Below are 144,179 nucleotides of genomic sequence, written 5' to 3'. Positions count from 1 at the left end.
TAAGTGAGTACCAAAACAGAGACAACGCAGGGAAGCTCTTGTTGTTGAATCAGTCAAGGCCCTCAGGCTTTGGTGAGAAGCCTTGAGTGATAGACCAGCTCTTGAGTGAGAATGACCAAAAGATATATTATGTCTGGCTTCTGGGCCTCATGTATGACAAGCATTGGGACAGATAGAAAATCTTGGTGACCCTGAGTTAGATCTGGCAGATGCAAATGTTTGCTACACCGACTTAACCACATTATAAGGACCAGACCAAAGTACTCCGATTTGAGAAAGCTGAAAATAATGCAACGTGTGGTTTAAAAAATCAAAATTGTCATATTAACTTGGCCTTTAAAAGGTTATTCTTAATGGTGATTTTCACGGTTAATAAATCCATTAAGTACCCAAAAGGAGTGACCTTATCATACACTTTACATTTTAGCTTTAATGAATAAATCAATATGCAATTGATTTAATTAAGGAAGCTGCAGATAGTACTTTCACAACATGATTCACTTTGCATTTGTAAATATTTCAACTGCCAAGAATTTTCCCACCAGTCGTGTGACTTTTACGAATCTTAAACAGTTTTTAAAATAACTGCGGACTGATTCCATATTGAGACCAGATGAGAACATGTTGGAATGAGTTTCTTAGGTCTGAAAGTTCTTCATTTTGCTTTCAGTTACATTTCTTCCACTAGACATGCTTTTTAGACAATCACATTAGCTTAATTAACTTCATGTTGCTCCTAAGAGGTTGTTTTTTTTCTTTAGCAAAGACAACAATTCTTCTACTCTGGGGAGATACATTAACAATAAAATGTGTAAATAGTTACTTGACTAACTTTTGTAAGGCACATTTGATAGCTTTTGGAAAATACCAATTTAGTCTGTTGAATTGCAGTAATATTTGACTAACCTGTTGTGCTATTTCATTCATCATGTCTTACACTCTACCAGAGTATAAGCTCCTTGAAGGCAGGGGTTATGTTTGATTCATCTTATGCTTCACAACTGTTGACACGTAGTTGGTACTCAATAAATATTGACTAAAATTAATATATGCATGTGGCCTTACATAACAATTTTGCTGCTGTAATGAAGACTGGTAATTCACTTATTTAACATTCCTCGTATTCTACCTCTGCAATATTTATAACCTATTCTCCTTCCTCTAACTCTTTAAGTATTAATGCCCACATAGATATTTATATGACCTAAGGCTAAAGTCATCACATTTGGATTAAATCTTAGTCATCCATTACAGTGAATGATTCTCTTAAAATCTTCATTTTAGACAATGTATTTTTACTGGGCACAAAAATATAATTTGAAGTATCAATTATTTTAAAACAAAATATTATGCTTCCTTCTAAGAACTTTTTTATTAGAGGCATAGAGCCTGTATCTGGATAAAAATAGGTCATCTGGTGAATTCATAGGGTTGAAAATAAAAGCAACCTTGAGAAATTATCTAAGACATTACTTTTGTTCATTATAATCTCTTCACATAGTTCAGGCCAATTTGTATTAATATTATTTTGAGAGATTCTCCTGTTGAACAAGTTCCTTTTAAATACAATAAAAATAAATAAATAGAAAAACAAAGACATAAAAATACAAATCCATTTTTAGTATTAGGTTCAATTAATATAAAATTACTTTGTCAAATTGCAATAAAAGTTCTAATTGATTATTTTTAGTTTTTTGGTTTTCTGCTGTCCAGGCTGGGGTGCAGTGGCGTGATCTTGGCTCACTGCAACCTCTGCCTCCTGGGTTCAAGCTATTCTTGTGCCTCAGCCTCCTGAGTAGTTGGAACTACAGGCGTGAGCCACCGCACCCAGCTAATTTTTGTATTTTTAGTACAGATGTGGTTTCACCATGTTGGCCAGGCTTGTCTTGAACTCCTGACCTCAGGTGATCCACCCGCCTCGGCCTCCCAAAGTGCTGGGATTATAGGCGTGAGCCACTGCGCCCAGCTGATTATTCTTAGTTTAAGTACATATCTCATCATAGGCCCATACCAAACAGTTCTGATATGGGCACCAGTCCAAGGATCACACTTTGAGTAGCTCTCATCTAGAAAATAACTGATCAAACCAACCTCTCTGTTGCTTGAGACACTGTTAATACAATATTTGCAATCAGGTTATAATCAAGAAGGCTTGCAGGTCTGTGAAATATTCTGCCTCTTTAGGTAACTTTTTGGAATTCTGATCGAATATATTGTGTTGATATAATTTAGGTCTGAGAGGACAATCTTCTTTCTCTTTTTTTCAGGATTTTGTCAGTTCATTAAGTATGGACTCATTCTAGCTAAGCTAATACAAAAGTATCTTTTTAGTGAAAAATAATTGTTACAAGCATGCCTTTATAAATAGTGCATTTCCTCCTTGTTGACAAATGTATATAAGAAGTTAAATAATATATTCTGTATCTTGATTATGATTATACTTTTGTCAAAACTCATAGGCTATACTCCTAAAATGGGTGATTTTTACAATATGTAAATTATACTGCAATAAAGCTGACTTTAAAAATGCAGATTGTGGTGGGGGCACATCCACCGGAGTTTCTACCAGTAGGTAGGAAATGCTGGCACCAGTGGGATCAGAAATATGTGAAGTCTGTTAGATAGAAGCATCTGTATACTTTCCATATGAAGGATGCTTTGCTTTAGGGAATAGAAAATACTTAAGTCCAGGGCCCAAGCCTCCCTCTCCCCAGGAAGGTGCTGTCTGGACAATGCCACCTCTAGCTTTTGAGATTTGTTTTCTCTTTTTTGTTTTGGTCAACTCTTGTTTCCTTAGATACATAAACTAGGTCAATTAAGATGCAGTCAATTGTTGGTGGCCTGTGAGTCATTTGGGCCATATAAGGTGACTGTGTGCTTCCGTTTTGAAGTATTTTGTAATTTTCTTCAATCATGACCCATTTTTTGTGGTAGAGGTGGGGATTGCCAAAGGATATCAGACTGGAGACTCCTGATAAGTGGTAGGAGTATTCAGTGGAGGTTCAGAGCATAGGGTGCTATAGCTACAAAAGTTTAATGGAGGAGATGGGATTAATATAGTTACCCATGGTTAGGATTTGTACAGAAAAATATTTCAGATGGGAAACTTGAGGCCTACTGTTAAGCCTTTCTAGCTTGACCAGGGGATTATTGGGATACAGTGTGGAATAAAGTGAGAAAACCAGATTTCTCCTATAGGTGTTGAAAGGTCATTATAAGTTTTTCACAAAAGATGTATAATCCTTGTTAAAAATCTAGCTAAAATCCCAATTGCTCAAACCTAGACTTTATGTTCATATTGTTTAAGAGTTGACAGCGTTCAATTTTCTGTATGTGCACTTTGTTTTTCCGACTAGACCATGAGCTCTTATGGGCAAGAAATCACTTATTTTTCCTTGTCTCAGAGCGGGTAGTACTTACTGAATTAGTTGGAAAGCTTTCCGTATTCCTTTAATCCATTCCAGTCTTATACGTTGGTCTTTTAATCAATATCAGATTTTTTATGTCTCTTTCTTAAATATTCAGTCTGGCTCTTGTAAGATTGTGACCTATGGTTGGAGAGTAACCTAATACTTCCTTGATAATATATGCCAGTTAATACAAGCCATCGTCATGTCTTTTTTTTTTTTTTTTTAAGTAGAGATGCAATTCAGACTCATGTTTATCTTGAGTTTATACAAGCTCAAGTCTTTGGCAGAGAGTTTAGTTATTTGTTGTGAAACACAATCTTTGGAAGCTTACCATAAAATGCTCACTGAATGTGGAAACTATGTTATGAAAGGCTGGCACCCTGTGAAATCTTGACTCCCTGTGAAGTTTACAACATGATTTTGTAGTTGTTTCCCAACTTGTCCTGCAGAGCAACTCTGTCATGTCTTATAATGGTGACTCTTGGTTGCCAAGCTAGAGTTGAAATCAGAATATCTTGTCCTGACATAAATTTTGGTGAGTCACTTTTAGGTTTGGAGAGGAGTAAATAATCTACCAAGGATGTTCTCTCTCTTAATGAGAAAAGGGAATAGAGAGGAAGTTGTGATTTGAGTTTTCCATATCAAATATACCCTACTCCTCCACTTTTCCCTCCCCATTGTTGGGTTGAGTGAATCCCCTTTGTATGCTAAGAGCACTGAGCAATTGTTCTTTTCAAATACTTATCACATTGCATTGACATGGACACGTGTGTCTATTTTTTCCACATTAAGTAAGCTTTTTTGATGACAAAGACTGATTCTTAGTCACCTCTGTATTACCAATGGCTAGCAGAGCATCTGACACATGGTGGCTAGAAAATAAATATTTGTTGAATTGAACAAATACTAATAATATTGATAATAGCTAACATTGAGTGCAATTACTTTTCAGCAGGCACCACTTTAAGCACTTTACAGATAGTAATTCCTTTAACTCTCCCTACAATCCTATGAGGTGCCTACATTATACAGATCAGAAAAAATAAAGAACAATGAATTAAATACCAGGTATGCTTAAGGTTATAAAGCTGGTGAATGGCAGAAGCAGGAATCAAATCCATGACTCCAAAGTCTTAACCACTATGTTACACATATATATCAGGTAAAAGGAATGGTTTGTTTTCTAATAAAATTGCCTATACAAGAAGGCCAATTAACTAAAGATGGATTCTGATTGGCCAAGAGAAGGAGTTCTTTCCTTTCTCCTAGAGTTTAGCTACCATTTTCTATTACAACTACCTGCTTCTTAATATGATTGTTTCCAGTCTGTCACTTTTACATACATTTGTGAGGTTGGTTTCTTTTGGATTGCATCTAAGTAGTGGATAAATTGCACCATTTTATTGGGCAATATGTGAGAACATTTGGATCTTGAAATTCTATTATGTGTGGCCTGTTAAAAATAATACTTTCAAATCACTTGTGCTTTTAAACATTTTTTGTAAGTTGTTCTTATTTTTAATTACATGGATAATACATGAATGAATTCTCATTGGAAAAAAGTCAAACAATAGAATGTGAAAATTGCTCTTTACCTCATCTTCCACATCAATCCTTTGCATTGAAATGACCATTTTATTAGCTTGGTGATGTGTACTCAATAATGTACTTTGTTTTCTTAATGATTTGTCTTGGTTATTGCTTCATATCAAAACATGTAGATCTACCTCATTTTAGTTAATTGTTGCATAATTATTCAGAAGATGCATGGTGATACATTCTGTATTTCTCTATCGATGGATACTTAGGTTATTTCCGATTTTTTCTTTTTTGTGGCTACTATAGACAATACTGTAGGTCATATTTGAGTATAGATTTAATTCGAGATTCATAAGAAGAAATAGGTGGCCATGAGGATGTGTACACGTCTACTGTAATAAGATATGGCCAAATTGTCTTCCCAAATAGCTGTAACAGTGTTGCTAGTAGTTTCTCCACAAAAAAAGACAACTTGAATAAATGGAGAAATATGCCAAATTCCTAGATGAAAAGGCTCAATTTTATAAAGATGACATTTCTCATCAAATTAATCTGTAAATCCTGTGCAGTTCCAATTATAGCCCAATAGAATTTTTTAATGGAGCCTGACAGGCTGATTCTAAATTTTAAGAGGTAGAGGAAATAAGCAAGAAGAGTTGGGAAATTTTGAAAAAAAAAATTGAAGGAGTGGTAATGTTGCAAGAATATCCACACAGTTAAATGAAGGGGAATGGAGAGTCTAACATACATATAACAATTTAGAAATTAAACAAAGTAAAATTTCAGTTCTGTGGAAAAAAATAAAAATCTATTTAACAGTGTGGGTAAATTTGGCTATCCATCTAGAAGCAAAGTTGAATCCTTATTTCACACCCTATCTAACTCCAAATGTATTAAAATTAAATATTAAATTATTTATAGAAAACAAAAGAATAGGAATTTTAAAGGAAAACTTGAGAGAATATATTATAGTCTGGGGTTGGAGAAACCTTCTTAAGCCATGGAGGAAATATAGAAATTAGATAAGTAATAATAGATATTACAATACACAAAATATTACATTTTTAATGAAAAAAATCATAAATTCAAAAGCTAATGGGACAAGATTTACAACATATTTTACAAACAGAAACTTTTTTTCTTTTTTAATTTTAAGTTCCGGGGTACGTGTGCAGGATGTGCAGGTTTGTTACATATGTAAACGTGTGCCACGGTGGTTTGCTGCTCCTATCAACCCATCACCTAGGTATTAAGCCCAGCATGCATTAGCTCTTTTCCCTAATGCTCTCTGCACATCCCCACCGTGTCCATATGTTCTCACTGTTCAGCTCTCACTTATAAGTGAGAACATGCGGTGTTTGGTTTTCTGTTCCTGTGTTAGTTTGCTGAAGATAAACGGCTTCCAGCTCCATCCATGTCCCTGCAAAGGACATGATCTCATTCCTTTTTATGTTTGCATAATATTTCATGGTGTATATGTACCACATTTTAATATCTGTAGTATACAAAGAGTTTCTGCAAAGTAACATAAAAGTAATCAATTGAAAAAATTAGGCAAGGGGTGTGAATAAGGATTAAAAAGAAGAGGAAATGAAAATGGCCAATAAATAAATGGAAATATCCTCATCTTCATTAGTCATCAAGAAAATGCAAATTACCATAACAATGAGATATCAATTTTTTAACTACACAGAGAAAATTTAAGTGTGCTAACAGTACTGACCACTTAGCTAGAAAAAGGGCACTATGATGTATCGCAAGTAGGATTTTGAATTGCCACCGCCTTTCAGGGAAGTAATCTGGCTGTAACTGTTTGAATGGAAAATTCAATTCAAAACAAGTATATTTACTTGTGTCAATATCTCTGGAAAGTTACATTTTAATAATAGTTCTCTTTGGTGAGGGGAATTGGAGGACTGATAGGAATTTTTTTTCTGTTTGATTTTTTTCCCCACATGTACATATTACATATCACCTATTAAAATAAAATACAAAAACATTTTTATATTTTTCCTTTTTTTTAGCTATTTCTTACAGGAAGGAACAAAAGCTTTTAAAAACTATGTAAATATATATTTCGATCCAGTAATCTCATGTTGGGCACTTTTACCTAGTTAAAAATGTATATGAAATACATTTATAGACCGGGCACAGTGGCTCACACCTTTAATCCCAGTACTTTGGGAGGCCGAGGTGGAGGGATCACTTGAGTCCAGGAGTTCAAGACCAGCCTGGGCAACATGGCGAAACCCCGCCTCTACTAAATACAAAAATTAGCCAGGCATGGTGGTGCTCACCTGTAGTCCCAGCTACTTGGAAGGGGGTGGGGGTGGTAGTTGGGCACGGGGATACAGGGGTGGGGTGGCGGGGAAGAATCGCTTGAGCTTGAGAGTTTGAGGCTGCAGTGAGCCAAGATCATCCCACTGCACTCCAGCCTGGGCGACAGAGCAAGTCTCTGTCTCAAAAAAAAAAAAAGTGTATTATATGTATAAACATGTTCATTATAATACTATTTAATGTTTATACTAGAAAAACTGGCAACAATCTGAATATTATGAGCAGAAAAAACTGGAAACAATCTGAAATTATTCTTAAATTTGAATATCATGAAATATTTTTCTTCTAATAAAAATTATGAGTAGGACTCATTATGAACAGTATCAACCTTGAGAGATGTAAGTTCATGATGTACTGTTATGTGAGAACAAGTTGCAGATAAATGAGTTTAAACTGACATAATTAAAAAAAAACCCTCACAAAGGAAAGAAGCAACATGTAGATATATGTTTATATGACCATGCACAGAGTTGTGGAAATATATACATCAGGTTAACATTGGTTACCCTGAGTAGGGGCGGGAAGGAATGAGAGAGAAGAAGAGGTGGCGGAAGATAAGAAACAAAGAAAGGCTACCAAATAGAAAAATTCTCATGGTATATTATAAAGCAAGCAAGTAGAATATAATTTCTACCTTTAATACTATTGCAATTGTGTGAACTTTGAATATGCAGATAAACAAGAACTAGAAGGAAACCTGGATAAATGAAAACATTGATTTGGTCGGGTGATGGGATTATGGACCTTTTTTGCTTTGGAATGCAGACATTTTAATATATTTTTGTAATAACATAACATAAATATAAAGATGATATAGAACTTTGAAGAAAATCTTATTTTCTTATTGTAAATAGTGTCCCATCTTCTTCTTTCACAATGTTGCCTATGAAAATTCAAAATCAATGACATCTGAATTTTCACTGCAAGGTGCAAGAATCAATGACATAGGGCAATGTGTTTTACTCTTTGGAAACTATCAGTAAATTTTTTCTTTATTGTTCGGGAATTTCACCACAGTGTGTCTAGGTGTGGGTCCTTTTTCATACATCCTGCTTGACACCTGATGGGGCTTTTAAATCTGAGGGCTCATGTCTTACTTTAGTTCTGGAACATATTCTCTGATTATTGCTTTATCTATTACTTCCTATCCATTTTTTAACTCTTCTTTTTCATTTGGCATTTGTAGTAGATAAATGCTGGAACTTCCGGATATATACTCCTTGTTTCCTAACTTTTCTTCCTTATTGTCCTTTGCATTGCATTCTGAGAGATATTATTCGTTTTATTTAGGGGGAGTTAGTGACTGGAAGAGGGCAGTCTAAGGAAGATTTGGGGAGTATTTGTAAAGTTCTCTTTCTTGATCTTGGGCTGGTTACACAGATTTGTTCAATTTGTAAGAAATCTTCAAACATTAGACTTTTGATATATATACTTATTTTAATAAGTAATTTTAAAAAAACTTCAAGGCTTTTGGCCTGAACAACTGGAAGGATGAAATTGCCATCCACTGAGATGAAGAAGGCTGCAGGTAGAGTAGGTTTGGGAGAAGATCAGGAGTTCAGGTTTGAACATGTTGAGTTTGAACTGTCTCTTGGATATGCAACAAGAGGTGTCAGCTATCATGTTCAATCCTGCTAATAGGTTAGGTAAGATGAAGACAGAATTAATTATAGATTTAGCAATTTGGAGTTCAATAGTCCTCTTAATGAGAGCAGTATTGGTGGACTTGAGGAGAGGGCTGGGAGCTGATTAGGTGGTCTTAAGAGTGTGGAGGAGACCAAATGAAGACAGGAAACATAAGCAACTCTGCTGTTTGCTGTCTGATCCAAAGCCATGATTGGGGTAATAGGATGGGGTCAAACTTTTTGGCTGCTTCTTGTGGGACTCAAGCCTGTTATCATTTGGTTGCCCTATGGTCCGTTTATATTTAAGTTTCTGCCATGTCTGCACTAGAAGCACTCCTGAAGCTCTTCTCACTCTTCAGGAGCCCTTCCTGTGCACCTTTGGGCTGCCCCTCCCTTCTTCCCTTCCTTCTTCTTTCTGTCATCTCATCTTTTGGGCATTTCTTACTTTTTCTGATCCCCGAGGGCACCAGTTTCTGTTTCTCAGTGTGCCATATCCACTCAATCTCCTCATTTTACCTTTTGAAACTTCAATTTCCTTACCTAGAAAATGTGCAAAAGAATGGCTGCTTTATTGTGGATTTATGGGGGTCAAATGAGATTATATAAAGTACAGTTCCTTGTAAATTGTATACTCTAAAAAAACGAAATGCTAATTTTATGTTAGCTGTTACTTTTAGAATTTAAAGGGTGGTTGATTTCATTATTGTGATATGGAATATCACTCTTTTCTATTTTCTAAACGTAATTGTTTTTAGTGAATTTAGACGGCTTGCATTTTAATGACAACCTACTTACAATCTCCAATTGTAGTTAGCAGTACTATGGGAAGTGGGGCCAAGGATGTTTAGACCCATTTCTGATCCTAAGTTTTATTCTGCCAAATGACATGTTGAATTTAAAATAATGGACCTCCTCACTACCCCTTTATAAATGTTTATACAGATTTTCTCCCACCAAATTATTAGCTACTTTAAGGGAAAGTATGGAGTCTTATTTTTGCTGTATTCCCAGTGCCTTGAAAAGCATTTGGCACATAGTAGGCACTCATTTATGTTTATTTTTTGGAAATTGATCAGACTTGAGCAATGATTTTTGTTTGCACTGACTTGGGAGATATTATTAGTGTGATGCAAATTTTGCTTTAAAATATTCTAACAAGGTTTTACTGGTAGGCCAATAGTACCTATGGTGTGAGTATTAGTTTTAGGCAGAAATAAATTGCCTTTTAGGACTAAACATCATGGATGTTTACAATCTAAACACTAATAGTAACTTAAGAAGCTAAAAAGGCTATGCTTATTAATAGCTGCTATTACTGATACTGTCTCCAATGTCAAAATAACCTTAAAGTCTCACATCTAGTAAAGTACAGAACCAGAAGGCATACTACCGACTACCTGAATTCAAAGCCAGTGATCCCAACTCCAAACTCCTCTAATATGTTTTAAGCCAAGTGCGTAAGGAATATAAGTTGGCAGTAGCCTCAATTTCAGTTTTCTGTTCTTAAGGAACAGTATTTATAATCTTTTTGCTTGGCTTATTCACTTTACTCTGAGGGTTAGCGATATAGAGTGATATTTGATCCTCTTACTCTGTGTCATGCTAACGTGCTATTTTTCCCCTATTTCCTTTCTTTCTCTTTCTCTTTCTTTTGGTTGTTCTGACCCACACTGAGGCTCTGGAAGGTCTTGTAAGTTTTAATCCCTAATGTTTCCACAGGAAGAAGAGAAATGGCTTTTTTCCACAAGACTATATCTAATTTTAGTATTGTTTATGCAGTGACTTTGAAAGTATGTTTTCAAATTGCTGTTAGTCTCTTTGTGTAGCCCTTGTGGCCTAAGCAACAATCAAAATTAAATGTTAATACATTTAGAGGGAGAAAAGAGCCTGATATAGCAAAATTAAACAAATATTTAATAGGTTCCTACTATGTGTCAGCATAATTTTAGGCTCTAAGGGAACACAGCAGTGGTTTTATTTTTAATCAAAAAAGTAAAGACAAAAAAGGATGCATTTATGCTAAAAACTGATTTAATGGCAATAAAAATGTATTTTAAAATTTCTCAACAGATGATGTAATTTCTTCTTGAAACAGGTTATATACCTTTGCGGATTTAACATCTGTAGTATAATCATTTTATTTTAAATGAGTAAAACCAAACAGTAATGTTACTTGCCCATTTTTCCTTTTTTCTCATTTGGTTGCCTCAAATCATTTGCTAAATATACATTTTCATCTTAGTCTCTTTGTAACAACTATTAATTTAAAGCAATTTGTGGTACTAAATGCTTCCACCTGGATGAAGACTTCTGCTCAAAGCTTCTCTATTTTGTTTTTCTGGAGTTATGTGCTATTCGCCAGAAAAAAAGAGACTATAATATTTATCATATGTTAGCAAAATCTAAAATCTTAGAGTTAACCTACTTTTTAATGCTTTGGCAGGAATTTTAATAGTTATACATCAAGGGTGAATACAGCTATTTTTTTTAGGGGGAAGGAATTTAAAATTCCTTAGCAAATTTTATCTCTCATCAACTTTTCTATATGTACCCTGTGAGGAAGGTGAATATAGAATATGTTTTTATTCCTGTTATATTGTTGGCAACACGTGGCCTTGTCAAAGAATGGCTCCTTAGAACTGTGTCTAGTAGCTTTGGAGCAGATAGTAGATTCTTCCCTACTTCTGCTCTATCCAGTTCTTCTGACCTACCTTTTTCTCTTCATTAGTCAACACCCTTTGGCCATTGAATACTTGTTCATATATTATTCTGATACTACTTGTTAACTGCTTCTAACTACTGTACACTAACTTTATATAAATTTTAAATTTTACATAAATTTTAATGATTTCAAATTTAAAAATCCTTTTTCTTATTTAAAAAAAAAACCTTTAGCTTCTTCTTCAACACATACCATGTTGGTAAGCACACAGTAGGAACTCAGTAATCATTTTGGGTTCATTCATTTAGTCAACACCTAATGATTGGTACAAGCAATGTGGAGCACTGAATAGGAAGTCAGAAGAACTTGATTCGAGGTTGAGCTCTACTATTTACTAGCTATATCATTTTAAGCTTTTCACAATCTCTCTGAGCAATTGTTCCTTCTTTAAAATGAAAGTGACTAAACTACATTTTTTTCCCCAAATTCCTTTCAATTCTATGATTCAGTGATCCAAAGGAGTGAATAAGAGTTTTCCATGCCAGGCGTGGTGGCTTATGCCTGTAATCCCAGCACTTTAGGAGGCCGAGGCGGGTGGATCACCTGAGGTCAGGAGTTCGAGACCAGCTAGGCCAACATGGAGAAACCCCGTCTCTACTAAAAATACATAAATTACCTGGGTGTGGTGGTGTGCACCTATAGTCCCAGCTACTCAGGAGGCTGAGGCAGGAGAATTGCTTGAATCTGGGAGGCAGAGGTTGCAGTGAGCCAAGATCATGCCGTTGCAGTGAGCCAAGATCATGCCATTGCACTCTGGCCTGGGTGACAGAGCAAGACTCCATCTCAAAAAAAAAAAAAAAAAAAGAGTTTTCCACGTTTCTAATTTCCCACCCATGCCTTATAATGCCTTGTAGTTACTGAACGTTCTGCCATTCTCTGGGGTTTTATATTTACAGCTTTGTTTGATGGTATATAACAAAATGATTTTTAAATAGAACTCTAATACAGTGCGGTATATTTAGTGGATAATTAGTATATAAAGAATAAAAAGGCATATTTCTTTCCAGAGTCTATTGTTTTTCCAGGCACAGTAACCAATGGTTTGAAAACATATCCCTCAAGGGATAACGAGTCTTTTTCTCTTTAATGCTTGCCCTAACATATTTGCTTTATTTTTAGCTGAATAGAAGATCTGTGTGTTATAGACCACATTTCTTCAAGCTGGCCTTCTTTTTGACATATGCAATTTTTCTAATCACAGTTTTTTGGGAGAGCAAGACTGTGCATGCTGATAGAAAAGACAGCAGAATCAGACAATTTTAGGGATAATTAGACCAGTCATGAAAATAAGGACTGGTCTATGTGTGTAGGACCTTAGAAAAAATCAGTCTTGGATAAGTATGTAAATAAATCTTTATAAAAATCAAGTTCTTGATCAAATAAGAAAAAAAAACCTGACAAGAAATTAACATAATCTATCTCACTCTCATAAAGTTGTTGCAAGGATTTAATAAGATTTAACACAAAGATATTACTGTATATCTTAAACATCTCTCCTTACCTCTGATGTCCATTGTGGGGTAAAGAGATGGGAACACTCCTCGGTGCCTCTGGGAGGCACTATTACTATTGGTGAAGACCCCCAAATCTACATTTCAACCTTAACTTCCAATTTTAATCTCTCTCTCTCTTTTTTTTTTTTTTAATTTTTTAATAGAGATGCAGTCTCACTATGTTGCTCAGGCTGGTATCAAACTCCTGGGCTCAAGTAATCCACCCGCCTCAGCCTCTCAAAGTGCTGGAATTACAGGTGTGAGCCACCGTGCCAGGTCTTAACTTTGAATTTGATATTTCCAACTGTCTATCAGGGATTATGTATATGATAGTAAATCCCACTATCATTACGAAATCAATAAAATAACACTCAAATTGATCACTTTCCCCCCATCCCAATTATTTTTCCTGTCAAATTTCCTAATTTTTCTCTAAGTCAGTTTTTTCCCAGTGCAAACCAGAAAGGAAAGATGACTTAGGCTTTGCCCAAGGAGGTCGAACGTCAAAGAGGGAGCAACATCTAGAAAAAAAGTGGCTAACTAGAGTCTCAGAAATTGGAGCGGTGGAGCAGAAAAGAAGCCGGAGAAAGAAAGGAGATTTAGAAAGTGAATGATTCAAAGACAAGAAAAAGCACGGTGGAATTGAAGGACAGTTCAGAAACTAATTATACAAATTGGGTTCATTTGTTTCACCATTCCTCTTACATGGCTTAAGCACTGTTTGGGGGCTAGAGTCTTACTTTTAAAGGAACCAGAAGGTATAGTAAAATTTCTAATATAAACACTTCTTTCTGTTTTGAAATCTCAATTCTTTGAAGGCATCTTAGAATCTTCATTCCCTATTATATTCTACCAACTAAGCAGTACACAACAAACACTTACTAGGATTTAATTACTTTGGGGTTAAATGAAGAGACATTTTAAATTGCTTCCTCTCCTAGGCTTCTTATACTCATCTTTTCTACCGCATTACCACCGTAAGCCTAGCCCAGACAAAGAAATATCAAGTCCAAACTTCCCACTTTAGTATTTGAGTTCTTTCAAAATCAGACCTCAATTTATTTCCAACCTTATCTTTTCCTGCTGCCCATCAGAATCTTTCCACTTATCTAAACCAGTCTCCATTCATTATATCTTGATCTTTTGTTTCTTTGTCTTCCTTGTGAATATCCTTGCCCCTCATGTCATCTTAATCCAATATCCCTTAAGACTCAGTTTAAGTCCTATCACTTCTGGGAAACCTTCTATGTACATTTCAGTGAATGTGAATCTCACTTTTTTTGAATTTCTATTGTAACTCCTGCTGTGTCATACATGTTGGTACCTAACCATTTTTTTTTCTCTTAAATGGTATACATGTCTTCACTTCCTAGAGAAGGCATGTCTTTGAGGGAAAATACTATATACATTTATACTTCTTTTGTGTCTCCCACAATACTTAACAAAAATGGTTTTTGAATGCATGATTTATGTTCAGTACAGAAATAGAAGGAAAAGAGGGTGATGATGAAACAATATAAACCTAAGTTTCACTTTATTATGCAAGCGATCAAGAAAACACCTTAAAAACTGAAAATGGCCTTGACATTCCAAATTCACAATAATAACACAATGTATGACTGTATGTCATTGTTGCAATATGTAACTGTATATAATAAACAGGGTAGACAGCATTCTAAAGCAAGTATTTAAAGTTGAAAACAGTTCAACATAAAAAACCTTTTTACTTTCAAATATATTTGATAAATTTGAAGAGGATTTATGCACACTGGATTTTAGAAAGAATCTATTGAGCTTCTAGAAAACAGGAAAATGACCACAGAAACAAGTCATTTTAAAAAATAAAGTCATATCATATCCAATGGGCTTTTAATAACATAATTGCTGTTTTGCTTCTTTCAAAACTTGAAATAAAATTGTTGCCACTGAATTCAGATTTTGACGTCAGTGATATAACTATTCCCACATATCCCAGGGAACAATTTAAAACCTTGATAACAAAAGTCTTGAAGAAACAAGCAAGCCATTGAAGGCAAGAACTCTTCTGAGGCTATTATCACTTAGTGAGGTAAAAATAGATGAAACTTGTAATTGTTACAAATATTATTTTCCACATAGGCAAACTTTAAGCAAAGAGAAACCTTAAACTAGAAAAATGTTACCTGAACATCTCTGAAATGGAGTCTGGTTTATTGGTCTGGGGACTATAAAATAATCACAAAATTAACTCATTCTGAATAAGATGCTAATTTTGAACCACTTCATGAAATTGACATGCGTGCCTTTAATAGCTCATTTTCTTTTTTTCTTTCTGATTTTTTTCTCCTTAACATTTTATAAATGTCATAATACACATTAAGAATCACGATGCCTCCCCTGTATTTCTGAGATCATTATCTTGGATATTACTGCACAGTTTCAAACATTTGAAATGCTGACATTGATTGATAAAGTTATTCATAATACATGCCTATTGCTGATTTAATTACTTTGAGGTTAAATGAAGAGGCATTTTAAATGGTGTGCTTTAATATAGTTCAATTATTGAAAACAAATCAAACAAGAAATATGTTTCAGAAAAGAAAGATGATAAAAGGACATCATTTCTGTGAAAAACTTTATTTTTAAATGTAGAATATTTATAAATTAATGGCGCACACAAAAGATGAATTCCTTGTCCTTTCTCTTTAAATATCAGCATCATCAAATACTAAGCGCCTGTAAATATCTACTCTAATTGATTTCATGCTTTTCCTTGACCTTGATACAAAGCTGGATGTGTCCCTAAAGAGCTAAATACCCGTTTAGTCCTTCTGCTTTGGTGGGGCTAACTGATTCCTTCCTATTGCGAAATCATTTGCTCCCCAAACACTGTTCCCTCTAGGATTTAACCTCTCTTCTCAAAAGTACGCGTATATGCCACAGCCTATCATACTAATGCTATCTGCATGGCTTGTCAGTAAAACAAGCCTGCAGTGATGGGAGTGCTGCAGCTTTTAGTGCAGTTTCAAGCATAATACAGTCAGCTCATGTCGGGAGATGATGTAAGATGAAGTTTCAGGGCTGTGATGAAAAGGTCTTCAAATCTAAATAGCTTCTGCAAGGCAAATGGTTCTGTGTTTCTCAGGTAATTGTAATCCCTGAAATCAAACCACCTCTCAAGGTATGCAATGACATGGTTATCAAATGTTTTAAATGATTTCTTGAGCATCAGAGCTGAAAAGAATGACAGGCTTAGATTTGTTTGAAATTCATAATATTTGTCATTCAGCCTCTGAACCAGCTTGTTCCTATCATTTGGAATGGGGCTATACAGATGGCAGCCACTTGAATGCCTTTTTTTTTTTTTTTTCCCAGAGAGAGACTGCTGTCCTAGAATTATGGCAGCATATTAAAGAAAAAAATTATACTTTTTAAAAATAAATTTTGCAGCCCCCATGGGATGTTATCTTGGGAAAACCTGCTACTTTATTTTCTTAAAATAGAGCTCCTGCACAACAATATGTCACATCAGCTAAGTGCTTACAGCAGGAATTTCCTTAGGTGACTCTTATGTGTTTCTAGCAGGAATTTTTAATTTGTTTTGCTGAAATATTTCAAGTAAGATTAAGTTATATTGTTAATAAGAGCAATTCTGCTCTAAGATATTTCTCCAACAATAAACAGATATTTTGATCTTGAAGGCTAAAATGTAAAATATATGGACCTGCTCTAAACAGTGCTTGTTAACTATTAGTGTGAAAGAACAATTTATACTTAGGAGTTAATGTGCTTTTTAAAACTTGCCTCTGATGACTATCTGCTTCACACATTAATGTTATTTTAAAAAAGATTTCTGTTTTCTAATCATAAAATGGATAATTGAATACAAGTTGTGCTAATTTCTTTCTCAGCTAACCAGACATATGAGGAAAGTGACTGCTCAAAAGAGCATACCCAAGTCAGTCTGGTGACATGGTGGCAGTGTCCCTTGGTTGCAGACAGAGTACATTAGAAGTGAACAGAAATGCATTTAAGCCATTCCTCTTTTGTGCTCTTCTCGATCACAGCATTTACTGTGCTGTTTTGTAGTTGTCAGTTTATGGGAATGCCTCTTTCTCAGACTGTGTGCTTCTTGAGGCTAAGGACCCTGTATTTCATCTTCATAACCCCATCACTTAGCACAGTGATGATCATAATATTTGGTAGTGAAAGAAGATCTGTTGGTTGCTGAACACATTGTATTATAAGACCCATGAGAACAGTGACTCTATTGAATTCAGTTTTCTATCTTGAACAGCTAGTATATTTCCTGGCTAAAACAATGTGGAATAGAAAAAACTATAACTTTGTATTTTGTGGAAAAATGTTACAGACATCACCTGATTTCAACCTTCCATAAGATGGCTTCATGCAATAGTAGATAGGGGAGTTTATTATCATCCCATTTTACAGATGAGGAGACAAAAATCCAGAGTGATGAATTAACTTACTAAAATTCACTTTACTTAACAAAACTTGTAACTATTTAGAGATAGACCGTGCAAGGTTGGTCATCTATGAGTTAGGAAATGCCCTTAAAAATAAGTCTCGGCTGGGCACGGTGGCTCACGCCTATAATCCCAGCACTTTGGGAGGCCGAGGTGGGTGAATCACGAGGACAGGATTTCGAAACCAGTCTGGCCGGATGGTGAAACCCCATCACTACTAAAAATACAAAAAGTTGCCAGGCATGGTGGCGGCCGCCTGTAATCCCAGCTACTTGGGAGGCTGAGGCAGGAGAATCGCTTGAACCCGGGAGGCAGAGGTTGCAGTGAGCCCAGATTGTGCCACTGCACTCTAGTCTGGGTGACAGAGCAAGACTCCATCTCCAAAAAAAAAAAAGAATAAGTCTCAAGGAGGCCCTGACTTTTTGAACCTTAATTCATCCCTCACTTCTGCTTCCACTTCTAAATTGGGAAAAGAACGTTGCTGTGGGTGCTGTCAAATATTAATACTTTTTCCTCAGAGATATTTAAGTGTGTGTGTGTGTGTGTGTGTGTGTGTGTGTGTGTGTGTGATATTCTTTTGTTTCCTCCAAAGACATGAGGACTGATTATTTATACATCATTTAGTGTTCAATAATTTCTTTTACACAATCTTTGTAATGGGCCAACTAATGTAAACAATGTATCGAATCCACTCCCTGAAGTCATGGCTTTTTCTCCTTTAAGGTGGCAGAAAAGCAGAAAAGTTCCCACAACTTTTCCAGTCATACTTTTAGTGAAATGGATCAACACTAGGCAGTCTAAATGGCAGCATGATTGTAATACTGATACTCTGGGGTTGAAAAACTATGCCAATTAATTTGATGCAAAATTAGTGTCAGAACACTCTCGGAAAGGTATTTTTTGTTCGCGTTTAAACTGGCTGGAACTCTGAGTAGTTTCAGAAAAGCAAAGTTTTGTAAAGATATCATAAAATAACCTTGCCCATTTATTGCTAAAGGACTCTAAAGTGTACTCTTCCTAAAGTAGTCCATGCTTTGCTTCATCCTCACTTGCAATGGTTTTCCAATAATACAGTGTCTTGATGTTGTCATTTTAAGTGGAAATCCACTCTAACCAAATCTTAAGTTGCTGCTTTATAAAGATCTTCCTCAAATTGAATACAACTCCTGGAGTCCTAAACTCATCTTGCTTGGCACAAAGCCATTGCGCTTCTGGAAATCAATTTCTCTAGTGGGGATGGAAGGTGGAAAGGTGAGTAAAGTTAACAGCTGTTACTTTCTTCCATTCTTTCATTCTTTCTTCCAACCTTCTCTCTTCCCCTCTCCTCTCCTCCTCTCCCCTCCCCTCCCCTTCACTCCCTTGTCTTTCCTCTCTACCCCCTTCCTCTCTTTCTCTTCCTCTCTTTTTCTTTCTTCGTTTCTCTCTTTCATTCCTTAACAGGAAGACCCCCTAAAGGGAAAACACACAAACCAAAACCACTCCTAAAATGAACACAAAATAACACCTGTCTAGGGCTTTGTTGGTAAAGTCTGGAGTTGCTGTAGAGGTTTTTACTTGCTGTCAAACTGGTTATTGCTGAAACTGTGGTTAGGGAGGTAGCAGTACCACTGTAGTGGGGAGGTATATGCTGGAGACTGATCGAAAAGATCCATGGCTTTGCCTTGAGGGGAGCAGTGAGTATCCCCTGGGGTAAATGCAGGAGTCAATGGAGGCATGGTTTGCCATCCTGCTTCCTGCCATATGCAGTGCTGAGCAACAGTGCCTTGCAAATAACAGAGAACCAGAATTCAGTGCATCACTGAGTAGCAGGAACACCAGTAATGATGGTGACTGCCAGATATTAAGGATTAGCCCCTTGTCCCTCATTTTAATGTGGCTTAAGTCTGAGAAGTCTATAGAATCTGATGAGGAAGGAAGCTGCAGTAATGACTGATAGTGAATGCCCTATCAGCTAGGAATGTGAGGGTTCAGAACGAAGTCTGATATGATTTGAAAATCAAAAAGAAACAAAATGTGCTATTTTTTGCGTCAGAGCAATCTGGAACAAATTCATGCTTATAAGAAATACTTCTAAAAAAAATAGATACATCAAACCTCTGGGAAGTAGGATGAAAGCCAGAGGAACTTTCACTTTTTACTTGAAATGTACGTGTGCGTGTGTGTGTAGCTGGGGGAAGGAACAATCCTTTTCTTTCAAAACAAAAATGATAGTCAGTTTGGATTGAGAACAGGATCTGCAGGTGTGTAGATGTCTTCAAGGTCATCTGAACCAGCCCTAATCCTTATGTACTGTATACTCCTAGGACGACTTTGAGACCTGAAAGCTCTAGATTTAGACATCGTTTTGAAGGAGTATTACTAGGAGTAAAGTGTATCATCTCTTCTACTCATTATCCAATTCCATAAAGAATATTTGCCAGTATAAATGTTTTATACTATTATATAAACTGTAATTATATGCCAATAATTAAATACCACTTATTTGTTCATTCAACACTTAATGGATATTTATTGGGACCCTATAATGTGGTAGGCACTTTCCTAGGCACTTAAACCTACATAGGACAATAAAAATAAATAAATCTTGTCATTTTTTTGCTCCTCAGGTTTGCTTGGGTACAAGAAATATCACATTTTGTCTTGGTATGGGACAGACATACCAATAGTCTGGTACATCCTTCTACTGCTATACTTTATCAAATTGTATTAAAATAACCAGTTTATGCAATTGGGATCAAAATAGCTTTTATAATATAAAGGTAGAAAATATGAAAGATGGGAACAACATATTTGAATCAGTAAAAGAAACCGCACAGAAAAAAATAAAGCAAGGAAAATGATAAAGTGGGGAAAATATTTATAACATATATGACACATGCATTTTCTATCTGTGATATATAAAGAGTTCTTCCAGGACACTAAGCAAAACATCAATAACCAATTGAAATGTCTTCAAAGGACACAAACAGAAAATATTCCAAAAAAGGAAAAACAATAGCAAATTTTATATATATATGTGTGTGTGTGTGTGTGTGTGTGTGTGTGTGTGTGTATTTAAATGTTCAAGCTCACTAGTAATCAAGGGAATGCAAATTTAAGCACTAAGATACCATCTCTGGTTATCAGACTGGCAAATACTAATTATTAAAAAACTCCAATTCTAATTCTCCCATACAGGGTTTCTCAGCCTCGCACTATTGACATTTTGGTTAGGATAGTCCCTTGTCGTGTGCAGCTGTCCTGTGCATTGTAGGATGTTTGGCAGCATCCCTGGCCTCTTGCCACTAGAAAGATGCCAGCAGCATCCCTTTCCTGATGTGACAACCAAAAATGCCTCCAGACACTGCTAAATGTCCTCTGGTAGGGAAAATCACCCTGGATTGAGAACCACTGGTCTAACCCTACAGAAGGGCTTGCATTACTCCCACTTGTCGTGATCTCTCTTTCTTTCAAATCTGTGCATGTTCTTACTCCAACGCATTTCCTCTTCTACACTTATCATCCTTCATGTGTCCTCTGAGGCTTTTGAGAATTTTTTGTTTTGTTTTGTTTAGACAGAGTCTTGCTCTGTCACCAGGCTGGAGTGCAGTAGCGCCATCTAGGCTCACTCTGCCTCCCAAGTTCAAGCAGTTCCCCTGCCTCAGCCTCCAGAGTAGCTGGGATTACAGGCGCCTGCCAACATGCCCGGCTAACTTTTGTATTTTTTAGTAGAGATGGAGTTTCACCATGTTGGTCAGTCTGGTCTCGAACTCCTGACCTCAGGTGATCCCCCCGCCTTGGCCTCCCAAAGTGTTGGGGTTACAGACGTGAGCCACCACACCTGGCCCATTGACTCCTCAAGATGAATTCCCATAGCATCCTGCATTTACCTTATTTCAGCACTTTGTATAATGCCTTTTATTTTATTTAATTATTTGGCAGCCTTTTCTAATAGAATGTAAATTCCATACAGGCCTGCATTGTGACTTTCCTGAGCCCCAGCCACTTTTGCCTTCATGGGTCCCTTTCTCCATAAAAACTATTAAAATTTTACTTTATGACTGCATTGGTCTAAAGACTAATGCAATCGAGCCTGGATAGTATATTCATTTTTTTTCTTCTCATTTTAAAAGAAATTAAAGCATTTTCATGAGCTCCTGTAAAGTATAGTGGGTGCTAGGCACTGTGCCTCCCATGCCTAATGGATAGAATGGCTCTGGTTTCACAAAGACAGAGACTGTGTCTGTCTTGATCATCACTGTGCACTCAATGCCTACTAGTGAGTAGGTGTTTAATAAATAGTTCTCGAGTGTATAAATGGATTGAAATTTTGCCAAACAAGAAGTATTTCTAACTATCTGGGCCACAAAAAGACTTCAAAATAATTTTAGGCTGGGTGCTAGTGGCCCATGCCTATGATCCCAGCATGCTGGGAGGCTGAGCAGAGAAAATTGCTTGAGTCCAGGAGTTCAAGACCAGTCTGGGGAGCAGAGGGAGTCCCTGCCTCTATGGAAAAAAAAAAAAGCATGGGCCTGCGCCTGTGGTCCCAGCTACTCAGGAGGCTGAGGTGGGAGGATTGCTTGAGCTCAGAAGGTCAAGGCTACAGGGAGCCGTGATTGCAGCACTGCACTCCAGCCTGGGTGGCAAAATGAGATCTTGTTTCAAAAAATAATAATAATAATAATTTTAATTGTCAAGATATCCTCATTTCATTCTTTTCATTGGATTTTCCCTCTAAATTCATTTGTGCTCTAGTTTTGACGTGTAGTTGAAAAATAGTCTACATTCTTTCATCATATTTATTATTAAAATATTCCAGATATGATTTATTTACCATTTGAAATAAACTCTTGACCATCTAGCCTTCCACTTCATTCTAACATCAAATGCGTGTGGTCGAACTGAGAATGTAGGCTTATGGTATATATTAGATTGCTTTATGTAGATTCTTCTATAATTATGTACTGGTTTTCTTTTATGTTTGAAAATAAGGATACAACAGGTAGATAAATTTAAAAGTCTGGTGGGATGTATAAGAGTTAGATTATGAGCCAATTCTGCTTTGCTTGTATGTATAAAATAATTGTGATTTTGACAATTTTGTGAATTTGCAATTTTGCCAAGCAAGGGGTCATCCAGCACTGACACATTGATATATGCTATTGATCTATGCTAACTAGCATATAGTCCCTTTCCTCAAGGAGCTTGCACATTAGTGCTATCCTTAAATTATTTTCCTGTATGGGATTAGGATGCACGATAACATTAGTAATCAAAAGGCTACTAGTTAATTATGTAATGTGAACTTAATTTGGTTTATGCTGGAAAGGAGAAAAATAAAGCCACCAATTCATTACAGTCTGCTTTTTTTGTTCTGTTTTTTTTTTTTTTGTTTTTATTAATCTGATTGCCTCCATCTTTGCATGCAATCTGCTTTTTATGGACCGTATTTACATGTGTGTTTCCACCACTCAATTGGGAGCTCTTGGAAGACAGGAGCACATTTTTTTCCAAATCCTTATTGCATCCAGAGAACTTGCTTTGTGTGTAGTAGATGCTCAGTAATTGTTTTTCTTTACTTAGATACATACAAAAAGCAAGCAAACAAGTCACTAATGATAAAATATTGCTAACACAAGCTCAAGGTTGGGAAATAATATTAAGTGGAGATGTTTCACCTTAAAAATAGAACCACGGAACTTATTCAAAGTACTGTTTCTGGCCGGGCCCAGTGGCTCACACCCATAATCCCAGTGCTTTGAGAAGCTGAAGCAGGTGGATCACTTGAGGTCAGGAGTTCGAGACCAGCCTGGGCAACATGGTGAAATCCCGTCTCTACTAAAATTACAAAAAAAAAGTTAGCCGGGTATGGTGATGGGTGCTTATAATCCCAGCTACTCGGGAGGCTGAGGCAGGAAAGTCACCTGAACCCAGGAGGCGGAGGTTGCAGTGAGCTGAGACTGCACCACTGCACTCCAGCCTGGGTGACAGAGTGAGAGTCTATCTCAAAAAACAAAACAAAACAAACAAAAAACCCCCCCAAAAACAAAACAAAAAGCAAGCGAACAACAGCAAAAAAACCCCACAAAGTACTGTTTCTAAAATACTCTTGATTTGCAAAATAATAATTGGTAGTCTTGGGAGAAAAGTGCATCTTGGTCATGCTTGAGCCAAGCAAACTACTCCTGTTCTATTCTATGGTACATCTTTCTAATGATAGAATATATATGTCCTCCTGCTCCTTTAGGCAGTATTCAAAATGTTATTTTTCTACAGTTAAGAGTCATGACATCGTTCTTCTTAACTTAAATATTTTATACTTTTGAAACATGTAGCAATTCCCATGGGAACAGATGTTATTTGCTGATAGTCTCTTAGGTTGTATCATTCTTGATGACATGGCTGAAAGCTCTTTTGTTTCATTAATAACATTTCTCCCATTGTAGGATGGGTAATCTCTGGGCAGGTTTCCCATTGCGAATTAAATCCAGCTAAAGAATGTGGATTCTTGTTGATTCTACAAAGAGTGTGACTTAATTTGGTTGCTATGAGTCAATTGTCACCTCAGTTATGGTTCCCCTAATCCTTGTTGATCAGAATCAATCACTTTTTTTTTCTGAGCTCTCCCAGTAGGGTACCGGTATCTCTATTTAGCAGTTATTTATTCTGCTGTAGTTACTTGCCTGTCTTATCTATTACAAGAAAGAATGAGGGTCTCTCTTATTCATCTTTGCATTCTCCATGCACCTAGCATAATGTCTTGCACATAGTAGATCTCAAAACATATTGGTTGGAAAAAATAATTTCAAAGTGGAGTAGAGTTTAAAATGCCTGTGATCTCCTTAGTGCTTAATGCATATTTTAAGAAGGTATACATTCTAACAGTAAGGGTGTGTGGATGTGTTTGGTGGAACTCCTATGTGAAATCAGGCTAGATTTTTTTTTTTTTCAAACAGAATTTTCATCAGCCAGGCAGCTTTCAGTGTTCACAACCTTATCACTACTGGCTGTAAATTTCTTTGAAAATGCCAAGTGAGGGTCACCAGGCTAATGGATTTATCCACTATGATATTCTAGGAAATTATGCCATCCAACTTGCCAGAAGTTGCTTCAAGGTCAAACACTGAAATATCTAAGTAGATTACAAGGGTGCCTGAAAGATTCCTTTTTGACAAAGTCTTGTCCATCTCTACATCTATATTCCGAACTCTGATTACATATTTCTACTGTCCATTGTTAAGATGTCTTTTCTTTACGACCTTTTCTATTTACAGTCAGAATCTAGCGGTTATTTGAATTCTCAGCTCGGTGTGTATTTCAGAAAATGTTACCCATTTAGCAAGTGCTTATTTGACTCTAAGGAACAAGGAATAAAATCAGGAAGATGAAAGAGTAACACTTCGTTCCTGTAAAGCAAGTGGACTCTGTTTGGTCAGGAATTAGAATACTATCACACCGGTGTGCTGAACTGGCTGAACAGCCTCTCTTACTGATCCATGTGTAATGATTGGCAGATATTGGGCATCCTACCAAACAAGGGACCATACAGCTCCCGTTCAGTCAGACCTTCTGAAAACATTATCCCTCACTGGCCACTTCCTGGCCAGTTATTCACTCAAGACAGGTCTTCAATCACCTGGCCAGTTATGAAACACAGCACTAACTACCTGGTTACTCTCTGGCTTCCTATTTACTTTGACAGATCTCTGATCACTGGGTTTATCACAGGAAAAACACCATCCTGAAAAGACATTAAGTGTATAGCAAAGACTCCAGCTTGAGCTTCAGTTGTGCTTCAGGTATGTTTTGAAATGCTTGATAGATTGTATATATATTCCTTGAAGACAGGAACCATCTCCTTTGTATTTTCTAAGTTGTACCTCTATCTTCATTGCCACTTTTGGGCTGCTGGTTTGACACTTCCCCTGCTTGATTTTTGAAATGCCTCATCTCACTTTGGCTTGGTTTGATTCAGCATGCCCTCCTTAACCTCCACACTGCATGTGTTAATGGCACTTCGGAGCAGCAAGGAGGAAGAGTGCTATATATGGAGGCAGGGGCATGAAGGGCTTCAAAGTAGAGAGAGATAAGTGGTCAGAGTTGGTTTTTTTTTTTTGAGACAGAGTCTTGCTCTGTTGCTTAGGCTGGGGTGCAGTGGCGCGATCTCGGGTCACTGTAACCTCGACCACCAGGGTTCAAGCGATTCTACTGCCTCAGCCTCCTGAGTAGCTGGGACTACAGGCGTGCCACCACGCTTGGCTAATTTTCGTATCTTTAGTAGAGATGGGGTTTCACCATATTGGCCAGGCTGGTCTCAAACTCCTGACCTCGTGATCCACCCACTTTGGCCTCCCAAAGTGCTGGGATTACAGGCGTAAGCCACTGCACCCGGCCCATAAATGGTCAGAGTTTTAAGACACTGGGTGATAAGAGGACTGAGAAATCAGCAGGGGTACATATTTTGAAGTGAGATTTCACCCATTTAGCTCCCTGCTCCCCAGGAATCCTTGGATTTTAGGCAAGATGCTAGACTTCTCACTGTATGATCAATAGGAGTTTGCGTCATTTTATAATTGGATATTAAATAGAAGAGTAGCCCCTGAAGGCTGGAGGACTTGGCAAATTTGGGTATTCTAGCAATTGTCATTATATATAGCTGTCTCTGTCAAAAATCCTGAGTTGGATTTTAACCCAGTTGAAGAGGAAAATCAAAGAGGAAGGCAGAGAAACATTTCTTTACATCTGTGCCAAGGGAACATGTGAGAATCTAACTCAAGATGTAGCATTGAATTTGATTCTGGAAAATACCAGAGAAGACTATAATTGAGTTCCTCTAAAGGAATAAGTTCTTTAATTCAATGTCATCTTTTACTTACAAAAAACATGCCATCACTGTGTACCAGGAAAGTAGAATTCTATTGTGCTCACCTTGAAGCGCTTTTTGTAATAAAGTCATTGGCAAGCTCTATTAATTTTTTAAAGGCAAGCAGGGGAAAAATAGTAAAACCCAAACCTCTAAATTTCTATTGATCACAGGATGCAGATCTTATTTATTGTCTCTATGTCACAAAATGGGAACATGTGGCGTTAAAAAATTAAACTTTGATCTAGGCTTCTTCCTTTCCTCTCCAGTAAATTCTATGAGTATTTTTAAAGGAGGAAAAACTAGGAAAAGCTTTTCTTTTGATGTCTAGGCACTATTTGGTTAGAATCATAGCAAATATGTTTTGTTTTTGAAGAAGCAGTATGGAATATTGTGTCGATGCTGTAATAAAGTATAGAATGTTAATGTGAAAATGTTAAATAGAGTTGTCAGACACTAATATTTTGAATTTGTAGTAAGTTTTGGTTAAATACATTTCTAAGATTAAGTGGTAAATTATGAGAACCAGGATTAACTCTGATCTGTAACATGTTCAAAGGAATACATATACTTGCAAAATAAAATGATTTAATTCTGTATAATTTCTCCATATGTTTCAGTTATTTTTTTTTCTGAGCAGGAAGAAGTACTAGAGCAAACTATAATCTGTTAGTAAGGTAAATATGAGAAGTCATAAAGTTTTTACTTCAAGATATTATTTACTTTCAAAGTTGAAACAATGCTGTGTTTTGTATTTGATAAGACTTAGACCTTGCTTCTTCTCTTTACGTGTAGAGAATTAGTTATCACAAACACTTGCTTTGGAGACTGGAGGACACAGAGATGCCTGAGTTTTTCCTGTTCAGTCATTCTGTTTCACAGTGGTTTCAGAGAGGAAATAATAACTGCTGCAATGACCTGGCAGTTTCTACTCCATGCAAGTCTAAGTAATTTGGAGGGGACACTGCATTCAGTCATTGTTTTGTGATAAAGAAGTACCTATATATTCAAGAGAAAAGAAAGTGGAGGCATGAATTCAGAGAATTATTTAAGCCCAATCCTCCATGTGCTGAATGAAAATCGCAGGCCCAAACAAAATTACAGGTATAGTTTTTGCCACTTTTCATAGGAAAGCATAATATGAGGCAATGTATTGAAATAAACTGTAAAAAGGCCTCAAGCAATTGAGGTTGGTCATTAGCTTTTTTTATAGGGAAATTCTCTATTTGGGTTACAGTGTCAAGGTTATCTTTCATCTGGAAAATTTTGTAATTTTGCATTGAATTAGAGGCTGTTACTTATTTTTAAAACTAGTGTATGCAAATTATGATTAAATTCCTGGGTATTTAATCTTTTGAATATCATTTAAAAAATAGAAATGATGGCACACTGAGATAATAATTAACTCATTATGAATAATTTATTTTATAGCTTGAAACTCTGCATAAAGCAAGTTGCTGTTGCCTAAATTTTCAGGCAGATTCTAGTTAAGATATCAGTAAGTTTGAGCCATGTATGTAGTATTATGTAGTGAGAAATATTTATAATGTGGATGCTAAAAATTCCCAGCTTGAAACCCTAAAAGAACTATGCTGTCCAAATAGTGTTTTCTAATACAATAAACAGCTTTTGCCTTCCTGAAAAACAGGGCAACTAAATCTGCTTTGACTATAGGTGGCTTTTATATTTTAAAAATTTACAGCAATTATAATTAATCTTTTTTAAGCTGGAGAGTGAATATAATCATCTTCTGATTACAGATTTTAAATAATGGAGGCCATTAGACATCACAGAATTTTCCAGGTTCAAACAGCTTGTCATTCATAGATGATATTAAATTCTCATGTCAAGGATCCACTGTTTGCCTATTTATTTATTTTATCCTTTTGCATTTTGTTGCTTCAGAATTTACTATGTGCCAAACAATATTCTAAGCATTTACAATAATCCTGTAAGGCAAGCACTGTTATTATCTCCATTTTATGGAGGAGAAGTGTGGTATAGTAGAAATAGTACTGTATGGGTTTAGCATCAAACAGACTTGGTTGAATCCTGAATCCACCACTTACTAACGATGTGGCCATAGGCACTTATTGTGTACTTATGTTGTGAACTTCAATTTCCTTTAAACAAAATGAGGGAAGATACTACGTACCTCACAGGGTTATTGTGAACATTAGATAGGAATACAGGAAATCACTTTACCCAGTTTCTGACAAATAATAAGTTTTCAATATAGTTTAATTTCCTTCCTATTCCCTTCAACCTTGTGTTAGTCAGGACTCTTGGTTACAAGTGATGGGAACCCACATCAAATGGACTTTAACAAAAACGAAAACGTTGGTTCATTTAACAGGGAAATTTAGGGGTTCTACCAATGTCAGTAGAATGTCTGTCTCTTGGCACTGTGTTCCACTGTTTTGGCTTATTTTCATGCAGACTATCAATCTAATCCATTTAAAACCTTAATCGGCTTTTTACCAATTTGCATCTGGTCAGCGTTACGGGCTGGTAACCAAAGACACATATCTCCGTGAGTCATGGTGTTGTAGGAAAAACCGGTTCTTGTCACACGACCAGGAAAGATTAGGCTCGCAGGCACTTTGAAGGGTGAGGGGTAACAGAATTTATTGGGCAAAAAGGAAAAAGGAAAAACAACACAGCAAAGTGAGATGAAGTCCTGCTAACAGGCTCTCCACCTCATCGATTAAATTCCAGGTCACCACACAGGAACAGGAAAGGCCAGGCTCCTCCCCCCTGCAAATGGTGCGAACTTTCCTGGCTCCACCCTGTTCTTCCAGTGCGCAGGCCGGTTGGAGATTCTCCAAGGACTCTTTTATGCTTGGCTGTTTCAATGGCCCTTGAATCTGTGCCTCAGAGTTTCTGTCTTTAGGCAACAGACCTAGGGCTTTGACCATTGACTCAACGCTTAGTTAAATGGCATCTGTCTTGCTCATTCTTGGGATAATACAAGTAATAGTAGGTTAGGGTGTGGTGGAGATAAAGTTCATCTGTCTCTTGCCCGTGGCAGAATCCCAATGAACTGTTCTTTAAAATGCAGGTAGTTGTGCTCTTTGTCACACAGGAAATGCACAGGATAAAGTCATAGGTAAGGAGCTAGGGGATTAGTACCAGTCTTATCTCTTGTGATATATCCTGTTTTGTAAACTTTACTCACATTAAGTTTAGCTTGGAGCAGAGTATACAGCACTTCCAACCTGGTAAGATTCATGGTTATCTGTCAGTCATTTTGTATTGCTGGCCATAAGCAGAAGGTGTCTCCTTATGTACTTTCAGACACATAAGCTTGGGCCACAGCTTTTATCTTCCTGATAGGCACTTATTCAAGATCAAAAGCAGTAATCAATGAAATTCAATAACCTGAAGTATTTATATCAAGTACCCAAAGTCTGAATCCTAGGATACAATAGGAACAGTTTAATAAGCTACTGCAAAATAGAGCTTGCCTATTTTCCAGCTGGAGACAAGAGAATCTTTAATGTCCTGCATTCTAATCACAATCGACCAGTTCCACTTTTGTGATATGTTACTTTTCAGTACCACTCTTCTAGATATCAATATCAATTTTTTTGCGATAGGGTGTCACTCTGCTGCCCAGGCTGGAGTGCAGTGGCACAATCACGGTTCACTAAAGCCTTGACCTCCCTGGGCTCAGGTGATCCTCCTACCTCAGTGTCCCAAGTAGCTGGGACTACAGGCACACACCACTATGTCTGGCTAATTTTTGTATTTTTTGTAGAGATGGGGTTTGGCCATGTTGTCCAGGCTGGACTTGAACTCCTGAGCTCAAGCAATCCTCCCACCTCAGCCTCCCAAAGTGCTGGGATTACAGGTGTGAGCTGTCGCTCCCAGCCCAGTATCAATTTTATGAGCGGTCTTTGGGTTTCAAGGGACAAAAACCAATTCAAACTTGTTTATTGACTTACATGATGAAGATGTTCTGGAATGGCTAAATCTAAAGGTTCAAATCTTATCATGAGAGTGCTGTACCTCTCTAAGCAAATGGGCAATTAGCATACCGAATGATAAAGTTAGCTGTAGGGTGCCATGCTAGAACAGAATAGAAAGCCAAATAAAATTTCTCTTTTTCTTAAAAAGTTCCTAGTATAGCAGGAAACATATACATATAGAGACATCAGTCTATATAACCTGTAAAACCTTAAGGAAGAAGAGCATGAGAAGTGGTCTTTGAAAAGGAAGATAAATGGAGAAAGAAATGGAGCTTTCCTAGAAATATAGCCAGCCGAAGAGAAAGTAGAATTATATACAGTTCATATATAATTCAATTCTACAGACATGCCATCAGTGTATATTAGTTTGCAGAGAGATACAGATTTATACAAATGTTTGAAGCAAAGTACCATTTAGCGAATTTTTGAAACACTAAAATCTTAAGTCCTTAATTCATTGAGTCATTCAGTAGATTGACTGCCTATGTTATGCTGGGTGCTATGTTCTTTGAAGCCTCACTGAGTCTTTGAAATAAACCTTTTCACAGTAGTTGGTAGTTTTTATAATAAATAGGACTTTCAAAATACAACCTTTAACACACAAATATGAGATGCCTCCTGAGCTGAAATGCTAAGTTTTGTTTTGATGATGTTTTGCTGCAATCTTCCAAACTTCCATTTAAACATATTTCCTTTAATCATAAAGATGATGTCAAAATTCATTCAGAAATGTCTTCAAAATTCTCATTAGCACATGAAGAAAATTTTCATTGATTTGATTGAAGGAAAAGGCGAGCACTTCCATACATATTCTTGAAAGGGAAGATAGAAGCCTGCACTCCAACTGATGAAGGCCAACTATTGAGTTTTACTGATCTTTCTTTTTCCCTAAAAGGGTTACTTCTCTTTTCCTCAGTTTGCTTTCTTCTACCAAAGAGTAACAATGACTTATTCTGTGATTGAGAACTAAACAGCCAAGCTCTGACCTGAGCATAGAGGGAGTAGGGCTTGCCATGTAATGTCTAGCTGTTACTTACACTTGGCTTTTTGCTTGCATTTCTTTGTGGCAGACAAATAAGTGATACAATCTTTCTGAAAGCTTTCAGAATGTCCCAGAGGGCTGCCTTAGAAAAAGCCAAATCTCTGCTGAACTCAAGAAAGAAAGCAATTTCTGTCCATGTGAAAGACGGAGAGAGTAGAACAGTGTATTGACCACTGTGGGGATTTTAAGGGTATCTAGGGAAAATCAGTTTCCCTAGGGTACAATCTAAATTTTATTTGATGGATGGTATCTACTGATGTAGCTCTGTCTTTTGTAAAGAAGCAAGCCAACTTATTATTGACTTATGAATCTGAAGAAAAAAGGCAGGGAAAATATAAAGCAGCAGCATGCTTTCTCACTGTCAAGTGTACATGGATTTGATGTCAAAATGAAGTTAACATTTGTCTTGGGAATCACTTTGAATAATTTAGAAATAATATTAAATGATTAACACCTATGTTCTGTCATTCTTGTTCCTACCTGTTCTCATATGATATAACGTTATTATACATTGTGTTTCATCCCGAAGGATCCCAGGGTGGTTTACAATCACGCCATACTTTTAAATCAGTCCAGGTCTCCTGGTTGAACAATGTATTTGGGATGACAGAATTATAACTTTCTTGGCAGACCCATGCATAATTCACTAAGATTATCTGCACTACAAAAAAAATCAGTTTATATATAATTCTTAATAATGGAAAAATCACTCCCTTAAGTTGAATGCTTGTCAAAATGAGGAAGAGGCTGAACTAGCAATGCTGAGTAAGAGTACTAGGCCGGGTGCGGTGGCTCATGCCTGTAATCCCAGAACTTTGGAGGCTGAGGTGGGCAGATCATCTGAGGTTGGGAGTTCAAGACGAGCCTGACCAACATGGAGAAACCCCGTCTCTACTAAAAATACAAAAATCAGCTGGGCATGGTGGTGCATGCCTGCAATCCCAGCTACTCAGGAGGCTGAGGCAGGAGAATCTCTCGAACTCGGGAGGCGGAGGTTGCGGTGAGCCAAGATCGCGCCATTGCACTCCAGCCTGGGCAACAAGAGCGAAACTCCATCTCAAAAAACAAAAAAAAGCAAAGAGTACCAAACTTGTGTTATCATTCTGTTTCCACCAGGGATGGGCTTGTAAAGGATTGTGTAAAGGGGACTGATACATAGAGCAAATTACATAGTTTATGTATCTGGATACATCAGTGAGTTACAATGCATTGCCCTGTGTTCCAGAACTCTAGCTAGAGTCAAAGGGCTTGTTAAACCTACACTGGTCACTCTTCTGTGAAAGGAACCATATCAGGCATACCAGACCTGTACTACATACCCTGCTTGCCCTTTTGCTGCTGCTCAAATTCAAAGTGTCTGTGTTAAGGTGCTCCCACTCATCTTCCTCACATTGATAGACTGAAAGAAAGAAAAGAAGCAGATGAAACTTAACAAAATCAGTTTGTGCAACTTACAGAGCATATCTGCCAATAAAATGTTATTTGTAACTTAGAGTTTATAATAATTTGGACACAGCATTACTATTTTTAAAATATTCTTAATTTTTTTGGTATATATTTATGAGGTACAATGTGATATTTTGATTGTGTATTCACAGCAGAATGATTAAGTCAAGCTGATTAATATATCCATTGTTTCACATACCATTTTTTTTTTTTTTTGTGGTGAGAGCATTTGAAATCTACTGTCTTGGTAATTTTCAAGCATACAGCACATTATTATTAACTATAATCATCATGCTGTATAATAGATCTCCAGAACTTATTTCTCTTTTCCAACTGACACTTTGTGTGTGTGTGTGCGTGTGTGTGTGTGTGTGTGTGTGTGTTTGATGGAGTCTCTCTCTATTGCCCAGGCTGGAGTGCAATGGCATGATTTCAGCTCACTGCAACCTCTGCCTCCCAGGTTCAACCAATTCTCCTGCCTCAGCCTCCCTAGTAGTTGGGATTACAGGCACCTGCCACCATGCCTGGTTAATTTTTTTTGTATTTTTAGTGGAGACAGGGTTTCACTATGTTGGCCAGGCTGGTCTCAAACTCCTGACCTCAAGTAATTTGCCTGCTGTGGCCTCCCAAAGTGCTGGGATTACAGGCCTGAGCCACCACACCCAGCCTGAAACTTTTTGTTCTTTAACCAACATCTCCCCATCATGCCCTCCGCCCCAGTCCCTGGTAATCACCATTCTACTCTAATTCAATGAGTTCAACTCTACTTCAATGAGTTCAACTATTTTAGATTCCACATATAAGTGAGATCAGGCAGTATTTGTCTTTCTGTGTCTGGGTTTGTTTCACTTAATGCCCTCCAGATTCATCTGTGTTGTTGCAAATGGCAGGATTTCCTTGTTTTTAAAGGCTGAATAGTATTCCATTATGTGTATGTACCACATTTTCTTTATCCATTCATCTGTTGATGTCAGCATAATTCTTACTGAGAAAAAAGCTCAAAATTTCTTTCTTTTGACTTTAAGGGCTAACTAAAGATTAAGAAGAATCAGAATTCAGTAGTTTATCCAACCCTGGTACCAAAAACTTAAGGCCCAGTCCAAACTTCCAGGTGGCTTTGTTTACACTGTGAGGGGAAAACCACCTACTCAAGCCTCAGTAATGGCAGACACCCCTCCCCCCACCAAGCTGGAGTGTCCCAGGTCAACTTCAGACTGCTGTGCTCGCAGGGAGAATTTCAAGACAGTGGAGCTTAGCTTGTTGGGCTCCATGGGGGTGGGATCTGCTGAGCAAGACCACTTGGCTCCCTGGCTTCAGCCCCCTTTCCAAGGGAGTGAACGGTTCTGTCTCGCTGGCATTCCAGGTGCCACTGGGGCATGAAAAAACTCCTGCAGCTAGCTCAGTGTCTGCCTAAATGGCCACTCAGTTTTGTGCTTGAAACCAGGGCTCTGGTGGTGTAGGCACCCGAGGGAATCTCCTGGTCTGTGGGTTGTGAAGACCATGGGAAAAGCGTAGTATCTGGGCCAGATAGCACAGTTCCTCACGGCACAGTTCCTCATGGCTTCCCTTGGCTAGGGGAGGGAGTTCCCCAATCCCTTGTCCTTCCTGGGTAAGGCGACACCCCACCCTGCTTCGCTTCGCCCTCTGTGGGCTGCACCCTGTCTAACCAGTCCCAGTGAGATGAACCGGGTACCTCAGTTGGAAATGCAGAAATCACCTGCCTTCTGCGTTGGTCTCACTGGGAGATGCAGACTGGAGCTGTTCTTGTTCGGCCATCTTGCCCGGGAATCCTTCTCTTTAGTCTTAAAATGTAACCTTGAAACAAACTGGAGAAACCTTTTATTCGCCCTTAGTCTTAGAATATAGCCTTAAAATGTACTTTGAAACTCTGTCTCCTTTCCTTTCCCAGGAGACACTCTTATCTAACTGTATGTTTGTTGAGAAATTCCAGGGGCTAATTTTAAAACAAACCAGGCGTGGAGACACAGCTGCAGAATTCTCTTCCATTTAGAGATTACCTCAAGATGGAAAATCTACAGCCCAGTCACAACTTAGATGGGGTCAACCAGCACTCCAGGTAGACAATAACTCACAATAGCCATTGGAACAAGACACACAGACCCTGAACTCTGCACAACTCCTGCATGCCTTCCATACCAAGTTTCCCTTCTTAAAACCCTGCCCTTAGCTGAAAACTTGGAGATGGTTTCTTTGAGGCTTGAGCCTGGCCATGTCCCAACTGCTAGAATTTGATAAATAAAGGTACTTTTCTTTCACCACATCTCGCTTCTCACGTTTTGACTTCCGAACAGTGATCAGCTGGCTTTGCATTCAGTTACAGAATTACACTAGTCTGTGCATACTAAGAGGTGGAGATCACTGGAGGCCATCTTAGAAGCTGCCTATCACACCAGCGCTTTGCATGACTCTCGAGCATAGTCCAAAGTGACCAGTCTAGACTTTCTCGGTAATTAAATTAGAATTTCTCTGTGTAAACACATATTGTTTTATCTTTAAAATTACATGTAAATGTTTGTGTGGTACTCCAAGTATAGATACATTTGTATAAAAGTAATGCTTTCCCCCAAATCTTTAAGTACAATTGAGGCTCCAGGAAGATGTCTATTTTATGGCATCATCGGCACATTGCATCTTTCTACCTCAGCGCTAAGGGTTACTAGTTTGAGAGGGTCTGGATTATTTTGAAGCTCATCAGGGTCTTGTTGTCAGGGCTGAATTTTCATCTCCTCTAAATTCATTTGCCCTATTTAAAATTCTCCCATTAACCATATTCTTTTGTTTAATCCTGGCATTCTGTATTATATAGAAGTTAAACTTTTCTTTCGATGAATGGGAATATTTTAAACTATATTCAGAAGTTGAACACTTAGTCTGTGCTCAGCTTTCAAACAGAGCTGATTTTATTTATCAGGCCAAGGATTTACCAGCTATTTATTTATCTGTACTTGACTTTGCAACAGATTAGGTGGCAACTTCTGGGTATGAAATTTCTCCTCTCTTTTGTTTAGAAGGAGAAACTTCAAAGGAAGGGAAATTTTTGAATTTATTATTGAAAAATTAGAGGGCTATGTGAAGGCTGTCAGGGAATGTGTGAACTATTATCACAGTATTGCTTTCAAGTTCTATGTACATAAATGTTTCTGTTATTTTGCTTTTATTATACTAGTGACCTTCAAGAATTTTCTGATAAACAAACTCTGATAAACTATGTTTTTTGGTGGGTAAGGGAAGATTCTATATATGTTAGTTTTTCTTTTTTTCATTAACATGCATATTTCATAATATTAAGTTTTTATTTTTCTGTGGATAAACCACTAGTCTGCTCTCTTTGGAACCTGTGCTAGAATTGAAGGAACCTCATTTTGCTAATATATATTTGCCAAAAAAAAAAAAAAAAGACAAAGCCAAGTGGCTTTCTTTCCATCTTCCCACTGACTCTCTTTTTTTATTTTTTTAAATAAAGGGAATTCTTTTTTTTTTTTTTTTTTTTTTTTTATCCAAAGGGTGAGCTACTTGCCAAGCATACTGATAGGGGAGTCAGATGTTAGATGCTATTTCAGGTGGGAGATAAGCAGCAAAGTATTAAAAAATACAAGGCATTCAAATCTGATATATTGTATGATCAGATTATTCACTGCCACATAGAAAATAGGAAACAGCCTGATTTGGATTTCTGCTCACTTACAGGCCTATATGGAGTCAGCAGAGGTGATTTTTCCTCTTCCTTCCTTCCTTTTTTCTTTTTTAAAAAATATTTTAAGGATCAGGGATTTCTGTACCTTTCTCATATTGTGAAGAAAGTAGAAAATGCTGGAAGGAAACATATTTCCCCTTCACTATATATATTTTGGTAACAGTTTTATTGAGATATAATTCAGATATCACACAATTCACCCATTTAAAGCGTTCCATTCAATGGTTTATACTATACTTACAGAGTTCTGCAACCATCACCGCAATCAATTTTAGAACATTTCATCACCTCAAATAGAAATCCTATACCCTTTAGCTATGACTCATAAACTCCCACCTCCCCATTTCCTTCCAGCCATAGGCAGCCAATATTCCATTTTCTATTTCTTTAGAGTTCCCTATTCTGGACACGTTACATAAATGGAATCATAAAATGTGGAATTTGTGTCAGCTTTCTTTCAGTTAGCACAATATTTTCTTTTTTTTAATATTATACTTTAAGTTCTAGGGTACATGTGCCAATGTGCAGATTTGTTACATATGTATACATGTGCCATGTTGGTTTGCTGCACCCATTAACTCGTCATTTACATTAGGTATTTCTCCTAATGCTATCCCTCCCCCATCCCCCCACCCTACAACAGGCCCCAGTGTGTGATGTTCCCTGCCTTGTGTCCAAGTGTTCTCATTGTTCATTTCCCACCTATGAGTGAGAATATGTGGTGTTTAGTTTTCTGTCCTTGTGATAGTTTGCTCAGAATGATGGTTTCCAGCTTCATCCACATCCCTACAAAGGACATGAACTCATCCTTTTGTATGGCTGCATAGTATTCCATGGTATATATGTGCCACATTTTCTTAATCCAGTCTATCATTGATGGACACTGGGGCTGGTTCCAAGTCTTTGCTATTGTGAATAGTGCCACAATAAACATATGTGTGCATGTGTCTTTATAGTAGCATGATTTATAATCCTTTGGTTATATACCCAGTAATGGGATCACTGAGTCTAATGGTATTTCTAGTTTTAGATCCTTGAGGAATCACCACACTGTCTTCCACAATGATTGAACTAATTTACACTCCCACCAACAGTGTAACAGGGTTCCTATTTCCCCACAACGTCTGCAGCACGTGTTGTTTCCTGACTTTCTAATGATCGCCATTCTAACTGGTGTGAGATGGTGTCTCATTGTGGTTTTGATTTGCATTTCTCTGATGGCCAGTGATGATGAGCATTTTTTCATATGTTTGTTGGCTGCATAAATGTCTTCTTTTGAGAAGTGACTGTTCATATCCTTTGCCCGCTTTTTGATGGGGTTGTTTGTAAATTTGTTCAAGTTCTTTGTAGATTCTGGATATTAGCCCTTTGTCAGATGGATAGATTGCAAACATTTTCTTCCATTCTGTGGGTTGTCTGTTCACTCTGATGGCAGTTTCTTTTGCTGAGTTAGCACAATGTTTTCAAGGTTCATACATGTTCTAGCACAAATAAGAAATTCATTCCTTTATATAGCTGAATAATATTTCATTGTATGGGTGTAACATTTTGTTTAATCATTCCTCAGTTGGTGGACATTTTAGTCGTTTCTACCTTTTAGGCTACTATGGATAATGCTGCTATAAATATTCATTTATAAGTTTTTGTGTGGGGATATGTTTTCATTTCTTTTGAGTATATTCCTTAAAGTAGAATTAGGGAATCAAAAGATAACACTATATTTAAATTTTTGAAAAACTTCTGGACTGTTTTCCAAAGTGACTGCACCAGTTTCCATTTCCACCAGCAGCATATGATGGTTTCAATTTCTCCACATCCTCTCCAACACTTTTTTTTTGGTCTGGCTTTTCAATTATAGACATCCTAGTGGGTGTAAGAAGTGTCTCATTGGGATTTTGATTTGTATTATCTTGATGGCTAATAATGTCAAGCATGTATTCATGTGTTGATTGGATATTTGTATATCTTCTTTGAAGAAGTGTCTATTCAGATCCTTTGTCCATTTTTTATTTGGGTTATTTATCATTTTTATTATTGAGTTGTAAATGTTATGTATATGTTCTAGATACAAGTCTCTTTCAGATATATGATTGGCACTTTCTTCCATTCTGTGGGTTGTGTTTCCACTTTCTTAATAGTATACTTCGAAGCACAAGTGTTTAATTTTTATGAAGTTCGATTTATATATTTTTGTTTTGTTGTCTGTGCTTTTGATAGTATATCTAAGAATCCATTTCCAAATCCAAGGTTATCAAGATTTATCCCTATGTTTTCTTGTAAGAGTGTTATGGTTATAGCACTTATGTTTACATAATTGATCCGTTTTGACTTGTTTTTTATATGGTGTGATGTAGGAGGTTCAACTTCATTCTTTATGCATTTGGCTATTAAGTTGTTCCAGCACCATTTGTTGAAGAGACTATTCTTTCCTTATTGAATGATCTGATACCCTTGTCAAAAATCAATTGACCATGGATATATGTTTTTTTCCCTGAACTCTCAATTCTATTTCATTGATCTATATATGTCTACCCTTATGCCACTACCACACTGTCTTGATTAGTATTGCTTTGTAGTAAGCTTGGAACTGAAAAGTGTGAGTCTTCAAACTTTGTTCTTTTTTAAAGATTGTTCATGTTATTATGGGTCCTTTGAATTTCTATATGAATTTTAGTATCAGCTTGTCAATTTCTGCAAAAAAAGCCAGATGAGATTCTGATAGGGATTGAATGGAATCTATAGATCAATTTAGGGAATATTGAGATCTCTATTATACTAAGTCTTCTGATCATATAAATATGATATCTTTCCATTTATTTGGATCTTCTTTAACTTCTTTCAACATTATTTTTTAGTTTTCAGTGTATGTTTTGCACCTATCTTGTTAAATTTATTCCTAAGTATTTTTTTATGCAATTGTAAATGGAATTGTTTTCTTACTATCATTTTGGATTGTTCACTGCAAGTATATGCAAATAAAATTAATTTTTGTATGTTGATCTTGTATCCTGCAACCTTTCTGAACTCATTTCCTAATTCTAATAGATGTTTAGTGGTTCATTACATTTTAAATTGAAAAATAACAAATACTTACTTTAAAAGCCAATCTATATCAATATCTGTATCTATCTATATCTATATCTATATATCTATATCTATATCAATCTATATCAATCTGTATCAATCTATATCTATATCAATCTATATCATATATCTATATGCAAAATTTTTCCAATGCATTTCTTAAAGTAATGTTTTCTGTCACACCTTTCTCTATGCTTATTCAAATACGTGCGTGTGCACACAGACACACACACACACACACACACACACCTCTCTGTAAGGTAATGCATATACATAGAACACATTCTTTTTTTTTAAATTTTATTATTATTACACTTTAAGTTTTAGGGTACATGTGCACAATGTGCAGGTTTGTTACATATGTATACATGTGCCATGTTGGTGTGCTGCACCCCTTAACTTGTCATTTAACATTAGGTATATCTCCTAATGCTATCCCTCCCCCCTCCCCCCACCCCACAACAGTCCCGGGAATGTGATGTTCCCCTTCCTGTGTCCATGTGTTCTCATTGTTCAATTCCCACCTGTGAGTGAGAACATGCGGTGTTTGGTTTTTTGTCCTTGCGCTAGTTTGCTGAGAATGATGGTTTCCAGCTTCATCCATGTCCCTACAAAGGACATGAACTCATCCTTTTTTATGGCTGCATAGTATTCCATGGTGTATATGTGCCACATTTTCTTAATCCAGTCTATCGTTGTTGGATATTTGGGTTGGTTCCAAGTCTTTGCTATTGTGAATAGTAGAGCACATTCTTTTTTTTTTTTTTTCTTTTTTTTTTTGAGACGGAGTCTTGCTCTGTCGCCCAGGCTGGAGTGCAGTGGCGCAATCTCGGCTCACTGCAAGCTCCGCCTCCCAGGTTCACGCCATTCTTCTGCCTCGGCCTCCCGAGTAGCTGAGACTACAGGCGCCCGCCACTATGCCCAGCTGATTTTTTTGTATTTTTAGTAGAGACAGGGTTTTACCGTGTTAGCCAGGGTGGTCTCGATCTCCTGACCTCGTGATCTGCCCACCTCTGCCTCCCAAAATGCTGGGATTACAGGTGTGAACCACTGCGCCTGGCCAAGCACATTCTTTTTCGATGGTGGTATAATATTACATGATGTTGATGCACCATTTTGTTGAATTATTTTCTTGTTAATGGAAATTGATATTTTCTTTTAATTATTTGGTTTACCATTAAGTTAATAATGCAAAGCAACAATTTGTGTATGTTCTTACTATAAAGGTCTGGGATTTGATTTTACCCTAATTCTAAGCTAACCAGTTCGACTGCCATGGTTTCATAGATGCTATAGAAGGCAAAATACTTCTGGGTTAAAGACAAAAGGTATTATTACATACAGCACTGCAAGCAGTATGAGCACAAGTATATTCACATCAGTTCCCGTTGTTCCTCAGTCCCGCAGGGGAGATGATATGGCCCTGATTGATGCTTTATAGGCAGTGTGTTTGTGGTACACCTGAGGAGCACTAAGCTTAGAAAATCGACCATTTTTGTAGCAGACAGTAAGTAAGCCTGCTTTTGTACTCATTCCTGAAGGTTGCTCACTGCAAACATAACCTGAGGAATGGACCAAGTAAAGAGCAATCAGGCTTTTATGTTCTTAGCATACTCAGCAAGATATGTAGGATTCCGAGAAAACCATGGATGACTGTTTCTCCTACAACATACGTACTGGTCATTTTTATTTCTTAGGCTAGATTTCCCAATGTGGGACTCTGGTTAAATTATGTGTGTGCATGTATATGTTTATATATATATGTATATATACACACATACACACATATATGTGTATGCATATGTATATACACAAATATGTATATACACACACATACAAATATACTGGTTAAACTATATACGTGTGTGTATGGTGTATATATACATATAATTAGTCTTTTTAATTGGAATGCTTCTCTTTTTATCATCAGTTTGGAGGATATAAACTTTTTGTTGTAATTTTTCAAATATATTTCCCAGTTTATCATTGCCTTTTGACTTTAAATTATATATATGTATATATATAATCTAACCTTTATATTTATATATGTACATTATATTTACATGTATATATGCATATACATATGTGTGTATATGTATGTATACATATGTGTATATGTGTGTATATGTATGTATACATATGTGTATATGTATGTATACATATGTGTATATAGACATAGGTGTATGTATACATGTATGTGTATATATGTAACCACTGTTTATTTAAATATAAGCCACTATTTTAATATAAATATATTTATATTTACATATATAATTTAACTTACTATATTTTATTTAACTGGATGTTGGCAGATTGGTTTTTAGAAGGTTGCAAAAATTTACACTCTCACCAGTAACATTGGTATATACCCATTCTTAAAAATATTCTCACCAATGTTGAATCCTGTAACTTTTCTCTGAGTACTAGTGAGGTTGACCACATTTTCATATTTAGTGGACACTCTTCTCTCAAATACCTCTTCAAATCTGTATCAGTTAGAAATGTTTTTTGGCTGCAAGTATCAGGCTATCTGGTTAAGAGTGATTTAAGCAATAATGACAATTAATACCACATTACAAGATGTCTATAAGTAAGCAGAAAGTTGATCATGCAGTTGCTCAAAAATGGCATCAAAATCCCAGGATTTCTTTCTTTCAGATATACCATTCTTTGCAGGTGGGGAATTGATGTTTGCAAGCTATGTGCCACAGCTCCAGGCATCATGTCCACATTAAAGGCAGATAAAAGAGAAGATGAGCAGCAAGAGCTGTATCTGTTTCTTTTATAAAAACAAAACAAAAGCTGTTTCAGAAGCCACTCCCTTTTCCACAGCAAACTTCTAGTTAAGTCTCAGTGACCAGATCTGGGATGTATGGCCATTCATAGAGGCTGGGAAAGCAAGCATTAACTTTTCTAGCTTCCATAGTATTTGTGGGTAAGAGGTAAGGGAGAGCAAAGCTGGAAATGGTTGCTCTGTTAGCTGACTATGATGGTTAATTTTATGTGTCAACTTGGCTGGGCCACAATGCCCAGATATTTGGTCAAATATTATTCCGGATGTCCTTTGGTGCTTTTTGATAGGATTAACATTTAAATTGGAAAATTCAGAGTAAAGTAGATTGTTCTCCATAATGTAAGTGGGCTAAGTTCAAATAGTTTCAAGGTCTGAAAAAAGACTGACCTCTTCTGAGCAAGAGTGAATTCTGTGGCAGAGTGCCTTAGGCCTGGAACTGCAGTCCTATCAACTCTTCTCTGGGTTTCCAGCCTGCTGGCCGACCCTGCAGATTTTGGCCTTGCCAGCCTCCTTAATTGTGGGAGCCAGTTCCTTAAAAACAATCTCTTTTTCTCTATATACACATTTCCTATTAGTTCTGTTCTCTGGAGAACCCTGACTAATACACCAACTAATAGTATTTGCCAGAATACTTTTGGCTCCTTTTAAATTGTTTCTTTTTTTTCTCATCAATTTGTAGGATATTAACTTCTTGTCATATTCTTTTTCAAATATCTTTTCTAGTTTGTTATTGCCTATTGCCTTTTGACTTTAGTTTCTTTCTTTTTTTTTAAAGCTATGAGCTATTTCAAACAGAAAAAATATACAGAGAAAAATATAATGAACACTCATGCGCTTTTTTTTTTTTTTTTTTGAAACAGAGTCTTGCTCTGTCACCTAGGCTGGAGTGCAGTGGCATGATCTCGGCTCACTGCAACCTCTGCCTCCTGGGTTCAAGCGATTCTCCTGCCTGAGCCTTCTGAATAGCTGGGACTACAGGCACGCCTGGCTAATTTTTTGTGTTTTTAGTAGAGATGGAGTTTCGCCATATTGCTCAGGCTGGTCTCGAACTTCTGACCTCCATTGATCTGCCTGCCTACCTTGGCCTCCCAAAGTGCTGGGATTACAGGTGTGAGCCACCATGCCAAGCCCTCATGTACTCTTTATCCAGTTTTATTAAATACTAACAATATGGCATTCTGCTTCAGATCTTTTTAAACTAATAAAACAATACTAATAGAATTGAAAGTCCTATATTCTCCACTCTAAGCCCAGCATGCTCCCTCTGTAAAGCTACCTCTGTCCTAATTTTTGTGCTTATCATTACGGTGTACATTTTTATACTTGTTTTATGTGCTGTTATTCTTGGATAAATGATATGTGTATATACATTTCTGTCTTCTTAACAAATATGGAGTTTTTGATGTTATGTGTAGGATTTTATATATGTCTATTTGATCAAACAACTCACTGTTCAAAGCATATATTTCTTTATTAATTTTTTTTTTTTTTTTGAGACGGAGTCTCGCTCTGTCGCCCAGGCTGGAGTGCAGTGGCGCGATCTCGGCTCACTGCAAGCTCCGCCTCCCGGGTTCACGCCATTCTCCTGCCTCAGCCTCCCGAGTAGCTGGGACTACAGGCGCCCGCCACCACGCCCGGCTAATTTTTTGTATTTTTAGTAGAGACGGGGTTTCACCGTGTTGGCCAGGATGGTCTCGATCTCCTGACCTCGTGATCCGCCCGCCTCGGCCTCCCAAAGTGCTGGGATTAAAGGCGTGAGCCACCGCGCCCGGCCTCTTTATTAATTTTTTGTTTGCTTAATCTATCAATCACTGAGAGAGATTTGTTAATGTTCCTGTTGTTAAAATTTAAAAGGGAATCTATTTCCCTTTTAAACGCTGTCACTTTCTGTTTGCATATTTTGATACTTTGCTAACCCGTTCATGGCAAGTTTAGAATTGTTACATCTTCCTGGAAAATTGGAACTTTTATCATTGTGCAGGTATCTCCTTTTCCTGAGCCCTTACCCACTTTTTTCCTTAAAGCGGCTTTTGTTTGCCGTTTATATAGTAATCATGACCCTTTTTTGGTTAGCATTTGTCTAAAAAAAATTTTTTTACCCTTTTATTTTGAACTTTTCTACTTCTGAAGTTTTAGGTATGTCTCTCAAAAATAGCATTTAGCTGAATTTCTTTTTTTCTCTCATCATCTAAACACTTCTGTTTTATAATTTAGTTCATTTAAAAATACGTGATTACATATGCATTTGTAATGTATTGTTAATGATTTGTTTTGTGTTTTCTACTTACCATGGCTTTTTTCTTTACCTCTTTTTCTTGAACTCCTGGCCTCAAGCAATCCTCCCACCTCCGTCTCCCAAAGTGCTGGGATTACAGACCTGAGCCACCACTCCGGCCTCTTTACCTTTTTTCTTTTTCTCCTTTCCTGCTTTCTAGATTTGCCATTCTCATCTTTTCTCCATCTTCTAGTTTGAAGTCTGACCTCTCCAGAATGATTTTTCATTTGATTGTCAGTAGCCCCAGAGTTATCACCAGTCTGTGATCATTCTGCATGTGGTGAGTTTTGGGGAATGGTTTCTGGATCAAATGGGTAATGTAAATTCAAACCATAAACCTGTTTTTAGAAGACAAGCTTATGTTAATAAATTCTTAAAGGAGACTCCCTACCCACCCCCCCAAACCCTGAAAAGAAAGCAACATGATATAGACAATTTCTTGTGACAGTTGTTTGTGTGCTTCTACTTCTTCCTTTTATTGCGGTTGCAGCTGTTCAAGACTCATTTTTGTGAGGAATTTCTCAGTTTCAGCTCCACACTTAATGTATACTCTATGCCATATCTTGCCTCTGCTTGGACTTTAGAACTCAAACTTCAAACTTGTTCTGACCAGCAACATTCCTCAATGTGCCTGCAGTTTCAGCTCTGGGTTTTCTCTGGCTTTCAATTTTCTCTTCATTCTTTGCCACTGGTAATCTCCTTTACTTTCATTGGAGCACAGCTAGGCATTTAAAAAGATGTTTGCTACATTTTACCCAACATTCCTAGCTGTTTTGTAGTTGGGGGATTTTCAGGTTCTCTAGTCTGCCATATTTGTAGAAATGGAAGTTGAACTTCAAAATTTTTAATACTTTTTTTCTAACAAGTTATTTAGGTTTTCACTTGATCAGGATGACAATAAGGACCTTGAGATTCACTAACCCTATTTTGTTATCAAGCTTTTCTCTAAAACTCAAAAATAGTTAATATTTTATTTTTATAATAAAATTTTAATTCATTTTACTGATGATTTATTTGTTCGGCATTGTGTTTTTCTATCAGATGACTTCCTTTTGGATTCTATTTTCCTTCCCTCCTTCTTTCTTTCTTCTTTCCTTCTTTTTTTCTTCCCTCCCTCCCTTCTTTCCTCCCTTCACTCCTTCCTTCCCTTTTTTTCCTGTCACTCTTGATGATGGTTTAACTGGAAATAACACCTTTTGTTCTTAAGACAAAGAAAATAAATATTACTTTAATGTTTCCTGGTCTTTATTATTGCTAAGGGAATGGCTGTTTGGTCTAATTTTTGTTCCTCTCAAGATAATTTCTTTTTTTACTGGCAACTTTCATGATTTTATCTTTATATTTGATGTTATGCTTTTTTTTTGTATAACAATGTGTCTGGGTACAGATTTATTTATTTTTTACTCATTACTCAGAATATAATTTTGATCTAAAGATTAGTGTCTTTAGATTTTGGAAAAACCTAGCCATAAACTCTACAGATATGAATTCTGCACCATTCCCTCCTTTTTTTCTCTTCTGGAACTCCTGTTAAAGGGATGTTGCGGTTTCCCAATCTATTCTCCATATCTTGATCATATTTTTCTGTTCTTTGAGTCTTAGTGTCTCACTCTGGGTGAATTTTTTGCTATCATCACTTTTCAATTCATTGATTATTCAACTGTGTCTAGTTTGTTCTATTTTTCGTTAAAATTAGATATTTCATTTCTAGAATTTCTGGTTGGTTGTTATACAAATTTACTTTTTCATGTTTTAGTTCTGCTTATTTTTATTCCATAATTTACTTTTCTTTGATTGAGGGAATTTCTTCTTCTTTTTTAGTATTCTAAACATACTCAAAATCTTTGTCAGACTACTTTCTAAAATTACTTGGCTAAAATAAAGAATCCTTTAGATAGGCAATAAATATGCTGCACTGGCCTCCTCACCTCGCTAAACTTGTAGTTTCTCTTGAGCTATACATGCAGGCAATTTATTTTTGCCAGTTTCCTTCCTAGAGCAGGATAAATCCACCTCAGATCTTAGCTTTATGCAATAAGCTTTGCTCATTTCCCATCTTATTTCTACAGCACTTTTAGTCACTGTTACCCTACTAGAGATAAAATCCTGGCCATCCATACTTTGCTTCTAAGAATTGGAACCAGCAAGCCAGTGGCTCCGGGATTGCCCATCACTTTGCGTTTTTGTTTGATTTCTGGTCCACAGAGCTGTTCTTCTTGCTTTTGACCTGAGTTGCATCTTCTTATTTTTATCTTTATGTATTTTGTCTGTAATTGCAAAGTGGAGCAGCAGAGATACATCAAATTGTGACCTTTCTATGCCTGCCATTTCACTGGAAGTTTTTTTTTTGTTAATATTTGTAATTATACTTTCTGCTTATAAAGCCAATTACAGAAGTCCCGGCCAGAGCAATCAAGCAAGAGAATAAAATAAAAAGCTTCCAAATATAAAAAGAGAAATGTCGAACTATCTCTGTTTGCTGATGATATGATTCTATACCTAGAAAACCCCAAAGACTCCAACAAAAGGCTGCTGGAGCTGATAAATGATTGCAGTAAAGTTTTAGGATACAAAATCAATGTAAAAAATTCAGTAGCATTTCTATACATCAATAATATTCAAGCTGAGAGCCAGATCAAGGACACAATCCCATTTACAACAGCCACACACATAAAAAATACCTGCGAATACATGTAACCAAGGATGCAAAAAATCTCTACAAGGAAAACTACACAACACTACTGAAAGAAATCATAGATGACACAAACAAGTGGAAAAATATTCCATGCTCATGGATTGGAGGAATTAATATCATTAAAATTGCCGTACTGCCTGAAGCAATCTCCAGATTCAATGCTATTCCTATCAAACCACAAATGTCATTTTTCACAGAATTAGAAAAAGTTATTCTAAAATTAATATAGAATCCAAAAAGCAATCCTAAGCAAAATGAATAAAGCCAGAGGCATCATATTACCCAACTTGAAAATATGCTATAAGGCTACAGTAACCTAAACAGCTTGGTACAAAAGTAGACACATAGACCAATGGAACAGAATAGAGAACACACAAATAAAGTTGGGTAATGTGATGTAAGCCATCTGATCTTTCACAAAGTCAACACAAATAAACAATGGGGAAAGAACTCCCTGTTCAATAAATGGTGCTGGGACAGCTGGCTAGCCATATGCAGAAGACTGAAACTGGACCCCTTCCTTCCAACATTTACAAAAATTACCTCAAGATTAAATATTTAAAAGTAAGACCTAAAACTATAAGAATTCTAGAAGAAAACCTAGAAAACACCATTCTGGACATCAGTCATGGGGAAGAATTTATCACTAAGTTCTCAAAAGCAACTGTAATGAAACCAAAAATTGACAAGTGGGATCTAATTAAACTAAAGAGGTTCTGTATAGCAAAAGAAACTATCAACAGAGTAAACAGCCCACAGAATGGGAGAAAATATTTGCAAGCTATATATCTGACAAAGGTCTAATATCCAACATCTATAAGGAACTTAAACAATTCAACAAGCAAGAAACAAACAAGCCAGTTAAAAAGTGGGCAAAGAATATGAACAGACACTTCTCAAAAGAAGACATACAAGCAGCCAACAAACATATAAAAAAAGCTCCATAGCACTAATCATCAGAGGAATGCAAATAAAAACCACAATGAGATATCATCTCATACCGGTCTGAATGGTTATTATTAAAATGTCAAAAAAATAATAGATGCTGGTGAGGCTGTAGAGAAAAGGGAACACTTATATGCTGTTGGTGGGAGTGCAAATTAGTTCAGCCATTGTGGAAAGCAATTTGGAGATTTCTCAACGAACTAAGAGCTGAACTACCATTCGACCTAGCAATCCCATTACTGGGTATATATTCAAAAGAAAATAAAGCGTTTGTCTGGGCGCGGTGGCTCACGCCTGTAATCCCAACATTTTGGGAGGCTGAGGCGGGCAGATCATGAGGTCAGGAGATCGAGACCATCCTGGCTAACACGGTGAAACCCCGTCTCTACTAAAAACATACAAAAATTTAGCTGGGCATGGTGGCACACGCCTGTAGTCCCAGCTACTCAGGAGGCTGAAGTGGGAGAATCGCTTGAACCCGGGAGGTGGAGGTTGCAGTAAGCTGAGATTGCGCCACTGCACTCCAGTCTGGGCAACAGAGTGAGACTCCGTCTGAAAAAAAAAAAAAAAAGAAAAGAAAGTATTCTACCAAAAAAACCACATGCACTCATAGCACTGTTCAGAATAGCAAAGGCATAAAATCAATTTAGGTGTCTATTAATGGTGGCTTGGAAAAAGAAAAGGTGGTACATATACAACATGGAATCTGTGCAGCCATAAAAAAGAATGAAATTATGTCCTTTGCAGCAACATGGATACAGCTGGAGGCTATTATCCTAAGAAAATTAATGCAGAAACAGAAAGCCAAATACTGAATGTTCTCACTTATAAGTGGGAACTAAACATTAGGTACTCGTGGACATAAAGATGACAACAATAGACACTGGGGACTACTAGAGGGGGAACGGAGGGAGGTGAGTAGTGGTTGAAAAACTAACTTTTGGGTACTATGCTCATTTTCTGGGTGACGGGCTCAACTGTACCCCAAACCTCAGCATCGTGTGATATACCCATGTAACAAACCTGCCTATGTACCCCGATCTAAAACAAAAGTTGAAATTATTAAAAAAATAAATAAATACAATAATTTAAGGTGTAAAAGAAAGCATCTTGGACTTCAGTTGACCATTGTAAAATTGTTTACCCTTGAAGTATCTTAAAACAAGGTTTTGATTTGGAGAAATTTTTTGACATGTGTCATGGTTTCCAACAATAGATATTAAAATTCCATATTCAATAATTATTTGGAATCTTTAAATAAAATATACTCTATTTTTAAAACTTTTTATTATGGAAATTTCAGAAGGAGAGAAAAAGTAAGGATATTAGTCTAATAAATCCTCATGTATCCATCACCCAGCTTCTACAATTATCACCACGCTGCCATGCTTGGTTAATCTATCCCATCTCCACCAACAGTTCATTCTGTTTATTTGTGTTGAAACATATCAAAACAAATCTCAACTATGGTATCATTTTAACCACATTGACTTCATTATATATCTCTAAGAAGGCTTTAAAAATTGTAACCACAATATTATTAGCCAACAAAAGTAACAATAACTCATTAGTATCAAATGGGTTCATGTCCAATTTTCCTCAATCATCTCAGACATGCCTTTTTACAGTTACTTTGTTTGAATCAAAATCCAATCAAGGTCACACATTGAAATTGTTGGTATGTCCTTTAAATCTATTTCAATCAATAACAGTTTCCCCTTATCCTTTTCCCCCCATGTCATGTATTTGTTGAATAGTCTGGGTTAATTGCAGGTCATAGTAATTTAATTTGCAAAATTAGTTAAAAACGTGTAGATAAGTTGTTGAAAGAGCTTGGAAGAAATGCTGAAAATTTTTTTAAAGTACCATTTAATATTAAGGTAGAACATTAATAGAGAATGTCTTCTGTATTAGTCCTTTCTTGCTGTATATTAAATTATTCTAAAACTTAGGTAAGAACAATAAACATTTACTATCTCATACAGTTCCTGAGAGTCAGGAATTTTGAAGCAGCTCAGCTGAGTGGTTGCTCAGGGTCTCTCATGAAGTTGCAGTCAGGTTGTTGGCCTGGGTCGCAATTTCTGAAAACTTGACTGGGCTGTCGGATTCTCTTCTGAGATGACTTACTCACACAGCTGTTGGCAGGAGCCTTCCATTCAAGGAAACCTGTATCTCTCCATAGGGCTGCTTAAAGCATCACTTCCATAGAGTGAGAGTGCTCTGAGGAGGAAGGAACGAAGACAAAAGTCATAGTCTTGTTACCTGAGCTTGAATGTTACATACGCTCACTTCTGCTACATACTATCGGTCATACAGACCATCCCTAGTACAAACTGGGAGAGGAGTGTGAATACTAGAAAGTGAGAATTATTGGGGACCCTCTTGGAGGCTGGCTATCTAAATGGGCAGTAAACCAGAAATAAATTGATTTATCATTCTACCTATTTCCAATCTTGCAAGTAACATAATTTTTCCTTGTGGCAGGCACCAGAATAGGGCACTGATATGACAGTATTAATAGGGACCTTTATTTTCAAGTTCAACTCACATTTTATATATGGTGGGAACTACTTCTTGCCATATGAACATTTCTGATACTATATTAGGAAATGGATGCATCTGTCTTCAATATAGAGGACAATTAGCCTCTAGAAACCCAGGAATGATAATCTTACACACAGGGATCACATCATTAGGATCCACAGCATTTCAGGGATGATCTCAATAACAAAAGTGAATGGACTCCTCATAACACACAATTATGAGTTATTTGCAATAGTTTTTTAGGCTATTAAGCTTCTCATTAGCACAAGATAGTTAATATTCCAGGAATGTATTATTAATGTTACTTTGTCATTATGGAAACAGGAAAAAGAGTACTTGTAGTAATACCATGGATTTCAAAAATGTCATCAGAACAAGAATTAATGCATGCATGAATGAGATGTTCATTATTTTACTGCTTCTTATTTTAACTATATTAACTTAGTCATATATATCTAAGGCATGGCCAAAGGTGGGATACTGCAGATATGATAAAGGCATAATGAACATATTATATCAGTAAGCATTTATCAGCTCTTTTAAAAATAATTCAAATAATAAGATGTTAGAAAGGATGAGACCTTAAAGTGCTTATCATTTTATCCCCTCATTTCAAGGATCTCACAGGTAAAGCAATTTACCCTAACTCAAAAGGTAAATTTGTATCTGTATTCTAACTAGAAAATGGAACCAGAATGCCTGACTCTTATTCCAGGGATCTTTCTAGCACATTATACCACTCTCTAATCATTAAAAATAAGACATCCTCAGTATCGTCTATAAGATTTTTATTAAATTCAGTGGAGTTTATGAGGCAAAATACTATAACAGCAACAGAAAACAAAAACCAAAATTAATATAAATTCAAATTTTTTATTATTTTAAAATATTTAATTGACAAATAAAAATTGTATATAGTCAAGGTATACAATGTGATGACCTGATATGGTATACATTGTATAATGATGATCACAAATTAACACATCCATCACTATCTATGCTATACATTAGACTCCCAGAAATTGTTCATCTTATACATTTTTGGTTTGTACATTTTGGTCAATATCTTTTTATTTCTGCCAGCCCCTAGGCCCTGACAACTACCACTCTACTCTCTGTTTCTGTGAGTTTGACTTTTTTGATTCCTTATGTAAGTGGATCATACAGTATCTGCCTTTCTGTGTCTAGCTTATTTTACTTAGCACAGTGTCCTCCAGGTTCATCCATGTTGTTGCAAATGGCAAGATGTCTTCCTTTTTTATGGCTGGATGGTATTCCATTGCGTATATGTTCCGTAGTTTCTTTATCCAGTAAACTGTTGACTGGCCCTAGGTTGTTTACATATCTTCAATGCTTCAATGAACATGGAGGTGCAGATATCTCTTTAACATACTGATTTCATATACTTTGGATATATACCCAGAAGTGGGACTGCTGGATGGTATTAGTTCTATCTTAAATTTTTTTTTTTTTTTTGAGACAGAGTCTCGCTCTGTCACCCAGGCTGGAGTGCAGTGGCGCAATCTCAGCTCACTGCAAGCTCCACCTCCTGGGTTCATGCCATCCTCCTGCCTCAGCCTCCCGAGTAGCTGGGACTACAGGTGCATGCTGCCACGCCCGGCTAATTTTTTTTTGTATTTTTAGTAGAGACGGGGTTTCACCGTGTTAGCCAGGATGGTCTTGATCTCCTGACCTTGTGATCTGCCCGCCTCGGCCTCCCAAAGTGCTGGGATTACAGGCGTGAGCCACCGCACCTGGCCTATCTTTAATTTTTTTTAGGAACCTCCATACTGTTTTCTATAATGGATATACCAATTATAGCCTATCCAACAGTGTACAAGGGTCCCCTTTTCTCCACACTCTTGCCAACACTTGACATGTCTTGTCTTTTTTACGATAACCCTCCTAACAGGTATGAGGTGATGTAGTCCCTTTTATTTATTTTTGCTTTTATTGTTTGTGCTTTCAGTATCATATCCAAAAAATAATTTCCAAGGTCAATGTCAAGGAGCTTTTCCTCCATGCTTTCTTGTAAGAGTTATATGGTTTCAAATCTTACATCTTTAATTCAGTTCAAGTTAATTTTTTGTGTATGGTGTAAGACAAAGGTGCAGTTTCTTTCCTTTGTATGTGGATATTCAGTTTTCCCAACAACACTTATTGGGAAAGAGCCTTTTCTTTCCCCATTGTGTATTCTTGTCACCCTTGTAAAAGATTGGTTGACCATACATGCATGAGTTTATTTCTGGATTCCCTAATCTATTTCACAGGTCTATGTGTCTGTTTTTATGCCAGTACCATACTGTTTTGATTACTATAGACTTATAATGTAGTTTGAAATTCAGCAGTGTGATGTGTCCAGTTTTGTTTTTTTCTCAGATTGCTTTGACTATTGAGGGTTGAAGCAGTGAAGGAAATAAGAAATGCATTACATAAGGGATAAAGAGCCTATTTTTCTCTTGTTATACACTAACATACAGAAGAAATCTGTTGATAGAAAAACATGCAAATACTGACAAACAAAAAACTGTTGTAGATTTTTATTTATTTAAGGACCTTGAAACTTTCATTTTAATAGTTAGGAACCATAGAGCAAAATATAGAATTTCTGTAGAGTTTCTACTTATTCATTTTGTACTCTCCTTGTTTATAAAGAATGTGAAGCAGCCTTTTGAGGAGTACATACAATAAAATAAGGAGAAATTATAAATAGGAATTATCAGGGCAAGCCAAAACAAAATTACGAGCAGAAAGTCAAGATCAGGAAAAATCAGGGCACAAGAGTCTGCAAAACTCCTGAAATTTAGCTTCAAATTTAGCTCTGAGATTCCTAGAAATCAAAAGAAAAAAAGAAACGCAGTTATTTTCATTAGCTTTGTGGAAGGTTTCCAAGTACCAGCTGGATTCTAAAAAGAAATTTTGCGGGAGGCTGAGGCAGGAGAATGGCTTGAACCTGGGAGGTGGAGCTTGCAGTGAGCTGAGGTCGTGCCACTGCACTCCAGCCTGGGCGACAGAGTGAGACTCCGTCTCAAAAAAAAAAAAAAAAAAAAAAAAAGAAATTCTGTACATTGGGCTTTCTATCAGGAATACTGAATGATATAGTGGACAACAATTTCAATCTACAGCAAAATCTGTAGTGAAATTCTTATTAGCATTTCTTGTGTTGTCCTTTGAAAATTACACTGATGTTAACACATATTTGAGTTGCTGAAGGTTATTTCTGAAAGTCTAGGGTGGTTTAGGTCCTAGACACCTGATCCAGATTGCCTACTTAATTGAAAAATAAAATATCTAGAAAAATGAGGGAATTGAATATCATTTGAATACTTTTGTAAGTATATCATAAAATATGGTTATCAGTGCTTTGATCAGAAAACCATACAGTTAATTTGTATGAATAATTGTTATTGATGTGTTTATGAAATGTAACAATAATTCCAAAAGAATTACCCAAATATAAATTATATAATAAAAAGATTTAATAACCTCAATGTAAAAAATCAGGTTATTTCAATAAAACGTGAAATTGGTGAGGATTAGTGATGATGAATAAATGCATATTAAATCTGTCATTCCATATAGATGAGATCAATTGGCACTTTTTTTATATATAGGTGGAGATATAGAGATCAAATTTTTTAATGTAAACATAGACGTTAGTACAATAAATCCAGTGTTGTACTGGAGCCAAATCATACTAGCTCCTGAGAGCTAATTGTTGGCATCGTTAATGTTATGTTGGTAACTTGAAATTAGCAATGTTGGAAGTATTTACACTACCAAAACCAGCAATTGGTAAACACAAAAGCACTACAAATCACAGCTTTTTGCGGGAGGACCAGTTTACTAGAACACCACATAATAAAACTATCATATACAACTTCCATATTGAGAGGTGACAGCATGCTGGCAGTCCTCAGAGCCCTCGCTTGCTCTCGGCAGCTCCCCTGCCTGGGCTCCCACTTTGGTGGCATTTGAGGAGCCCTTCAGCCCCCCACTGCACAGTGGGAGCCCCTTTCTGGGCTGGCCAAGGCCGGAGCCCACTCCCTCAGCTTGCAGGGAGGTGTGGAGGGAGAGGCATGAGCGGGAACCGGGGCTGCGTGCGGCGCTTGCGGGCCAGCTGGAGTTCCGGGTGGGCGTGGGCTCGGTGGGCCCCGCACTCGGAGCAGCCAGCCAGCCCTGCTGGCCCCGGGCAATGGGGGACTTAGCACCCGGGCCAGTGGCTGCAGAGGGTGTACTGAGTCCCCCAGCAGTGCTGGCCCACCGGCGCTGCGCTCGATTTCTCGCCGGGCCTTAGCTGCCTTCCCACGGGGCAGGGCTCGGGACCTGCAGCCCATCATGCCTGAGCCTCCCACCCACTCCATGGGCTCCAGTGCGGCCCGAGCCTCCCCGACGAGCACCACCCCCTGCTCCACGGTGCCCAGTCCCATCGACCACCCAAGGGCTGAGGAATGCCAGCGTACGGCGCCGGACTGGCAGGCAGCTCCACCTGCAGCCCCGGTGCGGGATCCACTAGGTGAAGCCAGCTGGGCTCCTGAGTCTGGTGGGGACGTGGAGAGTCTTTACATCTAGCTCAGGGATTGTAAATACACCAATCAGCACCCTGTGTTTAGCTCAAGGTTTGTGAGTGCACCAATCGACACTCTGTATCTAGCTGCTCTGGTGAGGACGTGGACAACCTTTATGTCTAGCTCAAGGATTGTAAATACACCAATCGGCACTCTGTATCTAGCTCAAGGTTTGTAAACACGCCAATCAGCACCCTGTGTTTAGCTCAAGGTTTGTGAATGCACCAATTGACACTCTGTATCTAGCTGCTCTGGTGGGGCCTTGGAGAACCTGTGTGTCAAAACTCTGTATCTAACTAATCTGATGGGGACGTGGAGAACCTTCCTATCTAGCTCAGGGATTGTAAACGCACCAATCAGCGCCCTGTTAAAACAGGCCACTCAGCTCTACCAATCAGCAGGATGTGGGTGGGGCCAGATAAGAGAATAAAAGCAGGCTGCCGGAGCCAGCATTGGCAACCCGCTCCGGTCCCGTTCCACACTGTGGAAGCTTTGTTCTTTCGCTCTTTGCAGTAAATCTTGCTACTGCTCACTCTGGGTCCATGCTGCTTTTATGAGCTGCAACACTCACCGCGAAGATCTGCAGCTTTACTCCTGAGCCCAGCGAGATCACGAGCCCACCGGGAGGAACGAACAACTCCAGACGCGCTGCCTTAAGAGCTGTAACACTCACTGCGAAGGTCTGCAGCTTCACTTCTGAGCCAGGGAGACCACGAACCCACCAGAAGGAAGAAACTCCGAACACATCTGAACATCAGAAGGGACAGACTCCAGACGCGCCACCTTAAGAGCTGTAACACTCACCCTGAGGGTCCGCGGCTTCATTCTTGAAGTCAGACCAAGAACCCACCAATTCCGGACGCAATATCACCAGATTACAAAGAGAAAGACAGAAAGTGAGCAAAGCACAAGGAAAACTAGAACAATGAGCAAACGAAATTTAAAAGCAATGATCAGCTGGGTGGAACGGCTCACGCCTGTAATCCCAGCAATTTGGGAGGCTGAGATGCGTGGATCATTTGAGGTCAGGAGTTCGAGACCAGCCTGGCCAACATGGTGAAACCCTGTCTCTACTAAAAATACAAAAATTAGCTGGGAGTGGTGGCGCACCCCTGTAGTCCCAGCTACTTGGGTGGCTGAGGCAGGAGAATCCCTTGAACCCGAGAAGCAGAGGTTGCAGTGAGCTGGGATAGCGCCACTGCACTCCAGCCTGGATGACAGAGCGAGGCTCTGTCTCAAAAAAAAAAAGTAACTATTTATTAAATCTACATATTAAATATGGCAAGTGTCAAATAGCGTGTCAAAACTATGACCAAATATATCACTCATGATGATAAATATGAAAGGATTAAGCTCTCCTAATACAAGACCGATATTCTACAACTAGGTTAGAGAAAAATTGCAAATAAAGAACAAAGCTTTATCAGGCAAATGAAAGTGAGAGGAAAGAAAGGTTTACAACTTCAACACCAGGCAAAGTAGAATAAAAAGTAAAAAGCTCAAAACTACATTGAAAAGACTGATTTTTATTGACAAAACAATGGTTAAGTATCAGATAACATCGAAATATATAATGCAAAAGTTATCAGAACATAAGGAAAAGTTAGCAAAATCACAACCATCAGGGGAAATTTTGACACAACTTTTCTAATCTTTGACAAATTGAGTAGAAAAAGAAGAAAGTAAGGAAGAGACTAATAATACTATCAATTTCACACACACATTGGTGCTATAGAAAATACACTTTTTTTTCAAATGTCTATGAAACACCAAAATTGATCATATTTCATATTTTAATCCACAAAAAGAATCTTACTACTTTCTCCAAATAAGAAATTGTGTAAACTGCGTTCTTTGTCAAGGTTTCATAAAACCGCATATTAATAGCAGAGTTATAAATAGAAAAAATTGAACCATTAAAAATAAAAAAAACACTCTTCTAAAATGGATATTGGAGCTAGTAGAAATCAAGCTTAGCTTAAATCACTATTTAGAAAATAACGCCAGGGAAAACAATACTATCAAACTTATGAGGCGAAACTGAATTCAGAGGAAACTTACTCGTTTTAAGTGTATTTATTAATAAAGCAACTATTTGACATGAATTGTAAATATTGGTGCAAAAATTCTAAGTAATGAAGTAGCAACCTGAATCCAGTAATATATTCAAAGAATAATAGTTGATGATTAAGCAAATGTTATAATTTATAGTTGTAAATGTTATGAATAATAGTTGATGTTTAAGTAAATGGCGTACCATTAATGCATGGATGGCTCAATATTAGAAAACCAATAATAATTCATAATAGCAGGCCAAAGAAGAACAATATTTCAACAGAGGCTTAAATATTTTTTCTGGAGGGAAAATGCCAATAGATATTCCTAAAGAAAACCCCTGGTAAAATAGAAGTAGAAAGATAGTTTCTTCACATTATAAAAAATTATCTCAGTCAACATTAGCATTATACTTAATGAAGAAATACCAGAAGCATTCCTATTAAAATTCAGAACAAATAGGACTGTCTACTATTATCTCTGTTATTCAATGTCATTATGGACATATTTGTCAAAGCATGCATAAAATATAAATGTATAAATCAAGTATAAATGAAAAGTAGGAAATTTTCATTATTTGTAGGTGATGTAATTCTCGATCTGCAAACCTCTGAAGAATGAAGTACAAAACTATAATATTAATATACTAAAATCAATATACTTACAATATTCCAGCAATAATCCATTTGTTAATGAAATGAAAAACATCTTCACGATACTGACACAAAAATGCCAAATAGTAAAATTTAAAAAAACATGTGCAAGACCAAATTAAGATAACTACAAAACTCTACTAATGACATAAAAGAAGACTAATTAATGGAGAAACACAGGAAGTATATCTACACATGCAACAAACTTTCAAGCAAACTCATATCACAGTATGTGTGTATGCATGCATGCATGTATATATGTATTTAGTATTTGCGTATATGGAGAGAGAGACATAAAATGGCCAGAGCATCCTATAGTTCATCTGAAAGAATAAACATGAGAAGATATCCAATTAAATTCTAATAAAGAAGTGTAAAAGGATGGAGAGAGATGACTTGCCTACCAGATACAAAAACATGTTATAGAGCTACAAGAATTGAAATTGGGAGATGCTGGTGCCAAAACAGAATGATGAATGGAACCAATACATAAGGTATTTCAAATCAGTGGAGACAGCATGATTATTCAATAAACGATTCTGAACAACTGGACAACCAGTTGTACAGGAATAAATTCTAGATAACTTAAAGGATAAAATATACCAAGTAATAGACCCCAGCATTGGCAATATGAGGTGCTAATATATAACAAAGATGGCATTTCAAATTCAGTGAGGAAAGGATGGAATATTTAATATATGGTTCTGGGACAACTGGCTGTCCATATGGAAGAAAATAAAGTTAAACTCCGATTGCACATCATATAAAAACACACACACACAAAAACAGATGGATTAAGTACTAAGCATAAACAAATAAAAACTAAAATCCTGGAAGAAAAATAAGGAGATTACATTTATAGCTTCAGAATAGGGGAGACATTGGCAAAACAGGAGAACCAGAAGTTATTAAAAAATGTAACAGTTTTGACTATATAAAATGGAGATATTTGTTATGGCAAAAGATACCATTAATCAGTAGATTATAGGTCTGGGAGAATTCTGATACTAAGGTGACAAATAGTTAAATATGTACAAAAATTATTACAAATTGACAAGAAAAAAACACCCTAGTAGAAAAATGAAAAAGGATATAAAGAAGCAAATCACAGAGGGCCTGTCATGGGTTTGGGGGCAGGGGAAGGGATAGCATTAGGAGAAATACCTAATGTAAATGACGAGTTAATGGGTGCAGCAAACCAACATGGCACATGTATACCTATGTAACAAACCTGCACGTTATGCACATGTACCCTAGAACTTAAAGTATAATAAATAAATAACCCAACCAACCAAACCAAAAAACCCCACCAGGATTGCAACCCCAACTCTGCCACTTACTGGCCACACGACTCCCATGCATATTGCTTTACTTTGAGCCTCAGTTTCCACATCTTGTAAAATGGTTTTCTTTTTTGGAGTTATGAAAATTAAATGAGATGACACGTATGACTGAGCCCCACCTCCCACACACAAAAAAGTAAATGTCTAAAGCTCACCGACAGGCAGATTCTTCTAAATTGAAATAATGAATTATCATATTCTTTTAATTAAAAAACATTTTCATAGATTTTATTTCTAAAATTGGGATGTCCCTTAGAATTGATGGCATTCTACAATCACTGAAGGCTGAGTAACAGTCATACCATGATTTCCCCTGCTGCACATGCATGAACATGGTTGTTGCTACCGGAAGCATGGCTGGCCAATTATAATCTCTACATGTTTCACTCAACAAAATTACGGAAGAAAAGAATATGAATCCTGACTGTTTATTTAAAACCTTGTATTGACAGTTTCTGATATAATCAAGAAGAACCCAGCATCAAAAACTGCAGAATGGGTGTCAGTGGCTTCAAATAAAATCCTGGTGATGATAATGGAGCACTCTTTTAAGAACTGTTGCACCACCAATGTTTTTGATGACACATAAAATAACATTATGTGCAAAAACATGGATGATGATGATTTTGAGTTGAAAGCATACATAAAAGTTGGATTCAATGTTAGAAAGGTTTTTTTAGAAATACCATAACCAATTTAGTTTATTTATATGCACAGGAATAATATACAGTAAAATTATTTGGATAAGTATGTCTAAAAGAACTTTTCAATAAGAATAAAATAAAGATTCTAAATGATTAGAAAGCGTTGTGTCATTTTTAACTGGTAGCACATTTTCTTTCTTCTTAGTGGTGCATAAAATAACACATCTTAAGTAAATTAACCCTTCCTTTCTCCCTCCTCCTCAGCCTACTCAACACGAAGACAATGAGGATGAAGAATTTTATGATGATTCACTTCCACTTAATGAATAGTAAATATATTTCTCTTCCTTATGATTTTCTTCAAAACTTTTTCTTTTCTCTAGCTTCCTTTATTGTAAGCATACAGTATATAATACATTTAACATGCAAAATATGTCTTATTCAACCTTTCTTGTTTTCTGTAAGGCTTCCTGTCAACAGTAGTACCTATTAGCAGGTAAGTTTTGGGGGAGTTAAAAGTTATACAGAGATTTTTGACTGTGCAAGGGTGGGGAGCGCTCTGATCTCTGCATTTTTCAAGGGTCAACTGTATTATGTCTCTCCTATTGGAAAAACAAGATCTCCCTTCCAAAAAGATGTGTATAATAGCATTTTTGCAAAGCAAATGATGACCTCCAAACTCGTATATATAACAATAGTTAACATTTATAAAACACATATGGTGCGCCAGAACTCTTCTAAGAAATGTACATGCATTAACTCAATTAGGTAGGTATTACTATGATGCTCAGTTTACAAATGAGGAAACTGAGGTATAGGGAAGTAAAGTCACTTGTCCAGGTTCACACAGCCGGTAAATGGCAGGAATGCAATTTGAACCTAGGCATTTTGGCTCCAGAGTGTCCATGTTCTCTCTTAATGATTCATTCATATTCTCATAGTCTCTTTCTCTCTCTCTGAAACGCACACATTCTCTCTCTCTCTCTCTCTCTCTCTCTCTCTCTCTCACAACACCCCTCCACATTTTGTTTTTCTCTTTATGCCCCTCCCTCATTGGGTTTAATTATGAGCATGAAGAAAACTCTGGAAGGATATATACTAAGTCATTAACACAGGTTATAGGGGTGAAGGTGATATAGGAGAATGTCAAGCAAAAAGAGAAAAAGAATAAAAAAAGAGAAGAACTCCATCAAAACTCCAGCTGTGTATGATATAGTTATGATTATGCCTTATATAAAATTAAATGTATATATGTATAAAACATGATAAATAAAAGTTATCTAAAGATTTTAAAGACAGTCCATAAAATATATACAAATGGTCAACACATTTGAATTTTACTGATCATAAAAATATCAAATTAAAAGAATGATGGCATATGGGCAGGGCCCGTTGGGTCACGTCTGTAATCCCAGCTCTTTGGGAGGCTGAGGCGGGTGGATCAGTTGAGGTCAGGAGTTCGAGACCAACCTGGACAACATGGTGAAATCCTGTCTCTACTAAAAATACAAAACTTAGCTGGGCTTGGTGGAGTGCACCTGTAATCCCAGCTCTTGGGAGGGTGAGGCAGGAGAATCCCTTGAACCTGGGAGGCGGAGGTTGCATTGAGCCGAGATCGCACCACTGCCCCCCAGCCTGGGCAACAGAGCAAGACTCTGTCTCAAAAAAAAAAAAAAAATGATGGCAAATGATTTCTGCCCATGGAATTTGCAAAGATGAAGAAGTGAAATATACAATGTTACCAACATAGCAGGAAAATGGGAGCCCTTATATGCTGTTAGTGAATATTAAATTGGTCCAACCTATCTGACGGGAAATGGAAATGGCAGTATAAAAGTAAGTCTTTTGATTAAGTACTATTACTCCTAGGAATTCTCCTTAAGGTAATATAATAATTAGTGATGATAATGAATATTAGCGTTAAAGATGTTCAATACAGATCTATTATTTCATTTGTTCATATATTCATCTATACTCTGGTACCAGGATGTATATTTAAGTGTTAATTAAAACAGCAAAGAAGAAAAATGAATGGGAGAAGGAAGAGGAGGAGGAGAAGGAAGAAGAAGAGGAAGATGATGCAACCCCAAGGTCTAAAAATATGAATGGCTAAATAAATTGTGATATATTTATTTGATGGAATATTATACAACAATTAAAATTACATTTACAAATAATATTTTCTAACAGGAAAAAATTCCTATTAGACTGTAAAGTAAAAAATGAATATGTCTATTTTTTTTTCTTTTCCGAGACGGAGTCTTGCTCTGTCGTCCAGGCTGGAGTGCAGTGGCATGATCTCAACTCACTACAACGTCTGCCTCTCGGGTTCAAGCAATTCTCCTGCCTCAGCCTCCTGAGGAGCTGGGATTATAGGTGCGCACTACCATGCCTGGCTAATTTTTGTATTTTTAGTAGAGACAGGGTTTTGCCATGTTAACCACGCTGGTCTCAAACTCCTGACCTCAGGTGATCCACCCATCTCAGCCTCCCAAAGTGCTGGGATTACAGTCGTGAGCCACGGCGCCCGGCGCCTATGTCTGTTTTATGATTTAAAAACTGTACAACAGATTTAAGAATTAATAGAACATTTAAATAATTATACTGGTTATTTTGAATATATGTGGTTATTACTTTTATTTTTATTTATACTTTACATTTCAAAATATTTTATAATTTTATATGTAGATATTTAGTTATATTACTATATATTTATATACTTTGTATATTTCATAATTAGGATGCAAGGTTATTATTATAAAAAGAAAACAGAAATTAATCTCTACTGTATTATGCTATATTACTGAAAACAATGGTGCACTGCAGTAACATAGAATGGAATTCAGTAAGGACAGTCTTCCTTAGATAGTCTCTCTTTTACACTTTAATGTCACATTTAACAATCATACAGTGCCTGGCATGAATCTAAACGTGGTATTAACACGTTTAATCCTCACAACAACTCTTCCTTAAAAACTGAGTCACAGAGTTTCAGTAACTTGCCCTAGGTCACACAGCTAGAAAGAGGCAGCACCTGGACTTGAATCTAGGTAGTTTGATTCCAGAGCCTGGCTCTTAATATCTATAGTTAAGCCCATACCACAAGTGAACAAAACAATGAAATAAAGAATATTAGCCGGGCGCGGTGGCTCATGCCTGTAATCCCAGCACTTTGAGATGCCGAGGCGGGCGGATCACCTGAGGTCAGGAGTTCAAGACCAGCTGGCCAACATGGTGAAACCCCCCCCCTACTAAAAATACAAAAATTGGCTGGGTGCGGTGGCTCACGTCTGTAATCCCAGCACTTTGGGAGGCCGAGGCGGGCGGATCACGAGGTCAGGAGATCGAGACCAAGGTGAAACCCTGTCTCTACTAAAAATAGAAAAAAAATTAGCCGGGCGCAGTGGCGGGCGCTTGTAGTCCCAGCTACTCGGGAGGCTGAGGCAGGAGAATGATGTGAACCCGGGAGGAGGAGCTTGCAGAGAGCCGAGATCGCGCCACTGCACTCCAGCCTGGGCGACAGAGCGAGACTCAATCTCAAAAAAAAAAAAAAAAAAAAAAAATTAGCCAGAGATAGTGGCGCGCGCCTGTAATCCCAGCTACTTGGGAGACTGAGGCAGGAGAATCGCTAGAACCCGGGAGGAGGAGCTTGCAGAGAGCCGAGATCGCGCCACTGCACTCCAGCCTGGGCGACAGAGTAAGACACCGTCTCAAAAAAAAAAAAAAAAAAAAAAAAAAAAAAAAATATATATATATATATATATATATATATATATATATATATATTAGGAACAATGATATAATCATATAGTATAATTGGAGATGGAGCTGAAATTTAGGGGCATATTGATTAAATGAATGTGCAATTAAGTAAAATTATTCAAAATATTATCTGTGGCAGCTTATTGGCAGAATGTGAAGTAATAAGCAACAATTTTAGTTTTTCTCCACATCTTATTAGATAGCTAGTAATGATAGCTATCTAATTATCTATCATTAGACAGCTAGCTATCTAATGACAGATAATTCAGATGTGCTGTTGATATCGCAGTAACCCTCCTTCCCTTTCCTTCCTCCCTTCCCCACTCCCTCCCTCCCTTCCTTTCTTCCTTCCTTCCTTATAGAAACAATTCTCATGTTTTTGTCCAGACTGCCTTTTAAAGGTCTCTACTATCCCACAGGCACAGAAGCCAATTCTTCATAAAAGCTCTTTGATGAGTGCAGTTGCTTCAGGCTATCTCACCAAATCTCACCTTCCCAACCTACTCTCATCAGCTTGTGCCTCCCATATAAGACTCAGATTTGATTCTTGCCAATGAACAGCCCTTCTTCTTCCACTTCAGTCCCAAGCCAGGTTCTGATGATTTCTTGCTTTACTACGTTGCCTTGCCTTGGACGTAGATTTGGTTCTTGTATTAGTCTGGGTTCTACAAAGAAAAAGAACCAATAGGAGCTATATGTACACAAATATTAGATACTATGAATATGTATATATCTAATAGATGTATAATATATACATATATACTTACTTATTTATCATAAGAAATTGGCTCATATACAGATTCAATGGTATTCCTATCAAACTACCAATATCATTTTTACAGAATTAGAAAAAACTGTTCTAAAATTCATATGGAACCAAAAAAGAGCACAAATAGCCAAAGCAGTCCTAAGCAAAAAGAACAAAGCTGGAGCCATCACACTACCCAACTTCAAAATACAAGGCTACAGTAACCAAAACAACACGGTACTGGTATAAAAATAGACACAGACCAGTGGAACAGAATAGAGAGCCCAGAAATAAAGCCACACACGTACAGCCATCTGATCTTTAACAAAGTTGACAAAAATATGCAATGGAGAAAGGACACTCTATTCAATAAATAGTGCTGTGATAGCTGGCTAGCCTTATGCAGAGAATGAAACTGTACTCCTATCTTTCACCACATACAAAGATTAACTCAAGGTATATTAAAAATTTAAATGTAAGACCTCAACCTATAAAAATCCTAGAAGAAAACATAGGAACACCATTCTGGATATTGGCCTTGAGAAAGAATTTATCACTAAGTCTTCAAAAGCAATTGCAACAAAACAAAAAATTGACAAGTGGGATCTAATTAAACTAAAGAGCTTCTGTACAGCAAAAGAAACTATCAACAGTGTAAACAGACAACCCACAGAATGGGAGAAAATATTTGCCAACTATGCATCGAACAAAGGTCTCATACCCAGGATCTGTAAGGAACTTAATTCAACAAGCGGAAAACTAATAACCCCATTGAAAAATGGGCAAAGGACTGAACAGACACCTCTCAATAGAAGACATACAAGCGGCCAACAAACATATGAAAAAATGCTCCACAACGCTAATCATCAGAGAAATGCATATAAAAAGCACAATGTGAAACTATCTCACATCAGTCAGAATGGCTATTATTAAAACGTCAAAAAATAACAAATGCTGGTGAGGCTGTGGAGAAAAGGGAATGCTTATAGACTGTTGGTGGGGATGTAAATTAGTTCAGCCATTGTGGAAAGCAGTTTGGAGATTTTTCAAAGAACTGAGTTGAGGCCGGGGGCAGTGGCTCATGCCTAAAAGCCCAGCACTTTGGGAGGCCAAGGTGAGAGGACTGCTTGAGTCCAGGAGTTCAAGACTAGCCTGGGCAACATAGCAAGACCCTGTCTCTACAAAAAAAAATCAGCTGGGGAGAAGAAAAAAGAACTGAGAGTGGAACTACCATTCAACCTAGCAATCCCATTACTGAGTATATACTCAAAGGAAAATAAATCATTCTACCGAGAAGACACATTCACTCACGTTGAGTGCAGCACTATTCACAATAATAAAGACGTGGAATCAATCCAGGTACCCATCCAGGGTGGATTGGACAAAGAAAATATGGTACATATATAACATGGAATACTATGCAGCCATAAAAATGAATGAAATTATATCCTTTGCAGCAACATGGATGTAGCTGGAGGCCATTATCCTAAGTGAAGTCATGCAGAAACAGAAAACCAAATACTGTATATCCTCACTTGTAAGTTGTAGCTAAGCATTGGGTACACATGGACATGAAGATGGCAACAACAGACACTGAGGACCACTAGAGTGGGGAGAGAGGGAATGAGGCAAGGGCTGAAAAACTACGTATTGGGTACTATGTTCACTACCTGGGTGACAGAATCATTCCTATCCCAAACCCCAGCATCATGCAATATACCCATGTAACAAATCTGAACATGTATGCCCTGAATCTAAAATAACAGTTACAATTATTTTTTAAAAAAGAAATTGGTTTACCTGGTTGTGAAAGCTGAGAAGTCCTAAGATTTACAGTCAGCAAGCTGGAGATTCAGGATTGCTGATGGTATAGTTGTATTTTGACCTGAGAACCAGGAAGGCCAATAGTGTAAGATCCAATCTGAGTCTGAGTGTGAAGGCAGGAGAAGATAGATGTCCCAGCTGTAAGAGAGTCAGGCAGAAAGAGTAAATCCTCCCTTATTCCACCTTTTGTTCTATTCAGGTCTCCCACAGATTGGATGATGCCCATCCACACTGGGGAGGGTAATCTCCTTTTTTTCAGTCTACCAATTTAAATATTAATCTCATCCAGATTAATATTTAACCCTCACAGACATACCCAGAATAGTGTTTAACCAAATACATAGGCATCCCATGGCCCAATAAATTTGACACAGGAACTTGACCATCACGAGCTAACCCTTTGTCAGCTTGGCACCCAACATGCATCTCTTTAACCACACTTAATCTCCATATAAAATGACAAGACCACAGTTCCACCCAATATGATACAACTCTCCTACACACAAGGAAAAATGCACTAACCCCTTCTCTAGAAGAAGAGGTAAAGTACTTGAGTGATGTTTACTCTCCTTGAGATGTCATAACTTAAATGCTATTATATAAAATTAACAATACGTTATAATGTTTCTTGAGACAAGGTCTCGCTCTGTGGCCCAGGCTGGAGTGCAGTGGCACAATCATGGCTCACTGCAGCCTCCACCTCCTGGGCTCAAGTGATCCTCCCACCTCAGCCTCCTGAGTAGCTGGGACCACAAGTGCATGCCACCATGCCTGGTTAATTTTTAAATTTTTTGTAGAAGCAGGGTCTCCCTTTGTGGCCTAGGCTGGTCTTGAACTTTGCGGCTCAAGTAATCCTCTTGCCCCAGCCTCCCAAAGTGCTGGGATTACAGACATGAACCATTGTGCCCCAACAAATGAACAATATAGTACTTAAATGCTATGATATATAGTTAATATGTGACATGATAGGGGAATAAGAGAGGGAAGAAAAAGATATTTTGCATACACACACAAATATATTCATAAAATAAAGAGAAATACTCATGACAATTACAGTCTTTGTTTCTGTAACTGGTCATGTGGCTGTAGCTGGTATTTATAACTACTTTCTTCCACTACCCATTCTGTATTCCCTTTGCCTTCAGCAACCACCTCAGCTGGTTATGGTTGTTTGCCTGGTGGAGTGACCCAAACCTTCATTCCTGAAGGGTCTGGGCCACTTTTTGTCCTGCCTGCATTGTGTTGTTGCAGCTTCTCATTTACCTTAATAATGGGGCACAGTAATACTAAAGAGATGCCCTGCGGCAAACTTGTCCAACCCGTGGCCCATGGGCCGCATGCATCTCAGGATGGCTTTGAATGTGGCCCCACACAAATTCATAAAGTTTTGTAAAACATTATGAGATTTTTTGGCGATTTTTTTTTTAGCGCATCAGCTATCATTAGTGTTAGCATATTTTATGTGTGGCCCAAGACAATTCTTCTTCCAGTGTGGCCCTAAAAAGCCAAAAGATTGGACATCCCTGCCTTAAGGGATCTCCTGTATTCCACACATGCTCTTCCTTACCTCCACTGTGGTGTAGTACTCCAATTTCACCTTGGTAATCAGGATCAATCATCCCAGCCAGCATAGTCACTCCTTTCCTTGCCTGTTGAGTGAGAGGCTTGAGGAATACAAAGTGGCTGGGTGGCAGTGTTAACTTGCAGTTCAATGGAATTATTATTTTGTCTCCTGGTGGAAGCATTTCTCTCTTTGGAACTAAGACCTCTAAGCCAGCAAAACATAAGGTCATGGGAACAGGAAGTAAAAATTTTGCTAGTAGGTCACTAGGGATAATAGTGGGTGGTGACATTCCTATTTCCATCACTTGATTCCTGGACTCATGAATCCTAGCTATAAGGAGAAACAGCATCATATATTGAATGCTGGTTCAGAACATATACAGCCGTCTGGAGGAATGCTGCTCTGGCCCTGCTATAGCAACCTTTAAAAGACTATTCCACTGTTTTATCCAACAAGCTGCTTCAGGATGGTGGGGAACATGGTAAGACCAGTGAATTTCATGAGCATAGCTCCATTGCTGTGAAGTGAATTCCTTGATTAGCAGAAGCAATACTGTGTGAATACGGGATTCTATAAATCCATGGATGGTAGTTTTGGCAGAAGCATTGCATGCAGAGAAGGCAAATTTGTACCCAGAGTGTCTGTTCCAGTAAGAGCAATCACTGACCTTTTCATGATGAAAGCACGCCAATGTAATCAACCTGCCATCAGGTAGCTGGCTGATTAGCCTCGGGAATGGTGCCATATTGGGAGCTCAGTGTTGGTCTCTGCTACTGGAATATCGGGCACATAGCAGTGGTCATAGCTAGGTTGACCTTGTTGAGTGGAAGTCCATGTTGCTGAGCCCATTCATAGCCTTCTTTCTTGCCACCCTGGCCACTTTGTTCATGAGCCCATTGGGCAATGATGGGGTGACTGAGGAAAGAGGCTCACTGATCTCTATGGAATAGATCATCCTATGCACTTGATTAAAATCTTCCTCTGCTGAGGTCAACCTTTGGTGAGCATTCACATAGGACACAAACATCTTCACAATTTTTGCCCATTCAGATAGGTCTATCCATGTACTTCTTCCCCACATTCCCTTGCCAACAATTTTCCAATCATGTTCCTTCCAATCCCTTACCATCCAGGCAAACCATTGCCAATAGCCCATATATTGGCATATTATTGCACATCTGGTCATTTCTCCTTCCTAGCAGAGTGAGCAACCATGTGCACTGCTCAAAATTCTGGTCACTGGGAAGATTTCTATTCACCAATGTCCTCCAGGAATGTCTCAGAAAGGGGCTGAAGTGCTATTGCTGTCTACTTTCAAGTATATTGTGCGGAACCAGGCCCAAATCTTCTGTTTCTCTGTCAATTGATTGTAGGGAACTCCCCATAAGGCCACAGGTGAGACTGGGAGAAAGAAGGCAGCGTAGCAGCTGTGGGGACCACAGGCATTTCATGTAGCTTACTTGTGCCTTCAGGGCCTGCTTGGGACAAGTCATGTATATATTGCTTCCATTCAATGATGGAGTGCTGCTATGCATGCCCAACCTTATGGCTTGGTGGGTCAGATAACACCCAGTTCATGATGGGCAGCTCAGGTTACCTGGTAACTTGGTGATCCATGGTTAAACATTCAGTTTCTACTAAGGTTCAGTAACAGGCCAAGAACTATTTCTTAAAAAGAGAGTAGTTATCTGTAGATAATGGCAGGGCTTTGCTCCAAAATCCTATGGACCTGGGCTGTGACTCACCTAGGCCTGTCAAAGGCTCCAAACAGCACCCTAATTGAAAACTGACACCGTAAGCAGCACTGGATCTGCTGAATCCTATGGACCAAGTGACAGAGTAGATGCATGTCAGACTGGATCTCTTGCAGAGCCTTCTCTTATTTTGGGTCACACTCAAAACTAGCAGCTGGGTGGGCACAGTGGCTCACATCTGTAATCCCAGGACTTTGGGAGGCTGAGGTGGGAGGTCTCTTGAGTCCAGGAGTTTGAGACCAGCCTGGGCAACATAGGGAGACCCCATATCTACAGGCAAAAAAAAAAAAAAAAAAATCCAGGCTTGGTGGCACCCACCTGTGGTTCTAGCTACTCAGGAGACTGAGGTAGGAGGATCACTTGAGCCTGGAAGGTTGAGGCTGCAATGAGCCATGATTGCGCTATTGTACTCCAGCATGGGCAACAGAGTGAGACCTTGCCTCAAAACAAAGAAAGAAAAAGAAAAAAAACTAGAAGCTTTTTGGATTAGCTGGTAAGTGGGACGGAGTAATGCCTCCAAATGAAGACTATGTTGCCTCCAAAACTGAAAAAGGCCTACTAGGTATTGTGTCTCTTTTTTTTTGTTGTTGTTGTAAGAAGGGCCAGATGCAAGAACTCATTCATCTTAGAGGAGATAAGTGCAAGTTTCAGTCTGAGTCTGAAGGCCTGAGAACCAGGAGAGCCAATGTTGTAAGTCTCAGTCTGAGTCTGAGTTCAAATGCAGAAGATTGATGTCTCAGCTGAAAGACAGTCAGGAAGAGATGTTAATGTTAATCTTATCCAGAAACACCCACATAGACACACCTAGAATAATGTTTAATCAAATTTATGGGCACCTTGTGACCCAGTTAAGTTGACATATAAAAGTAATCATCACATTTCCCTTTGTTTCCACATCTGCTCCAGTGGGACCACAACCACACTCTGCTACCATTTAAGGCAGAGTATCTTCCCTCCTCTCACTAGAAAATATAAAACCCAAAGAAAACAAATAAGCAAAACATTCCATAAAGCTAAAGCAGGTTTTCTTTTCCTGAAAACAAATGGGTCAATTTGATGATTTGGTCAAACATAAACTATCTAAATATATTAGTCTTCTCAGGCAGCCATACCCAAGTACCATAGACTGAGTGGCTTAAACAACAGAAATGTATTTTCTTACAGTTCTGGAGGCTGGACGTCCAAGATCAAGGTGCCAGCAGGTTTTGTTTCTCCTAAGGTCTCTTGCCTTGCTTGCAGATGGCTGTCTTCTTTATATGTCCTAATATGGCCTTTTCTCTGTGTGCAAGGACTTTTCTTATAAGGACACCAGTCCTATTGGATTAGGGCCCCCCCTTTATGACCTCAATTAGCTTAATTACCTCCTTAAAGGCCCTATCTCCAAATACAGTCACATGGGGGTTAGAGCCTCAACCTATGAATTTTTGGGAAGTGATCGGGGGTGGGGGGGTTGGGGTGGGCCACACAATTCAGTCCATAACAACTAAAATCATTAGCTTTTAAAGAATTGGCAATTTGGGTGCAACATTGAGTTTGAGTTCTTTTAAAACTCTTTTTGCGTCTTGAAGCATTATATTCCATTTTTTCAGAATATTTTCTAGGTATTGAATTTTTATTTCTAATTTGTTTTCATTCAACTATTCCTTTTTTGTGCTTTTTGTGAAAGGGAAAGTTGGATCCAGCTAAGTGTCCAAGAAATATTTTATTTTACTATTTTTATATTTTCTTATTAAAAAACAATACACACACATATAAATAAGCAAAAGATGACCTTAGAGAGTGTTCATAATCTCCCCTACCTAGAAACAATGACTGTTAGCTGTTAACACCTGGATGTAAGACTTTCAGATCCTGTCTGACATAGTTTTTCTACTGTTTTCTATAAAATCGGGTATTACCGTGTTTGCTGTTTAATGACCTGTTATAATGTATTTAAGTAATCATCAACTAGTTGTACATTTAGGTCAAATATTAGTACTACTACTGCTGCTGCTGCTGCTACTGCTACTACTACTGCTCGTAATAATAATAGCAACAATAACTTTGATACCAGTGTCAATACCTCCTAGGGTTGATGTGAGGATTAAGTAAGATATAGATTGCAGAAATATATTCATTGCAATTCCTGGCCCATATTAAGTGACTAATGAATGCTGATGCCAATTTTTTTTTTCTTAGGTTAGCCTGGACCTGTGTTTCTAGCATTTTTCCTTGTTTTTCTCCCATTACTCCTATAGCCTTCACAATAAAGCATAAAAAATTGAGCATGTCTTGAAGGAACTTCCTGATTTTGCTCATCCTAAATATCTCTTCTTTCAAGGAGGCTTCTCTACCTCCTCCAAGACTAAGTCAGGTTGCCCTTTTATGACTTCTCATAGCATCCTTGATTGTCCTATCATAGTACTCACCAGAGTTCATACTTATACCTGTTTAATTGTTTTCCTTGCTAGATTATATGCTCCCTGATTATCTTTTTTAAGAGTCTAAGGCTGTACCTAGTATATAGTTGGCACTTAATCAGCTTGGTTTCTACACATGGGCCTGCCTTCTCTTCCTTTACAATGGGCTTACTAACTGCTCTCTCTCACAAGATTTTTGGCAGGATCAGATGAGGCAATGCATGTGAAAAAGGTAATGTATATAAAGTACTTCCACAAATAAAAAGCATTTGAATAATTTGTATATAACCTTGCACAAGGTTAATAAATCGTAATAGTTTAGAAAATTGTAATTGGATTTTAATGGGCAAATGTTAATGTACATTCTCCACCAATATTTAGTAATTATATGAAAAAAGTAGGAGACATTTATAGCAGTCAAGATCTTTATAGTGTATTTCAATACATGATAAATTAATGAAAATTTCTTATCTCCTCCAACAGTCGTATATCTTAAGAATTCATCATCATAAGCATTCTCTGGATTTTCACCAGAATTAATCCTTAATAATTAATGAATATAAAAGAGTTAGACGAGTACTGCAGCATGCTAATCATTTGTTTCAATGTCAATTAGAAAAAAAATAGTCTCTTTGGCCTGCTATCTTCAAATATGTATTATATACTTAACTTTGAATTTACAAATATAAAATGTCCATATTAAATGAATATATTGAGATACAGATCAATGCCAATGGTGAAAGTTATAGTTTGCATAAAAAAGAACACTGATTTAACCAAAATATTAACTACATTGAGATAATTCTTGCAAACATGTTTAGTTGTAGATCAATATTTACATAATATTTACATATTTCCTCAAAAATGTTATGACATCTTAGCCACTAAAGACTTAAGAATTACGTCAAATGCAAGTCTTAAATAATTTTAGGCAGACTGAATAGAATTGAAGGGGCAGAGAACATTCGTTCATACTTTACAGGTCTCTCAAATGCGTATAAGTCTTGATTATTCTGCTTCTAAGGATCTTGCTCAGTTTTAGCTTGGTCATGATTTATTGGTCTTGCTCAAAGTTTCAGCCATAAGGAAAAGGCGAGAGACGATGTAACACTAAATGAGAATTCTTAAAATATGTAGACTGTCCCTGTGAATTTGCCTAAGAAAAGCAACTTCTACATTGAAGGATGAGAAAAATAATTTTACTATTTATTTAGCATTGAATTGGTTTGGATTTTACCCCATTTGTATGGAGGGAAAAAATCTTGTTAGGTGAAATTTCCTTATTAAACAGTTGAAAGATTATTCATCTAGATTTGGAGAGTATTTTCTAGACATTGCTATGCATTCATCATGGGGTAATGCTTCTGTCTGTAGTTATAGAATTTACTTGTTGATAAGCCTGAACTGAAAGTTCATATATCTTCTCCTTCTTCATTGTTCATCTGCCCATATGGCCTAGACTCATAAGGATTGGTCTTTTTTCTCAGATGACACTAGTAATGATTCTTTAATGATGAAAGCAATCTAAATTGTGAATTTAGTGGAAAAGTACTGGATTGTGAGTGAGATGAGTGAATTTGAGACTTTGCCACTCATTAGCACTATAATCTTAGAAAGTCACGTATTCAAAATGAGTCTTGAATTTGTTTTTAATCTGTAAAATGGTGATAGTGATTACCTTACAAGGCTGTTGAGAGGATTAAATAAAATGTTGGGTGTGTAAGTCATAAGCCATAGAACATTATACAAATACAAATAATTATTTTATAGAAAGATTAGTAATTTGTTTTGCTAATAAATAAAAATCTTTGTTCAACTTGTTCATGGGTAAAGAGACTTTGCTTTGTATTTTAGCTTTTTCATTTCTGAAGGCACCGAAATAACTTTACTTATTTTTAAAAGTCTAGTTTCTTAGATAAAATGTGCTACTTATGTACATGCAAAAACAATGAGTTAATATTCAATGATTTCAGATGACTTCAATTTGAATATGCTAAAAGAGGCATGACCTTGTGATTTTAAGTTTAGTGTTTTTTAGTTTTTAAAATGCATTTCTATACTTCCATTTGGTTAATCTTGAATAATTTTAAGTGTATATTAGGCGATATATTAATTCCCAAATTGCGTCTTTAGTGAATGTGGATTTGTTTTTCCTCTATAACAGCAGTCCCCAAACTTTTTGGCACCAGGGACTGGTTTCGTGGAAGACAATTTTTCCATTGATGGGGTGAGGGGACAGGGATGGTTTCGGGATGAAACTTTTTCACCTCAGATCATCAGGCATTAGTTAGATTCTCACAAGGAGCACACAATCTAGATCCTTTGCAGGTTCACAGTAGGATTCATGCTCCTATGAGAATGTAATGTGGCAGCTGATCTGACAGGAGGCAGAGCTCTGGTGGTAATGTTCGATCTCCTTCTGCTCACCTCCTGCTGTGCAGGCAGGTTCCTAACAGTCTACTGACCAGTACCAGTCTGCGGCTCAGGATGGAGACCCCTGCTCTATAAGATTGGAAATGTCACTTTCAGTATAATACTGCCCTTGAAGCTTTGGTGCTCATTGTTACTGATTAATCCTTTCCAAAATAAAATTGGTTATTTTGGCTAGTTAAGCACTGAGCCATGAATGGAGTTGTTATTAAGAAGTTAATCAGACATAAACAACTTAAATTAATTGGTTATTTCAATTAATACCATGAAAAATCAGATTAATCTATTATGAGTTTCTCGCTCCTAAAATACAAATTGTGTAATGATGCAAATATTGTGATTACCATCTTTACATTTCTCAATATAATACGAAGTCAAAAATAAACTTTCTTTGTTTTATTATTATATTTTAAGTTTTAGGGTACATGTGCACAATGTGCAGGTTTGTTACATATGTATACATGTGCCATGTTGGTGTGCTGCACCCATTAACTCGTCATTTAACATTAGGTATATCTCCTAATGCTATCCCTCCCCCCTCCCCCAACCCCACAACAGGCCCCGGTGTGTGATGTTCCCCTTCCTGTGTCCATGTGTTCTCATTGTTCAATTCCCACCTATGAGTGAGAACATGTGGTGTTTGGTTTTTTGTCCATGCAATAGTTTGCTGAGAATGATGGTTTCCAGCTTCATCCATGTCCCTACAAAGGACATGAACTCATCCTTTTTTTATGGCTGCATAGTATTCCACAGTGTACACGTCCTACATTTTCTTAATCCAGTCTATCATTGTTGGACATTTGGGTTGGTTCCAAGTCTTTGCTATTGTGAATAGTGCCGCAATAAACATACGTGTGCATGTGTCTTTGTAGCAGCATGATTTATAATCCTTTGGGTATATGCCCAGTAATGGGATGGCTGGGTCAAATGGTATTTCTAGTTCTAGATCCCTGAGGAATCGCCACACTGACTTCCACAATGGTTGAACTAGTTTACAGTCCCACCAACAGTGTAAAAGTGTTCCTATTTCTCCACATCCTCTCCAGCACCTGTTGTTTCCTGACTTTTTAGTGATCGCCATTCTAAATGGTGTGAGATGGTATCTCATTGTGGTTTTGATTTGCATTTCTCTGATGGCCAGTGATGATGAGCATTTTTTCATGTGTCTTTTGGCTACATAAATGTCTTCTTTTGAGAAGTGTCTGTTCATATCCTTTGCCCACTTTTTGATGGGGTTGTTTGTTTTTTTTCTTGTAAATTTGTTTGAGTTCATTGTAGATTCTGGATATTAGCCCTTTGTCAGATGAGTAGATTGCAAAAATTTTCTCCCATTCTGTAGGTTGCCTGTTCACTCTGATGGTAGTTTCTTTTGCTGTGCAGAAGCTCTTTAGTTTAATTAGATCCCATTTCTCAATTTTGGCTTTTGTTGCTATTGCTTTTTGTGTTTTAGACATGAAGTCCTTGCCCATGCCTAGGTCCTGAATGGTATTATCTAGGTTTTCTTCTAGGGTTTTTATGGTTTTAGGTCTAACATTTAAATCTTTAATGCATCTTGAATTAATTTTAGTATAAGGTGTAAGGAAGGGATCCACTTTCAGCCTTCTACATATGGCTAGCCAGTTTTCCGAGCACCATTTATTAAATAGGGAATCCTTTCTCCATTTCTTGTTTTTGTCAGGTTTGTCAAAGATCAGATAATTGTAGACATGTGGCATTATTTCTGAGGGCTCTGTTCTGTTCCATTGGTCTATATCTCTGTTTTGGTACCAGTACCATGCTGTTTTGGTTACTGTAGCCTTGTAGTATAGTTTGAAATCAGGTAGCATGATGCCTCCAGCTTTGTTCTTTTGGCTTAGGATTGTCTTGGCAATGCAGGCTCTTTTTTGGTTCCATATGAACTTTAAAGTAATTTTTTCCAATTCTGTGAAGAAAGTCCTTGGTAGCTTGATGGGGATGGCATTGAATCTATAAATTACTTTGGGCAGTATGGCCATTTTCATGATATTGATTCTTCCTACCCATGAGCATGGAATGTTCTTCCATTTGTTTGTGTCCTCTTTTATTTTGTTGAGCAGTGGTTTGTAGTTCTCCTTGAAGAGGTCCTTCACATCCCTTTTAAGTTGGATTCCTAGGTATTTTATTCTCTTTGAAGCAATTGTGAATGGGAGTTCACTCATGATTTGGCTCTCTGTTTGTCTGTTATTGGTGTATAAGAATGCTTGTGAATTTTGCACATTGATTTTGTATCCTGAGACTTTGCTGAAGTTGCTTATCAGCTTAAGGAGATTTTGGGCTGAGACGATGGGGTTTTCTAGATATACAATCATGTCATCTGCAAACAGGGACAATTTGACTTCCTCTTTTCCTAATTGAATACCCTTTATTTCCTTCTCCTGACTCATTGCCCTGGCCAGAACTTCCAACACTATGTTGAATAGGAGTGGTGAGACAGGGCATCCCTGTCTTGTGCCAGTTTTCAAAGGGAATGCTTCCAGTTTTTGCCCATTCAGTATGATATTGGCTGTGGGTATGTCATAAATAGCTCTTATGATTTTGAGATAGGTCCCATCAATACCTAATTTATTGAGAGTTTTTAGCATGAAGGGCTGTTGAATTTTGTCAAAGGTGTTTTCTGCGTGTATTGAGATAATCATGTGGTTTTTGTCTTTGGTTCTGTTTATATGCTGGATTATGTTTATTGATTTTCATATGTTGAACCAGCCTTGCATCCCAGGGATGAAGCCCACTTGATCATGGTGGATAAGCTTTTTGATGTGCTGCTGGATTCGGTTTGCCAGTATTTTATTGAGGATTTTTGCATCAATGTTCATCAAGGATATTGGTCTAAAATTCTCTTTTTTTTGTTGTGTCTCTGCCAGGCTTTGGTATCAGGATGATGCTGGCCTCATAAAATGAGTTAGGGAGGATTCCCTCTTTTTCTATTGATTGGAATAGTTTCATAAGGAATGGTACCAGCTCCTCCTTGTATCTCTGGTAGAATTCGGCTGTGAATCCATCCGGTCCTGGACTTTTTTTGGTTGGTAAGCTATTAATTATTGCCTCAATTTCAGAGCCTGTTATTGGTCTATTCAGAGATTCAACTTCTTCCTGGTTTAGTCTTGGGAGAGTGTATGTGTTGAGGAATTTATCCATTTCTTCCAGATTTTCTAGTTTATTTGCGTAGAGGTGTTTATAGTATTCTCTGATGGTAGTTTGTATTTCTGTGGGATCGGTGGTGATATCCCCTTTGTCATTTTTCATTGCGTCTATTTGATTCTTCTGTCTTTTCTTCTTTATTAGTCTTGCTAGTAGTCTATCAATTTTGTTGATCTTTTAAAAAAACCAGCTCCTGGATTCACTGATTTTTTGAAGGGTTTTTTGTGTCTCTATTTCCTTCAGTTCTGCTCTGATCTTAGTTATTTCTTGCCGTCTGCTAGTTTTTGAATGTGTTTGCTCTTGCTTCTCTAGTTCTTTTAATTGTGATGTTAGGGTGTCAATTTTAGACTTTCCTGCTTTCTCTTGCGGGCATTTAGTGCTATAAATGTCCCTCTATGCACTGCTTTGAATGTGTCCCAGAGATTCTGGTATGTTGTGTCTTTGTTCTCGTTGGTTTCAAAGAACATCTTTATTTCTGCCTTCATTTCGTTATGTAGCCAGTAGTCATTCAGGAGCAGGTTGTTCAGTTTCCATGTAGTTGAGTGGTTTTGAGTGAGTTTCTTAATCCTGAGTTCTAGTTTGATTGCACTGTGGTCTGAGAGACTGTTTGTTATAATTTCTGTTCTTTTAATTTGCTGAGGAGAGCTTTACTTCCAACTATGTGGTCAATTTTGGAATATGTGTGGTGTGGTGCTGAAAAGAATGTATATTCTGTTGATTTGGGGTGGAGAGTTCTGTAGATGTCTATTAGGTCCACTTGGTGCAGAGCTGAGTTCAATTCCTGGATATCCTTGTTAACTTTCTGTCTTGTTGATCTGTCTAATGTTGACAGTGGGGTGTTAAAGTCTCCCATTATTATTGTGTGGGAGTCTAAGTCTCTTTGTAGGTTTCTAAGGGCTTGCTTTATGAATCTGGGTGCTCCTGTATTGGGTGCATATATATTTAGGATAGTTATCTCTTCTTTTTGAATTGATCCCTTTACCATTATGTAATGGCCTTCTTTGTCTCTTTTGATCTTTGTTGGTTTAAAGTCTGTTTTATCAGAGAGTAGGATTGCAACCCCTGCCTGTTTTTGTTTTCCATTTGCTTGGTAGATCTTCCTCCATCCCTTTATTTTGAGCCTATGTGTGTCTTTGCACGTGAGATGGGTGTCCTGAATACAGCACACTGATGGGTCTTGACTCTTTATCCAATTTGCCAGTCTGTGTCTTTTAATTGGAGCATTTAGCCCATTTACATTTAAGGTTAGTATTGTTATGTGTGAATTTGATTCTGTCATTATGATGTTGGCTGATTCTTTTGCTCGTTAGTTGATGCAGTTTCTTCCTAGCCTTGATGGTCTTTACAATTTGGCATGTTTTTGCAGTGGCTGGTACTGGTTGTTCCTTTCCATGTTTAGTGCTTCCTTCAGGAGCTCTTTTAGGGCAGGCCTGGTGGTGACAAAATCTCTCAGCATTTGCTTGTCTGTAAAGGATTTGTTTTCTCCTTCACTTATGAATCTTAGTTTGGCTGGACATGAAATTCTGGGTTAAAAATTCTTTTCTTTAAGAATGTTGAATATTGGCCCCCACTCTCTTCTGGCTTGTAGAGTTTCTGCCAAGAGATCAGCTGTTAGTCTGATGGGCTTCCCTTTGTGGGTAACCTGACCTTTCTCTCTGGCTGCCCTTAACATTTTTCCCTTCATTTCAACTTTGGTGAATCTGATAATTGTGTGTCTTGGAGTTGCTCTTCTCGAGGAGTATCTTTGTGGCATTCTCTTTATTTCTTGAATTTGAATGTTGGCCTGCCTTGCTAGATTGAGGAAGTTCTCCTGGATGATATCCTGCAGAGTGTTTTCCAACTTGGTTCCATTCCCCCCGTCACTTTCAGGTACACCAATCTGACGTGGATTTGGTCTTTTCACATAGTCCCATATTTCTTGGAGGCTTTGTTCATTTCTTTTTATTCTTTTTTCTCTGAACTTCTCCTCTCGCTTCATTTCATTCATTTCGTCTTCCATCGCTCATACCCTTTCTTCCAGTAGATCGCATCGGCTACTGAGACTTGTGCATTCTTCACGTAGTTCTCGTGCCATGGTTTTCAGCTCCATCAGGTCCTTTAAGGACTTCTCTGCATTGGTTATTCTAGTTAGCCATTCGTCTAAGCTTTTTTCAAGGTTTTTAACTTCTTTGCCATGGGTTCGAACTTCCTCCTTTAGCTCGTAGTAGTTTGATCATCTGAAGTCATTCTCTGTCCAGCTTTGTTCCGTTGCTGGTGAGGAGCTGCGTTCCTTTGGAGGAGGAGAGGCACTCTGATTTTTAGAATTTTCAGTTTTTCTGCTCTGTTTTTTCCCCATCTTTGTGGTTTTATCTACCTTTGGTCTTTGATGATGATGACGTACAGATGGGATTTTGGTGTGGATGTCCTTTCTGTTTGCTGGTTTTCCTTCTAACAGTCAGGACCCTCAGCTGCAGGTCTGTTGGAGTTTGCTGGAGGTCCACTCCAGACCCTGTTTGCCTGGGTATCAGCAGCGGAGGCTGCAGATCAGTGGATATTGGTGAACAGCAAATGTTGTTGCCTAATCGTTCCTCTGGAAGTTTTGTCTCAGAGGAGTACCTGGCCATGTGAGGTGTCAGTCTGCCCCTACTGGGGGGTGCCTCCCAGTTAGGCTACTCGGGGGTCTGGGACCCACTTGAGGAGGCAGTCTGTCCGTTCTCAGATCTCAAGCTGCATGCTGGGAGAACCACTACTCTCTTCCAAGCTGTCAGACAGGGACATTTAAGTCTGCAGAGGTTTCTGCTGCCTTTTGTTTGGCTATGCCCTGCCCCCAGAGGTGGAGTCTACAGAGGCAGGCAGGCCTCCTTGAACTGCGGTGGGCTCCACCCAGTTCGAGCTTCCAGGCCGCTTTGTTTACCTACTGAAGCCTCAGCAATGGCGGGCGCCCCGCCCCCAGCCTCACTGCCACCTTGCAGTTCGATCTCAGACTGCTGTGCTAGCAATGAGCGAGGCTCTGTGGGCATAGGACCCTCCTAGCCAGGCACGGACATAATCTCCTGGTGTGCTGCTTGCTCAGTTGGAAATGCAGAAATCATTTGTCTTCTGCGTCGCTCACCCTGGGAGCTGTAGACTGGAGCTGTTCCTATTCGGGCACCTTGGCTCCACCAAAAATAAATTTTCTTTAACAATTAGGTATCGCAGAAGTAGCTGCATATTGTATACCTTTCAGTGGTGTGTTGCAGATTAGTTACTAGCACTCTTACATTTAATTATAGGGAACAATGGTCTGGTTTAAGTACAATGGCTGATATTTTAAAATAGGCAGTGATGATTTGTATATAAACAGATATTTTCAATATAGTCATACAGAATCATTGTCTGAATTGTCTTTCTGTTCTGTAATATTTAGAGAATAGTAAATAAGTCCATTTTCCATTTTTAAAACTCACTTGAAGCTAGAGTAGAAAACAAAACAATTAAAGTGACGATAATGAAGCCTTCACTCAAATAAAAAATGGTTACTATAGTAACAAAATTAGAGCATTACAATAAAAATGGAATGAAAAGATAATTTCAAATGCTATATTAATCTTTTGAAATATGGAAAGAAGAGTTGCTGTTTGATATTTAGAAGACAGTCGGCTGCTGTTGAACCTTCCAAGATGACTGATTTTTCTTTGTCTCTTCTTTTTTAAAAAAAATTTTTTTTTTGAGACAGTGCTCACTATGTTGCCCAGATTGGTCTTGAACTCCTGGCCTCAAGCAATCCTCCCACCTCAGCCTCCCAAAGTTCTGGGAAAAAAGATGTGAGCCACCAAACCCGGCCTCTCTCCTCTCTTACATATAAATGTGAAAGCCTCTGACTGCAGATATTAACTAGAAGAGAAGGGAAATGTTAGTTTTGTTTGTATTAATCTTCCTAAGACTGATTACAATCACTTTATTGAAGCAACTTATGGAATGGAGGGCAGATTGAATGAAGCGATGCATTTACAAATGACCTAAAGAATCTCATTTTCGTGTTTATTTTCTACTTTCTCCATCTCATGGAGATGGCTCATCTCATGCAGTCATAATATAATAGATTTTACTAAAGAGGGAAAAAGGGGAAAATCTAGAGTTTGGGATGAGTACGGAACTGCATATTCAGTAGGTTCCATATTAAAACCACTGAGATTATATTATATTGAGGTCACTTTAAAATTTTATGCTAGTGGTATAGTGATTGTCAGAAAGCGATTGGTATTAGCACATCTTCTTGGATCTGGAAACTGAAGATACAAGTTTTTAGTCATAAAGGGAGTGAATTTTAAAAAAGAAATTAAGACTATATGATATTTAGATATTTTAATTATTTAAGCTTTGCTCCTATTGTGTTATTTTTAATATGATAATTGGAATACATGTGGTTAGATATTTTAATAAAATATGAAAAAATTACAATTGACATAATTAACCATCCCAGGGTTATGAGACAATAACCAATACACTATTGTCTAACAAATAGTATCTCAGCTCTAATTGCAGCTAAACTGTCCAGCATAAAGAAAGCATTTTAGAAATTCTAGCCCTGCAAAGCCATATTATACAGAGGAATCTTGGACCCTCATCTGAATTCCTATAGCTGTTACTGTCTGTTACGTTCATTTGACACAGAGGTACCATCATATGTTGAGCATTTTGTGTGTATATATCTCATCTTGTCCACTAGACCACAAGTCCTTTAAGAGAAAGGCCTTAGACTTTATATCTCTAACAATTCTTTGTGTAGATGGTGCTAATTTAGTCTTATTACAAGGTGCATAACATGCAGATTTCTTTTTTTTTTTGAGATGGAGTCTCACTCTGTTACCAGGCTGGAGTACAGTGGCACAATCTCGGCTCACTGCAACCTCCGCCTCCTGGGTTCAAGCGATTCTCCTGCCTCAGCCTCCCGAGTACCTGGGATTACAGGCATGTGCCACCACGCCCAGTTAATTTTTGTATTTTTAGTAGAGACAGGCTTTCACCATGTTGGCCAGGATGGTCTTGATCTCTTGACATGTTGATCCGCCCACCTCGGCCTCCCAAAGTGCTGGAATTACAGGCGTGAGCCACTGCACCTGGCCAACATGCAGATTTTATATTAAATTTTTTTTGCTTGTAATGCCTAACAATAATGAAGAGTACCTGGGTAATAGTACTCTATGAACCTAAGAATAGTTTAAAATTAAAGCTACTAAAAACGAAATAGAAATGACTATTTTAGCTTTGGCATGGGACATTTTTGGTGTGTAATTTTGATAACAATGTGTTGTTGATAATCTCACACTGGAAAGGCTAAATATAATGCATGTGCCATAATATATAAGTATGCTTAAAGTTCTTGTATCTGTTACCAAGGTTTTTGTTTATAATCCTTGAAATACTGTCATAGTCAAATTGCATTGGAAGAGAAAAGTCATGGAAACATTTTCATTTTAATCTGTTTACTGAATTTTAGAGTTGCTTTTTGTTGGCCCAGGTTTTCAAAGAAATGACATTTGGTACTGTAGTCAGTGCTTGCTATTTGTTTTTTAACTACAGTAATACAAGATCATCTTATTTCTCTATATAAAGGGAATTCTGCTCTGTATAATTCCTGAAGAATTAATTCAGCCATTATTTGAGACAATGTGAAAGAAACAATCACTGTAAAGTGACACAAAAATAATTTCAATTAGATTCACAGTGTTCAGTTTGCAGGCTCTATCATGACATTTAGATGCTAGAGTTAAACTATGTGATCCATTAACAATTAGACATTAACACCCTTTTCTTCTGTCTCTCTTCATGCAAATGGAGTGTCAGGAGTATAAATGCTGTCTGAACCTCAAGGAATTATAGAGGTAACTTTCTGCCCTCATTGTATGTCAAATTACTAGACTATTAGATTAACAAAAGAAATACTTATGACCTGCTGACCAGATTTTTGGCATCCCCTCAGCCTTCCAAATCCTGTGGTGATATTCAGTGCCTCTTAATTTACACGACAAAGCAAATGTTGTATGAAAGCAAGGTGGTTATTGAGCCTTGGAGGTTGCTAATAGCTTTGCAATTATCCCTTGCACTTTCATGGTGGCGGAGTATAGATGGCATCTTTGGTTCCTTCCAATTCTAATATTTGAATAATTTTAACAGTTATGAGAAATAGTTGAGCTGCTCTCAGTGGCTACTGTGGTCAAATGCCAGGATTCCTGCTAAATATGTACACGTGTAGCTATGCACAAAACGAAAAACACTTGGTCCATGCAAATTAATTTTCAAAAATAAGCATAGTGACCCTCTGTGTCTTTGTGCATACCCTCTGCTCTAGTCTGAAATGTCCTTTGGACCCTCTCTCAGGTCATGAGTCAAAGGTCACTTCCACTGTAAGATCATTTTCGGCTGCTCCAGAAGGATTAGGAACTTTGTCCATGATTCCCGTTTCTCCAGGCCTCACCAGCCTTTGAGTTTCACGTAAATAATAATACCTCAAATAAGTTGTACATGCCCCCATCTGTTTGACACATGACTACAGGTTTCTTTAAAGATCCTTCCCCCAAGAGTTTCTGGAACGTTTCAAGGGTTCCCTTATGTGTATTTGTTACAGGTAGTTAGACAGATATGAGTGGGGCAGGAGAGGGCTCTTCCCCCACCCACCAGTTAATGTCAGGTGATGGTTCAACAATTATCACATTGCCTCTCTAAAAATGATAATTCGGCAACCGTGCCAGGGAGAGACAATCTCCTGATGGTCCACAGCTGTTACATTAGAGTGTTAATTGAATGCAGGCACCAGGGAGAAGCAAAAAGAGCTTCCAATAAAATCGCAGGTACTGGGTGAGTGAGCCTGGGCATGTACATTAAGAGACAAAATGGTGGAGTATGACCTTCTGGGGGCACTCCACCGGAAAAGGGAAGAAACCCTCAGATGGGCATGCATGCAACTTCTAAACACACTGCGCGTGCTCACCTCCCAAGCGTAAGGAGGGCACTGCGCATGTGGGCAGCCCACACTAAGGGAAGAAGCATGGGAAAGGGGTGCAATACACCAGAAGTGGGTCAGCCTATAAAGTCCTAAGATCAAAGTTAAATGCCACACTTGACCTTCTTGGTGCCCACCTGGGTCTCTTCCAAGTGTACTTTCCTTTCTTTCCTGCTCTAAAGCTTTTTAATACAATTTCACTCCTGCTCTGAAACTTGCCTTGGTCTTTTTTTCTGCCTTATTCCCCTCAGTTGGATTGTTTCTTCTGAGGAGGCAAGAACTGAGGTTGCTGCAGACCCATGTGATTCTCTGCCAGTAACTCAGATACTTTCTACCAGTAACATATTTATGAACAAATCAGTCCACTGAGTGCAACAGCACCTTTACCAGGCTGCCTACTTCTTTTACTTGCTCTTGTTTGTCTCTAGTATTACCCTCTATTGATGAGGGATCCCATGGAATGATGCCTATAACCCCAAGTACTTTGTAACTGCCCATCGGGTTTACCTCACCTGCTGCCTAGACAAAGCCAATTTATCAAGACAAGGGAATTGCAATGGAGAAAGAGTACTTCATAGAGCTGGCTGTGTGGGAGACTGGAGTTTTATTACTCAAATCCGTCTCATGGAGAATTTGGGGATTGGCGTTTTAAACAGATATTTTGGCGGCTAGGGGCTAGGAAAGTGGGAAGTGCTGATTGGTCAGGTTGGAGGTGGAATCATAGGGGATCGAAGTGAGGTTTTCTTGCTGTCTTCTGTTCCTGGGTGGGAAGGCAGAACTGGTTGAGCCAGATTACCAGTCTGGGTTATGTCAGCTGATCTATCCAGTGCAGGATCTGCAAATATCTCAAGCACTGATCTCAGGTTTTACAATAGTGATGTTATCCCCAAGCAATTTGGGAAGTTCAGACTTTTGCAGACAGAGGCTGCATGACCCCTAAACCATAATTTCTAATCTTGTAGCTAATTTGTCAGTCCTACAAAGGCAGACTGGTCCCCAGGCAAGAAGGGGTCTTTTCAGTAAAGGGCTATTATCAATTTTGTTTCAGAGTGAAACCATAAACTGCACTTCTTCCCAAGGTTACTTCGGCCTATGCTCAGGAATGAACAAGTACAGCTTAAAACTTAGACGCAAGATGGAGTCAATTAGGTCTAATCTCTTTCACTGTCATAATTTCCTCAGTTTAAAATTTTTGCAAAGGCGGTTTCAACTTAAGAGTTTAGGACTTATTTGAGGCTGGATCAAGAGGCTAATACAAATGACATACATCATGTTCTACCCAATATCACTGCACCCCTAGAGGACTGACTGTACTCCTGGACCCCTCTTTTCTCAGGAAGAGTGATTCCAAGATGCTCCTTAGCACATGGACTTTAACTGGGTTTATTCAACCAGTTTGCAAGATATGTCTATTCTTGTCTGATCATGCACAGACTCAAATTGAGACTCCCATAATTTTATTTTAAAATGATAAGCTGCATCTTTAAGATGATTTGATGTAAGACCTGGTAGGTGTAAGATCCACTGAAAGAGAGAAAATCATTTTCTGCAATTAGATAACCCAGTGACTCCCATCCTTAGTTATCTCGGTTGTTTCTCTTAGTTTGTGTACACTGATTCCCCCATCCTCACCTCATCCCACTACTTGTACTAACTCGGTTCATGGCAACTCCCAGAAATCTTTCCATACAAACCTTGATTATTGTCTTCTGTGACCCTGACTCATGGATGAGATAGGAACCCTGAATACCTTTTTCTCAATCTTCCTATCCAGCTTCTATCTTATTGGATACAGCTAGTATAGCCCTTCTCCCACTCTACTGTAATAATTCAATATTGTCAACTCTGTCCCAAGTTCAGATAATTTTGGTAATGGGTATTGCCAGGTGCTCTTTTCATGAGCAGTTTTCCCAGGCCTATATCCAGCTTCTCTGCTTTCTGTATTAGGATGGTAGGCACAAACAGGCTGGCAAGTGTTGTCAGAGAAATGGCTGTCAAATATGCTGATGAAAAGTCTGTTTTGCTTGAGAGATATTAAGAAAATAGAAAAATCTATATAAACCTCATTTTTATATTTTTTAAGAAATTAGATTGTTTTAAATTAACAGCTTAATTAAGATATAATTCACATATAACACATTTCACCCTTTTAAAGTGTACATGTTAATATTGTTTAGCATATTTACACATATGTGCAATCATTATCACAGTCAATTTTAGAACATTTTCATCACCTCAAAAAAAAAACAAAACAAAACAAAACTGTGCACCCTTTAACTATCACCTTCATCCCATAAACCTTCCCAGACCTAAGTAAACACTATCTACTGTCTCTATGGATTTGCTTATTCCGGATATTTCATATAAATAAAATCATCTAGTATGTGATCTGTTGTGACTGTCTTCTTCCAATTAGCATAATGTTTTCAAAGTTCATCTCTCTGGTAGCACGCATCAGTATCTCGTTCTTTTCTATGACTAAATAATGTTTCATTGTACAGTTATGCTATAATTTGTTTATCCAGTCATTCATTGATGGACATAGGACTGTTTCCATTCTTTGGCTATTGTGAATAGTGCTGCAGTGAGTCACATGCGTACACGTACTTCTTTGAATACTTGTTTTCAATCTTTTGGGTATATACCTACGAGTGAACTTGCAGGGTAATAAGGTAATTCTATGCTTTTTATTTTTATTTTTATTTAGGCAGGATCTCACTATATCACCCAGGCTAGAGTGAATTGGCATGATCATGGCTCACTGCAGCCTCGACCTCCCAGGCTCAAGTGATCTTTCCACCTCAGCCTCCAGAGTAGCTGGGACTACAGGCATGTGCCACCATGCCCAGCTAATTTTTAAATTTTTTTTAGAGACGAGGTCTCATTACGTTGCCCAAGCTTGTCTTGAACTTTTGGGCTCAAATGATTCTTCCACCTCAGCCTCCCAAAGTGCTAGCATTACAGGTGTGAGGCACTGTGTCTGGTCTTATGTTTGACTTTTTGAGAAACCCCCAAACTGTTTTCCATAGTGGCTGAACCATTTTCCATTCCCTACCAGCAATGTTTAAGGATTCCAATTTCTCCATGTCTTTACAAACACTTGTTCTTTTCTGTATTTTCAATGATAGCCATCCTAGTGGTTGTGCATTGTTGCAGTTGTGATTTGCATTTCCCTAGTATCTAACGATGTTAAATATCTTTTCCTGTGCTTATTGGCCATTTATATACTTTCTCTGGAGAAATCTCTAAGTGATTTGCTCATTTTAAATTGGGTTATATGTCTCTTTGTTGTTGAGTTGTAAGAGTTCTATATATAGTCTGGATAGTAGGCCATTTTCAGATACATGATTTTTAAATATTTTCTTCCCTTCTGTAGGTCATCATAACTTTCTTGATAATGTTCCTTCATGCAGAAAATATTTTAAAAATTTTTGACGATGTCTAACTTATCCATTTTTTCCATTCTTATCCATTGTTGAACATTCTTATCCATTGTTCATGCTTCGAGTGTCATATCTAAGAATCCACTGCCAAATCCTAGGTCATCAAGATTTACCTTTATGTTTTCTTCTAAGAGTTCTATGGTTTTGGCTCTTATTTTTAGGTTGATCATCCATTTTGAATTAATTTTTGAATATGGTATGAGGTAGGGGTCCAACTTTATTCTTTGCATGTGGATATCCAGTTGTCCTAGCACAATCTGTATAATAGACTATGTTCCCCCATTAAATGGTCTTGGCTCCCCTGTTGAAAATCAGTTGACTATAGACACATAGATGTATTTCTGGACTCTCAATTCCATTCCAGTGATCTATTATGTCTCTCCTTATGCCAGTACAACACTGTTTTGATTACTGTCGTTTTGTAGTAAGTTTTAAAATCAGGAATTGTGAGCCCTCCAACTTTTGTTCTTTTTCAAGATAGTTTTGGCTATTCTGAGTTTCTTGCAATTCCATATGAATTTTAGAATCATCTTGTGAATTTCTACAAATAAGCCAGCTGGAGTTCTGATAGAGATTGTGTTGAATGTGTCAATTAATTTGGGGAATATTGCATCTTAACAATATTAGATCTTCTGATACATAAAAAAAGATATTTTTCCAATTATGTAATCTTCTTTAGTTTCTTTCAACAGTTTTATAGATTTCAAAGTATACGTTTTGAACTTATTTTGTTAAATTAACAAAATTGTCTTGTTTAATTGCCCTGGCTAGAACCTCCAGTACTCTGTTATGAACAAATGGCAAGAATGGAATCCTTGTCTTGCTCTTAATCTCAGGGAAAATGCATCCAGTCTTTCACCATTAAGTATGACATTAGATGTGAGTTTTTCATAGATGTCCATTACCAGTTTAAGAAAATTTCTTTCTATTCCTAGTAAGAAATTATGTCTTTTAAATCAAAACATATGCAATTAAATTTAGGCATTAAAAATTATTATTTTTCCATTACTAAAGGGTTTCATTTTTCTGACAAATATTTCAGAGTTTAGGAATCTCCTGGTCTTTAAAAAGCAATATTTCATTAAACATTACCCTGTAGCTAAACTCTGGCCAAATTTATATTTTTGTCTCCAGATCTTTCAATCTCCCTCTCCCTATGTTACCTACTGGTTTTATTACACAAAAAATGTACTCAAATGTCAAGTGTTGTAATTAGATATTGCAGAGAGTGGGGATTTAAAATACTAAGTGATGTTCTTTACTACTCCCAAACTATAGAATAGATTAGAATGAAACCAATACTCTTGATACAATCTGTCCCTAAAATAGAAGCACACAGGAGCTAATCTTTATTCCTGGGTCTTTTCTCTTTCACCTTCACCTTCACTGTGTCGTGTACCTTGTGTCCAAGGTCTCTGGTGCCATGCCTTTGGCAATGCCTTGGAATTGTTTCTGAGTCAATCCTCTTGAGACAAGCAGCTTCTCTACTTAACCTGATGCAGCAGTAATGCAAAGGAAGACTTTCTAAATACTACACCTATGGAAATGAGTAGAATCACTGCTCAATAACTAGTAATTTAAGATTCGTATTCTAGAAATTAAATCATGGGAAATATTTCAAAACTAGATAGATTTTATGCAGTCTGAGGGTTGCTTAGCATTGCTTCAATACGTGGAGAAGCATAACCCTCATGGATCAGCAAGGGAAAAGCCACAGGACTTTGAAGTATGAATTATCTCTGTCTCCACACAAGAAGAGACTCAACTCAAATAGATAAATAGCTTTTTTTTTTTTTTGCCACAATCATTAAGTGGAAGCATGGATGTTTTGAATACCAAGGAATACTCAAGAATATATTATGCTGCATCTATCAGGAATGCTTTTAGTTGCAAATAACAGAAAATCTGAGTAAGAGTGGATTAAACAAATAAGAATTTATTTTTCTCACTTAAGTCTAAATGTGGTTTTCAAAGTGTGATCCACGGACCCCTGTGGGTCCTCAAGATCTTTTTAACAATAATTATAAGATTTTATTTGCCTTTTTTCCTGTTAACATTTGTATAGATGATGCTAAAGCAACAGAGGCTAAAACTGCTGGCATCTTAGCAAAGGGGTGACACCAAACTGTGCTGGCAGTAGTCATTGGTATCCTTCACTGCCATGAATTTGTGGAAAAAAAAAAAAAGCAAGTTCTACTTTAGAACATTCTTGAAGAAACAGTAAAATGTTAATTTTATTAAATCTCAACCCTCGAGTACACATTTTCTTAACATTCTGTGGGATAAAATGGAAAGTTTTAATAAGGTACTTCTGCTGCACACTGGAGTTTGATGGTTGTCTCAAGGAAAGAACTTGCAGAATTGAGTAACGAGCTGAATTGTCTGCTTTCCTCATGAAACATCATTTTTACTGTGGTGATACAGACTTGGGTATTTGGCAGATATTTTCTTGAAAATGAACAAAATAAGTCTGTCATTTTTAAGGAAAACAATTTAAAGTATTTGTTGCTGATAATAACATTCAAGCTTTCAAGTGAAAATTAGAGTTCTGGAAAAACTTACATCTGCCACCATGAGCTTGTCAGCTTCCCAACTTAAAGACTTGGTGGAATCAATGGTGGTATTAACAAATGTGATTTTTCGATATTTCATTATAAAATGGGTCATTAATTAGAAGTCCTGCATCACTCAGTGGGCCAGTATTTTCCAAATAATAAATTAATACCTCATGGTATGAACTAATAAGTGGATAGAAGACCCATTCAAAATGAAAGATTGAAAAATAGCTTTTAATATAATACAGTATGAAAAGCTCATTGATATGACTTCAGCTTCCATATTGCAATTGATCTTTTAAAAAAAACTATCGCTTGTTAAATTTCAGTGTAGTATCAAGCAGAAATATCTACGTTATCTGAAAAGGCCATTAACATACTCCTTTTTCAAACTAAATACCTGTGTAAGGCTAGAATTTCTTCATATAATTGAACCAGAACAGCATATTACAGCAGATTGAATTCAGAAGGAGATGAGTCCAGCTGTCTTCTATTATTCCAGACTTTGAAGAAATTTGCAGAAATGTCAAACAGTACTACTCCTTTCCCTAAATTTATTTTTTGAAAATATGATTTTCATGAAAATGTTTCTTATGTTAACATGTAATAGATATTCTTTTTATGTTTAAATAAATTAATAAATAAAATTTTAAAAAATCTCTCCATTTTTATTTATACTATGGTAAACATCAGTGGATATGTTCCATATTAGAGAAAGGTTTTAGGCAATCCTCAATAATTTTAAAAAACTCTTTACTTTGAAATAATTTTAGATTTACAGAAGAGTTACAGAGATAACAGCTTCTACATATCCTTTATTCAGCTTCCTCTGTTAACGTTTTATATAAACATTACACATTTATCAAAGCTGAGAAATTAATATTCCTCAATAATAAGTGTGATTATAAAGAGTTCTGAGACCAAAAAGTTTGAGATCTGCTGTTCTACAGGTAAGCAGTTGCTAATATTGGTTCAGCTGCTCAACAGCACCATCAAAGACCCAGAAATTATGTCTTTTATTTCCTTTCTATTGTCTTTTTGTCTTATGATTATCATCTCATGGTTGTAAGATGGCTCAGAGGTCCAAATTTCTCTTCTTAGTCTAAGGCTGAAATAAGAGGGAAGACAGTGTCAGCAAGCTCTCCTTTTATGCCCTGTCCCTTTTACCAGGAAGCAAAATGTTTTCTAGCAAGAGCCCACCATGCTCTCTTTAATATCTTATTGGTCAGAACTCACCAAGCTATAGCTTGGCCTAGAGGCCCAACCCTAGATAAATTGCTAGGGGAAGACAATGGAACTAAAATGACTAGAACAATTAGCTTACCAACTGGGGCTGGGTTAGAGCTCTGTCCACCCTGAGATTAAGGGATATCTACCTACTCCTTGAAAAAAGTCAGGTTCTAGTATTAAGGAAGAAGAGTGGAGACAATTGCTTTTAGGTGGAGAATTGGTATTTTAACTGTCAGGCTGGAATTTCTATAAGAGATTATAGGATTGAAAAGTGAACGGGCTACTGAATACATCCTGATTTTACAAGTGTGGAGGGAGTGGTGGCATTATTTGGGACTACATCTAGCCACTTTAAACACCTGGCACACAAATACTAGCACTAGACCTTGAATTGCTATTTATCAGCAACTCCCTCTACACATTTCATAGTAATGTATAAGAAGATGGCAAATAAGAGAGTAACTCTCAATTCCAATTTATTCCATTGACAATAATTCCAGGAAATCTCAAAATGTGAATGAAAATGACTTTCATCTGAAGGGCTTGCCAGGATGTAGGGTAGAAGGTGAGGTTGAAGAGGAAATTTAGGGCTAGGACTTAGGTGTTTCTCTATTCGCATAACATGTGGAGTGAGCACAAAAGGAGCAGCACATCATAAAATTGAATGACTCAAAGCCATTCTGGGAATAATGTAGGAGGAAAACTGTGCCAGAGACCCATAAAGAAAGAACTCTTAGAGAATAGAATTGTCATTAAACCCCACTGTCAATATGCTTGTAATCATAGTAGTACAAAATCTGGAAAGATTCCAATACATATAGATTAATATGCTTTTAACCTGCACACTAAGAGTATACAGAACCTTAAATATAAAGTGCTTTGCACTGTTTGGTAAGCAGCCAGTATTTTATCATACTAAATTTATAAAAGAATATTATTAAGTTGGTGCAAAAATAATTGCGGTTTTTGCCATTTGGCAAAACCAGACAGGAATAGTAGCAACTATTTGGCAAATGTCACGGGCCAGCAAACAGGAATAGTAGCAATCATTTGGCAAAAACTGCAACTACGTTTGCACAAATCTAATATCGTATATCTGACTCATGAGCATAACAAAGTATGTATGTATACAAGGAAGTAACTCAAGGGAAATTCACTTTATCTTGGTCTATGTCATTTCCTACTGTAGTGACCTGGACATTGGATTTCTTTTACCTAAGTCTCAATGCAAGCAGCTGTTCTATACCTCTTATTCCTTGGAATCTTCTTACAAAGTATGAGGAGTAGTATAAGCCTCTTCTTCTAGCTTAGTATATGTAGTGTTAAATCCAGATGTAAATTTTGTGATTGCTACATATTATAAGCAAGGACAATCCTTTCAACTTGGTCACTGTATAACAGAAAGCATTCATAGCAGCAACTCCCACCCCACCCAGAGACAGAATGCATAAATCTGCCTTTGGGATTCCAGTGTATTAAAACACTGGAACTGATTACTTAACCTACTATCCCAGGTGTATTCTACAGTTGGAATTCATGTGTTTTCTTGAATCATTTTGGGAATCACTTCTATGTATAGGTTACTCTATTCCCTCTAATTAGCAGGGTAGCCCACAGTAGTCTTCTAACAGACCACTTTCAAAATAGTCTATTAGCTTGTATGGTGATAATCCCCAGCTTTGTTTATGTATCTCTCCCAAGATCCCAAGGTATTTTTATCCATAGGACACAAAAGCTACTGATTCCTGTTCTGGAATTCTGCGCTAACAACTGATTTATTTACACTGACTGGTTACTACAGAAATGGGAGAAACGTAAGCACATAGGCTTGGTTTGTCATATTATACAATAACTAAAACACCCCTCCCCTTTAAAAATGTTCCTCATTACCCAATATTCTGTCCAGTAGTTCCTCTGGTGCTGTCCCACAGTGCTATCCATCCAAGATCATAGTAGGCCTGTATTTCTGGGTGCTAGAGAGGACACCCCCAACTCTGGGGTCAGAATGTTCCTAAGGCAACAGTTAAGAGTTAGGGAAGTGCCTATACTTCTGCTATGTTTAGGGGAATGACTGCATTTAATGGTGGAATTTTACAGAATTTTAAATGGGATTTTTTCATCACAATTTCTGCTAAACTCCTAAAGCTGAAGAGAGTAAGTGTGAAGTACCCACCCCTCATTCTAAAATAAGCAACAAGTAGCTGTAAGACACCCACTCTAAGGCTTTCTACCAAATATTTAAACTGGTTCTGTTAACCACACTCCCATATGCTTCCCAGCCAAGCTATATAGGAAGAGAAGTGTGTTGAATTAAATTAATTCATAACGATAAGTAAGTGAGTGGTGGAGAGAATGGGATATTTCCTACAGTCTTGATACTTCCTTTAGATTGGAGAAGGAAGAAATAGAAAGAAATATGTAGATCATAAGAACAAAGAAGACAAGGATCCTTCACCCTGAAGCTTTGCAGTGCAGATGGTGAGATCTCATGACCCCAGACAGGAAATGGCTGTGGTATGTGTTGTCTAAGATGGGACCAAAAGAAACCTAATAAATTATACCCATGTCCCAAATGTGGCACTGAACAATAAAAAGATTACCATGGTCTAAGTAGGCACTGAACAGTAGCTCTCTGCTGGACCCCCTGGGACACCAGACAGCAATAGTAGTAACTACCGCTGGCAACCTACGTGAACTGATAGGCAGGAACTAGAGGCAGGAACTAGATAGCTCCACCTTTTTCCCCCATGCCTTAGCATTGTATAAGACTTACATGAAGGATTGTCAATTTCTCCGTCTTTCTAAGAAGGGCTCATTATAGGATAGCCTTAGACTCTTAAAAAACACAACAAAAGTTGTATTCAGGGGTGATGGAGCTGGAAGGAATATGGCAGGCCTGTCAGGCACATTTTGAGCATTTTCAGGAGAATTGGTGGGATTAGAAAGCAAGGGATCCATGTGTATTGCACTAGAGGCTAATGTTTCTTCTAGAAAAGAATTTAGGGGAAGAATCAAGATGAATGAATTCCACTCTGGAAAAAGACCAGTGCTTAAGGACAGAAGGGAAGTGGACTCTAAGTATAATATGGTGTATATCAGATTGTATTCTAGGCCAGGCTCAACAAACTCAAGTCTGGATCCTTTAGCAAGGAGCCTGCAGCAAAAAGGGTAAATCTAATTGAGACATTCAAAGCCAAATAACCTGCAGCATTGGCACCAACAGTTTTGGCACTAATATGATACGGTATCTGTGGTGCCATATGTGTTTAGCTTCCTAAGTAGGTACTAAATGATAGCTCTCTGCTAGACCCCATGGGCCATCACACATGGATAGTAACAAATTCCTGTGATAATAACAAATTACCAAAATCTTGGTGGCTATTCCAGCTTCTGGTGGCTCTTGGCATTCCTTGGTTTATGGCAGCATAACTCCAATTTCTACTTCTGTCTTCACACGGCCTTCTCCTCTGTGTGACACTGTGTGTTCTTTTTTGTCCCTTATAAAGATACTTCTATCGGATTTAGAGTCTACCCTAATCATAGTATGATCTCATCTCAACTCTTAATTACATCTTTAAAGGCCCTATTTCAAGGAAGGTCACATTTTGAGGTTCCAGGTGGATATGAATTTTGGGGGAGGTATTATTTAACCCATTAAAATCAGCAATCTCAGTGCAGGCATCTGCAGCATTATCACAGGAGGGAGTCAGCATCTGTAATATTGCCTTGGTGCAGCAAAGATATTAGGCATTGATGTTCTTGCTAAAGGTATTCGCATCCTGAAGCCATCTGTGTAGAGCGGCAATGGAACATGTTTTAGCAGTAGATGGGGACAAGAAATGACTGAGATCTTATAGAAGGAGACTGCTGTAAGGGCTGCAAGCTGGGTAAATTAGTCAAAAAGCTCATATTGGCCAGGCTCCATGGCTCATGCTTGTAATCCCAGCACTTTGAAGCGGTGGATCACTTGAGGCCAGGAGTTTGAGATCAGCCTGGCCAACATGGTGAAACACCATCTCTACTAAAAAAAGTTAGCCAGGTGTGGTGGCACTCTCCTGTAGTCCAGCTACTCGGGAGGCTGAGGCACAAGAATTGCTTGAACCTGGGAGGCAGAGGTTGCAGTGAGCTGAGATTGCGCCACTGCACTCCAGCCTGGGTGACAAAGTGAGACTCCATCTCGGGGAAAAAAAAATAAAAAAAAAAAAAAGCTCATATTAAGAACCTGCTTAGCTGAATCCCAGTGCATTACAACTAAATCTCATCATATTAGTCAGGGCAAGCAAAAGTGGAACAAAGATGATAAAACGGTTATTGACTGGACAATTGCAAGGAAGTTTCAAGTACCAAGAGAGAAGGATGGACTTAGCAGTGACAGGAAAAGCAAAGAGGGCTTAGCTAGATGTAATAAACTTTATATGAGATTCTAAAGTTGACTGCAGAATTTCTTCAAATTTATGGATGGGACTGGTTGTGTATGCAGTTTGCTGGGGTTCTGGCCACCAACATGGGGAGATAAACATTAACTCCATATGTTACCCCTGGTTAACAGGAAGGAAGACAGAGAAAAGTAATCAAGAAAGCCAACCAATCAATGAGCATAAATGATGTCAGCTATGACAGTGTCACAGTTAAAGAGCAGGAACACTGGAAAACTTAAAGGACAATAAGAAGGGAGTTGGCCAAGGGATATTTTTACTACTTCTATGAGGAAAGAGAGACCAACAAAATGATATGCTTCCTATCATTACCATGTTGTCTAGTATTACCTTAAGTTGGGTGTAACTGCAGAAAATATTCAGAAACATTGATCAATTTCCACTTCAGAAAGGGAGTCTATGGACAAATAACAACTGTGCTTATTTTCCAGGTTGATGGTACCTTCAGTTCCACAAGCCTAAAATTTATTAGAAATAATACTAGCAAGAATCAGAAACCTACATCGACACTGCTTTACATGAGTGATAAAGTCTCTATTCTTTCCCATCTCTAGTAACCACTTTGATCATAACACATAGTATACATGTGTTGAGATATTACACTGTGCTCCACAAATATGTACAATCCGCATGTGTCAATTGAAAATAATAATTAAAAAAATTAGAAAGTCTCAAAGGGTCTTTTTCTCAGGCACTGTTTTTATTGACATTATTGCAACACAACAAAACAAAAGTGTACTTTTTATGGTCTGGCCAAAGACATAGAGATATTTCCATCCAAATAAAAAATTGGGATAGTCTGTCAACACTATTTTTTTTTATGATTTGCTTGTTTACTTCTACAGAAGAATTAGAATTAAAACACCTTTAGCCGCACATTTTAATTTTTTAGTAGAAAATAAAATAGTATATAATTGGACTGTCCCAGAAATTCTGGGGTGTATTTTTGTCTTATTTGTACAGTTAACATTTTGATAACTATTTCAACTTCATGCCACCTAACGTCTAGAATCTCTCATCCTCTTGACCTTACATTCCACCTACTTTGCTGATATACAGCAATGGATAAACCCAAACATCTGTTTTGTTTGCTTGTGCTGAGTTCTGCTACAGAAAGTTGTAGAAAAGTGCCAATTGGCTCCACTACAAATTTATGCCATTTAATCTCAATTGGGCCTTCAATACTGCTTGGCAATTCTTCATTCATCCCTGTGATGTTGCCCCCAGCAGCTGTTCGAAATCTTTTTTACTTTCTCCAGGCTCTCAATCTCCAAAGAAGAAAATCATAGGAAGGAAACAAAACCGTTTCTAAAAAGTATAATACAATATAAACTTCCCTGAAACAGGATTTGAAACTGCATATTAAAAGAGCACAACCAAATACCTGAGGAAATGGACGTAGGTCAATAGAGAGATATATTCTAGTAAAATACTGGACTTTAAAGGGGACGAAAAATCACTCACAAAGGAGAGGAAATAAGATTATCATTAGACCGACAGCAAAGCTTTATGCTAGCAGAAAAAGAAGTAGCATATTAATACAGCCAAGGAACGAAAATGTGAGCCACAGATTTTATATCTAGCCTGACTTTCAAATAAAAAGCCACAGGACAATTTATCAACAATTTGTTGATTCAAGAACTCAGGGAATATTGTTCCCATGAGGCCTTTCTCTTTTTAGAGAATATGCTTCTGACAACTAAAATGTCTGGAGAGACACCCTCAACCTCAAGCCTGATGGCACTGATTACTAAAAGCAGTTATCATAGGAACAGATGCAGCCAAATATTTTCTACATCCAGACAGAAGAACATACCACCACCTGGGAAGGCAAAAGAAGGCAAATCAACTAAAATCTGATCAAGCCTGTAGAACCAACCCAATTTACAGGAAATGCAAGACAGGAAAATCAAGACTGGGGAAAATTAGAAGACAAAACACACAGTTCTTCAACAAATAAATTGCAAGAAAAAAAAAGGAATGGAGGGGAATCTCTAGATTAAAAGAGACTTAAGAATAATGAGGGGAGACCTAACTAGTGTTCACGAATGAACACTTGGGTAATAAATTTGTAAAGGAAGTAAAGAATTGATCACCATAAAGGTCAGGGTAGAGATTACGTGTGAGGAGATGGAGAGAGCTGTGATTAGGATGGCGCTTTGGGGTGCTGGCAAAATTCTGATTTTTAACTTTGGTGGTTGTTTATAAGGATGTTTGCTTCAAAATAATCGCTTAAGCTATCCATTTGTTTTATTTAGTTTTCTGTTATATTTTACAATAAAAATGTTTAAGCTGGGTGTGGTGGCATGCCCCTGCAGTCCCAACTACTCGGGAGGCTGTGGCAGGAGGATCACTTGAGTCCAGGACTTCAAGGCTGCAATGTGCTATAATCATGCTTATGAATAGCCACTGGACTCCAGTCTGGGCAACATAGTGAGATTCCATTTCTAAAAGAAAAAAAAAAAAAAAAAGTAACTCCCCTCCCCTCTCCTCCCCTCCCCTCCCTTCCTCTTCTTTTCAGACAAGTTCTTGCTCTGTAGCCCAGGCTGGAGTGTAGTGGTGCGATCACAGCTCACCGCAGCTTCAAACTCCTGGGCTCAAGTGATCCTCCTGCCTCAGCCCCCTGAGTAACTGGGACTACAGGCATGAACAACCATGCCTGACTAATTTTTTAAAAAATTATTTTCTAGAGGTGTGGTCTTGCTTTGTTGCCCAGGCTGGTCTTGAATTTCTGGCCTCAAGTGATACTCCTGCTTTAGCCTCCCAAAGTGTTGGGATTACAGGCATGAGCCACCACATCTGGCCTAAAAAGCTTAAATAAAAAGAAAAAACATTATATGTTGTTTTGCAGCAGTGAGGCATTAACACCTCTGCTTTTGTCCACTACAAGTCTCACCACTTCCATTATTTATTTTATCAATGTGGGTTCCTCCCTAGTAATTAAAGTTGTGAATAAAAATGACAGTAAATTTTATACTCATAGATCAATGAGTAAAAGTGGAAACTGGAATTTTCACATAAAATCTGCAATTTCCTCTCACTTTAACTCAGATCAGAAAGGTACTTTTTATATTTATCACTATTTCTTCAATTTCATACACAAGTCACCAAAATAAGTCTAAGTATGTTCACATATACTAAAATAGAAGAAAGACAATGGAGAAGAAGGTAAAACCTACAAGATGCATCACTTGCCCTTAGCTTTGTTACTTCATTATTATCTAGCATCTGTTACCTCTCAGCCTTGTCTGTTATAAGTAATAATTTTATATTTATACTTTTGATAATGGTCAGTTTTAGGGCATATACAGAAGTAGTTATAGTAGTATAATGAACCTCCATGTACTCATCATGCAGCCTCAACAATTATCAACAGATGACCAATCTTGTTTTATCCATACACATATCCAATATCCCTTGTCACTGGATTATTTGAAGCAAATCCTAGACATGTTATTTTCATCCCAAAACATGCTTTCTCAGAAAGTAAGCAACAAGAGAACTCGTTAAGAAAACAGCATGCCCAAAGACTTAGCCAAATACTACCAGTTAACATCAGTGCCTACGAGAGACCGAAGCTAACAAAATCCTGCAGCTCCACCCAGAAAATTTCCAATATTTTGCTAAAGTTTAAGTTTTCAACTTTGTAGTTGTAGTTTTACTACCGGTTATCACCCATGCTTGCAGGATACTAAAGCCAACAAAAGCAACAGTGCTATTCAGAAAATTCTTAGTATTTTGCTTAAGTGTAAGTTTGCAATGTTTTAGTCATAAAGTTCAATCAGCATGGATAATGAAAAGAGAATTAATCTGGAATAGAGATTTGAGTTAGTCTCAGCTCTGCTAATTTACTTTACCACAACCTTAAGCAAACCACTTAAAACTTTTGGTCTGTTCCTTTAGAGGATGAGTGATAGCTCAATTTTCTTCAAGCTCTCTATATATCTCTAAATCTTTAACAAATTGATTTTGAGTAGCATGATCTCTTTTTGGAGTTAGATGATCAGGCTTAAATGCTCTTCACAAGGAGTTAACTGTAGTTGAAAAATCCTCTAAGAATGAGGTTAAAATCATGTAGCCCTCTAAGAAATACTTTAAAATATAAATTTTAAAGCCAGGCATGGTGGCTTACATCTGTAATCCTAGCACTTTGGGAGGCCAAGGCTAGAGGATTGCTTAAGGCCAGGAGTTTGAGACCAGCCTGGGAAACGTAGTGAGACTCTGTCTCTACAAAAAATTTAAAAAAAATTAGCTGGGCATGGTGGTGCGCACTTGTAGTCTCGGCTACTCAGGAGGATGAGGCAGGAGGATGGCTTGAGCCTAGGAGTTCGAGATTACAGTGAACCATGATTGCACCACTGCATTCCAGCCTGAGTGACAGAGCGAGACTGTGTCTCTTAAAAAAAATTACATATATATATATATGTAATATATATATATATATATGCTAAACATACAATCACTGCTATTCCAAGAAATTTCTGTCCATGAGGTATTTTTCTAGCATAGGTGTGTAGACAAAGAAGAGATTGCTCTCTAAAGAACCAGGAAAGCATTAACTTACTGTATAATGAAATGCTCAACTAAGAAGTGGGTTAAACCAGAATTCACTTTCAGATAGATTTCAGGACCAGATTTTCACCCTGGTTTTAACAAGGCACCTTAGGAAATAATAATGTTTACATTCAAAATACGCTTAGCAATGCAATGTCATTTCAAAAAAAAATTATAGAATGCAAAAACGCATCCTAGTAAGAAAAAAATTCTATGGATTGAAGATGCTTACTAACTGTTAGTTTGCATTAGTAATGTTCTAAACTCCAACTTCCTACCACCATGAGAAAAGCCTAGCGAATGGTATGATTGAGCTGTATATTGCAACTGCCATCTTACAGGGAGCATGCTGCTCAGAACAATGAAACGCAATTCTTAATTCCCTCCAACTACTAACTAAGATCACTGGAATAAAAGCAACTTACATTTTGGTGTCTTGTTCATCTGCACAGTCTTCAGCTTTCACTTTGGCTTCCGATCCTGTTGCTGTTTTCACCTGGCTTTTGGAGGTTCCAAAAGTTGAAAGTCCAATAGTCTAAGTCTTTAAGATCTCTGCCTCTATATTGTTGACTGATATGGTTTGGCTGTGTCCCCATTCAAAATTTCATCTTGAATTGTAATCCCCATAATCCCCACGTATCAAGGGAGAGACCAAGTGGAGGAAATTGAATCATGGGGGCAGTTTTCCCCATGCTGTTCTCGTGATAGTGAGTGAGTCTCACGAGATCTGATGGTTTTATAAGGGGCCCTTCCCCCTTCGCTCCGCCACTCTTCTCCTTGCCACCTTGTGAAGAAGGCGCCTTGCTTCTCCTTCACCTTCCGCCGTGATTGCAAGTTTCCTGAGGCCTCCCCAGCCATGCTGAACTGTGAGTCAATTATATGTCTTTCCTTTATAAGTCACTCCATCTCGGGAAGTTCTTTTTTGTTTGTTTGTTTGTTTGTTTTTTTGAGACGGAGTCTCACTCTCTCACGCAGGCTGGAGTGCAGTGGCGTGGGTCTCGGCTCACTACAACCTCCGCCTCTCAGATTCAAGTGATTCTTCTGCCTCAGCCTCCTGAGTAGCTGGGACTACAGGAGCGTGCCACCACACCCAGCTAATTTTTGTATTTTTAGAAGAGACTGGGTTTCACTATGTTGGCCAGGCTGGTCTCGTACTCCTGACTTCGTGATCCGCCCGCCTCGGCCTGCCAAAATGCTAGGATTACAGGCGTGAGCCACCGCACCTGGCCGGGAAGTTCTTTATAGCAACGTGAGAACTGACTAATACACTGACCTTGCAGATTCTGATTGGTTGGCCATTTACTACACGCATTTCAATCCACTTCAATACCTGTTCAATGATTTCTGACTACCTGGAATTCCCTGCCCTTTCCTAGCTGCCCTCATTCCTTTCCACAGTGAAATTTCTGGGTGCTTTTCCATAATCCGGATTCCCTGGCTGTACAGTTGTCCACTTTCCTTTCCACTAAGACAGGGGATTTGCTTTCTATTGTAGTTGAACCTTGGTACCTACTGACCGATTTCTTGTTTGCTAACCACTATATTTTCAGTTTCCTGCCCACTGTAGTTGCCTACTTTCTTTTCCACTCTGACCCAGAGTAACTGCTTTGTCAGCCACCGTTCTGTAGTGTCCTTCCCGCTCTGTGACAAGAGCTGTACCACTTGTTTCTATGATAGCTCGCTTCTATTCTACCCTGGTATTTTCCTCATACTAGGAGACTCTCTCACACTCTTACTCATTTTTCTTCACCAAAATTGCACTTTGGGACAAAACCCAGTGCCAGTGATATCCACATAGTCTTTTCAATAAACATGTGGTCTTTTCTCTGTACTCCTTCAAAGATGCACTTACTTACATGGATCAGACAACACACATACCTAGTCTAGAAACAAACATCTTTGGATTTAATGTTAGGGGTGACTTTCTCCCTCCTTCGGAGAGACGTGATCACTTTTATGGACCAGATCACGTAACTAACTCATCAGGAATTTAATATCTCTGGAATTAATTTGGTGGTAGCACTTTTTGCCTCCTCCCTCAGATAAGCATTTGGTTATGTTGATCAGACCTCATGACTAATTTGTCCAGCATCCAATATCGCTAGAATTAATTTTGCTTGTGCGTTTGCCTTCCTCCTGCTTCAGGTAAATCTTATAAAGATTAGACGGCCAGGCAGGGTGGCTCATGCTTGTAATTCCAGCACTTTGGGAGGCCGAGGTAGGTGATCACCTGAGGTCTGGAGTTCGAGACCAGCCTGGCCAATGTGGTGAAACCACGTCTCTACTAAAAATACAAAAATTAGCTGGGGGTGGTGGCGCATGCCTGTAATCCCAACTACTCAGGAGGCTGAGGCAGGGAGAATTGCTTCAACCTGGGAGGTGGAGGTTGCAGTGAGCCGAGATCACGTCACTACACTCCAGCCTGGGTGACAGAGAGAGACTATGTCTTAAAAAAAAAAAAACAAAAAACTAGACAACACAAATAACTAGTTTGTGTTATTTGAATATAAATTTGGGGTGAATTTTTTCCTCTTCTCCTTCAGAGAAGTGTTCCTGTATTTGGATTACACCCTAAGACTAACTTATTCAGAATCCAATATCACTGTAATTAGTTTGGATTTTTTCTCCCTCTCCTCCTTTGGATAAGCCTATCTTTATATGGTTCAGACCACTAATTCTTTCAGGATCCAATGTTACAGGAATTAATTATAGTGGTGACACTTTTCCTTGTTATCCTTCAGATATATGTTAACTTGTATGCATCAGACCCTCATGAGTATCTTGCCCAGGATCAAATACCAGCAAATACCAGTGCAGTTAATTCTGGTGTTCATCTGGAGCCTAAGCTTTCCCCTAGATTTTGTTTTTTGACAGTTTCTTTGTCCAAACCCAAACTCAAGCTTTCCCCTAATAATAATTCTATTCTCATTTTACTTTTTACCACCACATTTCCCTATTTCCATTTCCATCCCTCCAGAAATACCTTCTTGGATGTGGCCTCCATAAGTCCCTTGGCCCTCTAGTTTATAGTGTCTGAACCCTAGATACTTTATCCTGGAGGTTCAATGTACATAATCCATATGTAAAAGCTATGACGACAGAAAATAGAAGCATAAGGGGAGCAAAAGGTGCATTGGAACTCGTCCCGTAATGTGGCTTAAAATCAGAAGTAGGAGAAGAGTGCCAGCTTTGAAATAATAGGCAAAGAAAACCCACAAAATAAAAGAAGTTAGGCGCAGTGGCTCATGCCTGTAATCCCAGCACTTTGGGAGGCCGAGGCAGGCAGATCACCTGAGGTCGGGAGTTCAAAACCAGCCTGGCCAACATGGTGAAACCCCATCTCCACTAAAAAAATACAAAAATTAGCCGAGTGTGGTGGCGCACTCCTGTAGTCCCAGCTACTCAGGAGGCAGAGGCAGGCGAATCATTTGAACCTGGGAGACGAAGGTTGCAATGAGCCAAGATTGTGCCTCTGTACTCCACCTGGGCAACAGAGTGAGACTCCATCTCAATAAATAAATAAATGAAGTTGGTCTATTTGTGACTTGCTATTTATAAGCTCATTATCATATATAATAAGTCTGTCCCCATGAAGTAACAGCTTCTGATTAGTTCTGTCTTCCATTATATAGCTCTTTTATAGAAAGATCTGTTCTTATCCCCCAACCCTCACATAAATCCCCAAAGCAACTGACTTAGTTCTTCTTTATCCAGTCATGTAGTGAGCCCACTCTTGACTACTTCTTCAAGAAAGTTCTGTTCTTACACCCCTTTCCCCACAGATGCATGAAAACCCTAATAGAAGCCCCCAGGAGAGAGACTTTAGTTCAAGTTCTCCTTCAACTCAACGTGTTCAGATCCACTTCAAGACCTTTATTTTCCCCAGAATATTCTGTCCTTAAACCTACCCTCACAGAAACACCCAGGGCTGGTATGGGCTTATTCAGTTCTTCCTCATCAAACCACATTTTGAGCCAACCCCCTGATTTTCACTTCTTTCAGAAAGTTTTGTCGTCATAGCCTCACTATATCACAAAACCCAGGGGATGTCAACATCATATTTCTGGAATTTAAAGAAACATTTTGCAGAGTATAACTTGAGAGTCTTCAGTTTTCTTCATATAATACTCACATCTCAAACACACAAAGACAGATTAGAACCTGTATAGATGGATGGATTTATTAATTTTATGAGTGTTGTATGTTTGCACTTTATGTTTAGAAAGAGGATTCATTCAGAAAATCACCATGGAAAGTCTTCCATTAATTGTTTTTAAGGACAATATAAATTGAAATTTAAAGGATGTTGAAGAAAAAGAGTTGTCGAATACAAGTGACTTATATTTTCCATTAATTCTAGGGTCCTTGTCATTTTATCACATAACCCTTTATTATCACCAAGAGTAACAGAAATAAGTTTCACTTTTATGACTGAAAAAGCTTAATAAAATGTCACAGAATATGAATAGTTTATTATGTGGTAAAAAGAGAAAAAGCAGTTTAAAAAATCAGTTTCAGATGAGTAATGACCATGATCATAAAAACTTAGCAAAGCAAGTTGTCCTATGGTACTGTGTATTTTTTTTTTTAACAATTACAATGATCTAAGCCTTTTTCTTATAATTAAACAAGTTTTCTCTTATTTTAATATTAGAACATGTTGTACTTTTAAGCATCTATTCTACAATTTTAGTTAATAAATCACTGACGAATTTAGACTGAACAGAACTTAAATCATATTTAGATAGATGCAGCATTAAAAATAAATATTTTCAGATAAGAGAGTGTTTTGGGTTGGAATTTTCCCAAAAATAAAATAATGTGACTAAAGAAGTTTGGGCTGCTTATTACTTAAAAAGTTATTTTCACTGCATTGTCCTTGATTGAATACTGTTTATGGCAAACTAGCTATAAATTACATTTTTCATTCAATTGGGGGAAAATTTTAATGTGGTTTGGGCATCAGATGAGCTGAAATCTTACTTAAAGGCAAAGGTGCAGATCATTGACTTCAAGAAAACAAGTTCTAAACAATATAATCTTATTTTGGTCAAAATATATAAAACCGCATATTATATATAATACATGCATAACAAAGTTAAGAAACATATTTACTATAGAGTTGTCTTAGGGGATCTCTGATGGTGACAATGTGAAGCCTTCATTTTTAAGTTTTTGCTTACTTGTATTTTCTAATTTTCTATGATGCACATATACTCTTCTACTGTAATAAATGGTATTTTAATTGATTGCAAATGGAAATGTTTTCTGGAACATAATATGCCATTTAGCTGTGATTTAGCTTTTAACCAACAATGAAAAAAGAAATGCAAAAATCTCAAATTAAAAGAAGTGTTTTTATGAGTTTAGCAAATGCATTGGTTTTCATGAATTTATCACTTTTATGGCTAACATTTGAACAGCCCATTTTCATGGGCTCATTTGCAGGGTAGACTTTTAGAGGTTCTATTTTATTATGACATTTTTGTGTGCTGGTTTACATTTTATTCTGTCCTTAAACCTGGTGGTGGATTTGCCTTGTGCATACCATAAAGCTTGTTGAATGTAATAGAATATACCGGTACAGTTTGAATATACCTATACTAGCTTTGAACAAATTCTGAGGGTGGTGGAGTGGTGGGCAGGTAGTGGTGGTGGTATTTGCCGACCCGAGCCAGCAGCTAATCATGGACCTGAGTTATCTTGAAGTATTGCTTTAAGTACCACTGGATAGATTGTATTTAACCTGAGGCCAGTTTATCACTGTTCCACATGAGAATCTCCTATCTAGTTCAACAGTCATGTACTGATTGAGTGCTAACTCTGTGCTAGGTATTCTTCTAGCTTCTTCGGATACACCAGCATACAAAACAGACAGACAAAAAGTCCTGCCTTTGTGGAGTTAACATTCTAGTGAAGGGAGACAGACAATAAACATAAAACACATCAGAAAATTGTATGTTCCAAAGCTAAGGGCTTCAGAAAAATAAGTAAAACAGGGAAATGGGATCTGGAGTGTTGGGGGAGGGTGTGATTTAAAAAAGGATGATTGGGATGTACCTCACTGAGGTGACATATAAACAAAGACTTGAAGGAGGTGTAGGAGTGAGCCATACAGGTGTGGGGGAGGAAAAGTGCAGGCAGAACACAGTCCTTAAGTGAGGAGCATTCCTCGTGAGTTATAGGTGCAGCGCAGAGGCCAGGGTGGCTGGAGTGCAGTGAGAGTGAAAGGGACAGAGACTCAGGGGATGTGGTCAGGGAGATAATAGGATTGGCAGGAGGTAGATCCTGTAAACCATTGTAAGGTCTTTGTCTTTTACTCCGAGTGAGATGGGAGACATTGAAGTGAGCAAGGGAATGACATGATTGGACTTAAATTATTAAGGGGATGGCTCTGGCTACTGAAAAGAGGCCAAGGCAGAAACAGGAAAACATGTTCTGGCAGTAATCTACAAGGTTGTTGGCAGCGGCTTGGACTAAGGTGGTGGTAGTGGGAGTAGTGAGAAGTGGTCAGATTCTGCAAAGATTGTCAAGCTAAAGTCATCAGAATTAATCGAGGCCAGAAAGGCTGAAATTGGGGTGTGTTTGGGGAATAAAATAAAGAGTGCTTGTTATGAGTGAACTATCTATTAGGCATTGAATTTAATTCTTATTTCCATCATCAGTACCAATTATCTGTAAGCACTGAATATGGGGGAGATAAATAGTAGGTAAAGAACTATAGAAAACACTTCTTGATAGCCAGTATACTTGCAATCTAAGAGAATCTGGGTATACACGTACAATTACAACCTTTTCTAACATTGAATATTTATTTATTCATTCACTGGGAAAATATTTATTGGTGCACTAATAGATGCTCAATATTAGTGCTAGAGAAATTGGAGACCAACTGCTTAGTTTTGAATCCTGGCTTCACCACATGCTGGTTACTTAGCCTTGAGATGCCTCAGATTACCATCTGGAAAATAAAGATAATAATAATATATACCTCACAGGGATGCTGAGAAGATTAAATAAGGATAATCACATGCAAAGAATTTAGAACAGCACATGATAAACACTATCATGTGTCACTCATTATCCTTATCAAGTCCTCTTTTTTCCTTTCTAGCATATCCTCTCCCTTAGCCAACCTTAATATCAACAGAAAAGAATATCTGTAAAAAGAAAGGCCACTACATGAGATGTTGTGTATGTTCATTTGTTTAACTGTAGTAATCTCTATGTATACGTATTTCAAGATAAGTATATCAAAATGTCATGTTGGACACTTTAACTATATGTTATACAATTAAAATAAGATAAAATCAAGAGCAAGATCAAAATGCAGATAGTCTAGAACCTCACGCCAGTTCCTACTGCTATTCTTGATCAACACACTGGCTAGATATCTGTAAGTTAATTTTTCAGACTCATATACACATAAAAATGGGTAAAGATTTTTTTAGAACTCTTAAGACTCCCTGGGGATCAAGAATCTCTTCTGTAGTCACCAGAACCTGGAGAACATTGCCTCATTCAACAACACTGCATGTTCCTATTAGTCCTTAATCACTCATACTCACAAAGGTGTTTTAGTCCAGAACAGAGAGCAGCCTGTCAGACAGGTACTTTTTGTGTCCTACCCCAGCTATACTTCTGTTCTCCTTTTCCTCTCTCCAGGCCTAAATTCTATTTCCTTATTTAAACCCAGTTTGAACCTCAAAGCTCAAGTGTTGATCTGTGACCATCTGATCAGATTTGCCCCCATTTATGCCTGACCACCTGCTCCCACTAATGTAGAATTCAAAGCTGGGTTGTTACTCAATTCGGCCTGACTCTATAAACTGAGACTTTGACTTCTCTTTCAAGAAAATGAAAATCACATGGGTTTCTTCCCTTTTGAACCAGCTTCCTTACCATGATCACTTTCTCAATTTTGAATTTCTTTTCTTTCTTTTTTTTTTTTTTGAGACAGAGTCTCTCTCTGTCACCCAAACTGGACTGCAGTGGTGCAATCATAGCTCACTGCAGCCTCAAATTCTTGGGCTTAAGCAATCCTTCTGCCTCAGCTTCCAGAGTAGCTGGGACTACAGGTGCAAGCCACTACACCTAGCTATTTGTGTGTGTGTGTGGAGACAGGGTCTCACTGTGTTGCCCAGGCTAGTCTCAAAATCCTAGCCTCAAGTTATCCTCTTGCCTTGGCCTCCCAAGGTGTTGGGATTACAGGCATGAGCCACTTGCTGGGTCTCCATTTTCGTACTGTCTTTAGCTATTCTACAAGACAATTCTGAGGATTTAGGGTGTTAAGATATAGTGCGATTGTGGTTTCAAAAGTGTAAGAGCACTCGTCTCTTGAATAATGTCTAGGTTCTTAGGAATAAGGATAATATTATCAATGATAAAGATAATCAACGTTTATTCAGTGCTTACCATGTGTCATATATTGTGCTGATATGTTAACTCCTTTACATTCATTATTATCTCAATTAATACGGTAAATAACCTATAAGGAAATTTTATTATTTTCTCCATTTTATAGGTGAGGAAACGAACGCTTAAAGAGTTGCATTAGTCAAAGAGTAAGTGGCAGAACTTAGACCAGGCTTTTCTGTGTCAAAGCAAGTACTTTTAACTACTAAAGTATATCACAAGACTACGGTGCTTCCTAGGTCTGTTCTCTCATGCAGTTTTTGTTGTGTGTACAATTTATTACCTCATAGTTATTCTTCAAAACTTGATAAACATGGGAAGACAAAAAAGCCCCTTTAGAAATGTTCAGCAGTCCCTGCCCTTTACTTTTAAGAAGTCCTTGTATTTGTACAGAGTTCTACAACCTGAAAATTCTTTTACACCTTATCACTTTTGATCATCATAACATTTTTTGTGGTGATCAAGACAGGGCTTATTATCCCTTTTTATGTAAATAAACCAAGGTTCAAAGAGGTTAAGTGAGCTGCACAAGGTTATACCAGGTTTCCTATAAGTCGACTCTCTAAAACTTTCAGCTGTAACTAAGTGTTTGAAAATCATCGTTCAAATATATCATTCTTAACACAAATTGTAGAGGCTCATGATGGAAAGCATCAAATACCAAGAACAAGATATTAACAAAGTGTCAAAGATCATCCTCTTTTCTGTTTGTTCTTCAAGGGAGAGGTTGTAACCTTAAAGGGGCTATATTAGTTTGCTAGGGCTATCATAAAAAAGTACCACAAAATGGGTGGCTTAAAACCACAGAATCTTATTCTCTTATAGTCTGGAGGCTGGAAGTCCAAGATCAAGGTGTTGGTAGGGTTGGTTTCTCCTGAGGCCTTCCTCCTTGGCTTACCAATGGCTGCCTTTTTGCCTTTTCTGTGTGTTTGTGGGTCCTGGTGTCTCGTCCTCTTTGTATAAGGGCACCAGTCATATTGTATTAAGGCTCACCCATATGACTTGATTTAATCTTTTTTTTTTTTTTGAGACAAGGTCTCACTCTGTTGCCCAGGCTGGAGTGCAGTGGCACAATCTTGGCTCACTGCAACCTCTGCCCCATGGGCTCAAACAATCCTCCCACCTCAGCCCCCAAGTAGCTGGGACCACAGGTGTGTGCCACCGTGCCTGGCTATTTTTTTGTATTTTCAGTAGAAACAGGGTTTCACCATGGTGCCCAGGCTGGTCTCAAACTCCTGGGCTCAATTAATCCACCCATCTTGGCCTTCCAAAGTGCTGGGATTACAGGCATGAGCCACCATGTCCAGCCAAATCTTAATTACCTCTTTAAAGATTCTATTTCTGAATATAGTCACATGTGAGATACTAGGGGTTAGGACTTAAACATATGAAATTTGAGGGACATGTTTTAGTCCATAACAGGGGATTTCCTGTTAAGCAAGTGCTCCTTCATCTGATGGATATGAGAACTATAATCAATTTTTTAAAAGTTTCCAACATCAGTGTGAAATGCTGTATAAAATCAGAGCCATCTCATAAAGACTTAAGCTTGACACAGTTTTTAAAATGAAGAATCCTAATAAATAGACAAACACAAGCTTTATCTCATAACCATTGCTAGAAGGAGGAAAAAGAAAGAAGGAAATTAATGAGCATCCAGACCAGCTAGGGAGAAATAGTAATTCCAAACCTTCAAAATATGCAATATAAATAACAGTAGACAATTTCATAAGTATCCCTGTTAATCTCTGAATCAAATTAGTATGTGACTACACTTAATATTTCTATGGGGTGCTTATGTTTTGACTGACTACTTATTTAGGTTACCAAGTTTAAGAAATTATTATCCCAAATCATAAACTGGAGTTTAGAATGGATCAGAAGGTGGACTGGAACCCATATGTTACTGATTACCAGAAGGAATGTGGGATATGATATGAGATTTTAGAAGTCTGCCACTAAGACCTGTTAGGCTATTCAGACATGAACAGTAGCCACAGGCACCAGGTGGACCTTCAGTGGGCCTCAGGAAGCCAGCAATAGGAACTAGGATTTAGGATGGATCTGAGGTTCTGTCAAGACTCGGTGATCAGTCATAATGCTAGACTTGGAGGAATGGTGTCAAAACCACGGCAGAGATGTAGGTACTATGGCAGAAGGCCAATATCTAGTTGTAGGAATTAGGTCACATATTAGAATATAATACACAAAAAGCAGTATAGGTCAGCATGGAAACACCAGTAAAGTAGCTTGATTTTGAGCAGGTCACCTACTTACTGGCTTAGGGCTTCCAAGCTTCCTCCTGCCCGGAGGCATAACTGAGCTCAGTAGCATTGAATGAAGATTTGAGAGTTAAAAGGCCCAGAAAGACTTAGGTGCAAAAGACCCTGTACACTATTCCTCCCCATGGGGTAGTAGATGTCATAGACGTGCTCATTTCATTTTGAATTTAAGTTATCAGATCTAACAGCAAAATATACTCAAAGTGTTTCCAGAAAAGTTTTGTTCTGGTGGTGTTGCATTGACTCATTTTCCTTTAAAAGAGTGTATCACTGGCCTGTAATAGAGCTTGTCCTAGCATTGTACTTTCCTTAAGATACCCCTACACAATCCTGTCGCTGTGACTGGTTGTCATTCCACAGTTGGTGCAGTGATATCACTGATCCAACATCAGCATCCACACAAATATTAGAATCTCATCAAATAATAGAAATTATGTACTCACTTTTCCCCAGGACAAATTTAAGGAGAAGAAGGAAAGCAATTAAGAAGTACCTAGATCTCCTGGTGGAAAATTTTTAAAAAGTCGATTTCTGTGATATATGTTACCCTGCGGCTAGATTGAAGCAATGCAGTCTCCTCCCTGAGGCTTCTCTTGTACACCACCTGGAAGTGTCAGTTGGTACAGATTGTAGCAGACTGTCTGCTTAAAGGCATTGACCACATGGAGCCTGTGACATCTGTGGTTTTGGTCTTAAATGACTGTGTACTTGATTCTAGTTCTGAGATATGTATTTATCCAGTGTGGGATCTGGAAGATACTTAAAAAGTGTTACAAAACATTAGCAAAGTAAACTGAATCTCTATGCTTGCATTTATTGAATATTACATTTAGTTAGCGTTTTACAAATAATATATCAAAATTAATAATATAAAACATAATTGGATTTCTTATTCAAAATTTGAATAGGAGAGCTAAGAAAAGACAGAGCCTAAAGGGCCATTCAGACATTATTATGCCCAGTGATATGGGTTGAATTGTGTCACCCAAAAAGATATATTATGTCCCAGTCCCCAGTACCTGTGAATGTGACCTTATTTAGAAATAGGTATTTGCAGATGCAATCAGATTAAGATGAGGTCATATATGTTAAGGGTGGCTCCTAATCTAATATTACTAGTGTCCTCATAAGAAGGGGACAGTTTAAACACAGGCAGACACAGAGGGAAATTGGCGGAGATTCTCTGCCTTGGAGTTATGCTGCCACAAGTCAAGAAAAGCCTGGGGCTACCAGAAGTTGGAAGAAGGTTCCACCCCCATAGGCTTTGGAGGGAGCAAAGTCCTGCCAATGCCTTGACTTCAGACTTCTACTCTCTCTAGAGAATAAGATTCTGTGGTTTTAAGCCACCCAGTTTCTGATATATAGCAGCCCTAGGGAACGGACACACCTAGTTTTGTATCTCTTGTCAGGGTTGTACTTAAATAGGGTCAATTAGATTTTAGAGCATGCCAGGTGATATGATTTGGCTGTGTCCCCACGCAAATCTCATCTTGAATTGTAGCTCCCATAATTTCCATGTGTTGTGGGAGGGACTCTCTGGGAGATAACTGAATCATGGGGTGGTTTCCCCCATACTGTTCTCATGGTAGTGAATAAATCTCATGAGCCCTGATGGTTTTATAAGGGGTTTCACCTTTCACTTGGCTCTCAATCTCTTTTGCCTGGCACCATGTAAGACATGACTTTCACCTTCCACCATGATTATGAGGCCTCCCCAGTCACGTAGAACTATGAGTCCATTAAACCTCTTTTTTTTTGGTAATAAATATGAGTCCATTAAACCTCTTTTTTTTTTTGGTAATAAATTACGCACTCTTGGGTATGTCTTTATCAGCAGGAGACCTCTTTTTCTTTGTAAATTACCCAGTCTTGGGTATGTCTTTTTCTTTATAAATTACCCAGTCATGGTGTATGAAAATGGACTAATAATACACCAGGGAACTTTTAGGATATTTGGCTACTGGTGAGTTCTGGGGTTTGATTTCTGGGAGGGGGGATGCCACAGAGACCTAAGCTACCACTTAAAATTAATCTCTTCTCAGGAAAACTGTATTTGAATAACTTGGGGCAACTACTAATGTTTTCTGGGTGAATGGGTTTTCAGAGCTGCTGGATTGTGTGTGTGTGTGTGTGTATCTCAGAAACATTTAAAGTGTTGAAAGAGGGAAGTCAGACTCTTTCAATCATTCTGGTTATGTTCATTATTAACTGCAATGAACTGAATATTTTTGTCCCACCCCCCAAATTAATATATTAAAACCCTTATACCAATATGGTAGTTTTGGGAATTGGGTCCTTTTGGGGGGAAATTACATCATAAGGATGGAGACCTCATGAATGGGATTAGCACCCTTATAAAAAGAAGAGGAGACACAGGGCCTGTCTGCCTGTCTGCTCTCTCCCATGTGAGAATATAGCAAGAAAATAGCTATTCGTAAACAAGGAAGTGGGCCCTCACCAGAACTGACAGTGCTGGCACCCTGATCTTGTACTCCCCAGCCTCCAGAACTGTGAGAAATAAATGTTTGTTGCTTAACTCATCCAGTCTCTGGTACTAGACTGGGTGAGTTAATTTTTAGCTCAGTGAGTTAATTTTTAGTCCAAATTAAACATTAACGGAACTGAAACATTAGCAGATTCAAAATGTGTGAATAATGGTACGTGTGGAATTAGTCAGATGGTTTGCTTTTTAGACAGGTTTCAAATTATCTTGTGGCAATCTAGGTCATATCTTTCCCCTAGCAAGGTTTTTTAACTATAAGCTGTTACATACTCTAGTATAAATTCTGTTTAAATCTTAGTAGTAGCAAACAAACATCATTATTTTCATCCATGATATATTTATTAGGATGCTGATATCAGTGATAAATTCTTCACCATTCTTTTAGAGAGGTCAGCTATGGTAATATTTATAATAGCAGTAGAGATAAACAGTTGAGGAGCTTGCATTACAAATGTTAAGACCACTTAGGATAGTAGTAGGGAACAAGGTAGTTAATCTCATAATTCCATTTTTTGGCAGACACAAAGAGACAGAAACACAACGCCTTATCCTACAGAAATATTGTCTTCTTGCCATATCCTGACTTTCAGCCTTATGCTCTGAAATAGCAACAGTGTTTTGGCGTAGGACATATACAAGGCTTTAAAAAAATTTCTTTTTGGCCCGGCGTGGTGGCTCACGCCTCTAATCCCAGCACTTTGGGAGGCTGAGGTGGGTGGATCATGAGGTCAGGAGTTCGAGACCAGCCTGACCAACACGGTGAAACCTCGGCCTGGGATTACAGGCATGAGCCACTGCGCCCGGCCCGACTTATTATATTTTTTTTTACATAATTACCGAGAATAATTCCTACATATGAACAAGAATATAATCCTGTGATATAAACTATTGATAAGTGTTAGAGGAATTCAAAGTTGTGGAAAGTTAAGTATAAACTGAGACTAGTCAGAAGTCTTTATTTTTTGAGACAGAGTCTCACTTTCGCCCAGGCTGGAGTGCAGTGATGTGATCTCAGCTCACTGCAGCCTCTGTCTCCCGGGTTCAAGCGATTCTCCTGCCTCACCCTCCTGAGTAGCTGGGATTACAAGCGCCTGCCACCACGCCCAGCTAATTTTTATATATACGTATTTCTAGTAGAGATGAGGTTTCACCATGTTGGCCAGGCTGGTCTTGAACTCCTGACCTCAAGTGATCCACCCACCTCGGCCTCCCAAAGTGCTGGGATTACGTGTGTGAGCCACCGTGCCCAGCCAGAAGTCTTGATAAAGTACATGACAAGTGAGCTGAGGTATAAAGGAACTGGGGGATTTGAGGATTTGTTGAGGAGGCACTGTGAGAATATTTAAAGTAAGGAGACCTCATGTGTGAAGGTACAGGGTTGCGTATGAGAAGCTTAGGTGATAGTAGTCGATTAACCTGGCTGTGGAGGATGGTGGAGTGTGGAGGACCTAATATGATAGAAACTGTTACATAGATATAGGATGAACATCTCTAAGACACATTCCCTATAAACCCGCAGTATAAATGTATAGCACAAAGATTTTTATCTTGTTCTGACTTCTTATTGGATGAATATCTTACTGTTAACATATAACTACCATCCAATTAAGATTATTGCTCAACTCATGTAGTTAGTTAGTAGTCCAGATTTACCCAACATTAAGATGTAGCAAGTAATATGAACTATATTGGAACTTAAAAAATATTTATATGTTTTGTTGACTTCAAGGAGTGTGGCCTTAAGCAAGCTCTCTAATGTCCAGTTATCTGGCATTTTTGACAAGAAAACAATCTTTAACATGCACAGCCGTTATCATCACTGTCTTGTAATACACTAGAAGACAGTGACAGCTATCCAGTGCATCTTAGATTTATAACTCCTCAGAGAATAAATGCATTGAACATTCTATACATTATTTCTACAGTATGTCTAAAGTTACTGCTAAATACTTAATGATGGAAAGATAATCAACATGGATTTACATTTTATTGTGACAATTTTCCACATCAATCTTGGGAAATTTCCACTTAACATATATTTGGCCTACGAATGGCTTAGAAGATTACAAGAAAGAGGAGTGAGAGAGGATAAATCACTTGGCTAATAAAAATTGAGGCAAAGATAACCCATTGATAATAGTTGATGTCTTTTTAAATTCCTGAATGCAGTTTTCTGAATTTATTGTGAACTTGACTCAAATGTATGTCAATTTTTAACAGCATTAATTACTTGGAATTCTCCACATTGCCTGTTTCATTTGTTTGTTTGTTTTGAGATGGAGTCTTGCTTTGTTGCCCAGACTGGAGTGCGATGGTGCAATCTTGGCTCACTGCAACCTCCGCCTCCCGGGTTCAAGTGATTCTCCTGTCTCAGCCTCCTGAGTAGCTGGGATTACAGGCATGCACCACCACACCTGATTAACTTTTGTATTTTTAGTAAAGACGGGGTTTCACCATGTTGGCCAGTCTGGTCTTGAACTCTCGACCTCTGGTGATCTGCCTGCCTCTGCCTCCCAAAGTACTGGGATTACAGGCGTGAGCCACTGGGCCCAGTCCATATTGTCTTTTTTGATTTTCCACTCAGAGTTTCTATTTTGTTTTGAACGTGCTTTTTTTTTTTTTTTTTTTTGAGACAGAGTCTCACTCTGTTGCTCAGGCTGGAGTGCAGTAGCAAGCTCATAACTCAATGTGACCTTGAAGTGGGCTCAAGTGATCCTCCCGGTTCAGCTTCCAGAGTAGCTGGGACCACAGACTCGTGCCACCATGCCCAGCTAATTTTTGTATTGTTATTCTTTGTAGAGATGAAGTCTCCATGTGTTGTGCAAGCTGGTCTTGAACTCCTGGCCTCAAGCGATCCTCCCGCTTTGGTTTCCCAAAGTGCTGGGATTACAGGTGTGAGACACAATGCCCAGCCTGAGCATGCACTTTTTAACCTTTCCGCTCAGCTCCTGATTTATTAGCATGTGTTGAAATTCAGTTTTATGCCATCTAAAGTTGCTACTTTGAAGTTACTCTTTGGGAATCACTGTAATGAGCCCTTTGCACAATATGGAATATATCTTCTTGTTTGTGTACAGACTGTGCTATCATGTATGGCACTACCCATCCCATTTCTTCATATATTCCTCTGCTTAGGAGGTTACTGCCTAGCTATACCCCAGTGTATTTCCTTACTCTCAGTCTATGAGATAGAGATAGAAATCCCTTAGATCCTTCCACCCTTTATTTGATTCCTTTAACTCTTGGTAGCTCCAATTCTGTCTCTGGCAGCTGTAGGGGAAACCTCTTGTTTAACCTTCCCTGACAGGCCCTGGGATAATTCTGGGAAGCTTTACTAACTTTCCCTTCTACCCCCCTAGTGTTTTCTTTCCTTTGCAGATGTTTTTCTGTGCTTTTCATAACCATAAATTTATTTCAGATGAACCACTGTAGTTTACAGTTGTTGCAGTTTTTCTCATGCTAAGGTTCCAAACAAATTTTAACAGCTGCTAAGGAGGCTGGCAAAAAGCCTTGATTGCTAATTCTGTGTTAAACTACTTTTCACAATGGGACATTCTATAATATTTGGTATAGTCTCTAAAGCAAATGATTTCTATCTTATATTATTACTGTTTGTATCATACTCATTCGTAGTTTAAAAAAGATTCCAAGTCCATGCTTTCCAAAATGGGCTTGATTTTATTTAAAACTTTATAGAAAAGTTAGGGGTTCCCAATGTAATAGGGTTGTTATGATGGAGAAACAGGTAAGAGTGGTGTCAGTAAAGTCAAGTGAGTTAACACACAAATATAGTAAACTGTACCTTCTGGAAACATTACTCTATAAAGGTGAACATTTGTTCTCTTGGCTATAATTTGTAAATAGGTGGAAGGGAAGCTGCTTGTTAAAATTGGAGCCGAGAGATTCGCATGTCCTTAGTGTGTTTCCAAGTATGCTGGGGTCAGGGAAGCTGGTTGGCAGTCTGGTGTGAAGTGAAGATGTGCTCAGAATCTCACAAATAAATCCATACTGCAGTAAATCCCCTGCCAGATAATAAAGCGCGCATCGTATGTGTAACAGGGAGATGGCGTATTAATGAGGAAGTCATTGAAAACAGAATTTGATCTGTAACTGCTGAAAGTTGCTTCAAAAGCCACATCTGATCTGCTAGTACCTCCAAATTATTTCACAACTAGTTATGAAACAATTTTTTTAAAACAATCTAACAGAAATACTGTGCTGTGCTGTATTTTCATCTGGTTTTTTTTGTTTGTTTGTTTGTTTTTTTTTTTGAGACAGGGTCTCGCTCTGTCACCCAGGCTGGAGTGCAATAGCACGATCTCGGCTCACTGCAACCTCCGCCTCCTGGGTTCAAGTGATTCTCCTGCCTCAGCCTCCCGAGCAGCTGGGATTACAGGTGCCCATCACAACACCCAGCTAATTTTTGTATTTTTGGTAGAGACGAGGTTTCACCATGTTGGCCAGGCTGGTCTCAAACTCCTGACCTCAAGCAATCCGCCCACCTTGGCCTCTCAAAGTGCTGGGATTACAGGCGTGAGCCACTGCACCTGGCCTTTTCCTCTGTTTTATGACTCAATTTGTCAACTAAGTATTGATGGTGGATTTCTTATTATAAAGATATTTGATAATAAATAATAACATTTCAATCTGGGCAACATGGCAAAACCCTGTCTCTACAAAAAATACAAAAATTAGCCCAGCGTGGTGATGTGCACCTGTAGTCCCAGCTACCCAAGAGGCTGAGGTGGGAGGATCACCTGAGCCCGGGAAGGTCGAGGCTGCAGTGAACTGTAATCATATCACTACACTCCAGCCTGGGCGACAGAGTGAGACCTTGTCTCAAAAAAAAAAAAAATAGTTAATTAATAATAGCATTAATAAACTGAACAGTTTCTTGAAAAACACCCACATGGAATCTACACGTATTTTTGTTGGTTCTCAGTTTTTTTTTTTTTTACTCTTTATCACAATCAGTTGTTCTGTTGCATATATTTCTGATTTGTAAAAAAAAAAAAAATAATAAAATAGAAATGGAAAAATAATTCAATAATCTGATAAATAAATGCCAACTCCATATTTAATAGTGAAACATTAGAGCCCAGATTTCCATTACTGCTACTAATGTACTCATTTCATATGAATACATGAATAGGGTCATTAAAATAAAGGGTTTCATACTCAAGTAAGTTTGAGAAATGCTGAGTTAAACAAGATTTTTTAGGCCGGGCGCAGTGGCTCACGCCTGTAATCCCAGCACTTTGGGAGGCTGAGGCGGGCAGATCACGAGGTCAGGAGATCGAGACTATCCTGGCTAACACGGTGAAACCTCATCTCTACTAAAAATACAAAAAATTAGCCGGGTGTGGTGGCAGGCGCCTGTAGTCCCAGCTACTCGGGAGGCTGAGGCAGGAGAACGGCATGAACCCAGGAGGCGGCGGAGCTTGCAGTGAGCTGAGATTGCGCCACTGCACTCCAGCCTGGGCGACAGAGCGAGACTCCGTCTAAAAAAAAATGATTTTTTATTTTTTTTTTGAGACAACTTTTTCATCGCGGTGGTACAATCAAAGCTCACTGCAATCTCAACCTCCTGGACTCAAATGATTCTCTTGCCCCAGCTTCCTGAGTAGCTGGGACCACAGGCATGCACCACCATGCTTAGATAATTTTTTTTAATTTTTAATTTTTTTTTTTTTTTTTTTTTGTAGAGATGGGGTTTTGCTATGTTGCCCAGGCTGGTCTTGAGCTCCTGGCCTCAAGCAATCCTCCCGCACCAGCCTCCCAAAGTAGAGACTACAGGCATGAGCCACTGCACTTGGTGAAGTTTTCCTTTTAATGCAGGACTTTGCAGCACCTTTAATATGTTAATACTCACTGGGACTCTCTAAGAGGAATATATAACTTGGTGGTATCACAGAAGTATTTGACCAGAGAAATATTTTTTTAGAGCATCCCCAGCAAGCAGGGCTCTGAGGAATATGCCTTGGCAAACACTGACACAGCACTTAGCCAGGTGTGAGACACTATGCACTAAACTTCTGCCAGCAGTTACTCTTGTGTAACTCACCACAGACAGGTGTCATGTTAGTGAAATGGCTAGACTTCACTGTGGATGTGAATCAGCTGGAGGTGTCTGTCAAAATGCAGATTCTTAGGCTCTACTCTAATTCAGTGATATGACTTGAATTCCAAGAATCTACGTTTAAATGCATCAAGTGAGATTTCTGATATGTGTCTATAGTTTATGGTTTGAAAAACACCATGTTAGAAAGTTTGGGTCATTAATCATAAAAGATGAATGTAATTAATTCATATAAATTTGAACGTACAGGTTTAATAAAACTGATGTTACATGTTGAAACTGGGACATTCTGAAAGTTTATAGGCTAGGCACAGTGGCTCATGCATGTAATCCCAGCACTTTGGGAGGCTGAGGTGGGAGAATCACTTGAGCCCAGGAGTTCAAGGCTGCAGTGAGCTTTGATGGCGCCATTGCACTCCAGTCTGGGTGACAGAGTGAGACGCTGTCTCTAAAATAAAAATTTAAAAAAGGAAAGTTTATTGATGAAAGGGCAATTAGGTATGGATAAAACTTCACATTCATTTAACTTATACATCAGTCATCTTTAATACTCATGTGCCGAGGTGCCAAGCTTGGACTTATTGACTCACTGTTACCATAAAATATTCATGTAATCTGCATATTTGCTCATGTGGCATGTAACTGAAATCAATAAAGATGCCCCCTCCCTTGACGAACCTCAATTTGCACTTCTGGCAATGATTGTAGCTCTCTGCACATAGCTTGATATTTTCTGCTTCATGACTTTGCTCTTGCTAGTCCCCTTGTCTGAAATGTCCCTTTTCTTGTTTTCTTCTCTGGCTAGTTTGTTCTCTGCTGAGTGTGAATATGTATAGGTGGTTTGAAATGGGCATAACATATTCATTTAGTTAAACGAGTGATGATTGAAGCTGGTGAAATATGCGTGGGTGTGTAGTTGTTGGAGCAGGAATAATATCTGTTAGCTTGAAACAGGTACCAGGTAGCCTAAAATTCCAAGGCAGGCTCACAAGGACTCAGGTGATCCAAAAAGCTATAGAAATATAGAAATTCAGGAAGGCATTATTATGAGGAAGAGAAGCAGTTTAAATTGTACTCAGTTTGCAAAAGATAATTTTCACCTCATTGAATTTTGCTGATAATTGAATCAGGTTCGATTTTTTGTTAATAATAATTTCATTCCTTTTTGACTAATTTTCTCACCTACATGGATCTGTCTCAGCAATAGCAATTTACTGTGCATTAATAATGATTACTGGTTACTGATTGAGTAGAATGGTTCTTCCTACCAGGTAGTTATACATCTTCAGATAGCATTCAAAGCACTTATTTTTAATTATTCTGAAAATAAAAACAAATACTAATACGCTCATATCTAGTTTTTTAAAATCTTCAGCTAAAAGAAGCAGTATATCTTGCCGTGTTCCTCGTTCACATTTGACGCCTCACTTTTTGTCAAAATGCCAAGTATCTGCCATGGTAGACATATACTGGTAGATGTATTGTGATTGTAATGTTTGATAAGGGAGAAGAATTCTATTCAAGTCTTTTAGAGTGTTAGACTTCTCTACCTTCTAGTATGAGACGTGCTTCCAGCGAAAAGAAAAGAAAGGATATTGCATTTAGTTATGATTCATGAATGTCAGGATTTAAGTGTTGCAGGACTTTGTGGAAGTGGAAGAAGTAGTGGGAAACAGGAAGCCGGGCTGCCATAAGCACATACATAACAAGTAATTAATTGACTACAGACGTGAGGGAACCTACAGAGAACATTAGAAAACACTATTGTACATGAAATGCATTAACGCTAATTTTGTGAACAGCTGGATGGCTGAATGTTTGATAATGAAGCAAGCCATTTTAATTTGATCTAAGCTTCAGCTTTTAATTGAATTTATAAGAACATGGGAAAAATTAACAGGCAGCTTCTGGCAATTCAAAAACATTATTTTGCTTTAGAGTCTAAGCTTCTTTCTAAATTTGGGAAATCTGGCCCTGGATAAAGATGGAGCAAAGAAAAATCGTTCTGTAATACCAAGAACAGCAGATTTATGTCTCCGATTTCAAATAAATGCAGATTGTCATTGTTTGTCAGAAAGGCAACTACTCCTTTGGACATAATCATATCTTATAGTGACTAACAGGTCAGCTCTAATTATTAGATGGTTGGTTGAATCAGATAGGTGACTTTTTCCTCTGTGAAAAGGCAAGAATATCATATAGAATAATTTTTCAAATGCTTTCAAAGTAGAGCAGTGTGTGAGGCCAGAGATGAATCTTCTTTGTTAATAGACCCCAGAAGAGCTGGGCAAGAAACAAGGAACTTTTTTTAAAATAATAGGACCCCGTGTCTTTTGACTAGGGCTGGCTAAGACTTATGTGCTCAAAACTGCTGCTTCCTACAAGAAACATAAAGGATCATCAGTTTTCTATTCCTAAAAAGGGTGCCTTGAGCCATCACATTTGTATCCCAATAACCTTAACGTATAATCTAACCTGTCACTGTTTTGCATCCTCAGATGAAATGCTTTATCATCTTACTCTATCATTTGGTAGAACAATGCAAGGCAAAACAGACTATTCCATGGTAAAAGATATGAATCATATTCTGGAGCAGGGTGTGTCTAAAGATGAAGTATAATTTTTCTTCCCCCTGCAGAGGTGATGAATGTCTTTTGTCCCTCTTTTTTCTTATAAACAAAGAGATTCAATTGTTTTCATCTAGTTCCCAAATCCCATCAAGCTGAAAGTTTACTTTTTCAAAAACTGTTGGGGCAGATTTTCTCAAATAAGTAAAACTCTAGTTCAAAAGTCATCTACTTCAAGGAATTTTCCCTAATTATGTTTATCTCAGTTGATTTCTCCCTTTGTACTCTGGCATTTTATATACAATTTGGAATGTATTATCAGACAGTTTTATTCTTCTCTTTTACATGTGTCTATCTTAGATCTCATTCTAAATAATAAGCTCATGTAGAGCAGGAATTCTCTGTCTTATTTTTATGTTTTGCATCTTCCATAGTGTCTGAAAAACTGCTATGTGCATAATAGGTGCTTAGTAGAAGTGATTAGTACAACATGTTCATAAATATTCTTGGGTAGCCCCTGTATTGGCTAAGTGGATTTGAACAACTATTTATTTTATGTTTAATAAAAAGCGTTAAAGTCTTTTTTGCTGCTTTTCCTTGGTAGAGACATTGTATAGGAACTCTGGGACTTGCACAACTTGGTATTTTTATTATGTAAATCATAGTTTGGAATTGATGGATTGACACATGGAGATAATAATTCATTTTTAAGCAACTTTGAAAATGCAGCAGTGAAGGCGTCAAGCCTTAGAAGTATTATTATTTTTAAAAGATCAAGTCCAAAATGTGGTAAATAATCTGTAACTAAGAGGTTATGACCAAGCTTGGTGCAGATATTTCAGATAATTGGTGATGGTATCTCCTGAAGCAAGTGAAGGGCTATGATAATTGCTTTGGTTGACTGGGGTTGGCAGTACAGAGCAGAGAAGGATATAGAAATACACAGCTGCTGTGTAAGCCCAGGAATGAAAGGAATTTTGGAAGATACAGTCAGCTTCTGATTATCTATGTATAGATAATTCACACCCCGTGATGTATTTTAAATTTCATCACTGACTAGCTTTCCCTTGTTACCTAGTCTCACCTTTCCCTCTATCTATTTTGTGGTCTTTGGAAACTTCCACTTAGTTGACTATCTAGATTAGACAAAATGTAACCAGAAAGGTAAATTTTTAGAGGAAATAACTACATAGAATCAAAAACAAAACACAGAGCTATACTATAGTAGATGCTAGGATGTGGGTGAATGTGGTCATGTAGGACTGTTAAAGCATTGTGAAAATTGCTCTCCCAACAAAGATTTTTAAAACAATCCTATTTGCATCAGTCTTCAGTTCTCAGTTGGGTGGACCAATTGGTAATTCTTTGTGAAGAATATTGAATGTTGTTCACTGTTACTACAGATATTCTTAAGACAGAATTTGGACCTCCTGGGACATTATATGTTTTCAATGTATTTAATCTGTTGCTGAGCAATGTGTAGAAAAAAGGTCTTGAAAATTAATGCAGCAATACTGAGAGATTAAAAATTCCTGAAAGTGTGTGTTACTAAATTTTCTTCTCTGCTGTGGGCTCTGTGCAGAATTCACACAAAGTAGAGGGAAAGATAACCTCATGGGAATTTGACATGCAATAGCTGAGGAGATCGATGCTGACTGTAACCCCCTCCACAAATGCATGTATCCATCTTTTTCTAAAGTACAGTTTTAATGGAGTATCTTTAAAACATGGGTTATCTGACTAAACGTTTGTTTAGAGCTAGACAACTTAGATTTGTGCCTTATTAGAACTATTTTTTTCTTACATTTGTCAATCCTTGTTGTGTGTTTGTCTTGTCTCTATAATTAGAGTATAGGCACATTAAGGACTGAGACTATAGCTCACTTATCTTTTGCATTCCCCTTAGGCTGTGCAGAGTGGTTGGCACACAGTAGGTACTTGATACATGTTGTTTGCCTGAATGTATTAGTTTTCTTCATGTGCATCTGCGTGTATTTCATTCAAGACAGATAGATGTCTAAGTGAAATCAGGAGACAGAGGCTTCCATGGTCCACTCTAAGATTTGTCACTCTCAATATTGAAGGAATTCCTCTAATACGTGACTTCAATACCATTTCTCTTTTTCTCTCATTCTCATGTTATATGTATATGGATGTATATATGTATGTTATTTTAATCTTCTTTTTCTAGGACTTATTTTCTATCTTTTATTATGTTTGTACTTCATCATAAAATTAAAAAAATTAGGTCTCTAAGGGACATCCTCCAATTTCTCCTTATATTTCCAAACTGGGTTACCAATACTGCATACTTTGCTATCATACAGTAGCAATTTTATTTTAAAATATATATATATTGGAGACAGGGTCTTGCTATGTTGCCCAGGCTGCAGTACTATGGTGTGATAATAGCTCACTGCGGCTTTGATCTCCTGGGCTCAAGCGATCCTTCCACCTCAGCTGGGACTATAGATGTGTACCGCCATGCATGGCTAATTTTAAAAATATATACAGAGACATGGTCTTGCTATGTTGCCAAGGCTGTATGTTTTGTTTTTTTTTTTTTGGTAAGTGTCTTTAAACATTTTAGTAGCCTGTGACTGTTGAATGTGTAATTTAATGAATGAGTGGAACTTGAATTTGACTTGTAAACATTGGAACAAGGTTCATGGAAGTATCTGGCTTTCCTACCTTCTAGAAATCCAAATGCTAAGTATACTTTTTCCTCTTTTCTAATTTAAGTAGAAGAAAGGATATCTTTACTGTTTCTGCTAGCTCCATGAAGGCAGAGACTATGGTTGTCATCTCAGTTCTCCAGAACAGTGCCTGAAACATAATAGACGATAAATGAATATTTTTAGAAGGATTGAACGTAAATAAAGTCAATAGGATCAAATAGCCCCACTGACCTTCTAGCTGTTCCTCCAACCTGCCAAGTAACTTCCCACCTCAAGGCCTTTACACTTGCTGTTTCCTCTGTTCTGAATGTTCTAAATACCCATATGATTAATTCCATCATTTTATTCAAATCTGTGTTAAAATGTTACTTCTTTAGATACATTTCCATTCTACTATCTGTTAAAATAGTTTATCTCCACCTCTCCCACCCCAATTACTCTTATCCATCTTCACTGTTTCTTCTTAGCACATATTGCTATAATATTTCATTATACATTGTATACTTGACGTTATCTCTTTCTTCCCCCTAGAAGGAGGGGAGAATAAAATTTGAGATATGTAAATTCAGAGACTGTATAATGTCAGGGTTTTTGGAGGAAACAGAAATCATTTTAGATAGTTCAAATAAAGAGATTTTAAAGAATTACTTACAGTAGTAAGTTTGGGCAGGGTTAAGGAAATAAGGTATATTGAAACTAGACTTGATAGGGAGAGAGGAAGAAAGAATGTTACTGAAGCCCAGTGAGAGCTGGAGCTGGGAAGGACGGATTGCCTGAAAGAAGATGTCTTGCTAAAGGGACTCTACTGCTGACAGAGAAAGACATGGCGCTGGCAGTAAGGAGAAGCGGGAGAAGAAATGGCCGACTCTTCTCATTTATGCCATTCTCCTACCGATGCCTCCTGTTATGAAAACCCAGGGAGAAACCAGCTGGCAAGGAGCCCAGGTGAACCAGTTCTTAGGGGTCAGCCTCTTAGGCAACAGTGGACAGAGGAGTGAGAATGAATCTTGCCAAGAAAACAGAATAAAAAGCACAGTGTATTGTTTGGCTCACGACTGAATCTTTCATGCTCAGAACAGTACCTAACACAGTGCAAGTGCTCAATAAATACTTGTTAAATAAAATAACCAATGATGATAATTTGTTAGAGCAAAGCAACATTGATCCAGGATATTATCATACAGGGTCTCTGATCTTATATTGGGGGGGATGGTAGTTGTCCAAGGCATATATTTGGAGAAATTCGCAGATTACAACTACCCTAAAGAGGAGAATCAGTGCCTTTTATTATTTCAATCCACTATCACTTATTTGTAATTTATGAGTTATATCTTAGTATTCAAAGATCTTGGAAGAAATTTTCCAGTAAGAAATTTTGGTAACTATATGGTTTTTTTCAGGGAAAACGGTACTAGAAGATAGCTACTGGATTGCTTTATTATTACACAGGTAAGTAAAAAGTATGTAATGACATCACTGATTAATTAGCTTTAACTCCCACCTTGATTATGGGGATTCATGAGGATTAACAGCAAAGATAAGGGATAGAAATATATCTATGATCTCAACTCTGAGTCAGCTGCGTACCTGTAATTCCTTCACTCTGCTTTATTCCAAAAAAACACTCTGGCATCAATGTGGATAATGGACTAGAAAAGGGTGTTATTCACTGATACAGGAAAATCAGGAGATTTATTCGGAGACTACATTAAAGAAGATGATGGTGGGTACAGCAATGAACAGGTTGTTTGGTATTGAGATGGGAAGTTGAGGGAGCTGACATTTCAAGTCTCTCTAAAGAGAAAAGCAAGACTGAGATCAAAGAGTTTTGGTGGTGGTGGTGGGATATAGATTGCTTTGAGAAAGGTAGTAAAGGTTTATAATAGTAAGAGACTTTAGAGCTAGAAGGGCCCTTACAAATCTCTTAATTCCATGTTTTACAAACTTTGATTTTTCAATCAGTGGAATTATTTCTCCAAATGAATTCTTTTGCAGTAGTCTAGAATATGTAAATCAGATAAAAGTTCAATGGCTCAGATAGAAGGGGAGAGAAGCCCTGAGCCTCAAATGTTATGTGTCCTTTATGCCTCCCACCTGCTCATCCTCCGATTGCCCAGCGTGGTTCCAGATGTATCTCTGAAGAATGCCTAGTCTCCTTTGAAGACAGTTTCAAAGCCATCAATCTCCTCATTTTGTAGATGAAGAAACAGACCCAGAGAAATGAATTGACTTTTCCACAGTAAGGTCAGGACTAGGATCCACCTCTCCTAATTCCTAGCCAGAACTTTTTTTTTTTTAACTGTATTATCCTATCCCACTGCTTGTAGACATAAAACTAATTGGCATCAACAAAAGTCTCCAAGAATCTTGGATTTTAGGCTTTATTTTTCCAACGACATTTACCCTCAGATAATTTCTTTCTGTACTTCACAGTTCTATTTTATTATAAAAATTAGGAAATGTCTTTTCTTACCAACCTCCCAACTTTAGATTAAATAAGAAGGTGTGTTGTGCTTAGAGATCCTTGGAAGGAAGTTGTGAAGCACATTCAATTTCCTACCTGTGAAAAGCATAAAGGCTTTCTGGGGAAGTCATCAAGCAGAACTGGGAATGAAAAGCATTGAAACATTAAAAAATGCTCATGTACTACGTGTAGTCTTCAGTAACTTGTTTTTTTTTTTTTACCTGAAATTATGTTTCTGAGATTCATCATGTTATTGTGTGTAGCTGTAGTTCATTCCTTTTCGCTGCGGTCTGAATATACCTCCATTTATTTATCATAGTTTAGGGAGACATACACATGACAAAATTAGGGTTTTTGAAAAAGCAAGGAAATGATCTTTAAAATAAGCATAGTAATGGCCTCTCAAGGGGAGAAAGAAACATGGGATTGGGAAGAAACCCCCAGTAGTTTTAACATTTTTAGTAATACTTTAGTACAGTGATATTCTAAGTGTGGTCCCAAGGCCACCGGCATCAGCATCACCTGAGATCTTGTTCAAAATGCACATTTTGGGGTTCCCCTGAGACCTACTGAATCAGAAACTTTGGGGATGAGCTCAGTAGTCTTTGTTGTAACATGTTTTCCAGATGATTCTGATGTATGCTGAAATTTGAGAACCACTGTTGTACTGTTATGCTTTATAATTTATAATTTACTTCTCTCTCTCTCTCTCTTGCTCTCTGTGTGTCATTCTCTCTCTGTCTCTCTCTGTGACATTCTCTTTCTTTCTGTCTCATATTACACAACAAAAAAATAAAAGCATCTGATCAGTGGCTAACCAGAAATAAAGAGCTGTAGGGATATTAGAGCCATTTGAAAGCTATTCCTTTTGCAGGCTATTTGGTCAGAAGGATAAGTGGTGGGAAGAAAGGAAAGAAGAAGAATGGAACCATGGAGTAATTCAGGAGGAAGGTGAAGATTAAATAAGAGAGGGTCCTTCTGGCAGTATATGATGACAAAAGTGTAGCTGAAAATATAGAATATACTTTGAAACACATGTATATATGTTTGAATCTGTGTGTGTGTGTGTGTGTGTGTGTGTGTGTGTGTGTGTGTGTGTGTATGCTTTGAATGATACCTTGCTTGGAAAGCTTAACATGCCCCCATCAGTAGAGATAATGACTCCGCCTCTCTACTTACCCCTGCTTCTGAATAATTTAGACTCAGCAGGGAGTAACGTACTTTCACCACAGGATACAACTGCTGTTGTTAAAGTAGATCTTGCTGCCTTGGCCAGGCGTTCTAAAATGAAATGAATGTGTATCATTACTACTTTGACTTCCTTTTTTGTGATTTTGGAGCTGCAGTTGCCTTTGCAAGCTATCTCTTTTTCCTGCTGCTAGCATCACATATCATCATACTGAAAGTGAACACTACAAAAGGGGTAAAAAAGCTTAGTCTTTATTTATTTTGAAAGAAACTGGTTATTAACTGAACATTTATTCTTAAATGGCTAACCAGTGTTCAGACTGCAAAAGAGTAGTCCACTCTGAAAGGTACCACACAGTCTAACTGTTCAAGATGTCATTGTTGCACACAGAGGACACAAAGGACTTTAACCTGCCAACTGCCTGGGGACAGTCAGGGAAGAATCTCTTAAAAGATATTAATTGTGCAACATACGCACCCTAGGGAAAACATCTGTAGCAGACAGAAAATAGCACCAATGAGTTTTATACCTCTTTCGGGTTTGTCATTTGCAACATGCTTTGGACCAATAAGATATGAGTTTATCCTCTTTGCTAGACTTCTGTTAAGATAAACTAAATGCTGTAAGAAAGTTTCCTGTCATCACCCTTGTTAAGGTTCTTGCTATTGTAATAACTTTCTGAACAGTCTACCCTTCTCTTACCTTGTCCACACTCCAGTTCCTCCTCCCTGCCACTGCCAGATTGACTTTCATGAAGTACAGTTTTGATTGTGTCATTAGTCCACATACTACATCTCCGTCTCTGCTTTGGTGAATTAGAAACTCAGAGCTGACTCTATCCTTTACTGTTAATAATTGTGCAGGATCTTCTTTAAAAATTTTTGTACACAACCTACTCCTGATGTCATTTGACTATCTTATTATTATTTTAACCATTCATCTTGGACTCTTTACATATTTTTATTCTATTACATTGTATTTTTGTTAGTTGCCTCAAATTCCTTTTGAAATGTGGAGAGGTGAAAATAAACAGATGCAGAAATAAATACAGTCAGTAAGTCATTCTCCTTCTTGGAGGCTTTTATTACCTCCCCATTGTGCGCTAAATAAACCCTGAACTTCTCAGTCTAGCTGAGGTCCTCCATGATATGGCCTCAACCCACTCTTACAGTTTTATATTGTCTACCACCAAAGCATGTACATTCTATGGTCCATCAGACTGAATCCCTTGCCTTTCTCCAATCTTGCCATGTGTTTTCTTGCCTCCATGCCTATGTGTATGCTATTTCCTTTACCTAGATCATTTCGTCTCTTATCTCTGCCTGTTGAGATGCTCTCCATTAAACTCCATAGTTCCACTGCTACTTCTTCCTGAATCCTTTTCTGATCTAGCCACCATTTATGATCTGCCCTCCTCTAGAACATTTTCTTAATTGTCCTCATCATATTCTACCTTGTGTTATAGTTACTTGTACGCTCACCTTATACTATCACCCACTTCATGCTCTAAAAATTAGAAGTTTCTTGAGAGCAGGGGCCGTGCCCCATGCATCATTGTATCCTCTCTACAGTATGCCTATCAATCTGTTGTATTCAGTAGGTGCTCAGCAAATGTTTGTTGAATAAATTTATATGACTAAAAATAATAAATGCAATTGTATTTCTGTTTGGATAAGAGATCGCATGTTTTAGCATTTGGACATATGTGCAAAATTTCTTGAGGCATACGGGACCACCAAGTACAACCCGTTCCCACTACTGGAAAACCCAACAAAAAGGGTAGGCCTTGTTGTCACAGAGGCAGTGCCCTTGATCTGTTATGAAGGATATCTGGCTTCTTTTTATATAAAAAGAGCATTAACCCTGGGAATTTAATAATTTGGGGGAACAGTTCTAATGAACATTGAAAATATAGTTAAACATCCACAGAAGAAAATATGGACATAGTAATATGGCAATGCTAACCTCCAGACAGAAAATAAGGATATAACTTGTTTTTTGTTCTATAGCACGGTTAATGGAATGATTGTGTCCTATTGAGTCGCTCAAACTGTCTGAGAAATCACCAGACACCCTGAGTCAGTTTGAAGAATTTGATAATATGCCCTTAGAGATGGAGAACAGGATACATATGCCAAAAATAGATCTGATGAGTGAGTGCAGCAGAATTCCTAGTATGACAAAATCAGGAAGCTGGAATTTGTTGAGCTGAAAACCATAACAGGAAAGCAAAAGACAATGATAATGTTTGATTCTTAAAGTGGATGCCATTAAATAAACATACTAAGATGCCAGAAGTTTAAAACGATGCTATTTTCCTCTCCTTACTCTTTATTTTTATATACCATGTTGCCTGTTAAATGATCACTTCTAAGAACTACATTCTGAAAATATATTCTGTTGACTAATCATATACTTCATATTTACCTAATTGGTAAGGACAAAAAAAATGAAAATGAAAAAAAGACATCAGCTGAGGAGCAAAAGGGAAAAGGGAAAAAGACAACTTCAAAGTAATTATTTGTGATATTTTTGTTTAGGCCTGAAAAAAATGGCATCCAGCATGCTGCTACTGACATATGGTTCCCTCTGTGACCCTCAGAGCCAAACAGTATGAATAATCCAAAGCTTGCCGGAATCCAAGACTTTTATATTAAAGTCATTCTTTTTTTTTCCTTCAGCATTGTGTAGCTGCTTTGCTGAACAACAATGGAAATACATTTCCTGCCTCTCTTTTTTCTTTTTCATTTCATTTTTTTTTAATTCAAGAGCAAGCTTTAGAGTTTAGCTAAAATGCCTCCATCAAATAAAGTGGGACAGCAGTACTTAGGACTATTTTTCTGTTTTTATTCATGACCTGAGTCATAGAAGAATGCTAGCTTTGAAGTCTGAAATTTTTTTTTTTTATGTTTGGAAGATACCACATGTGTCTTTTACATAGTCTAGTAAAGATGCTTGATTTTGTTTTTTTATATGCCCTCTGTTATTGACGATCCAAGCAGTAAAACATATACAATAAAATTGTGCTTTTTATGAATTTGATTGATCTCTTTTGTATTCTAAAGAATAACCTGGCAAAGCATTATGTTTTTGATTTAGGTCTTCATAAGTCATCTACATAGAGGATACTAAATAGGAAGAGGTGATAGTGACATTTGCATGTTAGGAGTTCAGGTTCTACTTTAATTGCTGTGGGATTACATTTCAATTTTTTTTCCATGATATTTTCTCTGCAACGACAACCAGGTAGTAGTCTTCCTGCCTTAGTCTTCATTAAACTCCCATCACCCTCCACATCACTACCAGATACATCTTCTAATTCATTAAACGAATATCACTCTCCTCCTCAAAAGCCTTTGGTGTCTCCCCATTGTCTGCCAACTCTCTCTTTAATCTAGCATTCAAAGCCCTCCATGATTTGGCTGCAGTTCATCATTTGAGTTTCACCTGTCCCTAACAACTCCCTTGCTAGTACTTATGTTTCAGCTAAACACACACACATTTAATATACCCCTCATCCCATCCCCTCCTCACCCCCACACAGGTGCTCCTATCTGTCCTTTTCCACTGCCATTGCTTTTATAATACTCTCTACCAGGACCATCCAACCTCTTATTTTTACCTATGTTTTGAGGCAGAACTCCTACACGTATTTTGAGGCCCAGTTTAAATGCAACAAGTTTCAAGTCTTACTCGTCCCATTTATAATAGTTTTTGTATCTTATTTCCCCTCATCATTATCTTTCCTCTGGTTATTTTCCCTCACAACTCCTTAATTGCGGGAACTTACCATAGCACAGCAGCAGCCTTCCTTGTGCATGACAGTTGCCAATAATCCTTTGTTGAACAATGGGAATGAGACCTAATGTCCACCCCCATATCTCTGAACTTTTCTATCTTAATTATATTTAAATGTGCACGCTATTCTGGTTATTGGAACTAGCATCCTAGCAACCTTTCTTTCCATAAACGAGGGAACTTTGTGATTTATAGAGATGCTGTTGTTCATAATCAGATATGTAACGTTTATTATGTATGGAAATAACACAAATTCATTAATGGAAAACAATAGTTTGGAAGAGTTAAGTATCTGAATCAATATTTAAAGCTGCCATAGCACAGCAGGACTTAGTCCCCTCAGACATTTGAATGAATGACCGAGCCATCAATTTAACCTGTTGAGTATGTGACTGAACAGACAAAACCTTAGATGTGTCAATATAACCACACTGGCTGACCTGAAATAAGAGTCTCTTTAGCTTCAAGCAGAATTTGCAAAACTCCCAGAATTCAAGCCTCAGGTGCCAACAACACTCAAAATAATCTTTACAATTTTCTGAGACTTTAGCTATGTTCCGCTAATAAAAGGTATTATTTAGTATTTCTTGTCTCATCATTTAAAAGCCAATGTCCTGGCTACATGTATAAAGGCTTGAGAGATTCCCTTCCTGTTTATTTGGTGAGTTAAGTTGGCAGGCAACCACTAGAGAGACACTGATGTCTGTTAGTGCCACAGGTGTGAGTTTTGTAATCTCTCTTTCTGGAAAATGTCCAGGATGTTACTGTTTTGAAGGCTGGCTTCCCCTTAAAAAAAAAAAAGTAAATGTATCCTGTGCACTATTGTCACTTAGAGCTGTGGAGCAGCAATGACTAAAAGCCTCTTGAGAAATAAACACAAGTGACAAAAGATTAATTCTTTTGGCATTCTTATGGAAAAACCATGATCCTTTCCAAAGAGAAAACTCCTTGAAGTCCGTGTGGGTTCATTAGAAGTCCCTCTCTGGGAAAACTAAAGAGCAGGCAAATGATCAGTTTGTGTGTCTGACAGTGACATCTGTCACCCATTGACCTCAGATGTGACACTATTGATTTGGCTGCCTTCCTTCTTCATGGCTCCATGCATGTCCCTCTAAAACTGTGCTAAATCATTGGAAATTTTAAAAACCACTCCTTGTCTCCAATGACTTTGATTGAAGAGCTGCAAACTAGGTATGAAGAAATTCAAACACATTAGGTTTCTAGGCAGTTTGGTTGGGGGCGGGGGTGGTGGCTAAAGAGCTAGAATATTGTTCTAGAAATCTGGATAATGGTAAGTACCTTGTAAAATGAATGACCCATTGTTCCTTCACTGAAGGTTCACATTCTTGTACAGTCTTACTGAACTTGTGCACTAGTTAGCTGTCCCACTAAGAGTTTGTCACTAAACAAAACAAGCATACAAGTCAATGCTGTGGACCATGAACTTGCTTTTCCTACAGTATTTTGCTCACATGGATGGGTCAAAATTGGGAAACATGGCTTAACCAAATTCAAAGCCTTTTTGATATAGGACTTCTCAAAACCTTCATTCTGTTCCCATGTGTTTTGTGCATCTCTAAGAGGAAACTGGAATGTAAGGTTGACCATGAGACCTGTTCCTCCTGCTCACCCAGAGGAATTAACTCTTCCCTTTCATGAATGGGTATAGACTGAATACCTGTTAACAACAAAATCTGTCAGCAGCATCACTATTGAAGAAGACATAGTGAACCGGCTTTGTTTTCTTCAGTGGATGGAACTCATTCCACTCTGTAACATTTTGTTCTTGGCTTAACAAGCAACAGTGCAAGTGGCATAACCCTGCATATTTTTTGTTTTAGGTCACTCTGAGAAGTTGGTTTACTTATATTTAGATAATTAGTACAAAGCAACACTGCATTTATGGAACATTCTTTAGTTTCCTTTTAGAGTCTTCACACAACTAGGATTAAAGAGGACTAAAATTATATTACTTCTGGAAGGAAAGCTGGATCTCTACTAGTTTGGTAGGCATGAAAACTAGAGAGACTTTCACTCTCCATGGAGCAGTGATATGAAGTCTGATGCAAATGGCTCCTTTCTGGATTATTCATTCATTTGATAAATATTTATTGAATGCTTACTATATTCCTAGTGGTCTTTTAGGTGTTTGGATTAGAGTTACTTAAAAAAGAACTTCCAACCTTGTGGAGCTTACATTCTATGGGGGAAGAAAACAAGCAAGCAAATACATTTATGAAAAAAATTATATATTTACAGATCAGATAATTGATATGAGGGAACTAAAACAAGGTGATAAGCTGGAATGGGGGGTTCTTTTTATAAAAAGTGTGATTTATAATTAAAGTTTCTAATCTCAAATATGTTTTCGCCATAATGAATTTCTGTGGTAATAAAATGTAATACCTCTTCTTGTTTTTCTTCATAAATATACATACTTATAAAGAAGAGGTGATTGTTGAAAGAGGAGGTGAGCCAGCCATGTGAAGATCTAAGAGAGCAGATTTCCAAGTGTAAATTTTAGAAATTATAGGAACTGTGAGGTAGAGTCTTTAGCTGGTTTTAAGAACAGAAAAAAGCCATTGTGGCTGGAACATAGTGAGGAAGGGAACAAATAGTGCGATTTACTAGATCGGTGGTTCTCGAAGTGTGGTCAGGTATGTTGGTAGTCATACACAGGCTAGCAAGCTGTACTGTTGAGTCAAGGAATAAGAGATGGTGTCGTCCTCGGGCACCCAATTTATGCAGGTCCTGATAGTTCTCTGACTATGAGAAATCAGGGAGATTTTATTTAGCGCAGTAGTTCTCAAAGTATGATTCCTGGGCCACCAATATCAACAACACTTGGAAACTTGTTGGAAATGCAAATTTTCTACCCCATCCCAGACCTACTAAATCAGTAGGACTGAGACCAGCAACCTTTGTTGTAACAAGCCATTCGGGTGATTCTGGTGTTAGATAGAGTTAGTGATTCATCTTGCTGGAAAATAACTGGGGGTGTGAGTGTGGAGTAAAATAGTGTCACTTTAGGAGGAAGTGTCTTCTTTGTTTAAAAGCCTTATTATTCTATTTGTGTTCTTGAACCCATCTGCTACTGGAAAGTACCTAGCTTCATTAATTCATTAACTCTTCCTGCATGTATTAGGAATAAACAGATGATGCTCTTAGGGTTGTACATAGATAATTTCAGTTAATCCTTATAATAACCCTGTGGGATAGGTACTGTTATTATTCCCATTTTATAGAAAAGGAAATGAGGGTACAGAAAAGAAATTTGACCCTGGTCACAAAGGTAATAAGAGGAAGTCTGGTTCCAGAAGCACATTAATAAGTACTTTTCTACAGTGCCTCTCACATATCTGGGATCAGCTGGGGTGATTTGATCTAAGATAACATTGTTCAAACAATTGCCTTTGCTTTTGACTTTGACTTCAAGTCTCTGAATGGTGCTCATAGAGGTCACCTAGTGACTATTCTAGTCTAAAACCCTGAGAGGTAAAACAGCTTGCCTAAGATTATAGAGCCAGTTAGTGTCAGAGCCATGACTTAAAACCCAGGTCCCTAACTTTCAACTCAGTGTTAACACGTTTCCATTGAAAACAAAACTGTGGATGTGACATACTGAAAACAACAAAGCCAGGCCACATATCCAGCAGCTCATGTATTTACCAGTCTTCCTTTATCTTGCTATTGTTAGCACAATGAGTTCTTTTCCTGATTCTGGTGCCCATGAAGGGCCAGAGGACAGGGCCCCCTAGGGAGAATACTGCCATAGCTGGCAATAAGAGCAAACACTAGTCTTGCACATGGAATTTGAGTCTAGGGTGCCAGAAGGGAACATTAGGTTCTATTAGTAGTATCTTTCATTGTCAAACGCATGAAGACAACAATGCATCAAAAAAAAGTAACTTTTCACCGGGTTCTTTTTTATGTTTCCTAGATTTTCTCTTTGTTTGCTTGCATGGTTTTGTTTTTAACTGCTTTTCTCATTTTATCTGCAGTGAAATTTTACCAAGGGAATGTACAGAAGTTGACATTCTGATCACTTCTTGGCCTTTTGGCTAACATCAAGTGCAGAAGTTAACATTCTGTAGAGCCTTAAAATAGCCACCCCTGTACGTTTAAGGCTTAATCACAAAACCTCAGCAATATTAAACATAAAATCTCCATTTCGGCATATGAATCTGAAATGAACTAGCTTTTCTGTCTCTATCTTCTGTTTTACATTTACAAAAGTGTGATGTATAATTTAAGTTTTAATCTCAAATGTGTTTGCTCTAGAATAAAATTCTGTAATAATAAAATGTTCTATCTCAGCTTGATTTCCTCTAGAAATATACTAACTATTCTTGTCATTTTCCCATTAATACAGTCAGCAAATAAAATAAAGTATTAATTCTGATTTAAAATCTAGTTCTGACTAGCATAATATTGTTTCATTAGAGTCATTCAAGATGCTTTTTGGGGACCCTATTAGGGGATTAATAAGAAGTTGTGATGAAAAGTCACATATTGTATATTAGATGTAATTATACAATGCATCTCTATTTATTATCAGTCTCCCAAACAACTTCTATTTAAAGAAAAGGGAAGTGTTGATTATTCCTGGGCAAGATGGCTGAATAGGAGCAGCTCCAGTCTGCAGCTTCCAACGAGACCAACGCAAAAGGTCAGTGATTTGTGCATTTCCAACTAAGGTACCCGGTTCATCTCACTGAGACTGGTTAGATAGTGGGTGCAGCCCCCAGAGGGTGAGCAGAAGCAGGGTGGAGTGTCGCCTCACCTGGGAAGCGCAAGGGGTCGGGGAACTTCCTTTCCTAGCCAAGGGAAGCCATGAGGGACCATGCTGTGAGGGATGGTGCTATCCAGCTCAGACACTGTGCTTTTCCCATGGTCTTCGCAATCCGCAGACCAGGAGATTCCCTCAGGTGCCTACACCACCAAGGCCCTGGGTTTCAAGCACAAAACTGGGCGGCCATTTGGGCAGACACTGAGCTAACTGGAGGAGCTTTTTTCTTGTCCTAGTGGCACCTGGAACGCCAGTGAGACAGAACCGTTCACTCCCCTGGAAGGGGGGCTGAAGCCAGGGAGCCAAGTGGTCTTGCTCAGCAGATCCCACCCCCAAAGAGCCCAGCAAGCTAAGATCCACTGGCTTGAAATTCTTGCTGCCAGCACAGTCAGACTTCACAGTCTGAAGTCAACCTGAGATGCTCGAGCTTGGTGGGGGGAGGGGTGCCCGAGCTTGGTGGGGGAAGGGGCGCCCGCCATTACTGAGGCTTGAGTAGTCGGTTTTCCTCACACAGTGTAAACAAAGCCGCCTGGAAGTTCGGACCCACCGCAGCTCAGCAAAGCCGCTATAGCCAGACTGCCTCTCTAGATTCCTCCTCTCTGGGCAGGACATCTCTGAAAGAAAGGCAGCAGCCCCAGTCAGGGGCTTATAGCTAAAAGTCCCATCTCTCTGGGACGGAGCACCTGGGGGAATGGGGAGCTGTGGGCGCCCTTAAGCGTTCCTGCCTGCTGGCTCTGAAGAGAGCAGTGGATCTCCCAGCACAGTGCTAGAGCTCTGCTAAGGGTCAGACTGCCTCCTCAAGTGGGTCCCTGAACCCCGTGCCTCCCGAAAAGGAGACACCTCCCAGCAGGGGTGGACAGACACGTCATACAGGAAAGCACTGGCTGGCATCTGGCAGGTGCCCCTCTGGGACGAAGCTTCCAGAGGAAGGAACAGACAGCAATCTTTGCTGTTCTGCAGCCTCCACTGGTGATACCCAGGCAAACAGGGTCTGGAGTGGAACCCCAGCAAACTCCAGCAGACCTACAGAAGAGGGGCCTGACAGAAGGAAAACTAACAAAAAGAAAGCAATAGCATCAACATTAACAAAAAGGATGACCATGCAAAAACTCCATCCAAAGGTCACCAACAGCAAAGACCAAAGGTAGATAAATCCATGGAGATGAGGAAAAACCAGCACAAAAAGGCTGAAAATTCCAAAAACCAGAATGCCTCTTCTCCTCCAGAGGATCACAACACCTGGCCAGCAAGGGAACAAAACTGGATGGAGAATAAGTTTGATGAATTGACAGAAGTAGGCTTCAGAAGGTGGGAAATAACAAACTTCTCCAAGCTAAAGGAGCATGTTATAACCCAATGCAAGGAAGCTAAGAACCTTGATAAAAGGTTAGAGGAATTGCTAACTAGAATAACTAGTTTAGAAAAGAACATAAATGACCTGATGGAACTGAAAAACACAGCACGAGAACTTCGTGAAGCATACGCAAGTATCAATAGCCGAATCAATCAAGCAGAACAAAGGATATCAGAGATTGAAGATCAACTTAATGAAATAAAGCATGAAGACAAGATTAGAGAAAAAAGAATAAAAAGGAACGAACCAAGCCTCCAAGAAATATGGGACTATATGAAAAGACCAAACCTACGTTTGATTGGTGTACCTGAAAGTGATGGGGAGAAAGGAACCAAGTTGGAAAACACACTTCAGGATGTAATCCAGGAGAACTTCCCGAACCTAGCAAGAGAGGCCAACATTCAAATTCAGGAAATACAGAGAACACCACAAAGATACTCCTTAGAAGAGCAACCCCAAGGCACATAATTGTCAGATTCACCAAGGTTGAAATGAAGGAAAAACTGTTAAGGGCAGCCAGAGAGAAAGGTCGGGTTACCCACAAAGGGAAGCCCATCAGACTAACAGCTGATCTCTCTGCAGAAACCCTACAAGCCAGAAGAGAGTGATGGTCAATATTCAACATTCTTAAAGAAAAGAATTTTCAACCCAAATTTCATATCCAGCCAAACTAAGCTTCATAAGTGAAGGAGAAATAAAATCCTTTACAGACAAGCAAATGCTGAGGGATTTTGTCACCACCAGGCCTGCCTTACAAGAATTCCTGAAGGAAGCATTAAATATGGAAAGGAAAAACCGGTACCAGCCACTGCAAAAACAACCCAAAATGTAAAGACCATCGACTATGGTCAATGAAGAAACTGCATCAACTAATGGGAAACAAGAAGAGCTAACTATCCTAAATATTTTTCCTAAATATATACCCAGGTTCATAAAGCAAGTTCTTAGAGACCTACGAAGAGACTCCTACACAATAAAAGTGGGAGACTTTCACACCCCACTGTCAATATTAGACAGATTAATGAGACAGAAAATTAACAAGTATATTCAGGACTTGAACTCAGCTCTGGACCAAGTGTACCTAATAGACATCTATGCAACTCTCCACTTCAAATCAACAGAATATACATTCTTCTCAGCACTACATAGCACATATTCTAAAATCGACCACGTAATTGGAAATAAAACACTCCTCAGCAAATGCAAAAGAACGGAAATCAGTGGTACAAAACGCGGCTCAAGGAAATAAGAGCACCCAAACAAATGGAAAAACATTCCATGCTCATGAATGGGAAGAATCAATATCGTGAAAATGACCATACTGCCCAAAGTAATTTATGGATTCAATGCCATCCCCATCAAGGTACCATTGCCTTTCTTCACAGAATTGGAAAAAACTACTTTAAATTTTGTATGGAACCAAAAAAGAGCCAGTATAGCCAAGACGATCCTAAGCCAAAGGAACAAAGCTGGAGGCATCATGCTACCTGACTTCAAACTATGCTACAAGGCTACAGTAACCTAAACAGCATGGTACTGGTACCAAAACAGATATATAGACCAATGGAACAGAACAGAGGCCTCAGAAATAACACCACACATCTACAACCATCTGATCTTTGACAAACCTGACAAAAACAAGCAATGGGGAAAAGATTCCCTATTTAATAAATGGTATTGGGAAAACTGGCTAACCATATGCAGAAAACTGAAACTGGACCCCTTCCTTACACCTTATACAAAAATTAACTCAAGATGGATTAAAGACTTAAATGTAAGACCTAAAACCATAAAAACCCTAGAAGAAAACCTAGGCAATACCATTCAGGACATAGGCATGGACAAAGACTTCATGACTCAAATACCTAAAGCAATGGCAACAAAAGCCGAAATTGACAAATGAGATCTAATTAAACTAAAGAGCTTCTGCACAGCAAAAGAAACTATCATCAGAGTGAACAGGCAACCTACAGAATGGGAGAAAACTTTTGCAATCTATCCATCTGACAAAGGGCTAATGCCCAGAATCTACAAGGAACTTAAACAAATTTACAAGAAAAAAACAACCCCATCAAAAAGTGGGCAAAGGATATGAACAGACACTTTTCCAAAGAAGACATTTATGTGGCCCACAAACATATGAAAAAAAGTTCATCATCACTGCTCATTAGAGAAATGCAAATCAAAACCACAATGAGATACCATGTCATTCCAGTTAGAATGGAGATCATTAAAAAGTCAGGAAACAACAGATGCTGGAGAGGATGTGGAGGAATAGTTATGCTTTTACACTGTTGGTGGGAGTGTAAATTAGTTCAACTATTGTGGAAGACAGCGTGGTGATTCCTCAAGGATCTAGAACTAGAAATACCATTTGATTCAGCAATCCCATTACTGGGTACATACCCAAAGGATTATAAATCATTCTGCTGTACAGACACATGCACACGTATGTTTTTTGCAGCACTATTCACAATAGCAAAGACTTGGAACCAACCCAAATGCCCATCAGTGTTAGACTGGATAAAAAAAATGTGGCACATATATACCATGGAATACTATGCAGCCATAAAAATAATAAGCTCATGTCCTTTGCAGGGACATGGATGAAGCTAGACACCATCATTCTCAGCAAACTAACACAGGAACAGAAAACCAAATACCACATGTTCTCACTCATAAGTGGGAGTTGAACAATGAGAACATATGGGCCTAGGGAGGGGAACATCATTCACTGGGGCCTGTTGGGGGGTGGGGGGCAAAGGGGAGGGATAGCATTAGGAGAAATATCTAATGTGGATGACGGGTTGATGGATGCAGCAAAGCACCATGGCACATGTATACCTACGTGACAAACCTGCACATTCTGCACCTGTATCCCAGAACTTAAAGTATAATAATAATAAATAAATAAAAATGGAAGTGTGTTCAAAATACTTTTTGATGTTTTTAACTTAAAATTTATTTTGTCCCTGGCTGTTCCTAAAATATAGGGCCTAAGAGAGGGAAGAAAGTTTTCTCAAAGTTTTCTGAAGAGGAACTCTTGCTTTTAGATTCTTGCTCAAGTGTTTTTGAGACTACAGTGTGTGTTGAGCAATAATGCCCACCCTCTTAGCAAGGATCTTAAGAGAAGGTATTTTATTAAAATACCAGCTTCCCCTTTTTTCACTTCCTTGCTTTCAAGTAAAATTATGGCTTTTGCAAAGAATACCTCAACAGTTAATGTGACTCATTTTTCTTTAATACTAATACTGGGGTTTCTGCTGCTTTAAAATAAAAAATTTCTAAACTATTGTAGCTCCTAAAAACTGTGTCACAGGCCAGTGCACTACAATATAGAAATTCCATGTGTGCAATTAGTTTTAATTAAGAGTGGGTTAGATTTTCAGATAAATTGGTAACCTAAGTTCCCAACACAGTGTGTTAGCAGCATTACTGCAACTTGAGGAGTTACTAGGAAGTGTTTTTACTTTTATCCTTGTATATTAACAAGGTTAAGGGCAAAGGCTCACTTCTGTTCTAAGTGGAAGGAGTAGTTCTCATTCTGAGATTAAATATCTCTTCAGGAGGCTGGCCAAGAGTTCTGCTTTTTATTCAGGTCTTAATCTTTTTGGTCACTTACACATATTTAGTGTTTTGGTGTGTAGGCACACAAACAGTTATGTAGAGACAGGCACACAGGTTTTTCTCTAACAGTTTAGAAGCTGTACTAGACACTAGGGTGACCATCTCCCCTTGTTTGCCCAGAACTGAGGTCTTTTCCTGGAATGCAGTACTTTCAGTGCCTAAACCAGGAAAGTTTTGGGCAAACCAACATGGTTTGTCATCTGAGTTCAAGAAAGTAGTTCTGGTATGACAATACAAATGTTTTGTACTCCCCCATAGTTAATTCTGGCCTTAAAGGGGAGATATTTGGGAAGCTAACTTAATACTTCTAGTATATAACAAAAGTAGTGAAAATAATCAAATTTAGTCAGCAACAGGCCTAAGAACTAGTCAGATGGGAAGGTTAGAGGTAATAGCAAAAGTATGAAAAGAGGAGACCATGAATAATTACAATCTTAGATTCTAGAACTTTATTCTGGGTTTTAAGATTTAATCTAAGAGTTGGATAAACAGTGGGGTTTGTATATTGAGCTGAACAATAATGGAAAGGATTATTAAAAATACCTGCACTATTTATTTTTATCTGCTTGAAGTGCAATAAAACACAACAGGCTGTGAATTATTGCGTAATAGTTACCACATTGTGTCATTAGATGTGAGACAGACGGCTGAGATCCAGTTAAATGCACTGCCGTTTTCAGCCTCTAGAATTATATTATAGTTCTGAGAGAAGAAGTGTGCACTGGTTTGTGAAGTCTAGGATTGAAACCAAGAATTTTTTGATTTTCAGTTCTCTGATGCAACACAAAGTTATGTGTTTCCAGCCAAGTTGCTTAAACATAGTGCCACAGTTTTCTGATTCTTTGACTTAAGAGAGCAAAAGTTAGCTCTCAGCTTCTAGACTGTACAATTTTGGACAGTCCGTAAAGGTAGTGGTCATTTGAAGTGAAGATGAGAATGAAGTCCACTTTAGTATCAGAGACTGCATTTCACGCCATGTTATCTGTCTGTCAAGAAAACAATATGGTTAGTCAGTATCAAGTAGAAAGTCCTGTCTGACTTTCATCATCTGCTCTCAAACTACCTATCAAGTCCCACTGGGTAGGCAGTATAGCATGGAAATCAGCACATGTGTTCTAGATCTAGACTGTCTGGGTTCAAAGCCTTGCTCTACCATTATTAACTCTGTGATCTTTGTCAAGTTACTTAACCTCACCATGCTTTAGTTTCTTCATTTGCAATGTTGGGTTGTCACTAATAACATATAACTCTTAAGGATAAATATATAGAGAACAGTTAGAATAGTGTTTGGTGCAGAGTAAGGGTTTGCTATTATTATTACTGTTGTCCTTATTATTCCTTAATGTGTGCCTTTGCTCTGGGCTCAATTCTCTCTTTAGTATATACATGCCATGCAAACTCATGTTT

General features: G+C 37.9%; 2 long non-coding RNA genes across 2 annotated transcripts, besides 1 other annotated feature; one reads left to right on the top strand and one right to left on the bottom strand.

Moving 5' to 3' along the window:
• Positions 1-25,314: 25,314 nt before the first annotated feature.
• On the top strand, positions 25,315-139,383 carry LOC107985714 (uncharacterized). Its single transcript, XR_001755917.2, has 3 exons — positions 25,315-25,373; positions 126,952-127,000; positions 137,561-139,383. It is a non-coding gene; the product is annotated as an uncharacterized LOC107985714 (long non-coding RNA).
• LOC105373296 (uncharacterized) lies at positions 64,329-70,160 on the bottom strand. The gene is made up of 3 exons (XR_938468.3): positions 68,113-70,160; positions 66,522-66,683; positions 64,329-64,638 (listed from the first exon to the last, which is right to left on the bottom strand). It is a non-coding gene; the product is annotated as an uncharacterized LOC105373296 (long non-coding RNA).
• Positions 83,375-84,194: an enhancer, noted in NCBI's record as "OCT4-NANOG hESC enhancer chrX:95738459-95739278 (GRCh37/hg19 assembly coordinates)". NCBI's record gives its function as "activates a minimal SCP1, AML or CMV promoter by ChIP-STARR-seq in naive and primed H9 embryonic stem cells {active_cell/tissue: H9 hESC(naive and primed)}" and the evidence as "EXISTENCE:reporter gene assay evidence [ECO:0000049][PMID:30033119]".
• Positions 139,384-144,179: the final 4,796 nt, after the last annotated feature.

This window comes from Homo sapiens, chromosome X (genome assembly GCF_000001405.40).
Source record: "Homo sapiens chromosome X, GRCh38.p14 Primary Assembly".
NCBI lineage: Eukaryota > Metazoa > Chordata > Mammalia > Primates > Hominidae > Homo > Homo sapiens.
This window is presented reverse-complemented; position numbering and strand designations above follow the sequence as displayed.